Source organism: Cnephaeus nilssonii (assembly GCF_951640355.1).
Source record: "Cnephaeus nilssonii genome assembly, chromosome: 6".
Lineage (NCBI taxonomy): Eukaryota > Metazoa > Chordata > Mammalia > Chiroptera > Vespertilionidae > Cnephaeus > Cnephaeus nilssonii.
This window is the reverse complement of record NC_137077.1, coordinates 89,758,474-89,902,652: the sequence shown is the minus strand read 5'-3', so window position 1 is coordinate 89,902,652 and position 144,179 is coordinate 89,758,474. Positions and strand designations below refer to the sequence as shown.

General features: G+C 44.5%; 3 protein-coding genes across 5 annotated transcripts in view; all 3 read right to left on the bottom strand.

The window, feature by feature from the left end:
* LOC307101113 (maestro heat-like repeat-containing protein family member 1) overlaps positions 1-15,274 on the bottom strand; it is a gene marked incomplete at its 5' end in the record, with an annotated part of 62,753 nt that extends 47,479 nt beyond the window's left edge. The window contains 2 exons of the mRNA XM_079773807.1: positions 10,866-11,006; positions 15,179-15,274. Coding sequence (XP_079629933.1) covers positions 10,866-11,006; positions 15,179-15,274 — 237 coding nt within the window. The remainder of the gene's footprint in view (positions 1-10,865; positions 11,007-15,178) is intronic.
* A 19,442-nt stretch (positions 15,275-34,716) lies between these two features.
* On the bottom strand, positions 34,717-68,411 carry LOC307100971 (putative ATP-dependent DNA helicase DDX11-like protein 8). Of its 3 annotated transcripts, XM_079773665.1 has the most exons (28): positions 68,246-68,411; positions 64,190-64,373; positions 63,763-63,910; positions 55,049-55,297; positions 54,173-54,259; positions 53,695-53,852; positions 51,946-51,991; positions 50,885-50,992; positions 50,604-50,691; positions 50,059-50,267; positions 48,358-48,510; positions 47,136-47,182; positions 46,722-46,801; positions 45,916-45,960; positions 45,730-45,797; positions 44,378-44,416; positions 43,975-44,086; positions 43,694-43,825; positions 43,070-43,182; positions 38,910-38,982; positions 38,460-38,563; positions 37,386-37,535; positions 37,074-37,142; positions 36,880-36,980; positions 36,378-36,466; positions 36,011-36,089; positions 35,681-35,835; positions 34,717-35,598 (listed from the first exon to the last, which is right to left on the bottom strand). In XM_079773665.1, the coding sequence occupies exons 3-28, from the start codon at positions 63,904-63,906 to the stop codon at positions 35,507-35,509; spliced, it is 2,790 nt and encodes a 929-aa protein (XP_079629791.1). In that variant the 5' UTR covers positions 63,907-63,910; positions 64,190-64,373; positions 68,246-68,411; the 3' UTR covers positions 34,717-35,506. The 3 variants fall into 3 exon arrangements, 2 of the variants coding, with proteins under 2 accessions (XP_079629791.1, XP_079629790.1); XM_079773664.1 differs by having other exon boundaries at positions 34,721-35,598; positions 36,382-36,466; positions 36,880-37,142; XR_013813627.1 differs by lacking the exons at positions 34,717-35,598; positions 35,681-35,835 and having other exon boundaries at positions 36,035-36,089; positions 36,382-36,466; positions 36,880-36,999.
* A 15,182-nt stretch (positions 68,412-83,593) lies between these two features.
* On the bottom strand, positions 83,594-133,655 carry LOC307101112 (maestro heat-like repeat-containing protein family member 7; the record flags this gene model as incomplete). The annotated part of the gene is made up of 20 exons (XM_079773806.1): positions 83,594-83,634; positions 89,910-89,975; positions 92,607-92,712; positions 93,593-93,715; positions 94,073-94,231; positions 112,165-112,338; positions 112,667-112,807; positions 113,213-113,360; positions 113,554-113,688; positions 114,507-114,691; positions 120,171-120,214; positions 120,901-121,045; positions 121,860-121,904; positions 122,132-122,248; positions 124,921-124,994; positions 125,973-126,083; positions 126,635-126,713; positions 127,266-127,364; positions 132,433-132,611; positions 133,589-133,655. The coding sequence occupies 20 exons, from the start codon at positions 133,653-133,655 to the stop codon at positions 83,594-83,596; spliced, it is 2,238 nt and encodes a 745-aa protein (XP_079629932.1).
* Positions 133,656-144,179: the final 10,524 nt, after the last annotated feature.

The following is a 144,179-nucleotide window of genomic DNA, read 5'->3' as shown; positions in this document are numbered from 1 at the left end:
AATTCAACATGGATCAAAGGGGTGGGGAGAGAAGAGGGAACTAATATATGGTGACACGAGATCTGACTTTGGGTAGTTACCACATGGAGCAATATGCAGATCTTGTAATACTGAAACTCACACCTGAAAACTGTATGTTCATGCTGACCAATGTCACTCCAATAAATTTAATTTTAAAGAAACCATTTTTTCTTTTTCACTGGTTTTGAGAAATTTGATTGTGACATGATTTGGAGTAGTTTTTTTATTTCAGATGTACACCTGAAACTAATATAACATTGTATAGCAACTGTAATTGAATAAATTTTTTAAAGAAAATAATTTACACACACACACACATGCACACACACACACACACACACACACACACACACACACATATGTAAAGAAAAGGTAAGAAAAAAATATATATTGATCTTCTCAGACTCCATGCAAGATGTGTTGTTTCAGGACTTCTCTCCCTAAGCAAACTGAATTCTCGGGGGAAAGAATTAATATCTTTCAGAGCTTCATGTCCCTACTGGGCTCACCACAGTACTGCCCACCAAAAAGGCTCAGAAAATATGAAGGAACCACCTGTCCACTTCTCAAACCTTTCTCAGGTTTTGACAAGCCCAAATGTAACCCATGGGCAGAAAAGTCTGAGACCAGAAGTAGCTTGGCAAGGATGCCTTACCTGTCTCTTCATTCCCCCAAACCTTCCCCTCTCCATTTTACCAGACCCCAATTTCTCAAAACAGCAATTGCCCTCCCAGCCCGAACATTCTGCCATTCTGCTCACTGGTTCGAGGTCCTCCTGAATCACCAGAATGGTTGAATTCAGCACCACGAGCAGCAGCTTCTCTGTCAGAGGCACTAGAGGAAAGACAGACATACATGAGGCAGGGTTGGGGGGAGGTGTCAGTCTCCTCCCTCCCCCTTTGTTGCTCTTGGTCCTCAGCCCTTGCCAGGCTCCCACAGCTGAGCACACAAGTCTGCCTCACTGGCCATGCTGTTCTGCTCACCGTCTGCGATCTCAACCTTTAGAAATGCCACCACTGCTCTTTGTCTGTGTGAATTCCTTCTGCTGACTCAGTCTCCTTTCTGTTCTCAGCACAGCTCCTACATAGAGTCTATCCCATCTCCTGACTGACGCCTTCTCTGCATTCCTGTTGCCCATCGCCATGCTCACATTTAAGTAACTTATCACATATTATCCTGTATCCTGTTGCTGTGTGAACAGTCTCTTCTTCCCTACTTGACAGTGAGCTCCTCAGAACAGGGACCATGTCTTATTTATGTGTGTATTTTCTGTGCCTCATTCTGTGTTAGGCACACAGCAAAGTTTTGATGGACACTTGATTAGAATTAAACATACACTATGTTTTCTCAATAAAAATGCCTAAAGGTAGGAATTAATGTTAACGACATTTTTGTTTTTTATAATCCTCACCCAAGGATAGGTTGTTTTTTATTTTAGAGAAAGAGGTGGGGGGGGGGGAGAGGAAGAGAGATAAACATCAATGTGAGAGAGAAACATTGATCAGTCACCTTCCATATGCTCTCGATCAGGGAACATACCACCCACCTAGGTATGTGCCCTCACCGGAAACGAACCCACAGTCTTGTGGTATATAGGATGACACTCCATCTAACTGAGCCACCCAGCCCAGGCACCTCCATTTTTCAAATGAGGAAATAGAGGTACAGACTAAAAGTAATCTGTCCCAGTTTGAACCCATTGAGTTTATATTGAGTTTAAAACTGTGCTTTTAACTACCCCACATGGGAGTGTCTGCCCCAGAAAGAAGATTTCCTGAGCAAGAAGATCTCTAGGACCAGGCTCAGTTCGTACTCACATTCCTGGAACACGTCTGTGAATGCTTGAAGGGCAGATTCTATCTTGGATGGCTCAGTGGACTCCATGGCCGATAGTATTAGGGATACCATCTGATCCTGGTATAACTTGGCTATCAGAGGGCATGAATACATGGGAGTCAGGGGTATGTTTAAGTGGGAGGTGGTGTGCAGAAGAAAATCATGCTCACAGCAAACCACTGATGCCATGAGCTGGGTAAATTAGGGTCTATTACGTTGGAGAAAAAAGGAGGAAGAAAGAGAGCCAGTGTTTGCCCAGCATTACCATGATCCCAGCATGGGGCAGATGCTTTTCCTGAGCTAGGCCTGTCCCTCCCCTGCCCCACCATGTGCTCTCCCATTAGGTCAGAGCCTCTTTCGTGACCATCAGTGCTTTAATCACATTATCACCTTTCTGAGCTCAGGATCACCAAAGGAGAAAGGGGAGCCAACCCCAGGGGAAGGGAGTGGTAACCAAAGGGATAGGGAGGGGAGAATGCCTATGCCCTTTGAGATTCATTGAATTTCAGGCAAACTTTACATGGATACTTTGCATCTTGTCTGAAGGACAGAAGCCCATCTTGGGAACCTAGCGCCCCAAGGAGTACAAAGTCTTGAGTACCCAGGGACACATACCTGGGGCTGGGCAAATGTGTTAACTTACCCAGGATGTAGAAAGCCGTCAGGGCGAGGCTGCAGTTCTCCACAGAGTGAGGATCTGATGGGTTGACTTTTGCACTCAGCTGTGGGGAGACCAAGGCCATCAGTCCTGGGAACACTGAAAAATCAGGGGCTCTGGGCATGGATGGAGAAACTGAGGTATGCAGCCAGAATAAGGGTGGCACTTGCCCGTAAGGAGAATGTGAAAATAGAACCCAGGAACACACCTACACAGCCCCAAAGGAAAGAAGATGTGGCCAGCAAATACATGGAAGGTAACACCTTTTTGCAAAATGTTCAATTGTCCTCTTCCTACTCTAGGCTGCAACACAGAAGGCCTGCCATTTCCCACAGGCATAATGGGTCGGTTTGGACTCTCTGCCCTTAACCAGTTTAGAGGGAGCAACAATGGCCTCCACCCCAAGAAACATACAGAAATGTATGCAATTTACCTCTTAGAGAATATCCACTCTGTGACCAGAATCCAGGCAGTGAAGCCTGAGGTGTGTGCAGTTACTGTCACCATGAGAAAAACCCAGGGCCGAGTGGAGGTTGTGACCTGGGCTGGGGTAACCATCACCTCCACAGAAGAGGGGAAGACCAAGCCCGGGATACTTCCAGCCTCCAGCACTCACCTGCTGGAACAGCACGCCTATAATGTTTTCCAGCTGGGATTCCAAGTTTATACCTCCGCAGCCGCTGAGCGCCAGAGCATTCACCAGTTGGCAGATACACTGTGTGTGTAAGGACAGAGTCAGCCACTCAGCCAGCCCTTGCCACAGCCTCAAGGGGAAGCCTCTGTCCTCAGGTCTCCTCTCAGAGAGGGCCCAATATCATAGTTCACACTGCCCTCTTGGATCTTTTCAGGAAGACCCGAGAGGCTAGTTTTTCCATAGCCAAGTACTGCCATGAGCTGCTCCTCCACCTCACCCAAGTAACCTCATTATTCCACGGTAACTTTTAGAGCAACTCAGCATTGCAGGTGTTGGCTGACTTTAAAGAAGTAGGACAAAGAAATCATGGCCAGGGAGAAACCAAGTTGGCGGCATAGGTAAACACCTATATTGCTGCCTTGCACAACAATTTCAAAACTACAACTGGACGACAGAGCGGACATAGTCCAGAACCAACAGAAAGCTGGCTGAGTGGAAATTTTACAACTAGAAGGAAAGAGAAAAGGACACTGAGACTCAGAGGAGCTGTGGAGGACAGAGGTACAGAGACCTGCGAGCAGAAAGGGGGGGGGGGTGGCTTAATAAGTGGCTGGCTTACTTGCAGCATGCAGAAAGGGCAGGCAGCAAGCACGCAGCTAGCTTTCTCGTTCAAGAGGGAAATTAAACCTCCCAAGTGCACTGAACTCCAGTTCCAGGTGAGACTTTTGGGTAACCAGACTCATTTGGGGAGAAACTGGACTGTCTGGCAGCGGGCGAAACTCGAGAGGAGCCTTCTCTCAGAGGTGCGTGCAGCCATTGCTGCAAGACACTGAGACACAAGGGCCCCTTAGGGCAGGGCTGATGAAAAACTAAGGCTGTCTGCTCAGCCCTGAGACTCCGCCCCATCCAAGCTGAGCACAGAAGCTCTCCCAGTGGAGACACAGCTGATCCTCACAGCCAATTGGCCTGGACGTCAACTCCCCGCAGTGATACTAACAATAATCTAGTCTTAAGTACAACAAGACTGCACACACAGCCCACAAAGGGGCACAATAAGAATGTCAGCCTCAGGTAACTGGGGAGGCTGAGCCACTGGTCCCTGCTAGGACACCTAGCACACAAACCCATTCCATCAACTCAGGGAAGCAGCTAAATTGTGGAGACAAAGAGGCAGGTCACAAATGAAGGAAATGGAGGAAAGCAAATGACTGGATATAGAGTTCAAAACCACGGTTATAAGGTTTTTCAAGAATTTCCTAGAAAAGGCCGATAAATTTAACGAGACCCTCGAGGATATGAAAAAGGATCAACTAGAAATTAAGCATACAGTGACTGAAATAAAAAATATTATAGAGACCTAAAACCAGACTAGAGGATCGCAAGAATCAAGTCAAAGATTTGGAATACAAAGAAGCAAAAAACACTCCTCCAGAAAAGCAGAAAGAAAAAAGAATCCAAAAATATGAAGATAGTGTAAGGAGCCTCTGGGACAACTTCATGCGTACCAACATCAGAATTATGGGGGTCCCAGAAGTAGAGAGAGAGCAAGATACTGAAAACCTATTTGAAGAAATAGTGAAGGAAAACTTCCCCCACCTGGTGAAAGAAATAGACTTACAAGTCTAGGAAGCACACAGAACCCCAAACAAAAGGAATCCAAAGAGGACCAACCAAGACACATCATAATTAAAATGCCAAGAGCAAAAGACAAAGAGAGAATATTAAAAGCAACAAGAGAAAAACAGTTAGTTACCTACAAGGGAGCACACATATGATTGTCAGCTGATTTCTCAACGGAAACTATGCAGGCCAGACGGAAATGACAAGAAATATTCCAAGTGATGAATAGCAAAAAACTACAACCAAGATTACTCTACCCAGCAAAGCTATCATTCAGAATTGAAGGTCAGATAAAGAGCTTCACAGATCAGAAAAAGCTAAAGGAGTTCATCACCAACAAACCAGAATTATATGAAATGCTGAAAGGTATTCTTTAAGAAGAGAAAGAAGAAGAAAAAGGTAAAGATAAAAATTAAGAACAACAAATACATATCTATCAACAAGTGAATCTAAAAACCAAGGGAATAAAAAATCTGATGAACAGTATTAACTGGTGAATAAAATAGAATCAGGGGCATAGAAAGGAAGTGGACTGACAATTTTCTAGGGAAAAGGGGAGTGGGGGTTGCGGGAAGAGACTGGACAAAAAGCGTACACTTATGAATGAAGACGGGGGGAGAGGTAAGGGGGCAGAGGGTGGGGTAGGAACCTGGTGGAGGGGAGCTATGGGGGGAAAAGAGAAACTATTATAATAATCTGAAAAACAAAGATTTATTAAATTTTTTAAAAAATGAATCATGGCCAAAGAAAGAACTGGTTCTATTGTTCTGTCTTGCACAATTTGGAAAAACCACACTTAAAATCCTAAATATCGAGTGGATTGTATTGTTTTATGGGTTTTTCTTCTCACTTGTGTGAGAGGCTACAAATTGCCTCAGTTTTCACATGTGTAAGCAGTCCATTTTGTTTTTTTAAAAGACAGCTTTATTGATGTCTAATTGTATATAATAAAAGGGTAATAGGCACATCAACCGAACAGCAGAAGGACTGGTCACTATGACGTGCTCAACACAGGAGCTGCTCCCTGGTGGTCAGTGCGCTCCCACAGGGGAAGCGCCGCTCATCCAGAAGCATGGTGAGCACAGTGGTAGTGCAGGCAGCCCTAAGGATGTCCGACTGCTGGCTTAGGCCAGCAGGGAACAGCCCTAAACTGGCAGTAGGACAACCCCCAAGGGCTCCTGGACTGCAAGAGGGCGCAGGCGGGGCTCAGGGACCCCGTACCCCCCAGTCCCTCCCCCACCCGTCCTCCTCTCCTGCTGAGTGCATGAATCTTGTTCACTGGGCTTGTAGTTGATATATAATATACTGCACATATTTTAAGTATACTATTTAATAAATGTAAACACCCTTGAAACCATCTCCACAATTAAGATAATGAGCATATCCATCACCCCCAAAACTTTCCTCTTATCTCTTTGTAACCCCTATTGCCCTCCCCTCGGAACAACGTTCCTTTCCCCAGGCAACCACTGATCTGCATTCTGTCACTACAAATCTCTCACTTAATTTTTTAAAAACTGCCAAACTGTTTTCCAAAATGGTTGTGCCAATTTACAGATGTATAGTGGCATCTCAATGTAATTTTAAATTTTTCTAAATGATTTTTATCAACTTTTCCAGTGCTAATTTGATATCCCCATATTTATTCAAATATTTTGCCAATTTTTAAAATATTTTAAAATTCATTTTAGATAGGTTGGAGGTGGGGGAGAAGGAGAGGGGGGGGGAGAGAGAGAGAGAGAGAGAGAGAGAGAGAGAGAGAGAGATTGATCAGGAACAAAACAAGGAAGTCCACTCTCACCATTCTTACTCAACATAGTGCTAGAAATCCTAAGCAGAGCAATATGGCAAGAGAATGAAATAAAAGACATTCAAATATGGAAGGAAGAAATAAAACTATAACTTTTTGCAGATGACATTTTTCTGTATAAAGAAAACACTAGAGACTCCACCAAAAATAAAACAAACAAACAAACAAAAAAAAAACTACCCACAACTATTAGGAACAATAAACAAATACAGTAGAGTTTCAGGTTACAAAAATCTATGTGCAAATATCCATTGCCTTCCTGTATACTAACAACAAAAATTCAGAAAAAGAAATAAAAAAACAATTCCTTCTGCAATTGCAATCAAAAGAATAAAATACCTAGGAATAAACGTAACAGAGAATGTGGAAGACCTATATACTGAAAATCACAAAGCATTATTAAAAGACATTCAAAAAGACACAATAAAATGGAAAAATATTCCATGTTCATGGATTGGAAGAATCAACATAGTTTAAATGGCCATATTACCCAAAGTAATATACAGATTCCAATGTCATTTTTTAAAGATACAGAATGAGAAGTCATCAGATTTGTATGGAACCACAAAGGACCCCAAATAGCAAAGGCAATACTGAGAAAAAAGAACAAAGTTGGAGGTATCACGCTACCTGACTTCAAATTATACTACAGAGCTATGACCTCCAGAACAGCATGGTACTGGCAGAGAAACAGACACACAGATCAATGGAACAGAATAGAGAGCCAGGCTATAAAACCACATGCATATGGACAGGTAATTTTTGAGAAAGGAGCCAGAAAGACACAACAGAGTAAAGATAGTCTCTTCAATAAATGGTGCTGGGAAAACTGGAAAGCCACATGGAAATGAATGAAAGTGGATTACAGTTTGTCCCCACGTACAAAAATTAATTCAACATGGATCAAAGGGGTGGGGAGAGAAGAGGGAACTAATATATGGTGACACAGATCTGACTTTGGGTAGTTAGCACATGGAGCAATATGCAGATCTTGTAATACTGAAACTCACACCTGAAAACTGTATGTTCATGCTGACCAATGTCACTCCAATAAATTTAATTTTAAAGAAACCATTTTTTCTTTTTCACTGGTTTTGAGAAATTTGATTGTGACATGATTTGGAGTAGTTTTTTTTATTTCTTATGTTGGGTTCATTGAGTGTGTTGGATTTGTAGGTTTACACTTCAGATTTAAAAATTTTTCAACCACTATTTCTTCAAATACATTTTCTGTCTTTCCATTAATGAGGGGACTCGAATTGCACGTAAATTAGGCTGCTTCAAGTCGTTGCATGCCTCACTGATGCTTTCTTTTTTTAATTTATGTTTTATAGATTTCAGAGGGAAAAGGAGAGGGAGAGGGAGGTAGAAACATCAATGATGAGAGAGAATCATTGATGGGCTGCCTCCTGCATGCCCCCCCCTGGGGATCAAGCCTGCAACCTGCGCATATGCCCTGACCCGGAATCAAACTGTGACATCCTGGCTCATAGGTCAATGCTCAACCACTTAGCCACTCTGGCCAGGCTGATGCTTTCTTCTGTGTTTATTTTTTCTGTTTCATTGTGTGTAATTTCTATTGCTATGTTCAATTAACCAGTTTTTTCTTTTGCAATGTCTGATCTGTCATTAATACTATCCAGTGTTTTTCATCACAGATATTCTAGTCTTTAACTCTAGAAATTCAATTTGGGTCCTTTTAAAAATATTATTCCTGGGTTTTACTTATTTACTTAATCTTTCCACTAGTTTTTAATCCAACAGAATCAGTTATAATATCTGTTTTAATGTCCTTGTCTGCTACTTCTAACATCTGTGTGAGTTCTGGGTCAGTGTTTATTTATTTTTTCTCCTTATTATAGGCCATATTGTCCTGCTTCTTTGCTTGCCTGGTGATTTTTTAAAAAAATGTAATGTGACTCATTGTAACCTTACCTTATTGGGTATTGGATACTTTAGTATTCCTATAAATACTCTTGCGTTGTTCCTGGAACACAGTTAGTTACTTGAAAATAATTTGATCCTTTGGGGTCTTGATTTTAAGGTTGGTTAGACAGAACCAGGAAAGCATTCAGCCTACTGTTAATTTTTCTCCCCAACCCACCCATCTACCTAATGTCCTATGAATTATGAGATTTTAAGACTGTTTGGTGGGAACTGGTATAAATGTTGGCCCTGTGTGAGTTCTGGCTACTATTCTTTCAAGTCAGGGGTTTTTCCTCACCTGAAAGCATTTCCTCACACACATGGACTATTTAGTATTCCACCAGTAAACTCCAGCTATGTTGGTCTCCCTGGTCTCTCATTGCTATCTTCTCAACTCAGAAAGTTCATCAACTTTTCCTGGGGTTTCTTTCCCTCTGCCAATGACTGGAAATTCTCTCAAGGAAGTAAACAGGGGCAATAGTAGAGCTTATGCCATTCTCTCCTGTCTCTCAGGGACACTATTCCTTGTGGCCTACTGTTCAATAGTTTGAAAACCATTATTTCATATATTTTGCGTAGTGTTTTAGTTGTTTCAGAGAAGAGAGTAATTGTGGCCTCAGTTACTCCCTCTTTGCCAGAGCAGAAATCCCTCCACTGGATTTTAAATATTTAACATTTCTTCCCCTTTGGTTTGCCTAATGGACCCCCAAATAGGGCCAACCTCCCTAAGGAGAGCTGGCTAGTGCTAGTTAATGTCTAAAGAAATTATACTATAGACTGACAAACATCTCGATTCTTAATCACTATCCCCTGGATTGATAGAGAAGGAGAGAGAAGGAAGAAGTAGCCAAAACATTACCACTGTCCGCCAAAATGTAGGGTAGAATCTCTACCCACACAATCTGCAGACTAGCAGTTAGGGTACAAATTTTATCCTCTAACTGGCTAATTGATTACACAGAGCAAACCTCTGTTCCAGGTTCTTAGACCTTCCCAAAGGCAACATGCAGACATGTGACAGAAGGGTTAGTACTAGTAAATAAGAGTCTGGCTGCTCTACTAAAGGAGAAAGCTCAGAGCACATACATGAGGAAGGTCAAATCTTCATATACCAAGGAAAGTGAATTTGAGTTGGTAGTGCAATGGTAGATCAGAAACGGTGATCCCTGGAAACTTGTTGCTAATGGGTGTTGCCAAAAAAAAAAAAATTCCTTTTGGAAATTTACAAACGCATATTAACATGTTGACCAACCATGAAAAATGTGCCTTTCAGAAGCCTATTCTGGAGGGCATAATTGACCAACATATCCAACTTCTTTACTCTAAAATCCATCACTTTTTAAAACTGAGGTTAGATTCCCAACGATTTCTCCCAGCCAATGACTGGGTATGGCAGGTCCACTAAAGCAGGCCTACATAAGCAAGATGTTGGACTTCTCCGATGGGTAACATTGGCTCAATGACTCCCTGTTGGCATTGAACTTCCTTAGAAATACACTATAATCTAAGACTCTCCTTTCTTCTTCCCTTCTCCCCTTTATTCTCTCCTTCCCCTTCTCCTTATCAATGGGAAGACCTGCTACTCAGTCTGATGGCTCTCCCAGCCTCCTCTGGCCCCTTCCCTGTTTTTTTCCTCACAGGTGTTCCTCCAATAAATCTCTTGCACCTCAGTTCCATGTTGGTATCTGCTTCTTATTGAAGACTCAGAGAAGTCCTACAGTTAAGAAACTTGTTTAATTTTAAACTCAGCATTTCCCACCTATTTTACTAAATAACACACCTTCTTTTTGTGGAATACTCATTAGAAGTTGGGGGAACTCGGTTTGAGAAATGCCACTGCATTAGAAGAAAGACTGATTCCTAACAATCAGAAAATTTGGGTTCTGGTTCCTGATCCTCTGTTCATAAAAATATCTAATATGTGTATAACATTTCTATCACAGGCATAATATGAAATGGCCCTTAAAACCCCTGGTCCCTGGTGTACTCACACCTTCTCCTGGTTTTTCAGTCAAGCACTAATCTAGGTGTTGATGTGAAGGGATTTTGCAGATATAAGTAAAATCCCACACCCAGTTGACTTTAAAATAGGGAGGTATTCCAGGTAGGCTTGACCTAACCTCATAGGCCCTTTAAATTTGGGTCTAAAGGTCAGAGACAGGGAAGTTAGAGAGTTTCAAAGCATGAGGTGAATTCAACAAATGGACATGGCTGAGTTCCAGTAAAACATTTGTTACAAAAATAAGCTTCACAATGGATTTGAACTATGGGCCAAGCTTTGCCAACTCCAGCATTAACTACTCAATAAATATGAAATACATGAACTAGTCAAATTTCCTTCTCACTCACAACCCAATCACCTGGGAAATGAAGAAAGCTGTCACTTCCATGGACATCAAAATCATTAACAATCGGGTTAACTGGTTCACTTGGTTCTTGAGTTTGGATGGTGGCATAAGGAAGAACAGGTGGCCCATTGTCAGCAGAACCTGCTCTGTCACCTATGCCTAAGGAGATAAAGAAACTTGCATCAGCCAGGAAGATGTTGGAGCCAGGAAGATGTCTGAGATGTCCTCACCTGACCTCCAAGTGGGAGTGCCATCAAAAATTTCTGGATGTTTTCTTTTGAGATATACTTGTTCAATTCCCCTTTATTTCTCATATTTGAACTCACCTCCGCTCTAGGCCTGAGCCTATTTCTATTCTCTCACCAACACCAAATGCTCAAGTAGCACTGTCAGAAAGCAGGCACAGGACACAGAAATGTCTCCTGAGGCTACTGCTCAGCTGTTGAGAAATAGTTGTATCTTAGCAACCAAGCCTAGAATGCCCAACGTGTAACTGACCAATCAGCTCAGATCTAAAGAACCTAAGGTGGAATGGAAAGCCCCTCCCCCCAATTTTGACTCCTGAGAGAAATGGCACAAAGCATTTACTCAATAAATATCTGTTGAGAGAAAAAATGAGTAAATGAACTATTTTTTTATCTTATGTTGAATCAAAATTATGCACAAGGATATACACAAATATATATTCACGATGACATTATTTATCAATAAGTAAACTTCAAAATGCTCGACATTTCACAGTATAAATATACATTACAGTTCAAATACATGATGCAATTTATTAAAGTAATTTTTAGATATTTTTAATGACATAAGGAAATGTTCATACTACATTAAGTTTTAAAAAAGAGGTTTCATGCCCTGGCTGATGTGGCTCAGTTGCTTGAGTGTTGTCCCAGACACTGAAAGGTCCCTGGTTTGATTCCCAGTCAGGGCACATGGTCAGGTTACGGGCTTGATCCCTAGTCAGGGTGGGTGTGCAGGAGGCAGCTGATCAGTGTTTCCCTCTCATATTCATGTTTCTCTCCTTCCCTCCCTCTTTCCCACCCTCCCTCCCTTCCTGTCTCTTAAATCAACAACAACAAAAATTTTTTAAGGGTTTACATTTTAAACCTATATATTATTAACCAATATCACCACAATAAACTCAATACAATTTAAAAAAGCAAATTAGGGCCCATTTCGCTTAATGATTAGAGTGTTGCCCCATGGACCAGAAGGGTCCGGGTTTCATTACCGGTCAAGGACATGTATCTGGGTTGCAGGCCTCCCCAACCTGGGTCCAGACCTGTGCAGGAGGCAACTGATCCATGTGTCTCTGTCTCATATCAATGTTTCTCTCTCTCGCCCCCTCCGTCCCTTCCACACTCTCCAAAAATCAATGGGGACCTAGCTGGTTTGGCTCATTGGATAGAGCGTTGGTCTGTGGACCTAAGGGTCTCAGGTTTGATTCTGGGTCAGGGCACATGCCTGAGTGTGTATTTGTGAGTGAGGGACAGCTATTTTCCAAGCCCGGGTTGTGGGGGCAGGCCAGAGGCAACCAGTGATTCTCTCTCATCATTGCTGTTTCTCTCTCTCTCTCCCTCTCCCTGCCTCTCTGAAATCAATCCTATCTAATAATAGAGTAAAATGTAAATTACCATCACTCTGCTATGCCCACGATTGGGCGACGGGAGGCTGGGGTGCGGGACTCGAGGTGGCCTATCCGGCCATTGAGAGTCACGGATCCGCTGCCACTGAGGGGGGCGGGACTCCCGCCCCCTGCGACTCTCAAAGGCCAGATCCAGGGCAAATCCGCGGCCGCTGAGGGGGCCTGCGCAGACACCCAGCTGCGCCTCTCAACGGCAGGGTAGCCAGGTGTCCGTGGCAGCCCCCCTCAGCGGCCGTTGAGAGGCGCAGGGGGTGGGAGTCCCGCCCCCTGCGCCTCTCAACAGCAGGGTAGCTCCCCTCAGCGGCCATGGACCATCAAAAGCGTGGGAGCTGGGTGCCTGTCCGCTCAGGCACCCAGCTCCCCGCGATCAAAAGCAAAAGTGTGGCAACTGGATGCCTTTCCGCTCAGACACCAGGCCTTTCAGGAGGCTTCTGAAAGGCCTGGTGCACCAGCGATCGAAAGTGAAAGCGTGGCAGCTGGATGCCTGTCCTCTCAGACACCAGGCCTTTCAGAAGCCTCCGCCGCGCTGGAGGCTTCTGAAAGGCCTGGTGCACCAGCAGACAGGCACCCAACTCCCCGCGATCAAAAGCAAAAGTGTGGCAGCTGGATGCCTTTCCGCTCAGACACCAGGCCTTACAGAAGCCTCCGCCGCGCTGGAGGCTTCTGAAAGGCCTGGTGCACTAGCGGACAGGCACCCAGCTCCCCGTGATCAAAAGCAAAAGCGTGTAGGGGACCCTACACGTGCATGATTCAATCATGCACTGGGCCTCTAGTAAAAATATATTTATTTAGCCCTAGCTGGTTTGGCTTAGTGGATAGAGCATCGGCCTGTGGACTGAAGGGTCTCTGTTTAATTCTGGTAAAAGGCACATGTCCTCAGTACATATTAAAAACTATGTATAGATTTATTTTTTTTAAATCAATGGAAGGGAGAAACCAAGATGGCGGCATAGGTTAAGCACCTAACCTGCAGCCTGGCACAACAATTTCAAGAATACAACTAAAGGTCAAAACGGACCTCATCCAGAACCACAGGAAAGCTGGCTGACTGAAATGCCCACAACTAGAAGGAAGGAGAAAACCACAGGGAAAATCAGAGGAGCCGTAGGAGCCTGAGGTGTGGAGACGCGGGCGGAGACATGGGCGCGCGTGCGTGCGAGGAGGATGGAGCCGCAGAGGACAGGGCGGCTGATGTCCTGGCTGGCGTTCTCTAGCAGGGAGGAGATAAAAGATCCGGATTGCGCTGAACCCCAGCTCCGACTGCACTGAATCCCAGTCCCGGGCAAGACCCTGGGAAGCCAGGCGCATGCTGGGGGAATCTGGGCTGGGGGGCGGAGGCACAGAGGAGCCGCGAAAGGCAGAGCTCTGGAGGCGCGCACGTGAATGCGCACAGAGGACGGACTGTTGTCTATGCCGCTGAATTGCCCTGGCGGGGAGGAGACAGGGGCTCCGGACCCTGCTGAACCCCAGTTCCGGCTGCGCTGGGCCGCGGTTCTGGGCGAGACCCTGGGAAGCCAGGCTCATGCTGGGGGAACCTGGGCTGTGAGGCAGAGACGCAGGAGAGTGGCGAAGGGCAGAGCACCGGAGGCGCGCACGTGAATGCGCACAGAGGACGGACTGTTGTCTATGCCGCTGAATTGCCCTGGCGGGGAGGAGACAGGGGCTCCGGACTGTGCTGAACCCCAGTTCCGGCTGCACTGGGCCCTGGCCCCGGGCGAGACCCTGGGAAGCCACGCTCATGCTGGGGGAACCTGGGCTGTGAGGCGGAGACGCAGGGGAGTGGCGAAGGGCAGAGCACCGGAGGCGCGCACGGGAATGCGCGCAGAGGATGGTCTGTTGACTGTGCCGCTGGATTGCCCTGGCGGGGAGGAGACAAAGGAGCCAGACTGCTCTGAGCCCCAGTTCCGACTACACTGAAACCCAGTTCCGGGCGAGAATCTGGGAATCCAGATTCATTGAGGGAGAGACTAGACTGTTTGGCGGCGGGCGAAGCTCCAGGGCGCTTTTCTCTCAGAGGTGTTTGCAGGGAGTACAGAGGGACACTGAGACCCAGGAACCTCATAGGGCGGGGCTGACGGGAAGCCAAGGCTGTAGGCTCCACCCTGAAACTCCGCCCCATCCAAGCTGAGCACAGAGGCTTTTACAATTTTGCAAGTCTAGTTGAATAAGGCTGTCTCCCGGCGTAGACACAGCTGATCCTCACAGCCAAATGGACTGGAGGGCAAATCCTCCCAGTGTACCAACAGCAATCAAGGCTTAACAACACCAAGACTTTGCACTCAGCCCACAAAGGGGGCTACCAAGAGCGACCACCTAGGGAGATTGGGGAAGCTGAGCTACCGGCCCCTATAGGTCACTGACCACACAAAGCCACTCCATCAACACAGGGAGGCAGCCAAAAGATGGAGACACCGAAGGAGGTCACAAATAGAAGGGATGAAGGAAAGTAAACTAATGGACGACACAGTGTTCAGAACCACATTTATAAGGTTACTTAAGAATCTTCTGGAGGACTGAGATGGCGGCATAGGGCAGACGCCTGATTGTTGCCTACCACAACAATTTTGAGACTGCAACTGGAGGGCAGAGCAGACACCATCCGGAACAATGGCCGGAGGAGTTCCTGGGAGGGGGTTGATCGATGGGAGTTGGGATCGGGAAGACGGGGCCCCACTGTGTCCCGGATCCGGGTGCGCTCGCCCGGCGACTGGTCGCCGCTGCAGGCCCGAGTGCCACCGCAGCGACCTTGGACCGGCCCGCCGCCCTGCATCGGGCGCACCGGAGCTTCGCCGAGCCCACCGCCTGGCGAGTTCCGCGGCGGCCGCCCCGGAGCTCTAAGAGGATGGCCGAAGGAATTGCTGAGAGGGAATTGACCGACAGGAATTGGGATCGAGAAGACAAGGCCCCGCTGGGTCCTGGGTCCGAGTGAGGCCGCGCATCCCTGGGTTCGGGCGAGGCCACGCGCCCCTGGATCCGGGTGAGGCCACACGCCCCCTGGGTCTCGGTGAGGCTGGGTCCCAGGTCCGGGCGAGGCTGCGTGCCCCTGGGTCCGGGTGAGGCCATGTGCCCCTGGGTCTGGGGGAGGGCATGCGCCCCTGGGCCCGGGTGAGGCTGGGTCCCAGGTCCGGGTGAGGCCGTGCCCCTGGGTCCAGGTGAGGCTGGATCCGGGTCCGGGTAAGGCCGCGCGCCCCTGGGTCCGGGTGAGGCCATGTGCCCCTGGGTCCGGGTGAGGCTGAGTCCCGGGTCCGGGTGAGGCTGCGCCCCTGGGTCCAGGAAAGGCCACGCACCCCTGGGTCTGGGTGAGGCTGGGTCCCAGGTCCGGGTGAGGCCGTGCCCCTGGGTCCAGGAGAGGCCGTGCACCCCCGGGTCCGGGTGATGCCGCGCACCCCTGGGTCTGGGTGAGGCTGGGTCCCGGGTCTGGGTGAGGCCGTGCGCCCCTGGATCCGGGTGAGGCTGGGTCCTGGGTCCGGGTGAGGCCGTGCGCCCAGGTGAAGCTGGATCCCACGTCTGGGTGAGGCCGTGCGCCCCTGGATCTGGGTGAGGCTGGGTCCTGGGTCCGGGTGAGGCCATGCCCATGGGTCCAGGAGAGGCCACGTGCCCCTGGGTCCAGGTGAGGCCACACGCCCCTGGGTCTGGCTATAGCTGAATCCCGGATCCAGGTGAGGCCGTGCGCCCTGGATCCGGGTGAGGCTGGGTCCTGGGTCCGGGTGAGGCCGTGCGCCCAGGTGAAGCTGGATCCCACGTCTGGGTGAGGCCGTGTGCCCCTGGATCTGGGTGGGGCTGGGTCCTGGGTCCGGGTGAGGCCACGCCCATGGGTCCAGGAGAGGCCACGCGCCCCTGGGTCCAGGTGAGGCCACGCACCCCTGGGTCTGGGTATAGCTGAATCCCGGATCCGGGTGAGGCCGTACGCCCCTGTATCCTGGTGAGGCTGGGTCCCGGGTCCTGGTGAGGCCATGCGCCCCTGGATCTGGGTGAGGCTGCGTCCTGGGTCCAGGTGAGGCCGCGCCCCTGGGTCCGGGAGAGGCCACGCGCCCCTGGGTCCAGGTGAGGCCACGTGCCCCTGGGTCCCGGTGAGACTGGATCCCGGGACTGGGTGAGGCCGCACGCCCCTGAGTCCGGGTGAAGCCGCGCCCCTGGGTCCTGGCAAGACCCAACCAGAGGTAGTCGGACCTGCATTACCACCATTGGTCCACCACCCAGAGCTGAACAGTGCCGACATGTACACATAAGGAACTGGTGGACATTGAAAATGGGTCTCAAAAGAACTGTTGGTCCAGAAAGAAACTTACTACAGACTGATTCATTTGCCTGTCAGCATAACTATTATTGCTCGTCTCACATTCGGTTCTTATAAGTATATTTCTAGTAACACATGATCTCACTCATCTAGGGGAAATGATGAACAACATAACTGATGAACAAGAACACACCCAGAAACAGGGAGACATCGATCGGACTGTCAGGCCTCAGAGGGAGGGGAGGGGAGGGTTGGGGTAGCGGAGAGAGATCAACCAAAGGACTTGTGTGCATGCATACAAGCCTAACCAATGGTTAAGGACAACAGGGGGGTGGGGTGGGGGATGGGAATTGGGGGATGAGGACAAATATGTGACACCTTAATCAATAAAGAAATAAAAAAAATCAATGGAAAAATTATATCCTCGGGTGAGGATTAACCAATAAATACATACATACATACATACATAAAAGAGGTTACAGGGGCTTTGGTCAAGATGGCAGTACAGGTAAACTCGATACTCGCATCGTCCCACAACCACATCAAAATTACAACTCAACTACAAGACAATCACCATTCAGAAATGCATGAAAAAACTGGAAGGTTATACATGAACATGGTAACATATCCACATGGTACAGTATTTACACCAAGTAGTACATATACTATTGTGGACATTTCATATAAATGAAATTTTGCCATATGTATTCTTTTGTGTCTGGCTTCTTTCATGGAACATACATTTTCAAGGTCCATCATTATTGTAGTATGTATTAGTACTTCCTTTTTAAGGTTGAATAATATTTCATTATATAGGCATACTATACTTGGGTTATCCTTCCATCAGTTGAAGTGTGTTTGTTGCCACAGTTTGGCTCTTGTGGTTAGTGCTTCTATGAATATTTAATACAATTCTTGACACTTCTATAAAAAACCAATTGACTATAAATATAAGGTTAAAAAAATTTAAATCAATTTATTTGAGAGAGAGAAATATCAATTTGTTGTTCCATTTATGTATGCATTCATTGATTGACTCTTGTATGTGCCCTGATGGGGAATCAAAGACAATCCTGTGGCATATTGGGGCAATGCTCTAACCAATTGAGATACCCAACCAGGGCTCTAAATATAAGGTTTATTTCTGGATTTTCAATTATATTCCATTGACCTATATGTCTGTCTTTATACCAGTACTGCACTGTCTTGATTATTTTTGTAGTCACTTTTGATATCAGAAAGTGTAAGTCCTTCAACCTTATTCTTTTCCAGGACTGTGTTGGCTATTCTGGGTCCTTTGCATTTCCATATGAATTTTAGGATCAGCTTGCCAATTTTTGCCAAAAAAAAAAATGCAGCAGGGATTGTGTTGAATCTCTAGACCAATTTGGGGAGTCTTGCCATCTTAATAATATTTAGTCTTCTGATCCATGAATGTGTGATGTGTTCCCCTTTGTTTAGGTCTTCTTTTACTTCCTTCAGCAACGTTTTATAGTGTTTAGTGTATAAGTTTGGGTATGTAAATTATACCTCAATAAAGCTGTTAATTTTTTAAATGTTTTAAAATGGTAATATCTACCCCTAGCATCAAGATTGTGGCCTCCAAAACCCACTTCCCACTAATGGAAACCAGGTCTTCTTGGAGAAATTGTTGATTCCAGGTCTAGAGCCAAAAATATGTGAGATGAGCCTGGAACATATTGCCATCTGTTGCTGCCTAATACAATTCAGATGCCTTAATCTAACCTTCAGAGTTATTTACATGTGGCTCTAGTGTACCTTTCCAGCCTTACTTTCCAACTCCATCCAACCTGTATATATTTATTGATTTCAGAGAGGAAGGGAGAGGGAGAGATAGAGAGAAACATCAAGGATGAGAGAGAATCATTGATTGGCTTCCTCCTGCACTCCCCCTACTGGGGATCGAGGTTACAACCTGGGCTTGTGCCCTTGACTGGAATCAAACCTGGGACCCTTCAGTCCACAAGCTGATGCTCTTTCCACTGAGCAAAACCCACTAGGGCTACTCAAATATATTAATTGCTTCAGCCAAACTAACTACTCATCATACCCCAAGCATACTTTCTCCACCGTGGTGACTGTGTCATTTGGGATCTCTTTTACATTCAGCTTCTTGTTCGTGGTTATTTGGGTTTTTGTGCTCTGTCAGTTTTTAATCTACATGTAAGGGTAAGTACCATATCTCCACTCCATTTTATATGCCCAGTAGAGCTAGCTTTTAGGAGGGGAGTTAGTGATTACTGAGTTATGTATCAATAATAGATGCTTAGCACTTTTTATTGAATTCATTTGGCACTTGAAATGCATTCGATCAGTCAAGGGTCCACTATGTTAATATTTGCATCCTCAGAACCTACTCATGATAAATGAATGAAAAATAATGAATAAATGATCTCAAGTATTTCTACAAGGTGATAAGAAGACAATCATATTTACTAGAAGTGGTAGGGAGGCATTTGGGACTGTTGATTGTTGTTGCATGATAGGTTGGCATTTCCTAATTCTAACCTTGAAGTTTTAATAAATTTGTACTAAGTGGACAAAGTCTTGTGGGCCATGGCTCTTGGTCTAAATAATGTACTTCTTCTAGGTGTGATTAATTGAAAGAAAATCTGTAATAATAAAAGCATAATATACTAATTAGACCAGACGTCCTTCCAGATGACCTTCTGGACGAAGCCACAGTGGCGGGGGCCGAGGCAGAGGCAGCCACTGAGGCGCCAGGGGTCGAGCCCCTTGCACAAATTTTGTGCGTCAGGCCTCTAGTATAAAAATAAAACACAATGGCGACTGTCAGCCATGGTGATAAAAATTCTATACATTTTCTTATAATACTCATTACAGGGGTACAAAATGGCGGCGGAATAGGCAGATGTGTCCTGATCCTTGTCCAGGAAGAAATAGAGGGAGCAGCTGAAACGAGAGGAATCCAGCCCGAATTGGCAAAGGAGAAGCGGCTGGTGACACAGTTTGCAGCTGGGAAGGGCAGAGATCTCCTGGAAAAAGGTAAAACAAGGATCTGGGCAATAGAATCTGCCGGATCTCTAAACCCAGAAGGTCAGGGGAAAACTACACGGCTCCAAGCCGCATCCCTGAGGATAGGCAAAGTGTCTGACTGTGAGAAAAAGGGTCCACGGGACTGCGGGAGGTAGTAGATTTTAGACCTTGGAGTCTGATTTGGGATCTGAGCTCAAAGGCAGCCCTGAAGAGCTAACTGCCCGACCGCGCAGTGCCGGCAAGAAAGGAGATTGTAAAGACTCGGTCCCTCTTCGCGCCAGGGCCTGCGTCTTTCTCCACTGAACCTAGTTCCTAGGACCTTTCCGATACAGACACTTACCCGTGGCTGAGGTGCAGGAGAAGGGGAGGAGTTGTGGATCCTGGGGAGAGTGGGCAGAGGTGGAAGCGTGTCTGGTGCTGAGTCATATCGGATCCCTGGTTGCCATTTTCTCCTAAGAGATAACCCCTCCCTCCAGTCTCCAGGCAACCAATATAGCCACACCTGGATTCCACTCTGATTAACACTATAGAATTTGAATACTCCCTGAGGCCATAGGTACCGCCCAAAAGAAAAACCTTTAGCATCTAGGCACCTCAATTACGCAGTTACACTACCAGAGCTCTTCAGAGTGCTTCAGTGTGCCTCGCTGGCAAACTTACCGCGGGTGCTCCTGTGAGCTGCAACTGGGAGTAAGCGCCTATCCACCACAGGTACAGCAGCAAAAGCTGAGTCTGCCCACCCTACAACTACAGAACTCTGGGCAACACAGTCACGCCTTTCCAGAGTGCAGGCCCCCGAGACACATCACCCTGACAGACGGTTCCTTGGAGCCACTGTGAGTCCCCACTGGGCAAGCATAATTTCAATTTAGGGTGCAAGACAGAAAAATTGGGATACTACCCTCCACAACTGCTGACCTCTAGATACTGCAGTTGTGCCTCTCAAACTCGCAGGCCTACATCAAGAGAACCCAAATAGTTCAAGTAGGGAACTACACTAGATTACCAAGCCCAGGAGAACTGAGAGATTATACCAGTAGCACCATCACCAAAAGAACCTGGGTAGCAAAGCAATTGGAACTACAATTAAAACATTACAGGAAAACATGGGGAGACAGAAAGGAAATTCTCAAAGGAAGGAAGAAGAGGAATCACCAGAAAGGGAGTTAAATGAACTTGAGGCTAGCAGCTTAAAAGAGAAAGAATTCAGAGTATTCGTTATAAGGATGTTTAAACGGATGGATGACAAATACACACAACTCAATGATAACTATAAGGAGCTGAATGTAAACATCACCAACATGAAAAGAAACCAAGAGGAGATGAAGAACAACATAGCTGCAATAAAGAACACAATGGAAGGCTTAAAGAGTAGAGTAAAAGAGGCTGAGGACCGCATCAGCGAATTAGAAGACAAGGTAGGAAAAAACACACAAACACAGCAGCAACTGGAAAGAAGACTTAAAAAGCAAGAGGAGAGCCTAAGGGAGCTTTGGGACGACAAAAAACGAAACAACATTCGAAAAATAGGGATAAAAATAGGAGAGGAAGAGAAGCAAGGACTAGAAAACCTGTTGGAAGAAATAATGACATAAAATTTCCCTGATATTGGCAAGAAAAAAACTATCCAAGTCCAAGAAGCATATAGAGTCCCAAACAAGTTGAACCCCAAAAGACTGACATCAAGACACATCATAATTAAATTGATGAACACCAACGACAAAGCAAGAATCTTAAAGGCTGCCAGAGAGAGACAGAAAGTTACCTACAAGGAATCTCCTATCAGAATATCAACTGATTTCTCAACAGAAACACACCAGGCCAGAAGGGAATGGAATGAAATATACAAAGTGATGCAAATCAAGGGACTGAATCCAAGAATACTATACCCAGCAAGGCTATCATTCAAAATTGAAGGTGGAATCAGAAGCTTCACAGACAAAAAAGGGCTAAGAGAGTTCATCACTACCAAGCCAGCAATGCAAGAAATGCTAAAGGGGCTGCTGTAAAAAGAAGAAAGAGAAAGGCAAGAAGAAACACAAACACTAATGAAAAATATGTCAACAAACAGGTACTTACCAATAATAACATTAAACGTAAATGGATTAAATGCACCAATTAAAAGACATAGGTAGCTGAATGGATAAGAAAACATGACCCATATATTTGCTGTCTACAAGAGACCCACATTAGAGCAAAAGAGTCACACAGACTGAGAATGAAGGATGGAAAAACATTATTCAGGCAAATGGAAATGAGAAAAAAGCTGGGGTTGCGATATTTATATCAGATAAAATAGACCTCAAAGTAAAGGCCATAATAAGAGATAAGGAAGGCCACTACATAATACTAAAGGGAGCAATCCAGCAAGAAGATATAACTCTGGTAAACGTTTATGCACCCAATGCAGGAGCACCCAATACATAAAAAATCTCCTGGAAGATATCAAGGGAGAGATCGACATCAATACAATCATAGTAGGGGACTTTAATACACCACTGACATCAATGGATAAATCCTCTGGACAAAAAATCAGCAAAGAAACAGCAATTCTAAATGACATACTAGATCAGATGGACCTAATTGACATCTTCAGAGTATTTCACCCCAAAGCCATGGAATATACGTTCTTCTCAAGTGCACATGGGACATTCTCAAAAATAGACCACATATTGGGTAACAAGCAAAGTCTACCCAAATTCAAAAAAGTTTGAAATCATATCAAGCATTTTCTCAGACCACAATGGCATAATATTGAAATAAACTACAATAAAAACATTCCAAAAAATTCAAACACTTGGAAACTGAATAGCATGCTACTAAACAATGATTGGGTTATCAATGAGATCAAAGAAGAAATAAAAAACATCCTGGAGACTAATGACAATAAAAACACAACATTGCAAATCCTATGGGACACAATGAAAGCAGTCCTGAGAGGGAAGTGTATAGCTCTACAGGCCTATCTCAAAAAACAAGAAAAAATAGTAATAGATCATCTAACTCAACAACTCAAAGAATTAGAAAGGGAGCAACAAGAAAAGCCCACAGTGAGCAGAAGAAAGGAAATAACAAAGATCAGAGCAGAAATGAATGACATAGAGACCAAAAAAAAAACAAAACACAAGATCAACAAAACCAAGAGCTGGTTCTTTGAAAGGATAAACAAGATTGATGAACCTCTAGCCAGGCTCACCAAGAAGCAAAGAGAGAGGACCCAAATAAACAAAATCAGAAATGAAAGAGGTGAAATAACAACAGACCCCACAGAAATACAAAGGATTGTCAAAAAATACTATGAACAACAAACTAGACAACCTGAGGAAATGGACACATTCCTAGAACTTACTCAGGAAGAGACTAAAAATCTCAATAGGCTGATAACTATGGAAGAAATTGAAGCAGTCATCAAAAAACTTCCAGCAAACAAAAGCCCGGGGCCAGATGACTTCACAGGGGAGTTTTACAAAACATTCAAGGAAGAGCTAAAACCTATCCTCCTCAGACTATTCCAGAAAATTCAAGAAGAAGGAACACTCCCAAGCTCCTTCTATGAAGCCAGCATCACCCTAATACCAAAACCAGATAAAGATAACACACTGAAAGGGAATTACAGGCCAATATCCCTCATGAACATAGATGCCAAAATCCTCAACAAAATTCTAGCAAAATGAATCCAACAGTACATCAGGAAGCTCATACACCACGACCAAGTAGGATTTATCCCTGGGATGAAAGGATGGTACAATATTCGCAAATCAATAAACGTGATACATCACATAAACAAATTGAGAGATAAAAACAATATAGTCATAAAAAATGATGCAGAAAAAGCATTTGACAAAATCCAACACCCTTTCTTGATAAAAATTCTCAGCAAGCTGGGAATAGAAGGATCATACCTCAACATAATAAAAGCCATATATGACAAACCCACAGCCAACATCATACTCAATGGGCAAAAACTAATACCATTTCCCCTAAGAACAGGAACAAGACAGGGATGCCCACTCTCATCACTCCTATTCAACATAGTGTTGGAAATACTAGCCATTGCAATCAGACAAGAATAAGAAATAAAAGGCATCCAAATTGGAAAAGAAGAAGTAAAACTGCCCTCATTTGAAGATGACATGATACTGTACATAGAAAACCCTAAAGACTCCATCAAAAAATTATTAGACTTAATAAATGAATTCGGCAGAGTAGCAGGATACAAAATAAATGCTAAGAAATCTATGGCATTTCTATACACCAGTAATGAACTTACAGAAAAAGAGACTAAAAAAGCAATCCCATTTACCATCACACCAAAAAAATTAAGATACCTAGGAATAAACTTAACTAAGGAGGTAAAAGACCTATACGCGGAAAACTACACAACACTGAAAAAAGAGATAGAGGAAGACATAAACAGATGGAAGTCATACCATGTTCATGGATTGGTAGAATCAACATCATCAAAATGTCTATACTACCCAAAGCAATCTATAATTTCAATGCACTTCCCATTAAAATACCAACGGCATACTTCACAGACCTAGAATGAACTTTCCAAAAATTCATCTGGAATAAAAAAAGACCCCAAATAGCTACAGCAATCCTGAGAAAGAAGAACAAAGTAGGTGGGATCTCAATACCAGATTTCAAGCTATATTACAAAGCCACTGTTCTCAAAACTGCCTGGTATTGGCACAAGAACAGACATATAGATCAATGGAATAGAATAGAGAACCCAGAAATCGATCCAAATCGCTATGCTCAATTAATATTTGACAAAGGAGGCATGAACATACAATGGAGTCAAGACAGTCTCTTCAATAAATGGTGTTGGGAAAATTGGACAGATACATGCAAAAAAAATGTAACTAGACCACCAACTTACACCATACACAAAAATAAACTCAAAATGGATAAAGGACTTAAACATAAGACAGGAAACCATAAAAATACTAGAGGAATCTACAGGCAGAAAAATCTCTGACATATGCCAAAAGAACTTCTTCACTTATACTGCTCCTAGGGCAATGAAAGCTAAGAGAAAATAAACAAATGGGATTACATAAAAATAAAAAGCTTTTGTACAGCAATGGAAACCATCAATAAAACAACAAGAAAGCCCACTGCATGGGAGAACATATTTGCCAATGATGTCAACGATAAGGGTTTAATCTCCAACATTTACAGGGAACTCATGCAGCTTAACAAAAAGAAGATAAACAACCCAATCAAAAAATGGGCAACTGATCTAAATAGACACTTTTCAAAAGAAGACAGAAGGAAGGCCAAGAGACATATGAAAACCTGCTCTAAAGCACTAATCATCAGAGAGATGCAAATCAAAACAATAATGCGGTACCATCTCACACCTGTCAGAATGGCCATTATCAACAAGTCAACAAATGACAAGTGCTGGCAAGGATGTGGAGAAAAAGGAACCCTCGTGCACTGCTGGTGGGAATGCAGACTGGTGCAGCCACTGTGGAGAACAGTATGGAGTTTCCTTAAAAAACTAAAAATAGAACTCCCATTTGACCCAGTGATCCCACTTCTAGGAATATATCCTAAGAAACTGGAAACATCAATCAGAAAGGATATATGCACCCCTATGTTCATAGCAGCACAATTCACCATAGCTGAGATTTGGAAACAGCCTAAGTGCCCATCAGCAGATTAGTGGATTAAAAAACTGTGGTACATCTACACAATGGAATACTACCCTGCGGTAAAAAAGAAGGAGCTCTTACCATTTGCAACAATATGGACGGAGATGGAGAACATTATGCTTAGTGAAATAAGCCAGGCAGAGAAAGATAAATATCACATGATCTCACTCATTTGTGGAATATAATGAACAACATAAACTGATGGGGGGAAAAATAGATCCAGAAACAGAGAGAAACATCAATCAGAATGTCAAACCTCAGGGAAGAAATTTTGAGGTAACCAGAAACCCAAGAATGCACGAGAACGCCTTTCCAGCCATGCCTGCAATCATCAGATGTACGGTAATTTTACCTGGGACAAGAGGGTAAGTATTTTGGACTTATGCTCCTGACCCTTCATGGGTAAGACCCCTTATGCAGGCTGATCCCTTGACTAATGTAGTTACCAATGATACCAAACACCTTGGTCATCCAGGAGGTCCATGGGTGGGGCAAGAAAGTATAAATACACAGGGGTCTCCACCCAGCTTCCCTTTTGTATGACACAAAATCAAAACAATGCCCCTTTGTGTGTAAAATTAAAGAGAGGTTCTGGCTTGTGTGGACACCAAAGAAAGGGTGTCACTACTATCACTACTTGTCCGCGGCAGAGGTGCAGAAAATGTCACTAAGACCTTGTCTATACAAAAAGAAATAGACAGCCAGTTTGAAAGGGAATTGCCATGGACTAGAACAAAAAATATCCTCACATGATATTATTCTACACTGTCATTAAAATTTTTCCCAGATTTGGATCACCCCCATTACTTATAATAGTTCCTAGCACCCATGGGGATTAAAAAACACACACATCTGTTTGGTGCTTGGAGACAAACGTAACACATCTCTAGATATTTTAGAATTACAACAGCAACAGCATATTATACAATTATCCCTAACAAACTTACAAACTAATTCTTTGAATATCTGGCAGCAATTTAAAAAGGACATGAAAGGGTTTAATCCCTTCCACTGTGTAGAGGGCCCCCTGGGAAGGCACCTGAGCATTCTAAATTGGCCCTTCTTGCCCTTTTGGCCAAGAGGGACCTGCTTCTCACAATCCAATTGTCCACAGCTGTTGCCTGAGCTTCTGTTCATGCCAAGGTTGAAACCTCATGATGGCTGGTACCATGGATGTGTCTCTCGCCCAGTGGGGTGAGGTGGGCCTCCTTGGAGAAGAAACCTGGGTTCCACAAGATATGTGATCAGTGCTGGGACCCTGCCAGCAGGCGAGGGGATCCCAAGGCAGGTGCTGGGCGTGGAGGCCATGGGGGCATAGGCTACCAAGAAGACAGAACTAAACCTCACATCACCCTGCTTGGCCCCGGAGGATGGCTGGTTAGCCAGAGACGGGTAAGATTCCTCAGGGAAGAAACAACCTAAGACAGGCACAGTTGCATAGGGGCCATCAGGAGAGAACTTGGGGATCAACAGAGGTGGGGCACAGACCTTCACCCCCCAAGTTTGCAGGGGCCTGAACCCTCACCCCTGCTGAGGGAGATCTCCTGCCCCCATGGCTGCTCACCTTCACATGCCCAGCTCAAATCAGGACCCAGGTAACAGAGACTTGGCCGACAGCAGATGCCCTCTCACTGCAACAAGACTTGATGGAGATGTCTTGCACCCATGATCTGGGAAACTGGGGTCTATGATATCTAAATCCAGCCTAGCACCAGGAATGCTCAGGGCCTACTCAAGAAGGCAAATAATCCTCTCCACTAATATTTACAGGGTAAAACAAGATGGTTGTTAGAGTATTAAATTTGACAGTAAAATAGTAGTCAAGTTTTCAGACTAATTTAAATTGGCCAATCAAAATAAGCAAATAATCTAGAAAAATCAATTGTACTGGACAAAAAAAGCTGTTCCTAAAGTGTTAACTAAAATTTTTATTGGTAGTTCATCTCATGGTAAAATTGCATAACATATAATGAACCTAAAGCAGTCACATTTTAGTGCAAAAAAGTAAAATTTAAAAGCTATCAAGATTACAGCATAAAATTTCCAAAAGCCTCTCAATATTTAAACCAAAAAAGGGGGGATAGTAGAAGAATATCATGTAAGGAAAAATATCCTGTTAATAAATTACATCTAGAAAATTTTTACTTTAGAAAATTAACTTTCATTTGTAATGCTAACAGCAAGACACCCAGGTAAAACATACATGGTGTCAAAACAAGCCAAAGGAAAATCGTTTGGGCAAAAAAATGAAAAAGGATCGCAAGTCAAATTTATAGAAAATATTCCTTTATTAACTTTTGGTCGAGAATATGTTTGTATATTTTCAGAAAACAACTCCGAGACCATGTGGATTCCTGCAACAGAGAGGAATTGACAGGAGTGCTCCAGCCATGAAGACAGAAGAGAAACAGTCCAGAGATGGAATACACTGACCATGCCTTGCCATACTAGCAGTCAGCAGATGTGCGTCACCGCAGATTGCCCAGGACCAAACCAGAGAGGGTCGGACCTGCATTACCACCATTTGTCCTCCATCCAGAACTGAAATATCATTGCTGTTATGTACACATAAACAACTGTTGGACATAGAAATCGGGACTCAAAAGAACTGTTGGCCCAGAAAGAAACTCACTATAGACTGATTCATTTGCCTCTCAGCATAACCATTATTGCTTGTCTCATTTTCGGTTTCTATAAATGTATTCCTAGTATCACATGAGCTCACTCATCTAGGGGAAATGATGAACAACATAGACTGAAGAGCAAGAACAGCATTGATCAGACTGTCAGACCTCAGAGGGAAGGTAGGGGAGGGTGGGGACAAGGGAGATAGATCAACCAAAGGACTTGTGTGCTTGCATATGAGCCTAACCAGTGATCACGGACAACAGGGGGATGGGGGCATGCGTGTGGGGGGGGGGGTTTGGGATGGGAATGGAGGGGGTTGATGACAAATATGTGATACCTTAATCAATAAAGTAATTAAAAAATAAATAAATAAAAACCAATTCTAAAAAAATACTCATTACAAACCTATGAAGTACATTTTTAGGAAAATTTTCTTTTGTGGAAAATTTTAAACATATGCAGAAGTCAAGAGAATAGCATAATCAGCCTTGTGTACTCATCACCAAATTACACTGTCTATTAACTCAGGATCAATCATGTGTCACATATGCTCTACCCATCCCCCTCCCTTTCTTACTATTTTGAAGCAAATCCTAGGTCTCATATAATTTAATTCATAAACACTTCAGCATATATCTGTAAAAGATAAAGTCGCTTTAAAAAAACATAACACAATGTCATGATCACACAATTATTCTTTAGAGGCCCAGGGCACAAAATTCATGCACGGGTGCAGTCCTTAGACATGGCTGGTGATCAAAGCGCAAGGGTCTGGCATGGAAGGACAGGTCCCAGTTGACCTCTGGGCCCTGGGTCTGCTGGCACCCCCCCCCCCGCCCCGCCCCCCCGCTCCCTCCTCGCTGAGTCACCCAGCACGAGTCCCAACAGGGAGATGCGCCGCATGTGGGGGCCATGGCACAGTGTGGGCCTCTGGGCCGCCCAGCAGCGCCACACAGAAGCCAGGTGAGCATCACACTCTCTCCTGGCCCGCCTCACATATGCTTCCTGCAGGAAAACACAGGGAGCCTGACCGGCCCCAGTGGTCCCTGCGGCTGCATCCAGGCTTACCCGGAAGAGGCCAAACAGGTGCCTGGAAGAGGCCGAATGGGTGCGGCCCGGCTCCTCACCTGCACCGGACACCTGAGCGTGGGGGCTTCCCGGTGCTGCAGACACCCCACATTCTCTCAGCACCTCTGTTGCTGTCACCCCTGTCCCCAGGTATCCTGTGAGAGGTTGTAGTCCCCACCCGGGCACTGTGGGAAGTTGGTCGCCGCCACCCACCCCCCAGTTTCCCATCTCAGTCCAGGGCCGGCCCTGATTGGGCAATCAGGGCCTGCTGGCCTCTGGTCCCTGTCTGCTGAACAATAGGTTGGGACCGGGGGTGGGGTGGGGTGGGGTGGGGGGTTAATGGGGTGTGTGGGGGTGTGGGGGGTGTGAGTTGGGGGAAGGGGAGGAGGAGGGATCCTGGATGGTGGGCCTGCCCCCTGCCGCTGCAGCTAGTCACCCCTAGCATCAAGATTGGGGCCTCCAAATCCCACTTCTCACCCACCTTGGCCTGGCACTGCCCTCTCACCTGCTCCACCATCCCGCAGGGGTCCTCTCTTATCAGCCCATCAGGGCCAACAGCACCTCTACTGCCACCCTCTGCCAGCACTGCATTGCTGCATCCGCCATGTTCCATGCTGCCCCCTGGTGGTCAGTGCACATCATAGCAAGTGGTTGAACTCCCAGTGGAGGGGACAATTTGCATATTATGCTTTTATTATATAGGCTATCTTCAAATACTCTAGTATCCCAAATTTCCAATGATCTCAACATATTTCTTACAATGTGTTTTTTGAACCAGGATCCAAATAAAGTTCTACTTTATGATTTTTAAATTTGTTTTCTGGCATTTTTTAAACAATTGTTTTATTTATTTTTAATTTAAAAAACTTTTTAAAATATCGTTTTATTGATTTTAGAGAGAGGGAGCGGGAGAGAGAGAGATAGAAACATCAAGGATGAGAGAGAATCATTGATCAGCTGCCTCCTGTATGCCTCACTCTGGGACCGAGCCCAAAGCCCAGGCATGTGCCCGGACTGGGAATCGAACTTCAACCTCCTGGTGCATAGGTTGATGCTCAATCACTGAGCCATACTGCCTGGGATTCTTGAACTTTGGTTTCTACTTTTTTTATTGTTTAAAGAATTACTAATAGTAGTACATGTGTATCCTTTATTTCCCCATTGACCTTCCCCCGGTCTCCTCTACCCCCCAGCACATGCCCTCACATCCTCATCCCCACCCCCTACCCCCAGTGTCTTGCGTTCATTGGTTATGATTATATGCATGCATACAAGTCCTTTGGTTGATTTCTTATCTCCCCCCCAACCTTCCTCAACCTTCCCGCTATAATTTGACCATCTGTTTGATGCTTCTCTGCCTCTGTATCTATCTTTTTATTCATCAGGTTATAATATTCCTCATTGGCTTATTTCACTTAGCATAATGCTCTCCAGTTCCATCCATGCTGCTACAAGTGGTAAGAATTCCTTTTTTCTACAGCAGCATAGTATTCCATTGTAGATATACCATAGTTTTCTAATTCAGTCATCTGCTGATGGGCATTTAGGCTGTTTCCAAATCTTAGCTATTGTAAATTGTGCTGCTGTGAACATAGGGGTGCATATATCCTTTCTGATTGGTGTTTCTGTTTTCTTGGGATATATTCCTAGAAGTGGTATTACTGGGTCAAATGGCAGTTCCATTTTTAAATTTTGAGGAAACACCATACTGTTTTTCACAATGGCTACACCAGTCTGCATTCCCACCAACAGTGAAGGTGGGTTCCTTTTTCTCCTCATCCTCTCCAGCACTTGTCATTTGTTGATTTGTTAATGATAGCCATTCTGACAGGTATGAGATGGTACCTCATTGTTGCTTGGATTTGCATCTCTCAAATGATTAGTGACTTTGAGCATGTTTTCATATATCTCTTGGCTTTCTGAATTTTTTTTTTCAAAAAGTGTCTATTTAGATCCTTTGCCCATTTTTTGATTGGATTGTTTATCTTCCTTTTGTTAAGTTGCATGAGTTCCCAGTAAATGTTGGAGATTAAACCCTTTTCAGAGATAACATTGGCAAATATGTTCTCCCATGCAGTGGGCTTTCTTGTTGTTTTGTTGATGGTTTCTTTTGCTGTGCAGAAGCTTTTTATTTTGATGTAGTCCTATTTGTTTATTTTCTCCTTAGTCTCTCTTGCCCTAGGATCTGTGTCTGTAAAGATATTGCTACGACATATGTCTGCAATTTTGCTGCCTATGGAGTTTTGTAGGATTTTTATGGTTTCCCATCTTACATTCAAGTCCTTCAGCCATTTTTAGTTTCTTTTTGTGTATGGTGTAAGTTGGTGATCTAGCTTCATTTTTTTGCATGTATCTGACCAAATTTCCCAGAACCATTTATTAAAGAGATTGTTTTGACTCCATTGTATGCTCTTACCTTCTTTGTCAAATATTAATTGAGTATAATGGCTTGGGACTATTTCTGGGTTCTCTATTCTGTTCCATTGGTCTATATGTCTGTTCTTATGCCAGTACAAGGTACTTTTGAGATCCGTGGCTTGGTAATATAACTTGATGTCTGGTATTGTGATCCCTCCAACTTTGTTCTTTCTCAGGATAGCTGTGGCTATTCGGGGTCTTTTATTATTCCAGATGAATTTTTGTAGAGTTTGTTCTAGATCTTTGAAATATGCCTTTGCTATTTTAATAGGTATTTCATTGAATCTATAGATTGCTTTAGGTAGTATGGACATTTTAATGATGTTGATTCTACCAATCCATGAACATGGTACGTTCTTCCACTTGTTTATGTCTTCCTCTATCTCTTTTTTCAATGTCCTGCAGTTTTCTGAATACAGCTCTTTTACATCCTTAGTTAAGTTTATTCCTAGGTATCTTAATTTTTTTGGTGCAATGGTAAATGCGATTTTTTTTTCATTTCTCTTTCTGTGAATTCATTATTGGTGTATAAAAGGACCATAGATTACTGGGTGTTAATTTTGTATCCTGCTACATTGCCAAAATCATTTATTAGGTCTAGTAATTTTTTGATGGAGTCCTTGGGGTTTTCTATGTATAGTATCATGTCATCTGTGAATAAGGACAGTTTTACTTTTTCTTTTCCAATGTGGATGCCTTTTTTCCCTCTTCTTGTCTGATCGCTATGTCTAGTAGTTCTAGTACTATGGTAAAAGTGGGCATCCTTGTCTTGTTCCTGTTCTTAGGGTAAATGGGTTTAGTTTTTGTCCATTGAGTATGATGTTGGCTGTAGGTTTGTCATATAGAGCTTTTATTATGTTGAGGTATGATCCCTCTATTCCCACTTTGCTGAGAATTTTTATCAAGAAAGAGTGTTGGATTTTGTCAAATGCTTTTTTCTGCCTCAATTGATATAATTATGTGATTTTTGCCTCTCAGTTTGTTTATGTGATGTATCACATTTACTGATTTGCAGATATTGATCTTGCATCCCCAGAATAAATCCCACTTGGTCATGGTGTATGATCTTTCTAAGGTATTGCTGAATCTGATTTGCTAGAATTTTCTTGAGGATTTTAGCATCTATGTTCATCAAGGATTTTGGCCTGTAATTCTCTTTTTTTGTGTGGTGTCTTTATCTGGTTTTGGGATTAGGGTAATGCTGGCTTCATAGAAAGAGCTTGGAAGTGTCTTCCTCTTGAAGTTTTTTGAATAGTGGGCGAATAGGTTTTAGTTCTTCTTTGAATGCTTGGTAGAATTCCCCTGTAAATCCTTCTGGACCAGGGTTTTGTTTGTTGCAAGATTTTTGATCACTGTTTCAATTTCTTCGGTAGTTATCAGCCTATTCAAAGTTTTTTAATACTTTTTGGTTGAGTTTTGGGAGCTTGTATATTTTCTAAGAATATGTCCATTTCATCTAGGTTGTCCATTTTGTTGGAATAGAGTTGTTCAAAGTATTTTTTCATAATCACTTGTATTTCTGTGGGATCCGTTGTTATTTCACCTCTTTCATTTCTGATCTTTTTTATTTGGTTTCTCTCTCTTTGCTTCTTGGTGAGCCTGGCTAGAGGTTCATCAATCTTGTTTATCCTTTCAAAGAACCAGCTCTTGGTTTTGTTGATCTTTAATATTGGTTTTTGTTTTGTTTTTTGTCTCTATGTCATTGATCTCCACTCTGATCTTTATAATTTCCTTCCTTTTGCTTACACTGGGCTTTTCTTGTTGCTCTTTTTCTGTCTCTTTGAGTTGTAGGGTTAGATAATTTATTACCATTGTTTCTTGTTTTTTGAGGTAGGTCTGTAGAGCTATGAACTTCCCTCTCAAGACTGCTTTCACTGTGTCCCATAGATTTTGGATTGTTGTGTTTTCATTGTTGTTTGTTGCAATGATGTTTTTTTATTTCTTCCTTGATGTCTCTGGTAACACAGTCATTATTTAATAGCATGCTATTTAGCCTTCAGGTGTTTGATTTTTTTTATTGTAGTTGATTTCTAGTTTTATGCCATTGTGATCTGAGAGGATGATTGATATGATTTCTATCTTCTTGAATTTTAAGAGACTTTGACTGGGTCCCAACATATAGTCTATCTTTGAAAATGACCCATGTGCACTTGAGAAGAATGTATATTGTGTGGCTTTGGGGTGAAATGTTCTGAAGATGTCAATTAATTCCATCTCACAGGGTGGCCGTGACAGTGTTACTCAAATGTTACCCATTTTCTCATCAGTGCCTTGGTGCTGGATCCAAGAGCTGGTGGTGACATGATGGCTGTGGAGGGCGGGGATGTGTCAGTCGTGAAGAAAAAGAGGACAAATGTGACTAAAGCCTGAGGTTGTCACCCAGGAACAGGTTTCACACTGGTCCCTTCCTCCTCCCTCACCCGTGGCTTTCCTGTTGCAGTGAGAGCCACAGGCCAAGGCGGGACCTGATGTCGGATCTCTTTAACAAGCTGGTCATGAGGCGCAAAGGTAGGACAGAGCACTGCTGCTTCCCAGGCCAGGGACTGGGCTGCGTCATACACATTCTGCCTTTTTCTTCCTGTTTCTAAGACTTTAGGGGCTGGGTTCACCAAACAACCCCCGCTTACCCTTAACCTTTTCCCTCCCAGGCATCTCTGGGAAAGGACCTGGGGCCGAGGCCAGCGAGGGGCCAGGAGGAGCCTTCGCCCGAATGTCAGACTCCATCCCGCCTCTGCCTCTCCCACAGCAGCCACCTGGAGAGGAGGACGAGGAGGACTGGGAATCCTAGGGGCTCAGCAGCTCCTTCTTCTCACCAAACCCAGGCTGAGGCTCTTCTCCTCACATGGAAACAGCTGGGATGGGCTCCTTGGCCTGCAGGCCTCTCAGCCCCTGCTGCCCTTGGAGGGATGGGGATCACAGAGGACCACCCAGGTCTGTGCCTGGACCATCTTCAAGGAGCAGGGAGGCTGGCTTCTGAGGGTGGTGGGAGGGGGCCTTCGCTTTCTGCTTGTGCTCCATCTACCTCCTTCACTAGCATGCTCTTCTATTCCCTGAGACTGAGATACAGCAGTACACAGATCAATAAAGAAATATAACTGAGCATCGACCAACAGTGCACTTTTAATTAAGGAACTACAGCTGTGCAGAATGCAAACATCTCCGAGCCAGGGCCTGTCCTGCTCCCCCTGGTCTCAGGCAATGGGGAAAGGTGCCAAGTGGACCAAGCCCCCTCTCTCTGGGGCCAGGGAAGGGAGGTGTAGTCAACGGGGCAGCTGTTGCAGATGGAGGGAGGGATATTTTCACACAGAAAAAAAAGTCTCAGGGTAAAAATAGTCCTGCTGAGAGCCTAATGGCCCTTGGTGTAATTGCTGATGCCAGGGGAAGAGGTATCTTGGAGTTTTCTCAAGTGGCTGAGAGGGAGAGGGGCCCCACCTACTGCAGGGACCTGGAACCAGCCCAGGAGGTAGCATGCTGTGGAGGGCTGTGGGACTGGTCAGGGGCCAGCAGGCGGGGAGCACCGCACAGGGCTCTGCTCCCACTTGCAAATGACTTCAGTGCCCGACGTGTCATAGACGGTGCTTAATCCCCAGGTGGCAGGGGTCAAAGTAACCAGAAGCCGGAGGGCAGAAGAGCCCAGGACACCAAGGGCTGGAAATGGGGAATATTCTTAATTTTGAGGGAAAAGTAAAGGCTTAGAACACGAATTTTAGCTAAAAAGGGAGAGGCAGAGAGGCCTGCTCCATCTTGCCTCTGAGAAAGTGGGTGCTGAGAAACGAGCACGGGCAGACGCTGAAGTGGAAGGTGCAGCTTCCACAGCTGCCCACGGAAGCTGGCCGAGGGGAGAGGGGGGCTCGACTGGGTGTGGTGAACAGGAAGAAAGATCCAATTTCAGGGAGGGGAACTGCCCTGGGATGGCCTCAAGGATGGCCAGGAACCACTGCTTGTTCAGGATCGACCTAATTTTCGTCTATTGGCTTCTGCACCTGTTCCTGGATCCTGCAACCAGGGATTCCAGATGGGTGCGGCCATCCCTCAAAGGCCAGACTTCTCGTGATGGAACTGGGGAGACAGGGAAAGACAGTGAAACACCAGGTGGGGATCTTGGTGGGAGTGTTCTCAGGAAGGAAAAGGCAGGACTGACCTTCCGCAAAGCAGCAAAGGCAGGGCCAAAGGTGGCTTTGACCTCCACACGGTCTCGGATCCAGGCTGGCAGCTTTGCCAGGATAGGTGGGCGGGCGTACCGCTGGTCCAGGAGCACTATGCTGGCAAAATCCTTCTGGTGCCTGATGGCCCTCCCTGGATGGGACAGGTTGGGGCTCTGATTAAACCTACCCACCCGACAGTACGTTGTGTGTCCCTTTCCCCTCCTCAGACCTCAGACTAGAGAGATGGTAGGTAAAATCCCATCCGGCCACCTCACCCTTCATCCATCCCACCCCAACTCTTCATCCAGGACCAGTCCCCAGCTTACCTATTGATTGGTTGACAGCCTTCATACATAGATTCTCCACCAAAGCCTTTCCTGGGGGGGCCTGACCTGGGGTTCGGGGCTGGGAAGCACAAAGGAGATGACCTATCAGAACTGTTTCTTGTCCCCTGCCTTGTGTTCTGAGAAAAGGACACTGCCAGGCTCTGAGCAAGACCAGTCAGCTTCACGGGCACAATGCCAACAGCTGATATAATGGATGATGTCATGAGAAGCCCAAGAGGGTATGGAGGATGCTGCCATTCCCTCCAGAGCACACAGCAGGGGCAGTGGGGGAAGTGACATCATATCAGCTCTAGAGGCTACAGAGCTCCCCGCCCCCGCCCCCTCATCCTCCAGACCCTGAAGGTACTCACAAGGGTCTGGTCCAGGTAGGCCATTTTCTCTTGGAGCTCTGGAGACTTGATGTTGGGGTAGGGCAGGCCCACCATGACCACACACCTGAGTGGAGGCACACAGGAGCCAAAGGCACCTGGGGTTCACAAGGCCCAGGACGCAGGGCCGGGTCCTCACCCACATGACAGCTGCTGAGCCTACCACTCCAGTTCTCAAGCTGTGCTCAGTGGCTCTCCCTCTCCCTCCCCACCCTATACCACCTGGAAAGGGGTTTTTCCGCTAAGAGATCCAATCTAGGACAGGGAATTGAGTTCTGATAAAGTTACATCTGCCTAATTTTCCTCCTGGCCTCAAAGGGCCACACCCAAAGCTGCGGAATCACTTCCCCATGCAGCTGACTGCGCAGTCAGCCCAGGTGCAGACTCAGATGGCAGCAGATTGCAGGCGGAGGGAGGGCTGCTTGGAGTGAGGGGCAGGTGGGCATCAGAGTCCTGGGAGATGGGAAGCCCACTCCTTACCGCCCGAGGTCATCAGAGAAGTTGATGCCTTCACTCATCTTTCCTCCGACCACCGAGAGCAACAGGGCCCCCGTCACCATGCCTCCTGCCTGGCCACGGAACTGCAGGAACAGCCCAAAGCTGGGACGCCATCCAAAGGTTTTCAGCCGCCAACCCCACAGGTCTGGACCCAAGGCCTGGGTTCCAGCTCTCACCTGAATGCACCTGGAATACTCTGTCAGCACCTGTTCCACCTGGTTTGCTCGCTTGGGTTCCTGAAATATCTGAAAGTAAACAGACATCTCCCAGAACAGGGTTTCAGGATGCCTGGCTCACAGATCTGCTCCAGACCTTGTTTTCCAGCCTGGGCTTTGGGGACTCCTCTGGGCAGTGACCAGGGATTAGAAGTGGTGGGAGACGCCCTCATATGGGAGGCCCGACCATCCAGTCTGATGAGCAGGAGAAATCCCACGGGAATTCTGGGTCACTGTCCCCAGAGTGGAAGGTTCAGCTGAGGGGTCACTCACCTTTTTCCTGACAGCCAGGCGGGCCAGCAGGCCACTCTTATCCCAGTGGGCATGGACCTGGCGTTGGTACTCATAGGAGGGGAAGAAACAGATCACCCCTCCAGGCACCACGTTGCACAAGTTACAGAGGATGCGACCTGTCTCATCCATCTAAGAAAGACAAGGGGCCCTCCATGGGGTCACTCCTGAAGCCACACCCAAAGAGGCTCCTAACCTTAGGGCTCAGAACCAAGTACAGAGACTCACGGATGAGTGCGGTCCGGGAGGCCTATGGCCAGGTGGCGCCCCCCTGCCTGGGAATCACAAATTGGAATGTGCCACCCTCCCTCCAAACACACTCAACTGCTGCTCCTGGTGACTGGCAGCGGCTGACACACCGCAGTCCTAGCACACGGAGCTACACCGGTCATTGGTGTGTGCCAAGTCCTCCCTCCCCAACTCCCAACGTCCTGTGGGCAACTGGAGATTAGGCACCACATATGTCAAATCGGGCACTGAAAACCCCAGGCATGCCACTGGAGAAGTGCCCCCAGCACTGGAATCCCTGCTGGCAGGGCTCGCTATAACCCCATGGCAAAAGGAAATGGTTTCTCATGAGCTTCATCCTAAAGAGATGGCTGGAGGTGTCAAGAAAACTATTTTTAAAAATCCTCACCCAAGGACATACCTTTCATTGATTTTAGAGAACGGGAGAGGGAGAAACATCGATTGGTTGCCTCCCATACATGCCCCCACTGGGGATTGAACCCGCAACCTGGGTATGTGCCCCGACTGGGATTTGAACCCAAGACCCTTTGGCACACAGGTCAACGCTCCAACCGAGCCACACCGGCCAGGACAAGAAGTTATTTACCAGCCTCAGAGGTGAAGGGTGTGGGGAAACTCAGACCTTCCTGATAAACACCTAGACACCATTCATCCTGTGCCACTATTCATCCTGTACCAGCTGTAATGAGGACCAGTACTAAGTTGCACAATGCTTGAACACTCGGGATTGGCCAGAGTGTCCCCACCCCAGAAGTCTCTCTCCTGCCCTAGCAAAGGCCAAGGTGAGGCAGGATGGCTGGTACTAACCATCTGAGGCAGCTCTCTTTTCAGGTATGTGAATTCCAGCTGCTGGTTGGAGGGCCCACTGCAGAGGACAAGGGGCAGGATGTTGTCTGGAGGGATCACGTGACCTGGGGAGACCCAGAGAGAGGCTGAGAACTGGAGGTGCAAGGTTGAGTCCAGAAAGAGCACTGCCCAACCCTTGCCTTCCAGACTAGGAGTAGCCGCTTATATCACTTACCCACCCACCTGTTTCCACACTAAAGCAGCAATGCTCAGAACTCTCCCAGGTGGACAGAGGGGCACAGAGCACGAGAGCACGGAGATGGCGAGCTCAGAGAGAGCTGGCAAAGGATGAGATGCCCATCCCGTGTTTCCTCAGCCCCTTAGCCCTACTAATAGCATATGGTTCAACTATGACAACACAGGGTCATAAGTGACTATGTGGCCCATTCTACCCTGAACATGGATCCTCACCACAGGAAAACTCCACCAGTCGCTCGGCTTCCACCCCAGCACATGCCAGTAGCTGCTCCCGAAAGTCAGAAACCTGAAGACCACAACGTCAAGGCTCTGTGACCTCCCTGAGGTCCAGGGACAGGGCCTCAGGTCTGAGCAGGCAGGGGCCTTAACAGAGAGGGGAAGAGAGAATCGCTTGGAAAGACAAAAGTCTAGGTGAGGAGGTAGCAAGTACATAAGAACAGAGAAGAGGTAAAAAGAAAAGCTGATAACAAATTAGCAAAAAGGATAAAACAATTATATGGTGTCCAGTGTTGGCAGTCCCATTTAAGTACTTGTGGGAATAGCAAAGGAAATTTGGCACAGTGGCTCTCAGCCCTGCATATGCAACAAAATCACCAGTGGGAATTTAAAAATATATATTCACATGGCCAGGGCCCAGCCCAAACTATTGAATAAGAATCTCTAGCACGAGGTCTATGCTTTTGTATTTTTAAAAGCTCCATCCAAGTTTTTTACCTATCAAATTGGCGTAGCCTCAGATCCCTGCTGATTGCTCGTTAAGGCTCCTTATGGGAACTTGGCCTTAGCTATGGGTGCAGCCATCTTTGTGACAGAGTGATGGTCAATTAGCATATTCCCTCTTTATTAGATAGGACTAGAGGCCTGGTGCACGAAATTCGTGCATGGGGGGGTGTCACTCAGCCCAGCCTGCACCCTCTTCAATCTGGGACATCCGTCTCACAATCCAGGACTGCTGGCTCCCAACTGCTCACCTGCCTGCTTTCCTGATTGCCCCTAACTGCTTCTGCCTGCCAGCCTGATCACCCCCTAACCACCCTGATTGATGCCTTAACTGTTCCCCTGCCAGCCTGTTTGCCCCCAACTGCCCTCCCCTGGAGGCCTGGTCCCCCACAACTGCTCTCCCCTGCAGGCCTGGATCCCCCGCAATTGCCCTTCCCTGCAGGCCCGGTCACCCACAACTTCCCTCCTCTGCTGGCCTGGTCACCCCTAACTGCCCTCCCCTGCAGGCTTGATCGCCTCCAACTTCCCTCCCTTACAGGCCTGGTCCCTCCCAACTGCCCTCCCCTGCTGGCCATTTTGTGTCCACATGGGGGCAGCCATCTTGTGTGTTGGAGTGATGGTCAATCTGCATATTACTCTTTTATTAGATAGGATAGAGGCCTGGTGCATGGGTGGGGGCCAGCTGGTTTGCCCTGAAGGGTGTCCCGGATCAGGGTGGGGGTTCCCTTGGGGAGTGGGGCGGCCTAGGCGAGGGGCCTGTGGTGGTTTGCAGGCTGGCCACATCCCCCAGTGACCCAAGCGGAGGCCCTGGTATCTGGGATTTATTTATCTTCTATAATTGAAACTTTGTAGCCTTGAGCGGAGGCCAGGGCCAGCCAGGAAGCTTGGCTTCCTCCATTGCCAGGGGCAACCCAAGCCTCCTGCTCTCTCCAGCTCCATGGCTGCTGCCAATTTTCTTGGGATTTATTTATCTTCCATAATTGAAACTTTTTAGCTTGAGTGGAGGCCTGGGCTCAGGCAGCCTTGAGCCCCGGCAGCTGCAAGGCCCAGGGCTCAGGCCTCGCAGCTGCCGTGGCCGGCAGTGGCAGCGGCAGTGGGGTGATGGGATCGGCGCCTTCCCCTGATGAGCTCAGTTGCCTCCCACAGAGGGAGGCCAGACTGTGGCTTAGGCCGCTCCCCTAAGCCGTCAGTAGGACATCCCTTGAGGGCTCCTGGACTGTGAGAAGGGGCAGGCTGGGCTGAGGGACCGCCGCCCCCCCCCCCCCGCCAGTGCACTGGGCCTCTAGTAGATATATGAAAAGCCAGCAACTGGAACGCCATAACAACCGGAAGATCGGTAGCTATGATGCCCACTGTGGCCAGCAAACCGGCCAGATTGGGGGAGTGGGGGTGGGGCTGCAGCCAACCTCCCTCGGCCCCTCCTCCCGGTCGGCCCCACCTGATTGGCCTCTCCCATCCCAATCAAGGGTGGAGCGGCTGGCCAACACCTACACGGCCTTTCCCCCAGCCAGCCCAGCCTGCAATTGCCTGCCCCACCCCATTGGCCCACAGCTCCTCCCCCTGGTCGACCATGCCCCCGATAGGCCCCCAGCACCCCATCAGCCCGCAGCCTCTCCCCCTGGCCTTCCCCGCCCCTGACTGTACCCCACACCCCAATAGGGGGTGGGCCGGCTGGCCAACCTCCTGCAGCCCGCCCGCCCCCCCCAACTCCAATCAGGGGCAGGGCCAGACAGCCAACCTCCCATGGCCCCTCCCCCAGCCGCTGACCCCCAATTGGCCTCCCCACCCCTATTTGGGGTAGGGCCTGCTGGCCAATTGCCTGCAGCCTCTCCCTGCAGCTGGCCGGGCCCTGATCAGGGCGGGTCAGCCAGACCCAACCCGTGCACCAATTTGTGCACTGGGCCTCTAGTATAGGATAAAAAAAACAAGTTTAGCTTGAGAAATGAGATAGAGAATAAGGTCAAATAAATTGGTTGATTTTTGAATCAGAAATATCAATATGGTCTCATGATGTCTGAAAATATATTTCCCAGGTCAGTACTGAAAAGACCCACAAACAGTAATCATCCAGGAACACTGCATGCGCATAGCACCCAGATCTTGGTTTCTAAGTACCCATCCCCAGCAAAAGAAACTAGGGCACCTTGGAGAAATGAATGATTCCAGATCTGGGGCAAAGAAAGCACCGGGTGGTCTGGGGTGTTTTGTTGTGCCAGGAAGCAAGAAAGCATCCTAAGACTAAGGAGGCCACATCACAAGGACCAGCAGCAGCAGGGAGGTTCCCACAGGCCACAATGGATTTGAGCATTGAGCCATAATGACTACCAATTATTTTAATACACGAATGAAAAAAACATACAGGTCTAGACACATGAAAGAATGGAAAACAGTAAAGCTACAGGGGCAATCTGACAGGCAGCTGAGTTTGGGAACAGACCGCTTGAGGATGCCGAGTAGCTTTTCATGTAGGAAGTCCTATTCTAGGACAGCGGTCGCCAACCTTTTGGACCTCACGGACCACCAGTTAGCGACCACTGTTCTAGGACGTCTCCTAAGGAAATAACCACTATGCAGGGACTGGTTACATTTACCACTCTATTGTTTAAACTCTGTTGTTTTCTAGAGATAAACTAGAAATTACCTAAATACCTAAAAAAAGTGGTTATATAAAATATAATACATTCATGTTATAGCCAAAGTATGGTGGAATAAATGCTTCTTTACTGACAAGAAAAATGTGGATGACATTCTGTTGCTGAGTGAGAAAAAGCAAATTATAACAACTGCATTTACAGATAATGCCATATTTTTGTTTTAAAAATATCTACTCTAATAAAAAAGATGCAAATTGACCGTACCTTCGCAATGCACATAAGCCAATCAGGAGTATGCAAATTAACTCAACAAAGATGGCGGGTTAATTTGCATACACAGGTGCTGAGTGGCAGGGGGCGGGACGCTTGTGTCGTCACCATGGCGACGATTCAGGCATTTCGCACCGCCCCAGCCACTCCAGGTGTCTGGGCAGCGTGGGAAGGTGGAAAAGCGGTTCTGGATGGAGCAAAGGCAGAAAGGTGGCTCCGGGCCGGAGCAAAGGCGGTGCCGGCAGCCAGTGGAAGGAAGGCCCATTCTTGCACGAATCTTCATGCATCGGCCTCTAGTGTATGTATATTTGTAGAAATTATGCATACAACTATAATGATATGCACCAAATGAATCTTTTGCTAGTGAAATTATGACCCTTCTCCCTGTTTTTGCTTATCTGTGATTTCTACAATGAAAATATAATACTTTTCTAAAAATACATTTAAGTTTATAAAAGAGGGAAGGTCATATCTATGTTGGGTACAGGAAGGGAGTGGCACTAAGGCACTAAGTGTGAGGAAGAAACTCCAACAGGACTTTCTCTGGAGAAGTGTGATCCCACCGCTTCAGACACACAGGAGCAGTGGCAAGGCCCCATCCCCAAGCCTACAAGGCCCAGCAGTGAGATAGCACAGCAGTGCCACCTGGTGGACATTGTTTGGCCTGTTCAAGCCAAGCCCTTTCTGGTTTGGGAACCCAGGGATGAGGTGAAGAGGCCTGACTGTGCACCATTCCTGTCACTGTCCCATCCATACCCGGGCACAGGAGTCTGGATCCAGTGTCCTTACCGGCTGCATGGTGCCCCCCGCAATGACGACTGCCCGGCATTCCTTCACCACCTGGGCAAAAGGCACTGCTGGATTCAGTAGCAAGAATTTCAGGCTGCTCTGACTGAGGCTGCCTGATAAAAAGACAAAGAAAAGATCTACATGGGAAGGGGGCAGGTACAGGCCCAACAAACACTTCTATCCTCCGAGGCAAAGGGGACCTCCAGCTGGGTCCATGTAGGAGGCACAAGAGATAATCACTTTCTCTTTAAATCAAATCCCACTTAATCTGCAGGACAGCCATGAGGTAGAGTACTATTAGCTCCCTTTTCACATGAGGAAAATGAGGCTCAGAGACAAAGAAACTGGTCCAAGACACAGCTTGTAGGTGATGGAACAAGGCTCAAGCTAAAGCCCATGTTACCTTAACCACTAGGCTACATGGCTCCTCTCACATCCTTGCCTGAGACAACCGACCATCCCACACACCTGCTTCTCTCCTCACTACCCCCACTGCCTGCCCAGGTCACAGGAGGCTGGCATCACCACGTTTCTCCGTCCTGACCCCCGGAGGTGCTGGGATGGAAGTAAAGGCCCCTTTCATGCTCTGGCCTCCAGCTCCAGGCTGGCTTCCCCTCGGATTACCTTGGCGGCTCAGCATGACCCTGCCATCCTGGTTGGCAGTGGTGAGAGCTTCAAGGAAGCCTTCGATGTGCATCAGCGGGGAAGCAGGCCGAGGCACCCTGGCCTCCCCGTCTTCCACAGGGGCTGTGGGAGCTGCACAGAGTGGAAGGGAGAGAGTCTGGGACCACAGGCGAGAGCAGAGAGCCTCCTTGCAGTTGGACTAACGGGCTCTCTGGGGAGAGTCCATGTGTGAGGAACATCCCTGCCCAGGGCCTGCAGCCCCGCCCCACCTCCGGACTCACTCTCCGTCACCCCGGGCTGCAGGCTCTGTAGGAAGTGCTGGAACCCCGCCAGTCTGGGCTGCTCCCTGGGGGTAGGGAGGACTGCCCCATACCTTTCTGTGAAGCCAAAAAGCTGAGCAGGAATAAGAGCAACAGAGACAAACGAGGGCAGCAGTGAGGGAGGCCAGGGTGGACAAGAGGCTTCCATCTCTCATCTGCATCTCAACCAGCACCCACCCTCCCGCCACCCCAACACCAGGCATCTTGGCAGCCCCTCCCCAACCCAGCAAGTATGCTCCCCAGTGAGGACAATAGAGATGAGGGTGCCTCTGAGTATCCACAGGGCAGGAGAGAGAGGCTCTGTGAGGGCAGCACGCAGGGGTGCAGCTGGACCCCACCAGGCCCCAGAGAAGGGCAGCCGTACCTTTCTGCTGACCATGCTCTTCTCACAGTAGCGCCGCACCTGCAAGACCAAACCCGCTGTAGGCACACGGACCACTTAATCAGGCTGGAAAACAAAAACAGATAACCACTCTCCCAAACTCCCGGAGCATGAGTCACCACCATCTCCCGGGGAGCCCAAAGGCTCCTGAGGCCGACCATGTCACCTCCTTTCTGAGGTCACTCCGCTCCCACTGTCCCCACACCACACAGGGCTCTCCCACGAGAGGGCCCCTGCCAGGCCTCAGACACGGCCTTCACAAGTCTGCATGGCTCCACCCCTCCTAAAGGTGCTGTGTCCCTCTGCTTTCCTTCACCATGACGGCACCTAAGCTAGTTCTTGAAGGATTAAGAGTTAGTCTTTAAAAAATCCTATAAGCAAAGGCACAAAGGAGGTAAAGCCTGGGACTAGTTCAAGGGACACCTGGAGTGCAGTTAGGTTGGTGTGTAGGCTGAAATGCAAGACGATGACTTTGGAGCCTTTAAAGAATTCTCAAAAGAATGGTATCTTTCAATTAAGATTCACTAGACTATAGTTTGTAAGTTATTAGAAGGGAGACAGAATGAAATCAAGAAAACCAGAAAGAAGCAGAGGAAAAGACTGCACTGAAGCAGCAGCTGTGGAAATGAAAAGGTGGGGTAAATTCAACAGCTATCCAGGCTATGGGGCACAATGGGTGACCTCGTTGAGCCTCGGCTTCCTTTGCTCTAGAATGGTGATGGCACACCCTACTCTACAGTCACAGGACCTGGCCCACTGCCTCAAACATAGTGATTGTTCCGTTATTGTTAGTAAACTAGAATCATAAGGTTGTGAGTCTGGCCCCGGGGAGAGCACCAATATGTAGGCCTGGAGCAAGCAAAACTGTGAGGCTGCAATAAATCACAGCTGGAGGGGGAAGATGAGAAAAGGTCAAGCAGAGTGGCCCAGCTGTGACCCCACTCCCCGCAGCCCAACAGCAGGATCACACTCACAAAATTAACTTCCAGCTCTACCCAGCAGCCCAGGGGAAAGACCGTGCCCCAAGAAAGATGGAGTAAAGCGGAGGGCCGGGCGTCTCTAGTTGTGCTTATTAAGTACAAAGAAAGGCACCTTTCCCCCCTAATCTCTCTGACCCTTCAACCCTAGGTCCTGGATTATGTTTTGTTACTGACATTACTTTTTTTTTTCAGGGTTAATGGTATGTCTGTGCTGTAGATCCTCAGCCCTCTGGACTGATTGAGGTCAGAAGGAATTTCCTTTTTATTCCTTCCACAGTGTTAACACAGTGTTCTGCCACAGGTGGGGGTAAGGATAAGATCTGATGAGCTAGCATGAACCAGTAAAACCTCTACCTTGAACAAGTTGATGTTGTCGATCTGGCTCTGAAAGAGAAAGTCATTGATGGTCTTCAGCTCTGTCCCTAAGAGTAAACAAACGAGCCTTGGGGTCCTGCTCTGAAGACCACGGTGTTGGGGTCCCAGAGGGAAGCTCAGAACTGGCTCAGACCAGCCCTGGGCCCATGAGGGCCACCCTCTTACCTGTCTTTGAAAGGCTCTGTGTATTGGGATTTTGCTTAATGTTCCCTAAAAGAGAATTCCAACAGGTCAAGATGGTGGTCCTCTGGCCCCATCCTCTCACACTCCACAGTGTACTAGTCAAATAAGAACATTTGTCTGTGAACCGGCTTTTTGCTATTTTTAATACCCATAGACCCCCTCTCCCCCCTGCACTGAGGACAGATGTTCCAGGAAGCCTCAAAGCCTGACCCACAAGTGATATGGAGACCAAAGCCTGGTGATTCTTTTCACAGGGAGGCAGGGACAGAGTAGCCACCCCAGTTTAGGCAGGCGCCAACAGGACACGCCCAGCTGCTCGATGACAGAGGCAAGGCAGAGACGGAAGCCAAGAGCACCAACGTGAGACAAAATCCCCTCAGAACAACCACGCTGGCGTCCTGGACTTCCGCTTCCATGAAAGCATTCAAAAGGATCCCCGGGGAGGGAAAGGGCTGCTGCACAGAATGCTGGAAAGGTGCATGGGACCTCGAGCCAGTGGGTTCTAGTTCCTCTCAATGGGCTCAGCAACCAGAGGCTCTAGCTTCATTCACTCGTGTCACTGAGGGTCAACACACCCATGCTGCCGTCCTCACAGGAGCGCTCAAGCTGCTATCATACTATGTAAAACGTCCTTCACTTGTATTGTAGTGCTATTACTACCTCAGAACAGTGAATAAACCAGGGTCCTGAAAAAGATCTACTAGTAAGTTAGACGTCCTGACAGCGTCCAGGGAGCCGAGTCCAACGAGCGGAGCAGGGTGGAGTTAGGGCGGGGCGGGGCTCCTTACCACCCAGCACAGTCACCAACTTCTCCAACAGGTACAGGATCTGTTTGATGTACATCAGGTTCTTGGCCTTCAAACGCTTCCTGAGGACAAACCAACAGACAGCAAGTGGGTTACTCCAACAGCACCATCCCTTCTAAGTGCCCCAAGCTGAGGCCTTTCTGGCTGGTGTCTTTCTAACTGGGTCACAAGCTACAAATACTCCCCCAGAAAAACAGGCTGGCTGTGGCCCACGGCCTTCAGAGCCAGGTGCTGTGTCCTGAGCACCCCTGGCCTATGTGGGTGCACACACACAGGAGACACAGCACGCTAGGCCACCCCGCAGAGATGTCAACCTAAATGCCTCCTCTCAGAGGCTGGCTTAGGGGTGCTGAGGCTGAGCGGATTTTCCCTTCCCCTCTGGAGGTGGTGTCTCACCTGTATCGTTCCATGTACTGGAGCAACTGGGAATGTGCCTGGCAGAGCTGAGGAGAGAAGAAATGGGCATGAAGGCAGACTAGGGTCTGGGCAAGTGGAACAGGGCTGTGCCAATTGTCTAGATCAGTGGTCGGCAAACTCATTAGTCAACAGAGCCAAATATCAACAGTACAACGATTGAAATTTCTTTTGAGAGCCGAAAACTGACTTCTGCGCATACACCACGAAGTTTCAATCGCACTGTACGTGCGCGCCAGCACGTGGTATTTTGTGGAAGAGCCACACTCAAGGGGCCAAAGAGCTGCATGTGGCTCGCGAGCTGCAGTTTGCCGACCACTGGTCTAGATTGTGGCTAGAAAATGCCAGCCCAGGACACATAGGAGGCAATCAAGGTGAGGAGAGTGGGGCTGGTTACAGACTAAGGTGTGGGTTTTAAAGGCCTGTGGGCTGGTGGGACCTGAGAGAGGGAAGGCAGGCAGGTTCTGCTGCAGGGGCCACTCTGTGCCAGGGAAAAAGCAAGAGGCTGACTCTCCGGTAATGAAGCCCCCTCTAGTTCTTACTGGGCTGGGAAAAGATGTTGCCTACCAAGAGTGATAGTTCAAGGTAACCATCATGTCCTGGCCGAAGATCAACCCAGGCATTGGTCAGTAGAGGTGGTAGAATGTCACGTGGGTTTCAGGGTCAGAAACCAGTGGTCAAATCTCAGTTTCCCACTTACTAGCTATGTGACCTTAGGCACTGCCTAAACCTCCCTGAATCTCTGAGTTCTCAGTGTAAAATAGGAATACCAGCCCAATGTAGAGTAGACGTGAATATCAGAGGTAACTCCTACAATGCATGGCACTTAACAGGCAATAAATAGTTTTCAGAAATCTTGAGCATTCTTCAGTTAAATCCTCTCAAAGCAGTATCATCTAACTACATGAGGACCCTGCTTCTCTCAAGCCATTATCCTGGATCATGGAATGGTTAGCAGCATCCTGGGCTGGAGGGACTCAGGACAACACAGGCCAGTGCAGACCAAGGCACCAGCCCCTCTGCCTGAGCTAGATCCCAGTTCTGAGATCCACTAGAAAGCAGTCACCTCTCATGAGGCTGCCGCCTTGATGCAGTGCACCACTACCAAGCGCCATTTATGGAGGAATCCCAGGTCCAGGCAGTTAGGGAAACGTTCCTTTGCCCCATGATAAACCCTGGCTCCAGGAGGGAGAGGCTGACCTACCTGGGATCCACTGACCTCCGTACTGTGGATGCCTGTGATGGTGTCAATCAGGTTGTGCGCCTCATCGATGATCACTACCTGGCCCTGCAGCCGGATCCCCGCGGCCTGCCGGGTGGCCGTGTGCAGCAGCATCTGGTAGGGCAGCACCACCACCTGGGAGGAGATGGGGCCACCTGAGTGGGGCGGGACTCCCTCCCAGAGCAGGGTCACCAGCCTGCCCTCAGTTCCTGGTGTGAACAGTTTTATTTCCTGCCCAGAATAGGTGCAGGGAAAGGATCGCATCGTACTGTGCTTTTAGCAACAGACTCCTCAAAAGTTTGATGTGGAACATCAAATATATGAAACAAAAGTAAAGCTGATCTGACTTTTGACTGAACCAAGAGTGGGGTTATGGGGAGGGGAACCCCAGTTGCTTAGCCTTGTCCATACCCCCAAGGTAGCCCCCGAGGCACCCAAGTTTCCTAAAAAAAAAAAAAGGTGAAAACCACGAGTGCAGCAGAAGGCAGCCCAGGGCTCCGGCCCAGGAGCTGTCACTGCCCAGCTGTGTGATTCTGGGAAAGTCATTCAGCTCCCATGAGCCTCGTTTTCCTCATCTGCAAAATGGGCTTGATAAACTGTCAAAACAGGGTTAAGAAGTGGGGTTGGGTAACAAAAATAAAAACATTCTGTACATTTTTTAGTGGCTCTGGTGTTATGACGATTTTCCAGTTAAAAGCATACTGATAAACCAAGTGAAAATCCAGAAAACTGGAAACTTAAGACCCAGGTTTTAATATGTTCCATTACTCACCTACTGTGAGAAAACAGATAAACCACTTAACCTTTCTGGACCCCAGTTGTCCCAGGGGTAGAATATGGAAAGTACCTGTCTTTGCTAGCTCCATGGGATACCATAAAAGCAAAAATGAGGTGAAAAGGGCCTTAAAAAGTCAAGATCATAAGAATTTCAGGACATCTTACTGCACTGGCACACAGTGTCTACAGCGCTAACCCTCGCTGCGGCAGACCCGGGAAGGACAGGGGAGTGCTGGGAGGGCTGCTGCATTGCTCCGAGGACCACACACGTAGTCCAGGGAAACAGACTGATGAGCAATTACTGCCACACGAAATTATTACTAACACAGTTCCCTGCATCTTTTAAAATCGACTTTAACCTTTTCTTGATTATATGGAATTCTCTACAAATAATATCCTATTTCCAAAAGTCACTCAAATGAAGGAAGTAGCAAGAAATGTTAAATCATAACAACCAAATAACAGTATAATTTTTGACCTGTTAAATTGGCAGCTTTTCTGTTTAAATAATAAAAACAGTCCTCTCAAATGCTGCAGTAAGTACACAGTTAAGACAGTCACTTTGAACAGCCATTTGGAAACAGATTTATGTTCTGTAGCTCCCATTCCTCTCGGTGTCTGCCCTGGCATCTCTCACTGTAGTTTCAAATAGGAATGCACACCTTCTCCTGGATCTGACCCCCCACAATGCCATAGTCCCTGCAGAACAGCCACCAAGGGACCTGGGGCCTCCTGCGACCGGATGCCCTAGGAGAGAGTGGGTTTCGTGTCATCAGTGTGCAGTGTGTCCGTCAGTCCAACCATGGCCGGTGACACCTTCCCAAACTAAGAGGAGGAAGGAATTCCCTCACGGCCTAGGCTGCAGTTAAAGCCAAGAGCTACTGCCCAACCCTCCGCGGTCTTCACCTGGGCAGCTGGAATGGCAAACCGGCTCCCATAATAGGGACAGGCCCCAGCCTCCTTCCCCAGGGCCACCAGCTGCTCGATGTCCTTCACCTCCAGCAGCACCTGGTCCTGGAAGAGCTGCAGGTGCCTATGGCCATAGAAGGGACAGGCAGCCCGGGATGCCTGCCTTCTCCTCTTGGGCTCCTGGTCCTCAGCTCGGCTCTTGCTCTCTGCGGGTGCGCAGCACGGGGGCAAAGGCAGAAAGAACAGTAACTGTCCTGTGGCCAGGAGCAGGCCGGTAAGGTCATGTCTACAAATCCCTTACGTGAACTATTTATTCTGGTCTCATCATGACACTCTGGTATTTTACTCTGTTCAAAACTTGGATTTTGGAATTAACACTGACCCAGAAAGCAAAAACACCTTTTCCCAAGGAGAGGCTCTTTAGGAAGAAACCATGTCTGTATCGGGCTGGCCCAGGCCCCTCCCCCTCACTCCCAGCACTGCCCGAGGCCACAGGATGGTCCCAGAAGCTGCTCCTTTAGCTCAAGGGTGCAGGTGGCTACCGTGTCTGCTCCTCTGTAGCTCCATACAGCGGTCGTTAATCAGCTGCACAGAACCCAGGTTTTTCACGTCTTGGTTTATACAAAGATTCTATGAGACAGAGGAGCAAGAGTTAAAGAAATGGTGCTGGCTAAATGATACACAGCAGCCCTCCCCCGTTCCCTTCCAAGGGTCAGCAAGGCCAGGGAAGAGGTTATCCTCCCCTTCCTCAGCCTGCCTGGAAGAGGAAGACAAAGGCACAAGGAAGGGAGCACCAGGGCCGAGGCGCCCTGCCTCTGTCTACCTGCCGAGAGCCGAGGGAGACGAGCCGGATGTCCTTGCCAAAGGGGCTCTTCTGTACCTCATGCACAAACTGGGCCAGCTGGGAGTGGGTCCGACTGCAGTAATAAATCTGCTCCGAGGAAAAGCAAGGGATTTCAAAGACAGTATAACCTCCTCAAATATTCTCTGCACATCAAGGAATGCCATGGGTGATGGGCTGAGGGAATGGGGAAAGGGGCCACAAATATACAAACCTAAAGCAAGGTGACTCTGTCCCACAGAAGATCTTAGCAAAATACCAGGGTTTCCCCACCTCATCCTCAACTCCTGAAGTTCAAGAGAATGCCCACCAGATGGGACTCCTCCCATCAGTCATGCTCAGCCCCTAATCCAACTGTTCTGGAGGGCTGGGCCACCTTAGGAAAGGTATTTCCATGAGTGGTGACTCCTGACATGGAAAAGGTCCCTAAGATTCTGGGGCGTGGTGAGGGGCCGTTCCACACACTCCTCCCAAGGACATGGAGGGTGGGGCTGGCAGTAAAGCAGGAGGAGGCTGAGCTGAACACTCTTTCTCTGTACTCCGCTAAGATTTAGAAGAGTGAGGAGAGGAAAAGAGAAAAAGGGAGAGGGGTCCAATTTCAACAGAGAAAACAAAGGTATTACGTGAATGAAACCAAATGATTTGAATTTGAGAAGTGTTGGCACCACATACACCTCATAGCTTTCCATGCAAATGAAAATATGAACAAAAGAGAAGCATGCCATCAGACATCCAAAGGACAAAGAACTCTCACTCTGACCTGCCCTGGCCTTCCCCAACCCCTGATGCAGAGAGAGACCCAGGGTCCTTGGCCCAGAATGGCTGTTCTTCCATGGCCTGCGGCACATGAGCCCAGACACCACTCCCACAAGATGTCTTCCCAGGTGCCCAGACCAGCCTGCCAGGTGAGCACCTAGAGACCAAGGTCTGGGTCTGGGGAGACAGTCAGTGGGCTGGAGGCTCCTCACCTACAGGAGGGACCCTCGCATTTTCCCTGGACTCCAGGCCAATCACAGCACAAAGCACAGGACACGGCCTCTTACCTTAGTTACATGTTCTTCCTCCAGGTCATCCTCATCCTCATCTAATCTGAGAGAAAAACAAACACAGAAAAACATTCTTCTTGCAAACGCAGGCCTACTAGACACACACTTACTGAGCATCTTACCACGTGCCAGCGATCAGCCCTAGACCTAAACAACTGAGAAATGAACTGAGGATCGCACTCTGAGCTAGAAGGAGACGCACACACCCCAGTAATGAAGTTCCACCAAAGCCGTCGTGCTCGCTTGTGCTCTCGGTCAGAGACGCCCCAGGCTAACACCAAAGCCATCCTCCCACTGCCACTCAGGAGAGGACAGAGAGAGAAAGAACATGGTAGTAACAAAACCCTAGGGTCAATGTTTGACTGTCATCCAAGACTACTCTCCTCTCACTGTCTAACCTCCAGCAAATGAGATTTCTCTCAGTTCACCAAGAGAATTTGACTCTATCACTCTATCAGAGCCTGGGCATGCTGTGCTCTGTGTCAGGAATGCTCTCTCCCTCACTTCTTGCCTTTACCTAGCCAACTTCAAGATCTCCTCATAAACATTACCTGGTCTGGGCAGCGTTCCTCAATCTCCCCTGGCAGGGTTGCCTGCCCTGTGACACACTGCCATGGTCCCTGTGATATTCATCTCTTTCAAACACCGTTTTTTCTTCTGTCTCCTCAACCACCCTATCCTGTCCACAGGCGGATCTGGGTGTGTCTTGTTTCTACAGATCGTCCCCTCCCCCGCCCTCCCCATAGCCTGCAAACAGCAGCAACTCCATGTACATTTCCTGAGTGAAGCTCCAAATGACTGGGTGAGAGAATAAAAGATGCTGTCACTTATGACCATATCAATCTCTTCTCCCCTCAGAATTTACAAAAAACTTAAATTAAAAAACTAAATAAATAAACCACATGCCACATAGTACACAAACTCAGCAGGATCTCGGTGCAAGGCTGGATGTGTGAATGAACGAAGTCCGCCCTTTCTAGGAATGAATGAGGAGCCCATCAGCACTGGGGACTGTCAGTCAACCTGCATTACTTGGCTGGTTGTTTAGTCAACGTTATTAGTCTAAGCTTCTTAGAAAACACAAAATCCTTTTTCAGATATACTCTACCTTGTGTATAAGGTGGGGTCATCCATAGATTTTTGTTTTTGTTTTTGTTCACCTAGCAATTCAGTTTTCTTAAAAAGCAGAAATGCTCATTGCCTTGGGCTATTAGAAAAGGAGTTAGTTACAGGGTTAGTTTCCTGTCAATTAAGAACTGTTCAGTTAGCTTTGTCTGAAAGGCCTGGATTTAAATCACAGGACACAGGAACCAAGACGGTGGTGTGGATAAGCACCTGTACTCAATGCAACTTGGTACTTAAGAGTCTGAGATCTAGAGCTGGGTGGGCGGGTTCAAGTCTCAGCTCCCCGCTGCCTGGCCTTGTGGCCTTGGCCACGGCATCACACCCGGCTGGGCCACAGCTTCCTCAGGTGTAAAGGGAAGACACAAATACTGACGTGAGAATAATGGCATTTACACACGTGCAGCCAGTGCCCGGCAGAGAGGGGGCTGGCTATCACTGCCATTATCACTTACGCACCCTGAGGAGGAGCCTGGCTGAGAGAAAAGAGGCAGTGGCTGGCATTCCATCCTTTCAGATGCCCAAAGAGTGACAAGGAAGCCTGCCTCTTTCTGGGCACAAGGAAGGAGCTGCCTCCCATGTGGGCTCAGCAGGGCGGTGGGTGGAGCAGAAGTGCTATCTTACCCGTTAGGGGCTCCCTTCTCCTCATCACTCTCGTACTCCGAGAGGACCAGCTCCTCCTCCCCAGATGCTAGCTGCTCCAGCGGCTCGGCCTCTGTTCCTGCCGCCAGTATGTCCCTGCTGAGACGGAGGAGACGCTCAGTCTCTTCTTCTTCCTGTCTCTGTACAGCAGCAGTGCAGGAGGGGAAAGATAACCTCAGTACTGATGCCCCACCTTCGACAGAGTCAGCCTCAGTGTGGCCATCCCCAAGGAAACACACACACACACACACACACACACACACACACCCCATTAACTCGGGCCTTGCTGCTTTACTGGTATCAATATCCCAGGTAACACTACCTCGGCTCAAGCTCCCATCCACTGGGTCATTAGGACTTAGAGAGTGGGGGTCAGGGAACGGAACCTGAGGACCTGGCTACTCACCCAAAGGAGCAAACCTCGAGGCCCCAAGCAGCCACTCCAGGAGATGACACTCACCTCACGCTTGGCTGCATACTTGAGCTGTGTATTGTGACGGAGCTGCTGTAGGCGTTCTTCTCGCTTCTTCCTCCTGATCTGCTCCTTCTAAAGGGGAAAGAAGCCATAAAGGAGATTACTGCAGGAAGCCCCAAACCAAGCCTTTCTTACAGAGTCTGGGGCTGCTCAGCCTAGTGCCTCTTCACACAGGGCGGTTCTCCTCCCCTGGCCGGCACTCATCACCAGACCCGGAGCCTCGTCAGGTCCCGGCCTCGCTGCTCACTGCAGGAAGTCTGCATATCCCCTCCCAGAGCCACATACTCTCACAATCAAATGCATTCCTTATTGAGTTTGCAGCTATGAAACCATGTTGCCAATGGCAACAGTGAGGTAGGTTCCTTTCCCAGGTGGGTAATGAATGGGACCTGCCAACCCCTTGTCTAGAGAAGGCCTGTTGACATTAGCTTTAAAAAGACAGCAAGGCCCTGGTCAGTGTTTCTTAGTGGTTCAAGTGCTGGCCCATGCACCAAAGGGTCACAGGTTCGATTCCCAGTCAAGAGCACGTACCTGGGTTATGGGTTCACTCTGCGCCCTCGGTCGGGGCAGCATGTGTGGGGAGGCAACTGATCCATGTGAGAGTCTCTCTCACATTGATGTTTCTCTCTCCACCCTCCCTTCCACTCTCACTGAAAAGCAATGGAAAAAATATCCTCAGGTGAGGGTTAACAACAAAAAAAGATAGCAAGGGTGCAGCACCATTAACTCAACAAAGCTGGCAGGAGAGCTAAGAGGCACTGCAAAGGCGAAGCACACTATCTAAATCTCAGAATCAATCCCAAATAATCACCCAAGTCCTGTTTCCTAGATCACAGCCACTTCTTTTACGCTGGATCTCACCTTTAGCCGGTCCACCAGGTCCCTTTCTTCTTTCTTCTGCACAAACTGAGTAACCCAGTCAGGTTCTCCAGTGGGCCTCAGAGTGTCTGGGGTCTCCTGATGTGAGGATGAAATAAGTGGGGGCTGGTCCTTCCCATCACTGGAGGGGGCAGTTCCAGTTTTAAGGAGATGTGCCTCCTCTTGACGTTTCTTCTGTTCAAAGTCACGGAGCCAGGAAAGGGCCCCACAAATAAGACTTAAGGATTTTCCCTACGGGAAAAAAATGTTTTCAGAAATAGAGGACAACAAACCAAGCTTCCCAAATGACCTTTCCCATTTTACTGAAGCGTCAAAGAAAGTCTGACTTTAAATATTAGACCAGCCTGGGGAAGAGAAGGAAATTAGCAAGAAAATGAAGCTCTTAGCTTAGTTATACAACTCACTGCTCCTGAAAGAATTTGAAGTGGCTTATCAGGTTACACATAACTACTGTAAGTCAACATAACTATAAGTGAGAAAGTAGATAAATAGCCCCCAAAACAATTAAAGCAAAAACATGTGGAGCATGAAATGCTACCCATGTGCCGAGGAGGAGCAACACCTTTCAAGCAGCTGGTGTGCAGGTAGAACATGACCAGCCCCATAGTCCCGGTGTTTATAACTTTGCTGAAGCAAACCAATGGCTCTCAAGAACACAATTCTTGATTTAAAGACCAGAATTCTCCCTGTGGGTCCATGTTATGGGGTTGAATCTTGTCTCCCCCAAATCCATGTCAAAGTCCCAACCCCCAATGTCTCAGAATGTGGCCTTATTTGGAGGCAGGGTCATTGCAGGTGTATTTAGTCAAGATGAGGTGGGCCCTAATCCAATCTGACTGTTGTCCTTATAAAAAGGGGAAATTTGGACACACAGGCCGAAAAGGAAGGTGATTGACAGGGGGAAAAAAAGAGACATCTACAAGCCAAGGAGCGGGGCCTGAACAGACCCTTCTCCCACGGCCCTCAGGAAGAACCAACTCTGAAACCAAGCTGTTGGGAGGCTTGGTTCCTTCTCACTTCTGGCCTCCAGAACTGGGAGAGAACAAATTTATGTTGCTTAAGCCACCCACGTTGCCAGGATTTGTTATAACAGTCCTTCCAGAAAGGCTGCTGCCATGAGTTTCACAAAGCTGCTGCTTCTGGTATCCAAAGGGCAGGTCATTTCAGGTAAATCTCAGGAGGGCCACCACCTTCCTGTCCAGGCCATCACTCCCCCAAGCCTGCTTAACCCAGGGGTGATCTCGGAGTATCCAGAGTGAGGTTCTGAGCCTAATCTGGGCTTGAATGAACTGCAAGTGAAATGCAGGTGTGTCTAGGTTGGGCAGAAACAGCAGAGCATAGTGGCTAGAGCTTCAGACTTCACTGCCAGGTTGCCTGGGCCAAATACTGGCTCCTCCACCCATCAGCTCTGTGGCCTTAGGCTAACTTCTCTAGGCTTGTTTCTAAAAATGCAAAATGGGAATACCAGTAATAGTAGGACCTTCCTCAGAGTTGCTGCAAGCATTGATTAAGTTAATACACATAAAAGTTAATACCTACACCAAGATTAGAGGGAACACCTGGTACATAAATTAGCAACCAGGGCCTTTTTTTTTGGGGGGGGGTGGAGGGTTGCTATTATTAAGTAACTAGAGGCCTGGTGCATGAATTTGTGCACCATTGGGGTCCTTCAGTCTGGCTTGCAGAATTGGGCCGAAACCATCTCTCCGACAGCCCCTAAGTGCGAGAGGGCGCAGGCCAGGCCGAGGGACCCCACCAGTGCACAATTGGGCCAGGGAGGGATTCGAGAGGTTGGCCAGCCAGGGAGGGACCGCGGGAGGGCTCCAGGGTATGTCCAGCCTGTCTTGCTCAGTCCCGATTGGCCGGATCCCAGCAGCAAGCTAATCTACTGGTCAACTGTTTGCCCCCTGGTGGTCAGTGCATGTCATAGTGAGCAGTTGAGAGGCCTTAGCATATCATTAGCATATTATGCTTTGATTGGTTGAATGGACAACTGGACACTTAGCATATTAGGCTTTTATTATATAGGATAATAAAATACTATTAACTTGGGATGAGGATCTATTCGCTTTCATCAAATTCTCAGAAGGCTCTGTGACTGATGGGTACTTCTGAAGAATGGATGGCTCACATATGTTTAGAAAAGCCCCATATGTTCCCTTTCTGTCCATTTTTGATAGGGACTGAGTGACAAAGGCTTGTAGACAGCAGTCTCCCGGAAAGCCTGGGGCAGCCATTCTGTGCTGCCTGGGAATGGGAGCCATCAGCTTCAGCTGTCATCAAGTGAGGAGTAGGAGAGACGTCCCCCATGTAACATGGTCCAGGCACAGATGCCTGGTTAGATAGCCAGCAACCTCCTCCTGAAAGTGAGCTGAGGAAGTTTCTGAGGGCAAAGTTATCTTCCAGAAACAACGGTGGCAAACTCTTTAACACCAAGGAAAAAAGACCACCAAAGCCCTGCAGATCCATGTTCCGTAATAAGGCCACAGAAATTTTAGGCTGGAAAACGTTAAAAAGATGTATAATCAACTGCTCACTGTTATGAAATAAATTTAATAAAAGTACCCACAGTATACCTAGCTTTGTACAATGTTATTTCCTGGGGATTTTGTTAAAATAACACAGTTTAAAAAGTTTATGCAAAGAAAACTAAATTCATTCTTTCTAAACACCTACACAGGAGCTGTAGCAACCACTGGGCTTGATGGTGGGAACACAGAGCTCTCTAGAAAGTGCCCACAGGCACAAACTTAAACATATGACTTGAAGGGTTATGCATTCCTGCGGGACACGGACTCCAGAACTGCAATGCTATACAAGGCACAGTGGGCACAAAGGCAAGAGGTCAATTCAATGTGGTGGTCTCATGAAAGGCTTAAAAAGATGACGCTTAAAGGAAAATAGGCATCATCGGGAGGGGGTGGGGAACGGGCATCTGAGGCAGAGGACTGGAAGGTGAGGCACAGCCTGTAATGCATGGCACCCCTGCAGGCAGTGGGGCACAAGGACAGGAGGGAGCTCTATTAGGGGTGGGACGTGGAAGACAGTGGCTTCTTCTTGAAGGCAACTGAAGTACACAGATGAGGCCACAGAACCGAGAGCACCAACATGAAGGGCTGAGCAGCAGGAGAGGATGCCTGGAATGGACAAGGAGCTGAAGACGGAAAGACCTGAGAGGGAGGAGTTGGGCCTTCAGGTTAAACAAGGTGGAATGTACACATGCTCTTCTAGCTCTTCTGCGTCTTTTCTGAAACACATTAAAATTATAACAAAGGCATAAAAGAGGCTTACACCCACAAAAACAAGAAAGTGGAAGAAGGGATAGTAACAAGTTTTAGGAGAGAAAGCAGAGAAATGGAACCGACCTAGCAGAGTAAAGGACACCGAGCCCAGGTGTCTACAGAAGTCTCCTCAGATCCCCCCTCAGAAACGCCCGGAAACTAGCAGGGCCACAGAATAACAATGAAAACAAAGGGATTAATTGAAATTCTTTTAAGGATAATTAGACCCCCAAGTTGCAGTCCCCACTCCTCACAGCAGACAGTTTATTCTCTGGTAAAGCTGAGCCCGGAGGCCCTGGAGACAGCAGGTGGAGTGAAGCGTGGGGAAGAGGGCTGAAAGCAGGGCACTGAGAGACTGTGTACCTAAAGCCACGTCTCTAGTCCCTCCAAAATACTGGCTGTCAGGCTTGGACCCACTAGGCAAGAGTTCAAAGGAGAGACTTCTCTGGAAAAACTAGATGGCCCTAGGGAAAATTCTACAAATACTGACAAATGGAAGCCCCAAACAGTGGCTGGGCCTATGGCCACAGCCTCCATCACAGGCCTGTCACTCAGCCTTGCAGTGGCATCGGCTTGAACACCAACAGAAGACAGCCAAGGATCGCCAGGCATTTGAGGAAAGCCTCAAAACATAATACCCCAAATTGGGGGAAGAGGGGCAATGCAGGGGGGGAAAACTTCCAACTACTACTATAATTGATATCTTCAGAACGATATTATTTCCATGAAACAAGAACAGGATGCTTTTTTTATTTTTAATTACAGAATAAGAACACGTTCTTGAATATTTAAGAGATGACAGCCAAAATAAATCTGAATAGAAAGACTGGACAATGAAGTTAAAGAAATCTTAAAGAAGTAGAATTTTAGGCAAAAACAAAAACAAACAAACCATGGTGCTCAAAGAGATGAGCAATTAGAAGAAAACATAATTATAGGATTAACCAGGGGGCCCAAACCCAGTGAATGGGAGTACCAACAAGATTATTATCAAATACAAGAAAATGTCTCAGAATGAGAGGTAGATGACCCAGATGGAAAGTGCTCAAGTAACCAGTACAAGAAATTAAACATACGCACAGTAGGTCCGTCAGCATGCAATTTCAGACACAAAGGGTAAAGAGAAGATCCTAAAAACTTTGGAGGGTGAGGTGGAATCAGGTCACAGAGGACTGAGGTGCAGACTACCACTGGAATTCTCAACAGCAACAATGGAAACTAGTGAACAGAGGGAGCAACTGTGAGGGAGAATTATTTTGAAACTAGACTTATATATTCAGCCAAACTATTAATACCAACCAAGTAGAACTAATACATTTTCAGGCCAGCAAAGTCTTAAACACTTACCTACACAGCCCTTTTCAGGAAGACTCTCTACCAAAACAAGGAAATAAATTAAGAAGATATGTGTCTAAGAAACAGAGAATCCATTACCGAAAAAAAATAAGGAAAAATAAACATTACATGGATGAATCTCAAAAATATGCTGAGTGAATAAAAGAAACCAGATACAAGAGTACATACTGTCTGATTCCATTTTTATGGAATAGTGGAAAGATAAAGCTAATCTACAGAAAGCAGATCAATGGCTGAGGCTGGTGTGTTGAGAATGGAGGGGCAGCAGCAGGGAGCCACTTCCAGAAGGTACAGGGAACTTTCTGGGGTGATGAATATGTCTTGCATCTTGATCGTGGTGATGATATGGGTGTTCACATCTATCAAAATTCATTGGAATTGTAGACTTAAAAGGGATACATATTACTATATATCGATTATCCTAAAAAAAGTTGATTTTTTTTTTTTTTAAAAAGGAGCAAAGGGAAATCCTCCAGCAATTGCTGTGAAGTAGATCTAAGGAACAACTAATTCAGATTAGAACAAATGGGTGAAGGACTTCAAGGAAGTCTCCAAGGTAAAATGGAATTGATTATTGCTATGGACTGAACTTATCCCCCCAAAAATTCATATGTTCAAGCCCTAACCCGCTCATGACCATATTGGAAAAACAGTCTTTAAGGAGGTGATTAAGGTAAAATGAGGTCATAAAGGTATCCCTGATCTTCTGATAGATCTGGTGGTGTCCTTATAAAAGGGGAAGAGACACCAAATCTCTCTCTCTCTCCCTCCCTGCACCCCCCCGCCCCCCGCCGCCCCCTCTCTCTTTCTGCCATGTGAGGACACAGAAAGAAGATGGCCGTCTGAAAGCCAGGAAGAGGATCCTCACCAGAAACTAAAGCCTGCTGCAACCTTACTCTTGGACATTCGTCTCCAGTACTGCGGGAAAATAAATTTCTGTCATTTAAACCACCCAGTCTATAGCATTTTGTTGTAGCAACTCTAGCAGACTAAGATGATAACTTTACATAGGGAACACAGGTATCCCCCACTTTCCAAAAGTTCGCATTAGGCAAACTTAGCTCTTTTGTAAAAGCACAGTGGTATAACACAAACTTGCATAAAGCAAACTTTTGGGAACTGGAAGATATTCTCCACTTTACTGTCATTTTGGCTTATGAAAGGTTTCATGGGAATGCTCTATAGCTGTCCCTCAGTATTCATGGGCGATTAGTTCCAAGACCCCCAAGGATACAAAAATCTGTAGATGCTCATGTCCCTTATATAAAACTAGAGGCCCGGTGCACAAAATTCATGCACGGGTGGGGTCCCTAGGCGACCAGGGCCGATCGGGGCCTTCCGGCTGCCAGGGCCTTCCTTCCTGCCAGTTGCTGGATGGGGCCTTCCTTCCTGCTGGTGGCCGGCCAGGGCCTTCCTTCCTGCCGGGTAGGGCATGCTGGCTGTGGGGAGGGACTATGGGAGGTTGGCCAGCCACTGGGAGGGGTCAGGTGAGGTTGGCCGGCCGCGGGAGGTTGGCTATGGGAGCACACTGACCACCAGGGGGCAGCTCCTGCGTTGAGCATCTGCCCCCTGGTGGTCAGTGTGTGTCATAGCAACTGGTCATTCTGGTTGTTCTGGCATTCCGGTCGCTTAGGCTTTTATATATACACCAGAGGCCTGGTGCACGAATTTGTGCATGGGCGGGGTCCAGTCGGCCTGCCCCATCAGGGCCGATTGGGCCTGGCTGGCCTGGGGGGAGGGGCCATATACAGTTGGCCAGTCGATCCGCCCCCTCGTCAACTCCCTGTCAACTCTTGGTGGAGGGGACAATTTGCATATTAGCCTTTTATTATTTAGGATAGATAGATGACTTAGTATTTGCATGTAACCTATGCACATAATCCCATACACTTTAAATCATGTATACATTACTTATAATACTTAATATAATGTAAATTTTACATAAATAATTGCTATACTATATTGTTTAGGGAGTAATAATAAGAAAAAAGTCTGTACATGTTCAGCAACTGTCGTAGGTCTAACTACATAGAACATGTCAGCAACAAGGTAGCTTCCCCCCCCCCCCCAATATTTTTTATCTGGAGTTGGTTGAACCCATGGGTGCAGAACCCACAGATAAGGGCCAACTGTACTTTTGGACAGTGTGAAAATCTGTATCATATTGAGAGACTACTGGATGATGTGTGAGGAGTTTGCATAAGCATATTGAACACTAAATAAACTTTTAAAAGGCAATTATTAACTCTAGAAAAATAAAATTACTCAATGAAAAAACCATTATAGTATACTGCCTTAGCAGAGACTAAAAACAGCTAAGTACATCAGGAGAGGAAGGGAAAAAGATGGTAAGAAAGCTACATCTTATCCATCACAAGAGGAAGGTACCAATCACTAAAATCCACAAATCAAGAAACAAGAGCACATAGGTTATAATTTCAAAATGTGCTATATGAGAAAAGTACATTTCTTAAGAAACAGACAAAATATTTAAAAGCACCGGCCCATTGCACCAGATTTGACTTTTTTTAAAAAAGGTGTTCATTTATTTCAGAGAGAGGAATGGAGAAGGAGAGAGAGATAGAAATATTGATGAGAAACATTGATCAGCTATCTTTTGCATGCCCCTACTGAGGATCAACCCACATCCAAGGCATGTACCCTGACCGGAAATCGAACCAGTAACCTCCTGGTACATGGGTCAATGCTCAACCAACTGAGCTCACCCTGGCAGGGCAATAAATTTGACTTTTAAAATAACATGCGTTATTCTTTGATTAAAATTTTTATATTGCTTTAAACAAAAGAGGAGGATATGTTCTATAACGTCAAACGTTACAGTATGGTCAAAATAAGGGCTTCAGATATCCAGATCTACTAAACAGGAAGTCACTACTGACCCTAAAAATATTTCAGTGGGTTGGTAGGGGAAGAAGTCATATTGTACTGGGTTAAATGGAGGGTAAAAGTGCTAGTAGAATACTACTGAAAAAAATACCTCTGCACATTATATTTATGACCCACATTTTGTTAACTGCAGGACTTATTCTCTCCCACTCACTACATATACACTGAGTGGCCAGATTATGATCTCTGAACGCATAATAATCTGGCCACTCAGCATATATATATATATATATATATATATATATATATATATATATATATTAGCCTTTTATTCTATAGGATATACACTGAGTGGCCAGATTATTATGCATTCAGAGATCATAATAATCTGGCCACTCAGTGTATATGAAAGAACAAAATGAAACAATATAGTACCCCTGTCTGCACTTTTCCTGTCCCAGGAGGTCATGTCATCTCAGGAGAGAGTGACATGCTTCCATCAGCAAGTGAGAGAAAAAGAATGAGTTACTTCCTTTTATTCATTCATTCCACACACCTACTAGGAGCCTCCTATGGGCCAAATGGGCCAAGTTCTGCTAGATGATAGGGACACAAAGGTGAGGACCACAAGGTCCTTATCCTCCAGGAGGTCACAGCCTAGTTGAGGGACCTTCACAGCAACACATACATTTCACTATCACATAGTACTTGCTATAAAAAATAAGTGAAGTGTAAGAGAGAAGTAGGAACTGATTACCACAGCCTTAGCAACCTCAACAGACAATGTCTAATAAATCACTCATTCCAGGCCAGGAAGAAAAAACTTAGGGGCCCTTGATTGGATCCCTCCAGCACTCAGTAACCAAGTGCCTGGAGACTACATCAACATGTTAAATCTGTGAATAAGCTGAAGTAATTTCTATGTTGCTCAATATCAAAGCAGTTGTGTGCCCAGAGAAGTCTTAAAAGTTTCAGTTCTATGCTTCCACTGCCATTCAAATTCTCCTTTGCCTGTAGCCTAATTGTCTTTAGAACCTGGGGTTGTGTTTAACAATTTAATAGAGGGAAGTGAGCATTATTCAGAAAGATAAACTGAGAGAACTACTTTGCCCAACTCCAAACCATGAAAATCTCTGCAGAGGCAAATAAACCTCTGACTAGGTGTAGTCAGGGTCTCCCAAGAGCCCTCTTGGGCCAACTGTTCATACTTACAGTGCCAGTTGGACTCTCAAATATCCCAATCTTGCTATCCTCCAACACCTGGTATAGCACTGCCATGAAGTCTTTCTGGATGGAATAGGGTGTGAAGGGAAAAGGGAAATGGATGCCACCGATCTCCTGGTTTTTATCAGCCATGATCCTAAGGGGAGAAAAATATCTGGTAGTTCTCTGATGAGCCAGGAAGAACCGGCTTGAAATCTAGAACAGTTCCTAAGATCAGTCTCAATACTAATTATGGATTTTCTCCTTAGGCTGTACATTATTTGGCAAGCAGAGAGAGATCATGTTCTCTTCATCATGTGCATATACCCATGAAGCCATACTAAATCCTGCAATCCACCCAGTGACATTTATCACAAAGGGCTCTAGAAGAATGCAGAATACGAAAACCCTTATACAGAAACTCCCTGCTTTTCACCTGAGGTACTTTTGCTGCTTGGATAGCCTTCTAATGCCTCTATGAAAGGCTTGGAGATGTCCTCTCAAAGACCTGTGCCCTGGGATCAAAGATGTTGCCTGTATTCACTTCTGCAGCAGTCTTCCCTCACTTCTGCACAGGGTGGTATTTGCATGACAAATGCTGCTTTATCCTGTTGGGAGACCTGTAAGTAAAATCATGACACACAGGCAGAGAATTACAAGTACAATTACAGTTTTTCTTACCTGGCACAGGTTAATGTACATATCCTTATTTTATAGACATCTTTAGTTTGCTTCTTAGTTCATCCTACCTTCCATTTCTAGCACAAAACAGAGCTGCCTCCAAAAAATGTTTTGGCCTTAAGAATCAGAGCCTTCTGTCTGGCTCCAAGCCTTTTAAAACAGATCACTGGTCAGCCTACAGACATCTAAAGCATCCAGCCGGATCTAATGAGCTTTGCACTTTCTGTCCCTCCTAGAGGGAATGATGAGTCCTCAACCACAGCTCGGCTCCTAGAGAAGTCTCTCCCTTTATTTGGTCAAATACCCTCCTTCCAAATACATGTGCATGCACACACGCAGGCCGCTCTACTTTAAGTCACTCTTTGATGTCATTACCCTGCACTTAATTTCTTCATAGCTCTTAGCACTCAACACAATTTATTTAGTCCTCCCCACTACAGTATAAGCTGCATAAAAGAAAGAACTTTGTCTGTCTTGTTCTTCCCTGCCCTTAGCACTCAGAATGCCAGGTGCTTTGACAACTAGCAGGCATTCAATAAAAATTTGATGAATAAATAAATAGCCATCTTGACATGGGGGCTGTAGGTGGAGGTTTGTGTTCTTCAGAAGTGTGAGCGCCCCTGGGTTCGGGTGAGGCGGATCCCGGGTCTCGGTGAGGCCGCGCGCCCCTGGGTCCGGGTGAGGCTGGATCCCGGGTCTGGGTGAGGCCGTGCCCCTGGGTCCAGGCGAGACCAAACCAGAGGGAGTCGGACCTGCATTACCACCATTTGTCCACCATCCAGAACTGAAAAGTCAGTGCTGACATGTACACATAAGGAACTGGTGGACATTGAAATTGGGTCTCAAAAGATCTGTTGGTCCAGAAAGAAACTTACTACAGACTGATTCATTTGCCGGTCAGCATAACTATTATTGCTGGTCTCACATTCAGTTCTTATAAGTATATTTCTAGTAACACATGATCTCACTCATCTAGGGGAAATGATGAACAACATAGACTGATGAACAAGAACAGACCCAGAAACAAGGAGGCATCGGCCGGACTGTCGGGCCTAAGAGGGAGGGTAGGGGAGGGTGGGGGTAGGGGGGAGAGATCAACCAAAGGACTTGTGTGCATGCATACGAGCTTAACCAATGGTTAAGGACAACAGGGGGGTGGGGGCATCCATGGGGAGGAGTGTGGGATGGGAATGGGGGGATGAGGACAAATATGTTACACCTTAATCAATAAAGAAATTAAAAAAAAAAAAAAAGAAGTGTGAGTGGAGGACGTCCCATAACTTAAATATCTAGTCCAAGGCCAGTTCTTTAGTAGTTTCAAACTGTTTTAATATAACATCACAACAACCATGTGGTCAGTATTATTACTAGCTCTATTTTATAGATGAAAAAACTGACACTCAGAAAGGTTAAGTGATTTGCCCAGCTGGTGTGGCTCAGTGGTTGAGTACTGACCTATGAACTAGGAGGTCACGGTTCAATTCCTGGTCAGGGCACATGTCTGAGTTGCAAGCTCCATCCCCAGTAGGAGCCATGCAGGAGGCAGCCGATCAATGATTCTTTCTCCCTTTCCCTTCCTCTCTGAAATCAATTAAAAAATATATATATTTTTTTAAAGAAAGGTTAAGTTATTTGCCCACAGTCTCATAGCAATTGTCTGAATCCAAGATTTGAATGCACATCTGCCAGACCTTCAAGCAGCTAGGCTTTGTATTTCCTCACTCTTCTCTCACCAGGGTAAGTAAGGTGAAAACAGACTTGGTTACCAAACTTTAGAATAACAACAGGAAACAATACAGAAAAAAAGTAATTACTGCCCTAGCCGGTTTGGCTCAGTGGATAGAGCGTCGGCCTACGGACAGAAGGGTCCCAGGTTCGATTCCGGTCAAGGGCACATGCCTCGGTTGCAGGCTCCTCCCCCGCCCAGGCCCTGGTTGGGGCATGTGCAGGAGGCAACCAATCGATGTGTTTCTCTGACATCGGTATTTCTCTGTCTTTCCCTCTCTTTTCCACTTTCTCAAAATATCCTCGGGTGAGGATTAAAAAAAAAAAAGTAATTATTATTTCATTCCCCGTGGATGGTAATTATTGATCTCATTATTCCAGAAACAGCACAAGCTAAGTCAGAAGTTAAAGAAGGATTTAGATAAATCCACCAATAGTTGATACACTAAGCGCGCTTTAAGAATGCTTGGTGTAGCTTTTTCTGACCTCTTCAGATTGGCTGCCTGAAGGACAACCATGACCTCCCACACAAGTTCTCCCTAGAATTCCCCACCAGTGCTAAGGCACAAACCTTATGTTCATTAAATGAGGCAACAAGAGGTTATGTGAAAGAACCTCAGGTACATATAAGGTTTGAAAGTGTTCATTTTCTTCAGTCTTCAATTATCACTTGTTATTTATTTGGGTATAAACTATTGCTACAGACTGAACTGTGTTCCACCCTCCCTCAAATTCACGTGTTAAAGCCCTAATCCCCAACATGAGACTATTTTATTTGGAGGGAGGGCTTTTAGGAGGTAATTAGCATAAAATGAAAAGGGTAATTAAGATTAAATTAAGGCATAACAGTGGGTCTAATCCTTATTAAGATTGGTGGCCTTCTAGGAGTAAGACACCTCTCTCCTTACCAGCCATGTGAGGACAAGTAAGAAGGGGACCGACCTTCTGCAAGAGAGGAAAAGGGTCCTGGACAGGGAACAGAATAGGCTGGGACCTTGATCTTGGACTTCCCAGCTTCTAGAACTGTAAGAAAAAAAAAGAACTCTGGCCCTGGCCAGTTTGCTAAGTGGTTAGAGCATCAGCTTGCACACCCAAGGGTCCTGGTCAAGGGTACCTCAGTGGCAAGTTCCCCAGCCCTGGTAGGGGCGGGAGGCAACCAATCTATGTGTCTCTCTCACGATGTTTCTCTCTCTACCCTCTCCTACTTCCTTTCCACTCTCTCTAGAAGTCAATGGGGAAAATATCCTCGGGTGAGAATTAAAATAGAAAACAAACAAACAAAAAACAACACTGTTGTTTAAGCCACCCAATGTATGGCATTTTGGTATGGCAGTCAGAGAAGACAGGAACAATTTAAAAGCACTATCCCCATTTTAAGTTCCTAAAATGCTTTAACTTCACACACCTGGGAGACAACACAGCCCCAAAAGAAAACGTTTTCTGCACCTACTGTTAATCCAGTCACAGCACTCAGCGGGGCTGCAATGCTGCCACAGCAGGGGACATGGCCCGGCCTCCCAGCTCCATCCTCAGAGCTCTCACATAGTGTAGGAAAAACCTGCTATCGTATTTTTTTCCACTTTTCATAACACATCCTCCAACAATCTGGTCAATTCCATTCAACCGAATCCTCTTGACTGGATCCCACTCCACCTTGATTTTTCTGAAGGGCAGGCAGTAGGGCAGAGCCATCAACAGTATGGGCTCTGAGGTCAGGCTTCTAAACTTGGGACCCCAGCTGTATTCCTGCCTAAGTTAATACCCCTAACCCGCAGTTTCCCCACGTGTAAAGGAGAGATAGATAAAACTGCATATCCATAAGATTTCAGTGACCACTAAATAAGGTAATTTATAAAAAGTGGTTAGCATAGATTGGTTATTGAAGTCCCAGGTGCGTGTTAGTTATTATTACTCCAAAGCACCACTCCAGTTCAAATGCAGATCCCGCCCTCACTCACCTCCCATTCGCCCTTGCATAGTTTCTCGCCTATCAATCATACGTCAGCTCCGCCCCCCTATTCGCGAAGGTTTTTCCCGCTCCCGACGGCCCCCACCCCTTCCCAAACAGCCACCAGTTAGCACTTACACCGGAGTACGTCCTTTCTCATTTCGTTTCTCCTGGTCCTAAGCTTTGTTACCACGCGACACCGTGATCACTCTCTTCCCGGGCAAGACAGCTTCGCTTCAGGCCAGAAGGTTGCGGTATCAGAGAGAAGGTCGCTGACCTTAAAAGCGTGGCTACGACTCCATCCCCCGAGGAGCGTGCAGCGCTGCCACGCCCCGCGCCACTGCGCGTGCTCACTCGGGGACTTGGGCGTGGTCTCTCTGCACTACTGCGCCTGCGCGGCTGGCTCGTGGCGGGACTTTTCTGGAGGTGGGAAAGCTGCGGGTGATGGACCCTCGGGTCCTGGTTTCTGACCACAGCCTTTGGGCTTAATGCCAACTTGCGACCTCCCTTGCCGTCCTGCCCGGTGCAGGATGTTTAATCCTCTGCCTATTAGCGCAGATGAACTAATCTCCACAGTTGATTGACTTGAAGAAATTGGCCGATCTTTACTAAACACCGCGGGCAAAAAGGCTGTAGCAGAGAATTGAGAAACCAGTAGTCTGATCCTCCCTCTTGTCAGGCCTTAATATACAGTATGTGAATGTGTTATTTTACCTCTGAATGGGCAGTACACGCCTCAACTGGACTGTACAGGAACTTGGACGTCTTTCGCCCCCCCCCCCCCCATTCCAGTTGACATGCAATATTATATTAGTTTCAGGAGTACAACATATTGATTGGACATTTATGTAACTTACCAAGTGATCACCCAATTAAATTTAGTACCCATCTAAAACCATACATACCTATTAAAATGTTATTGACTTTCCTGTATGCTCTACTTTACTTCCTCATGACTGTTTTTATAATTGGCAATTTTTAAAATATTTTTTTATTGATTTCAGAGAGGAAGGGAGAGGGAGAAAGAGATTGAAACATCAATGATGCAAGGGAATCATTGATCGTTGCCTCCTGCACACCCCCTACTGGGAATGGCCCGCAACCCAGGCATTTGCCCTGACTGGTAATTGAACCTGGGACCCTGAGTCAGCAGGCCAATGCTCTATCCACTGAGCCAAACCAGATAGGGCTGTAACTGGCAATTTGTACTTAATTTCTTCACTTTTTTCACCTATTCCCTAAACCCCCTCCCATCTGGCAACCAATGATTGGTTCCCTGGATGTGATTTTGTTTCTGTTTTGCTTGTTCCTTTGTTTTGTAAATTCCACATATGAATGAAATCCTGTGTTGTTTGTCTTATTTCACTTAGAATAATACCCTCTAGGCCTATCTGTTTTGTTGCAAGATTTCATTTCTTTTTATGATTGAGTAATATTCTATTATATATGTACCACATCTTCTTTATTCATTCTTTATCCACTTAAGTATGGACACTTAGGTTGCTTCCATATCTTGGTTCTTGTAAATAATGGTGCAATGAACATAGGGCTGCATATATCTTTTCAAATTAGTGTCTTGGATTCCTTTAGACAAATATCCAGAAGTGAATTTTGGGGTCATAAGGTAGTTCTATTTTAAATTTTCTTGAGGACCTTCAGTACTGTTTTCTACAGTGGCTGCACCAATTTACAATATCACCAACAGTGCACAAGGATTCCCTTTTCTCTACATCATTGCCAACATTTGTTTGTTGATTTAGTGATGATAGCCATTCTGACAGGTGTGAGGAGATATTTCATTGTGATTTTAATTTGCTTTCCCAGATGATTCATGATGTTGAGCATCTTTTCATATGTCTAATTGCCGTATGTATGTCCTCTTTGGATAAGTATCTAATCAGGTCCATTGCACATTTTTAAATGGGATTGTTAGGGGTTTTTTGGTGTTGATGTATCATTGGCAAATATGCTCTCCCATTCACTGGGTTGTCTTTTCGTTTTGTTGATTGTTTCCTTAGCTGTGCAAAAACTTTTTCATTTGACAGTCCCATTTGCTTTTTTTTTTTTCTTGTTTCCCTTGCCCAAGGAAATATCCCCCCCCCCCCGAAAAAAAAATCATTAAGAGCAATGTCAAAGTGTTGACTGCCTATGTTTTCTTCTAGGACAGTGATGGCGAACCTATGACACGCGTGTCAGCACTGACACGCGTAGCCATTTCTGATGACACGCGGCCACTGAGGCGGCCGCATGCCGAGGATGAAACATTTGCGAAATAATGTTTTTTCCTCAAAGTGACACACTACCCGAGTTATGCTCAGTTTTTTTGCGAAGTTTGACACACCAAGCTCAAAAGGTTGCCCATCACTGTTTTAGGAGGTTTATGGTTTCAGGTCTTACATTTAAATCTTTAATCCCTTTTGAGTTTATTCTTGGATATAAGAAAGCAATCCAGTTTCATTCTTTTGTATGCATCTGTCCAGTTTTCCCAACACCATTTATTGAAGAGACTGTCTTTACCCCAGTATATATTCTTGACTCCACTGTCTTAGATTAACTGAAACATGGGTTTATTTCTGGGCTCTCTATTATGTTGCATTGATCTATGTGTTTTGCTTTTTTATGCCATAGCATGCTGTTTTGATTACCGTAGCTTTGTAGTATAGTTTGATATCATGTAACTCAATACCTCCAACTTTGTTTTCCTTTCAGGATTGCTTTGACTCCTCAGGATCTTTTGTGGTTCCATTTAAATTTTAGGAGTACTTGTTCTAGTTTTGTGAAAAATTATATTGGTATTTTGATAGGGATTTCATTGAATCTGTAAGATGCTTTGGGTAGTATGGGCATTTTAATGATGTTAATTCTTCCTATTCATGAGTATGCTATACCCTTCCATTTCTTTGTATCTTCTTCAGTGTATTTCTTTAATACCTTATACATAGTTTTCTGAGTACAGGTCTTTTACCTCCTTGATTAAATTTATTCCTAGGTATTTTATTTTTATTTTTATGCAATTGTAAATGGGATTCTCTTCTTAATTTCTCTTTCTGATAGTTTGTTATCTGTCTATATAAAAGGCTAATATGCAAAGTGTCCCCTCAGGAGTTCAACTGGGAGACTGGGAGTTCAATCACTTGCTATGATGTGTACTGACCATCAGGGGGCATCACAGAACATGATGGGTGACCAGTGGCGGCAGCAGCAGCAGCAGCAGCAGCAGCTTCAGGGCGCTGAGGGAGCAAGGGAATCAGAAGGCAGGGAGGCAGGGAACCTGATCGGCCCTGATTGCTGGCCAGGCCTAGGGACCCTACCCATGCACAAATTTCAAGCACTGGGCCTCTAGTTGCTGTATAAAAATGCAACCAATTCCTGAAAAAAAAATTTTTTTAATCTTGCAACTTCACTGAATTCATTTATTAGTTCTAATAGTTTTTTGGTATATTCTTTAGAGTTTTCTATATATAGTATTAAGCCATTTACAAATAATGACAGTTTTACTTCTTCCTTTCCAATTTGCTTTTTATTTCATTTTCTTATGTGATTGTTGTGGCTAGGACTTCCAGATTGTGTTGCATAAAAGTGGTGAAAGTGGACATCCTTCTCTTGTTCATGATCTTAAAGAAAAAGCTGTTAGCCCTAGCCAGTTTGGCTCTATGGATAGAGTGTAAGCATGAGGAATGAAGGGTCCTGGGTTCAGTTCTGGTCAAGGGCACATGCCTGGGTTGCAGCCTTGATCCCCAGTGAAGGGCATGCAGGAGGCAGCCAATCAATGATTCTCTCTCATCATTGATGTTTCTATCTCTCTTTTCCTCTCCCTTACTCTCTGAAATCAATAAAAATATGTTTTAAAGATTTTCAGATTTTAAAAAGAAAAAAAAAGGCTTTTAGCTCTACACCATTGAGTATGATGTCAACTGTGGGTTTGTCATATATGGCCTTTATTACCTAGAGATATGTTCCCTTTATACCAATTTTGCTAAGTTTTTTTTATAATGAATGGATGTTGAATTTTCTCAAATGATTTTTTGCATCTATTGATATGATCATGTGATTTTTATATTTCATTTTTGTTTATGTGGTGTATCACATTAATTTATTTGCAGATATTAAAACAGCCTGATGGATTAAATCCCACTTGATCATGTTGTATGATCTTTTAAATGTATTGCTGAATTTTGTTTGCTAATATTTTGTTGAGAATTTTTGTATCTATGTTCATCAAAGATATTGGCCTATAATTGTCTTTTCTTTCTTCTTCTTTTTTTTTTTTTGGTAGTGTTTTTGTCTGGTTGTGGTATCAAGGTAATGCTGTCCTCATAAAATGAGTTTAGACGCCTTCCACTGCTTTGCGAGTTTTGGAATAGTTTATGAAGGATAGGTATTAATTCTTCTTTGAATATTTGGTAAAATTTATCTGTGAAGCCATCTGGTCCAGGGCTTTTGTTTGTTGGAAGTTTTTGGTTACTGGTTTGATTTCGTAGTTATCAGTCTGTTAAGATATTCTGTTTCTTCCTGATTCAGCCTTGGAAGATTGTATATAACTAGGAATTTATAATTTCTTCCAGGTTGTCCAATTTGTTGACATAAAATTATTTATAGTATTTCCTTATAGTACTTTGTTTCTCTGTGGTGTTGTCACTTTGCTTTCATTTCTGATTTTACTTATTTGGGCTCTCTTTTTTTCTTGATGAGTCTGGCAAAGGTTTATCAATTTTATTTATCTTTTCAAAGAACCAACTCTTGATATTATTGATATTTTCTATTGTTTTGTTCAGACTTTATTTCCACTCTGATCTTTATTATTTCTGTTCTACTTAATTTGGGCTTTCTTTCTTCTTGTTTTTCTAGTTCCTTTAGATGTAATGTTAGATTGTTGTATTGAGATTTTTCTTGTTTCTTGAGGTAGGCTTGTATTGCTGTAAGTTTCCCTGTTAGAACTGCTTTGGCTATGTCCAATAGATTTTAGGTTGTTTTGTTTTCATTTTCACTTGTCTTAAGGTCTCTTCTGATTTATTCTTTGATCTCATGTTAACCCATTCATTGTTTAGTATCATGTTATTTAGCCTCTACATGTTTATATTTTTCAGTTTTCTTCTTGTAATTGATTTCAGTTTCATACCATTGTAATTGGAGGAGATGGTTGATATGATTTCAATCTTCTCAGATTTATTGAGACTTGTTTTGTTACCTAACATGTGATCTATTCTGGAAAATGTGCACTTGAAAAGAATGTATATTCTGCTGCTTGGGGTAAACTGTCCTAAAAATATCAACTAAGTCTATCTGGTCTAATGTGTCATTTAAAGCCACTGTTTCCTTTTTGATTTTCTGACTGATTGATCTATCCACTGATGTCAATGGGGTGTTAAAGTCCCCTCCTATCACTGTATTACTGTCGATATCTTCCTTAATGTCTGCCAATATATGCTTTATATATTCAGGTGCTCCCACATTAGGTATACATAGTTACAAGAATTTTGTCGTTGGATTGATCCCTTTATCATTATGAAATGCCTTAGTCACTTGTTATAGCCCTTGGTTCAAAGTCTGTTTTGTCTGACATAAGTATTGCTACCCCATCTTTTTTTCATTTTATTTCCACTTTTATGAAATACCATTTCCCCCACCCCTTTATCTTTAGTCTGTGTGTGTCTTTCAATCTCCTATTGACAATATATATAAGTCATTTTTTTATTCATTCAGTTACCCTATCTCTTTGATTGGAGCATTTAGTCCACTTACATTTAGAGTAATTACTGATAGGTATGTAGTTATTGCCATTTTATTCATTGTTTTCTAATTGTTTTTGTTGTTCTTCTCAGTTTGTTTTTATGCCCTTGCTTTCTCTCTTGCATGTTGTTGACTTTCAATAGTGTCATACTTGGATTTCTTTATTTTTTTTTATATCTCTTGTCAATTTTTGGTTTGTGGTTTGTATGTGCTATACCAAGCTATGTTTATAGCATTCTAGCCGTATATTTTAAGGTGATAGTCACTTAAGTTCAAACACATTCTAGAATCACTACAATTTTTACTCATCCTTTCTACATTTATGTTTTTGTCATTATTTTTAGTTCTTGTGTGTCTCTTAATTTATTGTTGTAATTATACATGATCTTCCTACATTTACCTTTTAACCTTTGTACTAGCTGTATAGTTAATTAATCCACTACTTTTACTGTTTGCCTTTGTCAGCTTTTTCTTTCCTCTATTTTATGTTTTTAAATTTTTTATTTTATTCTCACTTGAGGACATGTTTTTGTTGTTTTGTTTGTGGAGTGTTTTTTATTTTCTTTTTTAGAGTGAGAAGGAGAGAGAGAAACATCAATTGGTTGCCTCCTGAACAGGGCTGGGATTGAACCCACAACCTAGGTACTAGTATGTGCCCTGACTGGGAATCAATCCCATGACCTTTTGGTGTATGGGACATTGCTCTAACCAACTGAGTCATAACAGCCAGGGATTCCCTATATTTTCTTATTCATATGTTTTATCTTTTCTCCTTAAAGAAGTTCCTTTAGCCCAGCCAGTGTGGCTATAGAAGAAATGGGCTCAGGAAAAAAAAAAAAGGCCATAGACAGGCTCAGTTAAGGGAAAGACTGACTTTTGTCAGGGAAGATTCTAGCCTAAGACATGACTACCAGCCATGAACTGCTTTTGCTTAGAGTTTTAATTTCAGACCATCCTATGTGGTTACTTCAGGTCTCTGAGTTTGTAAGGCCTCCCCGAAGGCTTCCCCTGCGCTTGTCAGGCTTAGATGTGGCCCCTTTTTGTCCACATAATGTACAAATATGCTTTCTATAACTCAACAGTGAGAGCTATTTAACCCTGTTATGTATTCCTCTTTGCCTTTTTTGTAGTAATCGCAGAGCTAAGTATTGTGTGTTGTTTAAGTTCTTCATTGGCCAGCATTTTTTTGATACTTTTATTATTTTTTAAATTTAATAAATCTTTATTGTTCAGATTATTACTATTGTTTCTCCTCCCCCCCTCCCTATAGCTCCCCTCCACCCGGTTCCCACCCCACCCTATGCCCTTACCTCCCCCAATGTCCTTATCCATAGGTGTATGATTTTTGTCCAGTCTATTTCCGTACCCCCGACACCCCTTCCCCCCTGAGAATTATCAATCCACTCCTATTCTATGCCCCTGATTCTATTATATTCACCAGTTTATTCTGTTCCTCAGATTTTTAATTCACTTGATTTTTAGATTCACTTGTTGATAGATATGTATTTGTTGTTCATAACTTTTATCTTTACTTTTTTCTTCTTTCTCTTGTTAAAGAATACCTTTCAGCATTTCATATAATACTGGTTTGGTGGTGATGAACTCCTTTAGCTTTTTCTGAAGCTCTTTATCTGACCTTCCATTCTGAATGATAACTTTGCCGGGTAGAGTAATCTTGGTTGTAGGTTCTTGCTATTCATCACTTTGAATATTTCTTGCCACTCCCATCTGGCCTGCATAGTTTCTGTTGAGAAATCAGCTGACAATCGTATGGGTGCTCCCTTGTAGGTAATTAACTGTTTTTCTCTTGCTGCTTTTAATATTCTCTCTTTGTCTTTTGCCCTTAGCATTTTAATTATGATGTGTCTTGGTGTGGTCCTCTTTGGATTTCTCTTGTTTAGGGTTCTGTGTGCTTTCTGGACTTGTAAGTCTATTCTTTCACCAGGTGGGGGAAGTTTTCTGTCATTATTTCTTCAAATAGGTTTTCAGTATCTTGCTCTCTCTTTTCTTCTGGCACCCTCATAATTCTGATGTTGGTACGCTTGAAGTTGTCCCAGAGGCTTCTTACACTATCTTCAAATTTTTGGATTCTTTTTTCTTTTTGCTTTTCTGGTTGAGTGTTTTTTGCTTCTTTGTATTTCAAATCTTTGACTTGATTCTTGCATTCCTCTAGTCTGCTGTTGGGTCTCTGTATAATATTTTTTATTTCGGTCAGTGTATGTTTTATTTCTAGTTGGCTTTTTTTCATATCCTCGAGGGTCTCGCTAAATTTATTGGCCTTTTCTAGGAAATTCTTGAAAAACCTTATAACCGTGGTTTTGAACTCTATATCCAGTTGTTGGTTTTCCTCCATTTCTTTTGTTTGTGATCTGTTTCTTTGTCTCCATATTTTCGCTGCTTCCCTGAGTTGGTAGGGTGGCTTTGTGTGCTAGGTGTCCTATATGGCCCAGTGGGTCAGCCTTCCAGTTACCTGAGGTGGACACTCTTGGTGCACCCCTTTGTGGACTGTGTGTACAGCCTTGTTGTAGTTAAGTCTTGATTGTTGTTGGTGTCACTGGGAGGAATTGACCTCCAGGCCAATTGGCTGTGAGGACCCGCTATGTCTATAAGGGAAGAACTGCTGTGCTGGAGATACGCTTATGGGGCAGGACTTGCTTCATGGGGCTTTGGTGCTCGCTGAGTCTGCCTCTGGAATGTGTCATTTATGGATGTGAGTAGTTGAAATCTGGTGTTGTCTTACACTGACCTCTAGATACACTAGCTTCTGGATCTCTAATGGGGTGCAGGTCACTGTCTGAGGCCACCCAACAGGCGCTACAGCAAGAACTACAGTTTTCTCCTCTTTGCTTGGGGTTTGGAGGTTTTGGAGCTGTCTGACCAGAGCTACAGTTTATTAGGTTAAGCTGCGATAGGGCAGGCCATTTATATGCAAAAGCCGCTGTGTGGAGCTTGGGTGGGTTTGTAGATTATGTGGGGCGGGGTCTCAGGGAGTCACTAGTCTAGGGCGTGGCAAACAGCAATGGCTGCCAGTCAGCCATCTCTGCATTTCCACGTTTCCAAGTCCCCACAGTTTGCATCTCTGCACAGTAAACAATGATTGCTGGGCGCACCTCTGTAAGAAAGTCACTCTCACTTTCCGACCCAATGGCAGACAGTCCAGCTTCTCCCCGTAGGAGTTTGGGTCCCCAGTGTCTCCCCAGAAACGGGAGTTCAGAGTAATTGGGAGCTTGTCTCCCTTCAGTTTGAAAAAAGCTGCATACCCAGTCGACCACCGCCAGCCCGATTCACGTGCCTCCGTACCTCAGCTTTTCAGCAATTGTGCACGTCTCAATGCTCTTTTCTCTTTCCTTCTAGTTGTAAAACTTCCATTCAGCCAGCTTTCCCCTGGTTCTGGGTGATAGACGTTTTGTATTTTAGTTGTAGTTTTGAAATTGTTGTGAGAGGCAGCAGTTTAGGTGTTTACCTACGCCGCCATCTTGGTTTCTCCCCTTTTTTGATACTTTTTTTCCCCTGTTCTCATTACTTCTTGCTAATTTTAAGTATATGCCCTAGTAAAGTCACGCTGCTTGGATGCAGATCCCTCCTCTACTATTAACTAGTTGGGTGGCCTTGAAATGTTGTTTAAAGCCTCTGAGCCTCAGTTTTCTTAGTTATAAAATGGAGATAATGACAGGACCTATCCTGGAGATCTCCCTCCTGGGAGCACACCTGTGGCGTTCCCCGCCCCTTCCCTCCTCCCTCTTCTTCCCCCCAAGCCGGTTCTCCTTGCCTCTCTCTTTCTCCTAAGTTCAAAGAGTCCTTTTCTTTTGCCCCTGTAACTTGTCTCTGGAGCCCATTTCTTCTATTGCTCATTTCTTCTACCTCTGTGACTTTTGAGATAAATTTTCTCTTACAGTTTGGGGAAAAAAGGACCTATCGTATGGGATTTTTGTGAGATCATTGAAATCCTCTTGGTAACATAAAGGGCTTAGCACCTTGCATGCTGCATTATACAAGCCTAAAAATGTTCCACCATTACTAATATTAATTGGAGTTAATTTAGTTACTGGACAGAGAGAGGGCCCACAGCAGTCTGCCTCAGGCAGGCCAGTAGTGTGTGGGTTCTTGACTTCCTGCAGGAAAGATTTCACAACACAAGTCCAGGTAATTTCAAGCGTATGTTTATTAGCACTGGGGAAAGTGAAACAGGAAGGGCTTAGGATAGAAGAAGCAACAGGAGACCTAGGTGGTCTGCTTTGGCCTCTGGAAATAGGAAAGAAATGAGCTGAGGCAGGGCTACTTTGGTTCAGAGAAAAGGGCCTTGGAGACAGATTGAGCGGTTATCCCAGGATGAGCTGCCACTGCCCATTGCTCCCCTCGTTGCAAGTCTCATGGGGGCCCCTTAGAGTTTGGGATTTGCACGCCTGTGGGGAATGAACAGGGGGAAGGGAAAGGCACAGCACACTCCCTGCGAGCTGGGTGCTTGTCTTGAGGGTTTTAAAGGCTGGGAGTTTAGGGGAGTTCTTAGAGAAGGATCTTAATAGAATATTCATCAGCTATTCCAGGTATATCCTTTCAGGGCCATGGTCTCCACTGATTGGTCAATGCCAGGGAAGGGGGTCATTAGTTAGCTGGTCCTGGCTTTCCCCCCTTGTTTTGCTGCTTTTCTGGGCCTGGAATTGAAATAAAACTGAGGCCTAGATGTTATGTTTAGGGAGGAAAGGTCAGGGTATCTAAACCACATGACCAGCCATAGGAAAGGTCATTAACTGAGCATCAGTCCAGAAACTGAATTATCTTAGTAACTCAGAAAGTATCAGGCTCACTACAGATACATAATCACTGTATTTACATTTGCTAATGGATGTGTATTTATAAAGGAGCCCTTTCCAGTGAGCAAAAGCTAATTTTCTATTTGGGAAGTGGATGTGAATTGGAATTTCTTGGTGATCATAGACTCAAAACCAGGAAAACATAGGGATTTGAGTGAGACATATTACCTAGGCACCAAGAAAGTCCCATGAAATGTGCCTGTCTTTTAAGAGAAAACACCTTTCTAGAGACCAGTTGTTCCCAATCCCATGTGCCTCTCCCTGGAACAGTACAATGTGTACCTAATAATACTTGTTTCTCTCAACCTCAGTTTATTTGATAACTGTGCAGTCTACATCTAATTATACTACTTTTGCTCATTAAGCCACACTGTAGTGGGCATGGGACATATTCTCTTTCCTCATCTAATAGTGAGTAATTAATCAGACTGAATTTCCTGGCTGCCCCACTTTCACTGACTCCAAGAGGTATTCCATAATGGGGGACTAGAATTCAGGAAAGAGGCAGTCTGGATGTATGGATTTGATCACCCCTGGGTAAAAGAACTAAACCTATGGTAAGTGATAGAATTTCTGAAGGAGTGAATAGTTTTAAAAAAGTGTGTGTGTGATATCCACATGTAAAAGAATGAACTTGGACCTTACACTATTTATAAAACTTAACTTAAAATGAATTTAAACATAACTATAAATTATAAAAATCTTAGAAGAAAACGGGGAAAACTTCATGATAGTGGGTGGCAATAATTTCTTGGATATAACAAACACAAAGGCTGAAAAAATAAAAATAGGTAAGTTGAACTACAACAAAATTTAAAACTTCTGTGCATCAAAATAAACAATCAACAGAGTGAAAAGACAACATATGGAATAGGAGAAAATATTTACAAATCATATATCCAATAAAAGGCTACTACTAGAATATATACAGAACTTCTACAACTCAACAACAACAAAATCAGATAACCCAATTAAAAAATGGGCAAAGTAGTTTAATAGATAATTCTCCAAAGAAGATATACAAATGGCCAACAAGCTCATAAAAAGGTGTTCAACACTAATCATAGAGGAATGGAAATCAAAACCATAATGAGATACCACCTCATGTTCATTAGGATGGCTATTGAAAGAAAGAAAGAAAGAAAGAAAGAAAGAAAGAAAGAAAGAAAGAAAGAAAGAAAGAAAGAAAAAGGAAAGGAAAGGAAAGGAAAGGAAAGGAAAGGAAAGGAAAGGAAAGGAAAGGAAAGGAAAAAAAGAAAAAAATATAAGAAAGTGGAAGAAAGAAGGCAGGGAGGGAGGAGGGTGAGAGGGAAGGAAGGAAGGAAGGAAGGAAGGAAGGAAGGAAGGAAGGAAGGAAGGAAGGAAGGAAGGAAGGAAGGAGAGAGGAAGAAAAACAAGGGTAAGCAAGGATGTGGAGAAATTGGAACCCTTGTGTCTACTGGTGGGAATGTAAAATGGTGCAGCCACTATGGGAAACAGCATGGCAGTTCCTCAAAAAATTAAAAATAGAACCATCATATGATCCAGCAATTTCACTTCTGGGTATATACTCTAAAGATGTGAAAGCAGGGACTCGAGCAGATATTTGAATCTCCCTGTTTTTAGACACATTATTCACAATAACTGAAAGGTGGAGGCAACCCAAGTGTCCATCAGTGGATGAATGAATAAACAAAATGTGGTGTCTTCAATGAGCCTTAAAATTGAAGGAAATTCTGACACATACTAGAGCATGGATGAACCTTGAGGACATCATATGCATTTGTTAAGGTTCCTCTGAGGAACCGAACCAACAGGATATATATCCTGACAGATTTATTTTAAGAAATTGTCTCATACAATTATGGAGGCTTGGAGAGTCCAAAATCTGATGCGGTAGCCTGGCATGCTGGAGACTCCAGGAATAGTTGCAGTTCAAGTACAAAGGCTTTCTCCTCGCAGAATCTCCTATTGCTCTGGGGAGATCAGTTTTTGTTCTGTTCAGGCCTTCAACCAACTGAATGAGGCCCACTCGAGTTATCCTATCTAATAAAGAGGGAATATGCTAATTGACCATCACACCCTCACAAACATGGCAGGGCTCGCAGCCAAAAAGGAGGGAATATGCTAATTGACCATCACACCCTCACAAAGATGGCAGTGCCCACAGCCAAAAAGGAGGGAATATGCTAATTGAATGCCATGCCCTCAATGATGGCGGTGCCCACAGCCACAAGATGGCGGTGCCGAGTTCCCTCAGCCCCGCCGGGGTGGCAGGCAGGTGGCATGACTTGGCATGCCCTGCGCGCCTGCCTCTGGAGTCCCCCAGTCGCCTCAGCCCCCCAGCCACCCAGACCCGGCCCGAGGCACAGGCAAGCCTCAGATGGTGGCTGCCCAGCCAATGCCTGAGGCGCAGGCAAGCCTTGGATGTCAGCTGCCCAGCCACCCAGGGCTGGCCTGAGGGATGACCAAACGACTGAACAAGCAGGCTGCATGGGGCAACCAGGCTGGCAGAGGGGTTAGTGAGGGACGACCAAACGACTGAATAAGCAGGCAGCGTGGGGCGACCAGGCCGGCAGGGGGGGGGGCAGTTGGGGGCAATTAGGCTGGCAGTGGAGGCAATGAGGGTTGAGTAGGCCAGCAGAGGGGGCAGTTGGGGGTGACCAGGCCAGCGGGAGGGGGGGAAGTTAAGGGCGACCAGGCAGGCAGGCAGGTGATCGATTAGGTGCCAGCGGTCCAGGTTTGTGAGAGGGTGCAGTCTGGGCTGAGGAGACCCCCCACCCCCGCTCCCGTGCATGAATTTCGTGTACTGGGCCTCTAGTAGAGAATAATCTGCTCTACTGAATGTCCACTGATTTAAACGTTGATCTGATCCAACAAGCCTCACAGAAACATTTAGAATAATGTTTGATCAAATATCTGGCACCATGGCCCAGCCAAGTTCACACATAAAATTAACCATCACACCTGGGTAATAACTATAGCCATTTATTTAGCACTTAGATATATCTAGTATATAGCATATTTTGTTTAATTCTTTAAAGCCCATGAAGAAAGTTTAAATATTCTAATTTTTATATGAGGAAACCAAATTTCAAAAAGATTTTATCTAAAAGTTAATAAAATTTAGAAGCAATCAAAATCATTTTGATCACTGCTAACTTCAAAGAAGTAAAATTAGTGAATTTGACCAAAGTGGGAACTAGTTCTTTTCACACCTTTCAAAGTTCTCAGAACTAAGTTCCAATAGCCTAACTTAGTTCTGAGAACTTTGAAAGTTTCATGACTTTGGAAAAAAAGTATTGCCTTCTTCATGCCAGACAAACAGCTAAGCTCTTTATAGTCATTATCTCTTTTAATCCTTACAGCAATGTTGAAAAATTAAGTAAACCCATCAGGATTGGGTTTGGTGGTGACAGAAAAATCAAGATTGGTTAAAATCAATAAAATTTTATCTCTACCACATCCCCCAGATAAACACAGTCTTCAGGGTAAGCTTTCCAAACTGGAAAAGAGCTCTATTCTCATAACTGATTTAGCTTCTGTCTATCTTTTGGCTCTGCTATCACTTCCAATATATTATTTCCTCCTGATGGTCCAAGGCAGATGCTTAGTTCCAACCATGTCTACAGTCTAGTCACCAGGAAGACAGGTGGTACAACAATGGATGTGCCCCTGCCCTTAATGAACACTTCTTGGAAGTTGCATATGCCACTTTCCCTTACACCCACTTGGTCAGAACTTAGTTATATGGCCACACCTACCTGCAAGGGAGGATGGGATACATAGTCTTTGTTCTGGGCAAACAAATGCACAGTTTTAAGAAAAAAAACAAAACAAAACAAAACAAAACAGGGAAGAAGGGAAGAATGGATACTGGAGGATAATACCCAGGAAGTATTATAATACCATGTTGTAGATGAAAAGTCAGGCACAAGGAGTACTAAAATAGTATAGAGAACTAGTCAGTAACAATTGGTATGTGGTACAGGGAGCAAGCATTCAAATCTAAGTTCTAGAATAATTTTAAAAATAAATTAGAATGGATTCAAAGTTATCTCAACAATAATGTGCTTTCGTGGCAATCTGATGTGCTTTTTGAGTGAGAGAGTTATTGCTGCTCCACAATATGTAACCCGAAGCCCGCCTTTTATCTCTAACCTGAAATCTGAATACACCCATGGGAATGTGTCAAGCATGTGAATTTCATGCAACCTGTGTAGGGGGGGGAGATTGAAAACTAGGTACTGTGTGATTCTACCACCCTACTCCTCCCTTTTGTCATTTGAAACTTTACTTGAAGGTAGAAGGAACTGCTTCCAGAACTGTTGCTGTCACTCGGGTTTACCCCCTAACCCCAAAAACTAGGATGGAAGCCATTTTGTTTTAGGATAGAAAAATAACGTTTATTTACAAATGTATCGACTGATAGCTAACAATACCCTAGGGGAGACAAAGAACAAGGAATATACTATATCGTCTAAGATCAAAACTACCTATTTGGGGTTAAACCAAAGTAGCCCATCCAGTTGGACAAAAGGTGGGAGAGACTACGGTAGAGTCAAGCACTGACATCTGGATAAACAGCTGGAAAAGGCTTTAGCCACCAGTTCTAAATGTTCATAGTGACTCAGGAGCAACTTGTTTTTGGATCAATTCAGTTTCTTCAGGGGGACTTTCAGACTTCGGTGCTTGTGACTGTGTTGACTATTCTAAGTTGCCTCTTATAAGGGGAGTATTTTTTACCCTCCCTTGCACCAAGTGCACAGTAAATTTAGAGGGCCTAGGAGCCAATTCCTCTGCCGATTGGTATCATTGTCTCCTTCCCGTCTGACAGTCTTAAATAGGTGCCTCTTTCTTTTTCGGGCTCTCCTGCCAGATAATCTGAAGATTATATAATGGAAGTAGAGCTGTCCACAGGATTAACATATTCCTCAATATTTTGCAGAAGAGTATTCACCAAAATCTAGTTAGATTCCACAGGATCATTCTTCATACTTTCAAGAGCTGAAACCAGAAAGGAAGTCAACTCAGATTCTCATTCTCCAAAGACTGTTTACGCAAACACCATTGTTTTCCACCCCACATGTCACATTATAATATAACTTCATTTAGAATACTTTTTTTGTCACTGTAAAAGTAATATTGTTTTATTGTAGAAAATGTTCTAATACAAATTGTTTATTAAAAAGGAAAGGAAGAGAAAGCACTCAAACCCAGGAAAAAATGATATTTTCATACCTGTCCTTGCAGTATTTCTTAAATATCTAACATAGACACTTTTTTTTTACCAAAATAGGATTAACATTTTTTCTTCCCATAAAATATTACCCCATCCTATCTAATAATAGACAAATATGCAAATTGACCATACCTCCGACACACCCACAAGCCACGCCCACCATCCAATCAGAGCGAGTATGCAAATTAACCCAAACCAAGATGGCTACAGCCACAGAGAGCAAGGTTTCCTAGGTAACAGAGGAAGCCAAGCTTTCCGCCTGCCCTTGCCAGGCCTAAGCCTCCACTCAAGCTACAAAGTTTCAATTATAGAAGGTAAACAAATTCAAACAAATGGCGGCAGAATGGAGCTTGAGAGAGCAGGCCAGGGTTGCCGCCGGCAATAGGGGAAGCAAAACTTTCCACACACCCTGGCCGGGCCCACCCGATTAAGGCAACAAAGTTTCAATTATAACCCCAACACAAATGGCTGCCGGCCTCGGAGGGAGCCCCAGGCTTGGCTCCGCTCCAGGCTACAAAGTTTCAATTGTAGAAGGAAAATAAATTCCAGATACCAGGGCCTCAGCTTGGGTTGCCAGGGGGCGTGGCCGGCCTGCAAACCACCACAGGCCCCTTGCTCAGGCCGCCCCACACCCCAAGGGAACCCCCACCTGATCTGGGACGTCCTTCAGGGAAAACCAGCTGGCCCCCACCCCTGTACCAGGCTTCTATCCTATCTAATAAAAGAGTAATATGCAGATTGATCATCACTGCAACACACAATATAGCTGCCCCCATGTGGTCAAAGATCCTGCCCCTATGTGGACACAAGATGGCCACCACAAGATGGCCAGCAGGAGAGGGCAGTTGGGAGGCACCCGGCCTGCAAAGGAGGGCAGTTGAGAGGGACCAAGCCTGCAAGGGAGGGCAGTTGGAGGTGATCAACCCTGCAGGAGAGGGCAGTTAGGGGTGACCAGGTCGGCAGAGGAGGGAAGTTGGGGGCAAACAGGCTGGCAGCAGAGTGGTTAGGGGGTGATCAGGCTGGCAGGCAGAAGCGGTTAGGGGCAATCAGGAAGGCAGGCAGGCAAGCAGTTGGGAGCCAGCAGTCCTGGATTGTGACAGGGATGTCCGACTGCCCCGGTGGGATCGGGCCTAAACGGGCAGTCGGACATCCCTCAAGGGGTACCATATTGGAGAGGGTACAGGCTGGGCTGAGGGACAACCCCCCCTCCGTGCACGAATTTCGTGCACCGGGCCTCTAGTATAATATAATATCCAATCACATGATTCTACCATAATTTCTTTAATGAACACCTTATTAGTGAACAACAAAGCTGTTTGCAATTTTTCACTGTTATAAACAATAATCAACAACTATTAATTGAGATTTACTATCAGCAAGCACTGTGCTATGTGCTGGAGATACAGTGGTGAATAAGAAAGACAGATTCCCCACAGTCAAAAGTTAACATTCTTGCCCAGCCTGTGTAGCTCAGTAGTTGAGCATCAACTTATGAACCGGGAGGTCACGGTTTGATTCCTGGTCAGGGCCCCTGCTTGGTTGCAGGCTTGATCCCCAGTGTGGGGTGTGCATGAGGCAGCTGATCAATGATTCTCATCATTGATGTTTCTATCTCTTCCTCTCCCTTCCCCTTCCTTTCTGAAATCAATAAAAAGTGTATTTTTAAAAATAGAACTTAATATTCTAGTGGAGGAAAAAACAACAAGTAAACATAAATTAAGTGCGAAGAAGGACATTTAACAGAATGATGAGAACAACTAACTGGGAAGGACCCCTTTAGATAGGCCAGTCAGGGAATGCCTCTCTGAGAAGGGGACATTTGAGCTGAGATGCAAAGAATGAGAGCCAGCCTCCAAGGCAGCCCCATGAAGATCAAGGGCAGAAACTCTCCCAGTGGGAGGCAGGGATCGAGTCATAGTGCAGAAAATGGCCAGTGTGGCTGCCCCTTCTAGTGAGGGGGACATGATGTAGGCTAAGGGTGGAGAGAAGTCAGAAGACAGATTTTTCAGGGCCTGTGGCCCAAGGTAAGGGACCAGACTTTGACCCAGAGAGTAGTGGAAAGCCACTGAAGGGGTTTAAGCAACTATGTGCTATGATCTAGTGTACAGGTTTCAAGGAGAACCTGGCTGATGCATGGAGAGTAGTGTAGAGAGAGTAACAGTATGTAGGGAGCTGTCAAAGTGGTGCAGTTAAGGAATGGGGGTGCATAGTTAGAGTTGAGTGGGAACAGAGGGACGGAGACAGGAAATTACTTAGTGCAAAGGATAAAAGGGGCAGGAAGAATGTTGGCTCAACAAATCTAAAAGCCAACCAGGCCCATCAAAGTCTATAGTTTCATGTTGATCTCATTTAGAACAGAAAAACAAAAAAGAGTTGGGCTTACACTATACAGAAAAATATATAATCCTTTAAAGAACCACTTCTCAGCCACAGGTTTGTTTGGCATTAGATGTAGGTGAAAGTGTAATTAGAATTATTTTCCTTGGGAAATATTTCCTTCTATCTAGGTATTTCTAGGAGGCTGGGTGGGAAGAGGAAGGCAAGGTGAGTTCTCTGATAGACGTAGGGGTCTAGGATTTCCATTCTGGATATACTTTCCCTGAAATTGCCCTATGGTAGCTGGAATAGGTGTCTACTATACAGTAGAGACCCCAACTGTAAAACCTAAGAGAAGGCAACCGACATACAAAATGTCAGAGTCAGAACTGAAGCCAGGGTTCAAGCCCTCAGAGGGCAGATGCTACTAGCTCATAGTTAATGTGCTAACAGTAGCATAGCTACTCTCTGGGAAGCAACAAACAAACCGATATTTCCTTGACCATAGCGACAAGTAGACTCCCTACCTGCCCTCCCAATACCACGCCCTTCCCTGGCCCAGAAGCCTGAGTCGGTTCAGCACAGATGTTTTGTGGGACATCTATGTGCCCAGCAAAGCTCAGTGCTTCCCATGTTTTGTGTTCAATCTTCAAAACAATGTTTAAGATTAGCACTATTATCCTCATGATGCAAACGGAGAAACTGAGGCACAGAGGCAAAGTAACTGGCCCAAGCTCATATGGCTCATTAGCAAGAGATCTAGTATTTGAAACTGGTCTGAGTAATGCTGACTTTGAGGAAGAAAGTACCCTTAGAAGTCATTTACAATTTTACTCTCTGGACAAAGAGCTGTAAAAATGACAAGAACTTGTCTATCTCCAGTTGTGTGCTAGGCATTTCCTCTGAGGCAGGATTCCACCAGTTCTTCAAAAACAGCATTCCCAAAGTATGACCTCACACCAGGCACCAGGAAACTCTAATTGGGCTCAAACCAGAGGGCAAACCCCCTGAGGATGGGCATCTGCAACACCAGAACAGCAAACCTGTGGCATTCATGTCAGGACTTTCAGACAAACACATAACACTCTTAACTACAAAAGGGCTGAGGCATAGGAACAGGTGGTATAAAAGCATACATTCTCTTCATCTTGTCTCTACATCAAGGAAGGAAACTGTGGTAAGAAAAATAGTGAAGAATAAATAATTCAAATATCATTTCCATTTGGTACTGGAATGAATTATACCACCCACCATTGATCACAAGTAACCTAAACTCTTCCCAGCTCCCATTAGCAGAGTTAAGAACTGTGTTCAATGCTGCACCCCTACACTCAAGTAAAACCCTAAATCTTTACCATGGCCAAAGGCTGCATGAATCTGGCCCCACTGCTGTTCTATGATCTCACCTCCTGCCCTTCCGTTTGCTCACTCCATGCCATCACATTGATCTTCTTGTTCTTCCTTGAACATGCCAATTGCTTTTCCCTCAAATAGTCATATGGTTCACTCCTACATTTCCTCTGGCTCTCTGCTTAAATGTCCCATAGCAGAGGGGTACCCCTGACCCCTCTCTGGCCCTTCTCACCCTTTGCCTTATGGAGATAGTGATCTCCACAGTACTTATCTAACACCTATGTATTTGTGGAGGGTGTATTCCTCCCTTCCCCACTAGAATGTAAACTGCATGAAGGCAAGGTTATCAGTTTTGTTCACTGCAGTATCCCATGCTTAGAATAGCACATAGTAAACAGTAGGATTTCAATAATTAACAAATGTAATTCCTAGAGAGCAATGGCAGGGAGCCAGCAGAAGTACATCCTATATAAAACATAGGTGTGGCTATTCAGGGACTGAAGGAAACAAAGGGTATTGAAAGGTGAGGTAAAACTTTCTCTTCTGATTGACATTGGGAATAGCAGCTCCTCTTTCTCCACACCACCAACTCCCAATCCCTACCTCTTGTTTAGGACTCTGGTAAGATTAAGAATAATGGAGCCCTGGCCAGCGTGGCTCAGTAGTTGATCATTGACTCATGAACCAGGGGGTCACTGTTCCATTCCTGGTCAAGGCACATGCCTGCTTGTGAGCTCAATTCCCAGTAGGGGGCGTTTAGGAGGCAGCCAATTGATAATTCTCATCATTGATGTTTCTATCTCCCTCTCCCTCTCCCTTCCTCTTTCTGAAATAAAAAACAACAACAAACCACATATTTTTTAAAAAAAGAAAAGGTGACCGTGAGTTGCTACTTGTTGAAATTGGGGTATGGATACCTGGTTATTATATTGTTCTCTATACTTTTAAATAACACTTAAAAATTCTTAAAACAGCCAGAGGAAAAGGACAGATTACCTAAAAAGGAAGAAAAACTAGAATAGCAGGCTTCTAGTTAGCAACAAAGAAAGCCAGGAAATGATAGTACAATGTCTTCAAAGTGCTGAGAGAAAATGACTGTTGGTCTAGAATTATATAACTAGTAAAGCTATCTTGCAAGGATGAGGGTAAGAAGAAATTCTTACAAACAAAACAAAATCCAAGAGAGTATATTACCAAGATACCAGCACTAGCCCTGGTCAGGTGGTTCAGTTGGTTGGAGTGTCATTCCCTACACCAAAAGGTTGCAGGTTCCATCCCCTATTGGGACATGTATAGGAGGCAACTGATGGATGTTTTTCTCCTCTCCTCTCCTCTCCTCTCCTCTCCTCTCCTCTCCTCTCCTCTCCTCCCCTCCCCTCCCCTCCCCTCCCCTCTTCTCCCCTCCCCTCTTCTCCCCTCCCCTTTTCTCCCCTCCCCTCTTCTCTCTCTCTCTCTCTCTCTCTCTCTCTCTCTCTCTCTCTCTCCCTCTCTCTCTCTCTCTCTCTTCCTCTCTCCCTCTGAAATCAATAAACATAGCCTCCAGTGAGGATTTTAAAAAAGGATACCAGCACTAAAGAAACTTCTAAAAGATTTACTTCTAGAAAGATGGAGAAAAATGACCCCTGAGGGATGGTCAGAGATACAAAAAGGAATGATGACCATGAAACACTTGTAAATCTATGGTATGTATAAAATAACAGTAATAATCATAGCATATAAATTATGGGTTAAAAAAGGAACTAACATATTGCCTAATAAAAGCCTGTAAATTGGGAGAGGTAGTGATTGAAATTCATGTCAACATAGTAGGAAAGGTTAAAATGTTGTTGTACTTTAAACTCCGTTAAGTTCAACATGCATGATAAAAGTCTACTTTGTAGTATCCAGTCTGGAGTCAAAATTACACTTGGATATAAGGAGGCATATATAAGAATGTTCATGGTAGCATTGTTTGAATAGCAAATAATTGGAAATAACTTAAATATTAATATATCAAGTTTTCTATAAGTATAAATTAATTTTAAAATATTTTAAGGCAGTAAGAAAGAACACAGAACTGCATGTTCTTCGGATGGCAAGGGACCATGTCTGCCTTACACACAACTGCAGGGTCAGCCCAGAGCACGGGACGAAGGGACAGTGACGGGAACGTGTTGTTAGCAGTGCTTTCATCTAACTGGTATGATGATAAATAATGTTACCTTTCTCTTACTTCTCTTCACTTAAACTTTTATATATAACATTTATACTGGTAAGAGTAAACAATATTTAAAATAATGTGACATGTCCTTAAGGAATTCCCCCTTCCTCCTTTCTATCTTGCCTCATCCCCTTCCGTAACCCAGAACCCAGGTGCGAGGCCCAGACTCACCATTTCGTAACAGCTGCACATCATCCTCATGTATGTAATGCAGGTTTATCTTCTCAGCTATTAATCCTAAAGACAGAACAGATGTAAAGTCCTTCCAGAATTCCTGGGCCTTTGGGCCATCCCTTTCCCCAGGCTCAGTAGTGAACAAGGATTTATAAACCAATTTTAGCAAGGAATGCATGTGAGAGATGCCTTGCTGGCTATATGTCGGGTCCTAGTGAAAGAACAACGCTCAGAGCAGCTATGACCCAGGTGATAAGTGGAGCTTGTGCCAAGGATGTTAGACTTCATGGGGCTCCTACACCAATGGAAAGATGGACAGAGGGCACAAGGCAATAATTTACAAAAATAAAATATGGATTGCCAATAAACAGGAAAAGATACACAACCTAGCTGCTGATTAAAAAAAAATTATCCAAAACTACAAGCTTCTTTTTTTCACCTGTCAAATTGGTAATGATTTTGAAAACATATTACCTAGGGTTGTCAAATGTCTGGCGAAATGGATACTCATATACATACTGGTGACAAGAGAAAATGAATCTAACTTTTTAGAGGGCAGTTCCAACATCCTTAAAATTCTGCATATCCTTTGGGCCCAGCAATTCTACTTTTAAGAACTGTATCTTAACAAAATAATCATGAGGACATGCAGAGATGTAACCACTGTGTCCCTGCTTATAAAAACAAAAGATGACACAGTCTCAATATTCAAAAATAAGGACTGGTTTCATAAATCCATCTATAAAATAGAATTAATATTATGTAGTCATTAAAGACAACGTTGATGAGTATGTAATGCATGTATTTGTGGACCAAAGTTTACTTTTTAAAAGTTTGCCCTAACTGGTTTGGCTCAGTGAATAGAGCATCGGCCTGTGGACTGAAGGGTCCCAGTTTCAATTCTGGTCAAGTGCATGTACCTTGGTTTTGGGCACATCCCAGATAGGGCGTGTGCAGGAGGCAGCTGATCGATGTTGTTTCTAACTCTCTATCCCTCTCCCATCCTCTCTGTAAAAAATCAATAAAATATATTACAATAAATAAATAAATAAATAAATAAATAAATAAATAATAAAAGTTCGATAGCTCCACTGGATTGAGCGTCCCATGATTGAGTGTCGACCCAGGAACCGAGAGACCATGGTTCAATTCCCAGTCAAGGCACCTGCCTGGGTTGTGGGCTCAATCCCCAGTAGGGGACATGCATGAGATAGCCAATCAATGATTCTCTTTCTCCCTTCTTCTCTCTCTAAAATCAACTAAAAACATACATATTTTTAAAGTGCTATATATATGTGTGTGCATATTAGTGTGTGTGTGTGTGTGTGTGTGTGTGTGTGTCTGTGTAGCATATTTTTAAGAAAAAAATTCTAGGGTGTTAGTAGTGGTTAAATCCAAATGATGTAAGTTCTGGCATTACTTATTGTCTTCTTTCAGCCAGTCTGAATATTTTATGCTTTCTAACATTAACACATACTGTTATCTATATACTGTATATAAAAGCCTAATCGACCATCGCAACTGAACAGAAGACCAAATAGGCCGGCAGGGGGGTTAGTGAGGGGTGACCAAATAACTGAGCAACAGGCTGCATGGGGCGACCAGGCCGGCAGGAGGGGGGTTAGTGAGGGGTGACAAAACAACTGAGCAGCAGGCTGCATGGGGTGACCAGGCTGGCTAGTGTGTTACTGAGCGGTGACCTGATGACTGAGCAGCAGGCGGCATGGGGTGACCAGGCCAGCAGGTGAGTTAGTGAGGGGGCGACCAAACGACCTAGCAGCAGGCTGTGTGGGGCAACCAGGCCTGCAAGGGGGGCATTTGGGGGCAACCAGGCCGGCAGGGGTGGGCAGTGAGGGGCAACCAGGCTGGCAGAAGAGCACAGTGAGGTGTGATCAAGCCGGTGGGGGGGAAGTTGTGAGTGACCAGGCTGGCATGGAGGCAGTTAGGGGTGACCAGGTTGGCAGAGGGGGTAGTAAGGGGCAACCAGGATGGCGGGGAGAGAGTTATGAGCAACTAGAACTGTGGGGGGTGGGCAGTTGGGGGCGACCAGGATGGCGGGAGGGGGCAGTAAGGGGTGACCAGGCTGGTGGTGGTGGGGGTTGTTTGGAGCAGCTGGGGGTGACCAGGCCAGCATCAGGGCAGTTAAAGGCAATCAGGCAGGCAGGTAGGTGAGCAGTTAGGAGCCAGTGGTCCCGGATTGTGAGAGGGATGTCCGACTGCCTGTTCGGGCCTAAATGAGTAGTTAAGACATCCCCTGAGGGGTCCCAGATTGGAGAGGGTGCAGGCTGGGCTGAGGGGGACAACCCCCCACCCCCATGCACGAATTTCATGCACTGGGCTTGCAGTTATAATTTAAAACAAAAAATATTTTGGGAAATCCATGGGGTTCCAGTTGAAGCAATAGTTTTTTACTTCCAAATGCATACATTTCTCTTCCTCACAAAGCAGCATGCTAACAAAGTGGGTAGATACACACAGAGGCAGGACAAAGGCAGATAGCTTCCTCTTTCTCCCCAGTCCTTTCTAACACAAAATTTGGGGTCTGACAGCCCAACATCCCTAATCAGGTCAGAGGTAGGAAAGGATGTGACCAACTTCATCATACCATGGTTCTGGCTTAGCCCTTTAGCAAAAGGTCAAGGAGAGCTTTCCTGCTGGAGAGAAGGGAGGAATCAACAGGAGGGACCACCTTACCTATGAAATGGACTGCAGCTGTCCGTAGGAAGGACTGCGAGCTCTTCAGGAAGCTGAAGGTCTGAAACAGTAACTCCCCCACTAACTGTCTTTTGCATGTGCTCACCTGTGAAGTCAAGGAGGAGTAATGCTGACAAGGAGAGGGGGGCTGCTGGGAACTCTACTAGGAGACCTTCTTGCAGCCATGGCCCTCTCACCTTGCCCACAAGCAGCAGCATTTTCTGTCTTCAGTCAGCTTAAACTATTTGAACCTGTACACTCAGAAAGCCCCACCCCAGTAAAAGTGCAGACTCAACAGGAAGTTCATAAAGAGAATTTTGCTCCTTGGTACCAACTGATTAAAAGAGAAAACAACTGATGTAGAGCCAGGAGACCCAGGTTTGAATACTGGCCCTGACACTGGCCTCAGTTTTTTCATCTCAAGTGTTGAAATAAAACCTGCCTAACCTACCAATGGCTACAATGGGATAACGGATGTAAAAGTATAAACTGTAAAGTGCTCTGTCTATGCAAGGCATTCCAATTCACAATACTAGAATTACTCATTTAGTTCCTAACCTACTTGCGTAGAGCTTAAATGTTTACTTTTCAACAAGGATTCCTGTCTATGACTTGTTCTTGAGTTCACTGAAGTCACTGAAGCCACAGACCTTTATCACCATGACTGCTGATTTCAAGCCCTGAGGACTCCTGTCTATATCTCTCTCTCTAACCAGAAGGCTTCTATCCCATTGGCAACTACTAACCTTGCATGATGTCCCTAGCCACTGAGGGCAGAGTTTGGGATGCTAAGAGGATCAAATATGGAGAACCAGGGACTGGCATCCCAAATGTGGGTTCTCAGAGTTTGCTGATGAGAAAGAATGAGAATCAAGGAAAAGAAAGAATACATCTTCTGTCAGCCCTCTCCTCTTTACCCACCTAGCCTGCCAGTGAGTCCATAGCATGCATATTGTAACCCAGCTTCCTCAGAGACTCTCACTCACCAGGTACTTGCATGTTTCTTCCAACACCTGGATGTGATCACTGAGGGTGGTATGCTGAAACATCTGTGTGAAGGATGACCAGCCAATCACATTGGTCCACTCAGTCAGGGCTGCTCCACAGGCCTATGGGATGGAGACAAGGACATCCTAAGTCTCACTCCTACAACTCTGCAGAGCCAGGCCAGACCATGAAACTAGCCCATAAGGGGTTTGGTTGAGATTAGTAGCTGGGATCAGGGGCCTTGATCATGTCAAAGTACATAAATAGCTTCAGGGAGCAAAACCATATCAGCCTAAGACTGATGGCACCCAATAGAGGGTAAAAGTGCTCAGATTCAGCCCAGAAGATGATAGCAAAGAGGTGTAGAGTGAATGCAGACCCCAGACCAGGCTCATGAAAGAGGACTAAAGGGAAGGGGCTGTGCTCTAGCAGAAAGGGTTGAATCAGGTTGAGGTTGGCAGGACAGAGGTCACCAGTACCTTGACCACCTCGGTGTTGTTGTCCTGAAAGCTAAGCAGCAGCGGCACTAAAACACTGTACAGATGTTTCTGGATGGCGTATCCAGGCTTGAATTGGTTGACTCTATGTAACATGTGCCCAAGGGCAGAGATGGCTGTGATCCTCACCTGGTCCCTCTCCTGCCATGAAGAGCAAAATGGAGGTGAGGAGGCTATGGTTTCCCTCTGGCCCTGCCTGGCTTGGCTTTCATACACCCACATTTCATTTTTCATGTCCAAAGGACACTGTTTTTATATACTGTAAAGGCAACATGATTTGTGTAGCTGAGTAATTGTCTTTATTTTATTTTATTTTATTTTAAAACATATTTTTATTGATTTTTTACAGAGAGGAAGGGAGAGGGATAGAGAGTTAGAAACATCGATCAGCTGCCTCCTGCACACCCCCTACTGAGGATGTGCCCGCAACCAAGGCACATGCCCTTGACCGGAATCGAACCTGGGACCTTTCAGTCCGAAGGCCAACACTCTATCCACTGAGCCAAACTGGTTTCGGCTGAGTAATTCTCTTTAGCCCCCTAGAGCTAATAAGCCTCCTAGAGTTATGGCACTGTGCTCGGGAAACTAAGATTATAATTTCAGTTTTGCCATGGATCATATCTACAACATATCACTTTATTCTCTTCTGGAGATTTAGCTCAAGAATGCTAAATTTTAAAAAAATTAATTGTCCTAGTTATGCTGTAATTGTTTAAATCTGTATTAGCTTGTGTTAATTAGCAATGATCACAAACAGCTAAACTTAATACACTTTCAAGAGTATAGTATATATTAATTGTACAAATATTTATTGAGCACCTATCATGAGCTAGGCACAGTACTAAATAGCAGAGATGATGGGACAAGACAGTTCCTGAATTTATAGGATATGGAAAACAGGTATTTTAACAAGTTGAATTATTTTTTGCACAAAACACATAATGGCTAAAAGAGAGATGATTCAATGTTAGCACTTTAATTAAAAAAACAGGATCCAATACAGTGGTGGAGTAGGTGGAAGTTACACTCACCTCCTCCCAGGATCAAACCAGAACTACAACTAAATTTTAGAACAATCAACCTAAATAACCAGTTGAAGTCCAGCTGAACAGAAGTCTTATTACCAAGGATTTACAGAAGAAGCTACGTGGAGACTGGTAGGAAGGACTGAGGCACAAAAAGAGCTGGCCCCACATGTGCAGCAGTTGAGAATCTGGAGAGATATTTCACCTACAAAGGTCCACTCTCAGGAGCAACGGGCTCAACCCCACACAGGCTCCCCTGCCTGGAGCACCAGAACAGGAAGAGAAACCCACCTAAGACCTGGCTGTGAAATTCAGCGGAGATTCCATTTACTAGGGAGAGAAGGGAGTCTGCCAGAAACCCAGGAGTCCTCTTAAAAAGTCAGTGCAGAAAATGTCATTTGCAGCCACTCACCGTGGGCTCCAGCGGAGGGAAGATGGCTCAGAGCAGACTGGAGTCATACAGGGAGAGACTGGGTTGTGTGGCTTCAGGGAGAGAGCTAAAGTGACAGCCACCAAGGTCCTTGTGTTGAATCCCTCTCCCACCACAGTCCACAGATGCCATATTTCTTGGGTTGAGCATTCCCCTCCACAGGACATCAGCCTGTGGAATGCATTAGTACTGCCCTCCCAAATACTTGTATACCTGCCCTGCCAAGCTTGCACCAGCCAGCCTGAGTTGGCAGTGCAGGCTTTCTTGGAGGGATCTTTAGGATGTCTAGGAAGACAAACGGGATATCAGAGAGTGAATTCTGTGGCTCTAGGGTGAGGGGGTCTTTTTCCCCTCACATGCGTGACTGGAGCCACCATTCCTATGCAAACTGTCCATCCACATGACCAAATATTGGTCTGTTTTAGCCTGATAAACTCTGCTGGCCTTACCCTAATGACGCCCTCAGACCCCACCCCACCACTAATGTCTGCAGGCCCCATGCAGCTGGCAGCTGGCAGCTGGTCTTGGTGTACCATGAGAAGTTTGCTGAGTGGCCTCAGAGGCAGCACTGGCTCCAAGTTTGTATATGTATCAACCTGGTGAATACCACTTGCCCCTAAGTGGTGACTCACTGAGAACCTACTTCAATTTGCATATTGCCAGAGGCAGTTTCAGTGATTGGGCCTAACAGGTAGCCAGCAGGCATTTTGGCTCCTCCCACATTCACCCTTTTCCTGCAGAGGCTGTCACAAAAGGTGGATTGTTTGTAGCTCCTAACAGGTAGCCCAGGGTCAGTTACAGGCAACATCTGATATTCACCAGCACCAGAGTCCCTCCCAAGAGGCCTCAGAACCTGGTGGCAGGCTTCAGACCACATCAGAGCACAACCCAATTAGCTCCACAAGTGGCACATCGAAAGGGAGATTTTGGCAGATACCAGACCTTGCTGGGGTGAATTCTACTTCATGGGGTTAGACCCTGCCCAGCAGCTAGCTCATACATTGAAGTCAGGGTCAATCCTCATAGTCAGCCAGCCTGAAGGTTAACCCCACCCACGGATGGGCCATCAACAATGAAGACTCAAGACAACCCTGGCTAGTGTGCTTCAGTAGGATGGGTGTCATCCCGTGCGCTGAAAGATTGCCAGTTCAATTCTTGGTCGGGTCACATGCCCAGATCGTGGGCTCAATCCCTATTAGGGGGAGCATGCAAGAGACAGCTGATCAATGCTGCTCTCATACTGATGTTTCTCCCTCTCTTTCTCCCTTCTTCTCTCTCTAAAAGGAAATAAAAAATCTTTTTTAAAAAGACAACTACAACAGGAGGGCTCACATAACACATTCCCGGAACACCTTGCTTGAGAGATGAGGGAGACAGCACTACCGCACCCCACAAGACACCTACTAAATAAAGCCACCATACCAAGATTGGGAGACATAGCAGATCTACCTAATACACTGAAACAAATACGGAGAGGTAGCCACCATGAGAATACAAGGAAATAGGCCCCAAATAACAGAAGAAATCCCCAGAAAAAGAACTAAAACAATGAAGGCAAGCAATCTACCAAATACAGTGTTCAAAACCATGGTTATAAGGATGCTCAATAAATGTAGGGAAGAATGAATGAACTCAGTGAAAAAAAAGAAAAGAAAAGATAGTAATAGAACACAGAAAGTATAAAAAAGAACTCGTCAAAGATAAAGAATACACTAGAATGAACCAACAACAGACTAAATGAAGCAAAGGATTGAATTATCAATTTGGATGATAAGGTAGCACAAAACAGCCATTCAGAGCACTGAAAAAAAAGAGAATTTTTGTTGTTGTTAATCTTCACCCGAGGATATTTTTCCCATTAATTTTTAGAGAGAGTGGAAGGGAGTGGGAGAAACAGAGGGAGAGAAACATTGATGTGAGAGAGACACATCGATTGGTTGCCTCTCGCACACTCCCCATTCAGGGCCAGGAATTGAACCTTTGACCAGAATTGACCCTGTGACCCTTCAGCCCATGGGCCGATGCTCTAACCACTGAGTAAATCAGCCAGGGCTAAAAGATAATTTTAAAAAATGAGAATAGCAAAATTGGTCTCTAGGACAACATCAAGTATACCAATGTCTGCATTATGGAGGGCACCAGAAAGAGCAGAAAGAAAGCAAGGGATTAAAAACCTATTTGAAGAAATAATGATGGAAAACTTTCCTAACTTTGTGAAGGAAAAAGACACACAAGTCCAGGAAGTGCAGAGTCCTATACAAGATAATCACAAGGACAACCACGCCAAGACACATCAAAATTATGATTTAAAAAAAACCTCTTAGAAAAGTAGAAATGGAGAGAACATACCGTAACATAATAAAGGCCATATATCACAACTAACATCAAACTCAACAGGGAAAAACTAAAAGATCAGAAACAAGACAGAGATGTCCACTTCCACCACTCTTATGCAACATAGTACTGGAAGATATAGCCATAGCAATCAGATAAGAAGAAGAAATAAAAGGCATCCAAACTGGAAAGGAATAAAGCTGTCATTATTTGCTGATGACATGATACTCTATATTGAGAAACCTAAAGATTCCACCAAAAAAACTACTAGAATTTATAAATTAATTCAATAAAGTATCAGGATACATATAAGTATTAGCAATTGATTGCTTTTTTTCCTTTTCTTTTTTCTTTTTGGTTGCATTTGTATACACCAATAATAAACTATCAGAAAGGAAACCTAAGAGAACAATCCCATTTACAACTGTGTGAAAATAAAATACATAGGAATAAATTTAAAGAGATAAAAAAAACCATACTCAGAAAACTATGGGAGACATTGAAGAAATACACTGAAGAAGGTACATATAAATGAAAACATATACTGTGTTCATGGAAAGAAAAAATTAATATAGTTAAAATGTCCATATTACCTAAAACAATCTATAAATTTAATACAATTCCTATCATAATATTAATGGTTTATTTCACAGAACTAGAACAAATAATCCAAAAATTTATATAGAACCAAAAAGACACCAAATAGCCAAAAACAATCTTGAGAAAGAAGAACAAAGTTGGAGGCATCATGCTACCTGATATCAAACTATACTACAAGGCCATAGTAATCAAAACATCATGGTACTGGCAAAAAAACAAACAAAACAAACAAACAAACAAACAAACAAACAAACAAACAAAATACAAATCAATGGAACAAAATGGAGAGCCCAGAAATAAATCCTTGCCTATATGGTCAAAGGAGTCAAGAACATACAATGGCGTAAAGACAGTCAATTCAATAAATGATGTTGAAAAAATTGGACAGACACATGAAAAAAAAAAAAAAAAGAAACTAGACCCTTCTTACACCATGCATAAGAATAAATGGAAATTGGCCGAAACCGGTTTGGCTCAGTGGATAGAGCGTCGGCCTGCGGACTGAAAGGTCCCAGGTTCGATTCCGGTCAAGGGCATGTACCTTGGTTGCGGGCATATCCCCAGTAGGAGGTGTGCAGGAGGCAGCTGATCGATGTTTCTCTCTTATCGATGTTTCTAACTCTCTATACCTCTCCCTTTCTCTCTGTGAAAAATCAATAAAATATATTTAAAAAAGAATAAATGGAAATTGGATTAAAGACTTAAACTCATAAAAATTCTAGAAGAAAACATAGTAAAATCTCTGACACTTCTCTTTCTTAGCAATATTTTTTTTTCCTGATATATCTCTGGGCAAAGGAAAAAAGAAAAAATAAACAAATGAGACTACATCAATCTAAACAGTTTTTGTACAGCAAAGAAAACCATCAACAAAGTAAAAAGTCAGTCCAGCTGGCATGGCTCAGTGGTTGAGCATCAGCCTCTGAACCAGGAGGTCACAGTTCGATTCCTATTCATGGCACATGTGTGGGGTGCAGGCATGTGGACATGCAGGAGGCAGCCTAACAATGATTCTCTCATCATTGATGTTTTTATTTCTCTCTCCCTCTCCCTTCCTCTCTTTAGTCAATAAAAAATATTTTTTAAAAAGACAACCTACTGAAAAGAGAGGAAGAAAAGATGGTGGCTGGCAAGACAGAGGTGAGGGAGAGGAAGTGAGTGAGTGAGAGCATGAAGGGAGAGTGTGTGGATGTATGTGGTGTGTGTGTGAGTGAGTAAGGGACAGTTAAATCTCGCAGGAACAGCAGGAGCTGGCAGACCAGGCTCTCTTGGACAAGGAGAGACTACTACCACTGCGGGCACTCCCTGGACTGCAAGACTCGGGCACGGAGCCCATGCCATCTTGAAGGGGACAGCAGCCTTTTCTAGGAACTCATCAGCACCACCACCCAGACAGGACTTTGACACTGCCTGCGACCCAGCAGCCACTCCAGCCAAAATTCTGCTACACCAGATGCAGACCCGTGGGCCCTGGGACCTCCACCTCCAAAGGTGCACTGCTCGGCAGCAGTAAGTGCATCTTCCCCCTCCCCAGCAACAGAATTCCGTACACCACTTTCGCGCTTTTCTAGCTGAGTTCAGGCATCCAGGGCACACCACTCCTTAGGCAGCACCTGGGAGCCACTGGGAGCCCCTGCTGGGTGTGATTCTGTGCAGACAAGGGCACACTGCCCAGCAGTAGAAATTCTGAACTCCCTCCTCCTGAATAACTGCCCACATACACCCCAGCTGCTTAACTTCAGCACCAGAGCCCCTCAAAGTGTGTCAGAGCTCTGCGCCGAAAGCACCTCCAGCCCGCGTGTATTTCCAAAGGGCAGGCACCCTGCGCCCATCTATCCACAGGGCGCTTGTGGGAGCTGCTGTGAGTCCTTGCTGGGTGTGATCTTGGACAAACAGGGACACACTCGCCCTGGCAGTAGAAATTCTGAATTCACTCATCCTGGATACCTGCACACAGACACCTCAATTACGCGGCTTCAGTGCCAGGGCCTTTCAGAGTACTTCAGCGCCCCTCGCTGGCAAACTCACCACAGGTGCCCCTGTGAACCTCCACTGGGAGCGTGCGCATATCCACCACAGGTGCAGCAGCAAAAGCTGAGTCTGGCCACTCCACAACTACAGAACTCTGGACACCACAGTCATGCCTTTCCAGAATGTAGGCCTCCTGAGACCCTTCACCACAACAGACGGTTCCTGGGTGCCACTGTGAGTTCCCGCTGGACACGCGCGATTTCAATCAAGAGCGTAAGACAGCAAAAATTGAGACACCTCCCTCCACGGCTGGTGACTTCTAGACACTACAGTTATACCTTTCCAGCTCACAGACATCAAGAGAACCCAAATAGCTCAAGTAGGGAGCTACACTAGATTACCAGACCCAGGAGACCTGAGAGATCACACCAGTAGCACCATCTCCTAAAGAACCTGAGTATCACACCTATTGGACCTACAATTGAAACGTTACAGCAAAACATGGGAAGACAAAAATACAATCCCCAAAGGAAAGAAAAAGAGGAATCACCAGAAAGGGAGTTAAAAGAAATTGAAGCTAGCAGCATATCAGAGAAAGAATTCAGAGTAATGGTTATAAGGATGTTATAACCGGCTAGATGACAAATACACACAACTCAATGACAAATCCACACAGCTCAATGAGAACTATAAGGAGCTGGATGAGAATGTCACCAACATGAAAAGGAACCAAGAGGAGATGAAGAATGACATAGCTGCAATAAAGAACACAATGGAAGGCTTAAACAGTAGAATAGAAGAGGCTGAGGACTGCATCAGCGAATTAGAAGACAAGGTAAAAAAAAAACACAAATACAGCAGCAATTGGAAAGAAGACTTAAAAAGCGAGAGGAGAGCCTAAGGGAGCTTTGGGACAACACAAAACGAAACAACATTCGCATAATAGGGGTACCAGGAGGAGAGGAATAGAAGGAATAGAAAACCTGTTTGAAGAAATAATGACAGAAAACTTCCCTGATATTGGCAAGAAAAAAACTATGCAAGTCCAAGAAGTACACAGAGTCCCAAAGAAGTTGAACTCCAAAAGACTGACACCAAGACACATCATAATAAAATTGGCAAACACAAACGACAAAGTAAGAATCTTAAAGGCTGCCAGAGAGAGACAGAAAGTTACCTACAAGGGTTCTCCTATTAGAATATCAACTGATTTTTCAACAGAAACACACCAGGCTAGAAGGGAATGGAATGAAATATACAAAGTCATGCAAAGCAAGGGACTGAATCCAAGAATACTATACCCAGCAAGACTATCATTCAAAAGTGAAGGTGGAATCAGGAGCTTCACAGACAAAAAAGGACTAAGGGTGTTTATTACCATCAAACCAGCAATGCAAAAAATGCTAAAGGGTCTGTTGAAAAAAAACAATAGGAAGCGATGAAGGAACACAGGGTTAAAGAATAAAAATGGCGACAAACAAGTACCTATCAATAATAACTTTATTTATTTATTTTTTTTTATATATATATTTTATTGATTTTTTACAGAGAGGAAGAGAGAGGGATAGAGAGTTAGAAACATCGATGAGAGAGAAACATCGATCAGCTGCCTCTTGCACACCCCCTACTGGGGATGTGCCCGCAACCAAGGTACATGCCCTTGACCGGAATCGAACCTGGGACCCTTTAGTCCGCAGGCCGACGCTCTATCCACTGAGCCAAACCTGTTTTGGATCAATAATAACTTTAAATGTAAATGGATTAAATGCCCCAATCAAAAGACATAGAGTAACAGATTGGATAAGAAAACATGACCCATATATCTGCTATCTACAAGAAACCCACCTCAGCAAAAAAGACGCACACAGACTGATGGTGAAGGGATGGAAAAAAGGTTTTTCAGGCAAATGGAAATGAAAAAAAGCTGAGGTAGCAATACTTATATCTGACAAATTAGATCTCAAAGTGAAGGACATAACAAGAGATAAGGAAGGCCACTTCATAATACTAAAGGGAGCAATCCAACAGGAAGAAATAACTCTGGTAAACATATATGCACCCAATACAGGAGCACCCAAATACATAAGAAAACTCCTGGAGGATATCAAGGGAGAGATTGACAGCAATACAATCATACCAGGGGACTTTAATACCCCACTATCACCATTGGACAAGTCCTCTAAACAAAAATCAGCAAAGAAACATCAATCCTAAATGACTCAATAGACCAGATGGAGTTAATTGACATCTTCAGAACATTTCACTCCAAAGCCACAGAATATACATTCTTCTCAAGTTCAAATGGGTTATTTTCAAAGATAGACCATATATTGGGTCACAGGCAAAGTCTCTTCAAATTCAAGAAGATAGAAATCATATCAAGCATCTTTTCAGATCACAATGGCATAAAAGTGGAAATCAACTACAATAAAAACAGTCCAAAAATTCAAACGTATGGAGACTAAATAGCATGCTATTAAACAATGAATGGGTTACCAGAGAGATCAAAGAAGAAATAAAAAATCTCATGGCAACAAATGACAATGAAAACACAACAATCCAAAATCTATGGGACACAGCGAAAGCAGTCTTGAGAGGGAAGTTCATAGCTCTATAAGCCTATTGCAAAAAACAAGAAACAATGATAATAAATTACCTAACCCTACAACTCAAAGAGTTAGAAAGAGAGCAACAAGAGAAGCCTAGTGTAAGCAGAAGGAAGGAAATAATAAAGATCAGAGCGGAGATAAATGACATAGACACCAAAAAAACATTACAAAAGATCAACAAAACCAAGAGCTGGTTCTTTGAAAGGATAAACAAGATTGATGAACCTCTAGCCAGGCTCACCAAGAAGCAAAGAAAGAGGACCCAAATAAACAAAATCAGAAATGAAAGAGGATAAATAACAACAGACACCACAGAAATAAAAAAGATTGTTAAAAAATACTATGAACAACTCTATTCCAACAAACTGGACAACCTGGAGGAAATGAATATATTCCTAGAAAAATACAATCTTCCAAAACTGAATCAGGAAGAATCTAAACATCTCAATAGGCCAGTAACTATGGAAGAAATTGAAGCAGTCACCAAAAAGCTTCCAGCAAACAAAAGCCCAGAGCCAGACGGCTTCACAGGGGAGTTTTACTAAACATTCAAGGAAGAACTTTAACCTATCCTCTTCAGACTATTCCAAAAAGTTCAAGAGTAAGGAACACTTCCAAGCTCATTCTATGGAGCCAGCATCACCCTAAAACCAAAACCAGATAAAGACAACACAAAGAAAGAGAATTATAGGCCAATATCCCTCATGAACATAGATGCCAAAATCCTCAACAAAATTCTAGCAAATCGGATTCAGCAGTATATCAGAAAGATCATATACCATGACCAAGTCGGATTTATCCCAGGGATGCCAGGATGGTAAATATTTGCAAATCAATAAATGTGATACATCACATAAACAAATTGAGAGATAAAAACCACATAGTCATATCAATTGATTCAGAAAAAGCGTTTGACAAAATCCAACACCCATTTTTGATAAAAACTCTCAGCAAGGTGGGAATAGAAGGATCATACCTCAACATAATAAAAGCCATATATGACAAACCCACAGCCAACATCATACTCAATGGGCAAACACTAAAACCATTTCCCCTAAGAACAGGAACAAGACAAGTATGCCCACTCTCACCACTCCTGTTCGACATAGTACTGGAAGTATTAGCGATTGTGATTAGACAAGAAGAAGAAATAAAAGGCATCCAAATTGGAAAAGAAGAAGGAAAACTCTCCTTATTCACAGATGACATGATATTGTACATAAAAAACTCTAAAGACTCCATCAAAAAACTATTAGACTTAATAAATGAATTTGGCAATGTAGCAGGATACAAAATTAATGCCAAAAAATCTATGGCATTTCAATACACCAATAGTGAACTTAAAGAAAGAGAGACTAAAAAAGCAATCCCATTTACCATTGCACCAAAAAAATTAAGATACCTAGGAATAAACTTAACTAAGGAGGTAAAAGACTTATACGCAGAAAACTACAGGACACTGAAAAAAGAGATAGAGGAAGATATAAACACATGGAGGAACATACCGTGTTCATGGATTGGTAGAATCAACATCAATATGTCCATACTACCCAAAGCAATCTATAGATTCAATGACTCCCCATTAAAATAGCAATGGCATACTTCACAGACCTAGAAAGAACTCTCCAAAAATTCATCTGGAATAAAAAAGGACCCTGAATAGCCACAGAAATCCTGAGAAAGAATAACAAAGTAGGTGGGATCACCATACCAGATTTCAAGCTGTATTACAAAGCCACTGTTCTCAAAACAGCTTATTATTGGCACAAAAACAGGCGTATAGATCAATGGAATAGAATAGAGAATCCAGATATTGACCTAAACCACTATACTCAATTGATATCTGACAAAGGAGGCATGAACATACAATGGAGCCAAGACAGTCTGTTCAATAAATGGTGTTGGGAAAATTGGACAGATACATGCAAAAAAAAAAAAAATGAAACTAGACCACCAACTTACACCATACACAAAAATAAACTCAAAATGGATAAAGGACTTAAACATAAGATGGGAAACCATAAAAATACTAGAGGAATCCACAGGCAGAGAAATCTTAGACATATGTCAAAGCAATTTCTTCACCGATACTGCTCCTAGGGCAATGGAAACTAAAGAGAAAATAAACGAATGGGACTACATCAAAATAAAAAGCTTTTTCACAGCAAAAGAAACCATCAACAAAACAACAAGGAAGCCCACTGTATGGGAGGACATATTGCAAATGTTATCACTGATAAAGTTTTAATCTTCTACATTTACAGGGAACTCATACAACTTAATAAAAGGAAGATAAATGATCCAATAAAAAATGGGCAACAGGCCTAAATAGAAACTTTTTGAAAGAAGACAGAAGGAAGGCCAAGAGACATATGAAAACATGCTCAAAGTCACTAATGATCCGAGGGATGCAAATCAAAGCGACATTGTGGTACCATCTCACACCCGTCAGAATTGCTATCATCAACAAATCAACAAATGACAACTGCTGCCGAGGATGGGGAAAAAAAGGAACCCTCATGCACTGCTGGTGGGAATGCAGACTGGTGCTTCCAATGTGGAGAACAGTATGGAGTTTCCTTAAAAAACTAAAAATGGAACTCCTGTTTGACCCAGTGATCCCATTTCTAGGAATATATTTCAAGAAACTAGAAACACCAATCAGAAAGGATATATGCACCCCTATGTTCATAGCAGCACAATTCACCATAGCTATGATTTGGAAACAGCCTAAGTGCCCATTAGCAGATGAGTGGATTAGAAAACTATGGTACATCTACACAATGGAATACTACCCTGCTATAAAAATAAGGAATTTTTACCCTTTGCAGCAGCATGGATGGAACTGGAGAGCATTATGCTAAGTGAAATAAGCCAGGCAATGAAAGAAAAATACCACATGATCTCACTCATTTATGGAAAATAAAGAACATTATAACCTGATGAACAAAAAGATAGATACAGAGACAGTAAAGCATCGAATAGACTGTCAAATCACATGGGGAAGGCTGGGGAGTGTTGGGGAGAGTGGGAAAGAGATCAACCAAAGGACTTATATGCATGCATAGAAGCACAACTCATGGACACAAGACACTGCGGGGGTGGGATGAGGGCATGTAACAGCAGGTAGGTGAGGCTGGGGGAAGGTCAATGGGGAAAAAAAGGAGACATATGTGCTACTATATGTAATACTTGAAACAATAAAATAAAATTAAAAAAAAGACAACCTACTGAATAGTAGAACATATTCACCAATGGGTTAACATATTCTGATAAAAGGTTACTATACAAAATTTATTCAGAATTTATACAACTCAACACCTGGAAAATAAAAACAATTAGATTTAAACACTTCTGCAAAGAGGCCATACAGATGGAAAGTAGACATATGAAAATATGCTCGGTATCACTAATCATCAGGGAAATGCAAATTAAAACCACAATGAAATATTACCTCACACAGTAGAATGACTATCATCAAACAATTATTCGCGAGGAAGTGGAGAAAAAGGAATTCCATGCACTGTGGGTGAAAATGTAGATTGGTGCATGGAAATGGAAAACAGTATGGAGATTCTCTCTTTGGTTCTAACTGGGTAGCCCAGTTGGATAGAGTATTACTGGATATGGCTAGGTTGTGGAATGGATATCTAGTCAGGGCACCTACAAGAATCAACCAATGAATGCATAAAGAAGGGGAACAACAAAACCGTTTTTCTCTCTCTCTCCGTCCTCTCTCTCTCAAATCAATACATTTTTTAAAAAAATTCTCTATCTTTAATCTTTTGCATTTTAATTATGTGTTTTGGTGTGGGCTTCTTTGGGTTCATCTTATTTGGGCCTCTCTGCATTTTCTGGACTTGTATGTCTGTTTCCTCCTAGGTCAGGGAAGCTTTCTGTTTTTTTCAATTACGTTTTCAGTTCTTTGCTTTCTTTCTTCTGGTACCCAAATGATAAAAATGTTGGTACACTTGATCACTTGATATCACAGAAGCCCCTTAAACTATCCTCTACTTTTTTTGTATTCTTTTTTCTTTTTGCTGTGTTGATTGGGTGTGGTCTGCTCCCTTATCTGCCAAATCATTTCATTTAATCTCCTGTTAATTACCTCTAATGCATTTCTTTATTTTTTCAAAGATTTTAAAATTTATTTTTAGACACAGAGGAAGGGAGAGGGAGAGAGAAGCATTAATGTGAGAGTGAGGCATCGATTGGCTGCCTCCTGCATGCCCTCTATGGGTTTCAAGCCTGCAAACCAGGCATGTGCCTCGACTGGGAATTGAACCGGAAACCTTTAGGTGCACAGGACACCACCCAATCAACTGAGCAACACCAGTCAGGGCTCTAATGTATTTCTTCATTTGTTATTGTATGTTCATTTCCAACTAGTTCTTTTTTATGTTTTCTATCTTCTTGTTTTTCTAAAATATATTTTTATTGAATTCAGAGAGAAAGGGAGAGGGGGAGAAAGATAGAAATATCAATGATATGAGAATCATTGATTGGCTGCCTTCTGAACGACCCCAATGGGGATCGAGCCCACAACCGGGGCATGTGCCCTGACCAGTAATTGAACAGTGACCTACTAGTTCATAGGTCAATGCTCAACCACTGAGTCATGCGGGTCACGCTCTATCTTTGATTTTACATTTCCTCTTCATTAAAGTTCTCACTGAGACCATTGAGCATCCTTATATCCTGTGTTTTGAATTCTGCATCTGGTAGATTGCTTGTCTCCATTTTGTTTAGTAATGTTTCTGGAATTTTGTTCTGTTCTTTCATTGGAATATGATCCTTTGTCTCCTTATTTTGCTGCCTCCTTGTGTTTATTTCTATGTATTAGGGAGATCGGCTACATCCCTTGCTCTTGGTAGAGTCGTCTTATGTAGTAGGTGTCCTATGGGGCCCAGTGACACAGTCTCCCTGTTCACCTGAGCCGGGTGCTCCTGTGTGTCCCTGTGTGGGTTTGTGTGCTTTCCTATTGAGCCTTGATTGCTGTTGGCATAACAATGGCAGAGACTGACCTTCAGGCTCATTGGTTGTGAGGACTGGTCATGACTATAGTGTAGCTGCTATTGTGCAGTGGTGAACCTACAGATCAGAATTTGCTTTAGCAGGACTATGGTACCATCTGAGTCTGCCCTTTGAGTGTGTCATTTGTGGATGTAGTTGGGTGCTGTTCTGGTGTAGTCTGAAGCTGAACACTGGGTATGTTGGTTCTGGGACCTATTGAGAGGTGCAGGTCAAGGTATCTGCTGCTTGTGACCTGCCTGGTCCACCTGGTATTAGCTACAAAGTGATCTGCAGATGTTTTCCACTTGTGGTGGACTTGGAGGTGCCTGTGAGAGGCTAAGATGCAAACTGAGGCCAGATGCTGCTGGTGCGAGGCTTGGAGATGCTTGGTAAGCGGGAGAGGGCCTGCCAGGGCCAGATGCTGCTTGTTTGGGGTTTGTGAACCTTTGAGATATTTTTAGAAAGGTTGCCATATGCCAAAACAAGCTCTTTGTGTGGAACAGTGTTAACCAGGTTGAGGGAGACTCAGATCTGATGCTTGCCTACACATGCAGGGGGCAGAGGGCTTAGCAAAGGAACTGTAGCTTCAGCCAGCACTTCCTCTGGGATACAGCTGCCCTTCCAGCCTTTCCCTGAAGCCAGATAAGTCAGTTCTATCTCAGGCAACTTTCGAGGTGCTGCCCCAGTGCTGGAGATCAGAGCAAGTGAATCCATCAGCGAGTAATTCCATGAAAAAGCCCTTTAAGAGGAATGCCTGGGATTTCAGAAGCTACCTCCGCCCCTGCCCCTCACTGAGCCACCATCTCTACTGGTTTTCATAGTCAGAAGTTATGGGGACTTCTCTTGTCAGCACTGGAACCCTGGGCTGGAGGGCCTGGTGTGGGGCTGGGGCTCCTCACTCCACAGAGGGAGACCTCACAGCTGAGATATCTGTCTCCATCTTTAACCAGTACATGTGGGTGTGGGACCAGCCCATTCCATGCCTCTGCCCCTCCTACTAGCCTTGATGTGGCTTCTTCTGTATATCCTTAGCTTTAGGGCTCTGTTGAGCTCCAATTCAGGCAGGTATCAATGATGGTTGCTCTGTAGCTTAGTTTTAATGTGGTCATGGGAGAAGGGGAGTACAGTGTTTACCTATGCCGCCATCTTGACTGGGAGCGAAAACTACAGAGTTTTAACTAAGTCAATTTATATGACTAGGGGAATGGGAAAGCAGCACCTAGAACCCAAAATTCACAGCCCTTGCCTGCGTCAGTGATCTTTTCACTTTCTAGGATGCCATTGTGTAGATAATGACCACTTACTATTTCTCAGTTAGACCATAAATCTTGATTTACCATTCCAGCAATATGGACGATAACCTGACAACCTTCCCATTATAGACGTCTTAAAATGCAAAATAAAATATACCAAAAAAATTTAAATAACTACAATTTCAAGAAAGAGAAATTCCCAGTGCCAAACATAAAGAGGCTGCTGACACTCCAGCTTCCATAGGGTAGGGGGATATCACTGGTTTCTATAGCCTAGGGACTGGCTTTTCATATCTATTGGTCTCTCCCACCTGCCCAGAAGGCAACCAGAACCTGGGAAGCAAGCACCATAGGCCGACAGAATGCTCCAAGAGAAGTTGTCTAGTTAACCTCAAAGAGCCAGAAAGAGAACTCACACTGCTCAAAGAGAGTGGGGAAATCCCTCAGTTCTTTTTCTCCTCCTGTTCTCTCATGCCACAGCCCCCACACAAACCCCAGTGGGAATCTATAGGAGCCAAAAGTTGGAGGGAGGGAAACCTTACTCTCCATTTGAAGGAGCTGAGACCCCAAGAGGATGGACAAACCCCCATTTCTTTATTTCCTCTCTCTGCCTTCATGGCTCTTGGCCCAAATGAAGGCACAGTCACAGAAGTCCCTGGAATTGCAGGGTAACTAAAGCCTCAGCTTTCTGGCCAAACAACCGGAAAAAGGGAGCCCCAGGGAACTGTAAAATCAGGGAGGTCACAGTGAGGGAGGACCTTGGGAAAGTGAACATTCAAAGGGGCAATTGCTCGATATTCAGACTGACTTTGAAATTACACTGTGCACCCAGAAGGCTAGTAAGAACTTGCAGCCTGAACTTAAATAGGCCAGTTGCCTTCTAAAGCAAAACTATGAGCATCCTCCATAGGATTTCAATGAGACTCAGAGTCACATAACTTAATATTTACAAAGATACAATCAAAAATCAATCTGGCCAGTTTTTCTCAATTATTAGAGCATCAGCCTGTCGACTGAAGGGTCACAGGTTGAATTCCTGCTCAAGGGCATGTACCTCTGTTGTAGGTTCGGTTCTCTGCATGAGCAGGAGGCAACCAATCAATGTGTCCTTCTTACATCCATGTTTCTCTCTCTCTTTTTCTCTTTCTTCCCTCTCCCCCTTTCACTCTCTTTAAAAAAATAATCAATAGAAAAAATCTCCTCAGTTGAGGATTCAAAAAAAATCACTCTATATGTGAAGAGCCAGGAAAATCTTTACTCACATGGGAAAAGACAACTGATATGCCAGTTAAGATGAAACAGATGTTGGAATTATCTGATATACCTCTTAAAGGAGTTATGATACAAAATACTCCAACAACAACACTGAATAGCCTTGTAATAAATACAGAAATAATAGCCTCAGCAAAGAAATAGACAAGATAAAGAAAAATGGGAAATTTTAAAACTGATAAATACAAATTAGCAAACCAGAGATGTCAGAGGAAAGACTCAGTGAACTTGAAGACAGATCAATAAAAATCATCCAATCTGGACAACAATGAGGAAAATTATTGAAAATGAACTGAATCCTGGGACTCATGGGAGAAGAGCAAAAAGTCCAACATTTCTGTCATCAGATTTCTAAAAGGAGAGGAAAAAGAATGTGCTGAAAATTTTTTGAAGAAATAATGGCTACAAACTTTTAAAGTATGGCAAAAGACATATAGAGATTTCAAGTAATTGAGGCTAAACTTAAAGAAATTCATGCCAACACATCCTAAACTGCTGAAAACTAATCACAAATGTGAGACAAAATACAGACATTTTCAGACAAAGACGGAAAACTTTTGCTATTAACAGACCATCACTGAAGAAGCCACAAAGAAAAAAGAAGAAAATGAATCTAAAAGGGAGGAGAGAGCTATAAGAAGGAAAGGTAAATGAAGAAATGTGTAAACAACATATGGGTAAATCCCAATAAGTATTGACTGTATAAACTAACAACAATGGTGGTGATTATGTGAAACACCAAATTTGGGGGTTTTAAAAGAATGTGAAACTAAAATACCAGAAATATTAATTAATAAAATGGGGGCAGTGTAATCAAGCTTCTAAGGTTCTTATATTGTTTGGGGGAAGGGTAAAGATTATCTTTAGGCTTTTCCAAGTCAAATATACATGTTGGACTTTAAAAGTAACTGAAAAATAGATGAATCATGGAGTGAGTATCCAGGCTCTTAGAGATTATGGGACTGATACAAAAATAATTCAAATCCAAGGTTCAAATATTAAAAATTGATAGATGCCAGAACCGGAATACTGTAAGTAAACATACATCTCTGATGTGAAGTCCCTTCAATTCAAAATGTCTCTGATCTGTAAAGAGGATGAGACATGGAGTGGGATGTTTTGGCCTGGGAAGTTCTGATTTCTGAGCCTTTGTGTTCTTGTAACAAGGCTCCTAGCATTCTAGGGTCCCTGTGTTGTTTGGAAGTAGGATAGAAATTATGAGTTCTTCCCCCAATCTTCAAGTCTGCAGGAGAAGATCATTGGAGTCAGATCCAATTTTACATCAGTATGTCATATTTTTCCCTTCAGTGGTTCTTTCAGAGAATATGTGGTAAGAGAGTAAGTAGATATGTGCTACATTTGTATGTAATAGGGAATGAATTTTGGACCTGTCTAATGTACTGCTTCAAGTAACCAAGTCTCCTTTTATCTGCTCCTCAGTGATTTTAGTCTTCCACCAAGTCCCATAGCCCTGCCTCAGTACCCTTAATTCAGCTTCCAGGGTTCACCTTCAGCCCCAGCCCATACTATACTGTTCCCAACTAATCCTAGGGACTTAGGCCCATACATCATTGATGAGTGGACGCAGATGCTTCGAGATGCTGCAGAACACCACCTTGACCTCCTCTCCTTGCCCATGGTAGATGATGTTCCGTAGGGCCTTCACTGCCTGAACTGTCACTCGCGCCTCACTCTTCACGAAGTCACACAAGAATGGAACCAGGCTCTTCAGAGACTGTGACTATTTGGAAGAAGGCAGAGATCACTTATCATCTGGGGATCATGCAACACTTTAGGGATAAGGTTTTGAGAAAACAGATGGTGCCTAAAAAAAAAAAAACACAAAAAAATCTGACCTAGGGAATCTAGGAGCTGGTTGTGCAGAGGAAGTGGAAGGCTGGTGCTCAGGGTGTTGGGAGGCCAGATGGCCAGGCTATGTAAGTCTATAAACTGGATGTTGTACTGCCTTAGGATGTGGGGTTGGGAAATATACTAAGCTCTAGGTAATTAAGAGACCCTAAGTGGTACAGAGTCTAACATTTGATTCCCATTGGGTCCCCCACTTTTACTTGTCTTGGGTGCAGTGCCAGGTTACTGATTCCACGGAGTCCAATTTCTTTCATGATGAGGTTGGGCTCTTTAGTCCACTTGACTAGATTGCGCACAAAGTCTTGCCCCGGAGTCTGAGCCACTGATCGATGCCAGAGGAGCTGTGGAAGCAAGGATACTACAATGATGGATGGAGAAGAGGTCATGGGTACCTGATGCCTCTCTATGTCCCCTCAGGCCCCATACTCAGGTAAGAATTGTGACCAGTTGAGAGCAGTGGTAGATCTGTGCACGTGGGGTAGAGTCTAAGGCAATGGAGGATAACACTGATAACGTTAGCATTTTGGACCAGATTCTGGGATCCTAAAATCATTCTGGGGGGACTAATGTTGCTGTTCCCCTCCCAGACCTTTTTTTTAACCAGGCTCTGAATTGGCAGGGAAGCAATCCACACTCAATTCTATTCTTTCCACTTTCTGGGGCAAGTTATTTAACATTTCTGTTAAATGTTCCTCAGCTACAGGAAATGAATGGCTAGGGCTGCGGTCCTCTCCCCAGACTTTCACCTGTGCATAGACGGTCCTGGCCAAGATCTTCTGACGATTATCTACGCTGTTGAGGAGGTTCTTGGCAAGGTTCAGAATTCGGTGCAGCATGACTGGTTCACAGTTCTTCACAATGCCGCTGGGGTGGGGCAGAGGAAGCCAAGAGTTGCTGGGTGGGGAGTGGGCAGTGGTGGAGGGGAGGTGGCAAGGGAACAGTATGCATAGAACAGGGAAAATGTGAAGGCTGAGGTCTGGGAGATGAGGAAGGGAGGGTTAAAGGCTGCTGTAGTTGAGTGCTGTGCCCCGGAAAATTGGGACTGGGGGCTAGAGTGGTATTAGGCGTGCTGGGGAAATGGCCCCACCTTGTCAGTTCCATGATCCCTATGTAGTAAAATTTAGGGCAGGACAGAAGATCCCAGCACTTATGCTCATCTGCATAGACCACCACTCCATCATATGCAGCTGTGAACACCAGCTTCACCACCTCTAGGGCACAACTGAAGACCAATCATCACGAGGTTTGTGAAAAGAAGGAACAGAAGGATGGACAAGGTGTTATGCCATAGTTTGCATCCTTATCCTGGCAAGCCAGGAGACAGTTCCCTAATCTGGTAGCTAGCTGGATCCTGCTTTCCAGCTAATGATAAACCATGGCAATATGAAATCCATCTCCAATTGTTTGTCTGCTCACCACTTCAACCTTGGTGCTCATCCAACCACAGAGTCTTGTAAAGAGACTATAGAGATATGCTAGTGTCACAGCTTTCAAATTCTGCTCTCCAGGTGTAGAAGTGTTAGGATATCTCTTCACCTCCACACCAACCTAACCAGAATTTCTCTGGTTCCTGGTTTTCTTTTCTTTTTTACTGTAAAATTTCACTTGAGTAGAATACCCTGACATTTTTTTAAAAAGTCTGACAACCACTTATTTAGTAGTAGAACACCCATCTTACTGCAGAAAACTGAGTAGACTTGCATGAGATGGCACAGCTAGTGACAAAGCTAAGCCAGAGATTATCCAGATTCGAATGGCTACAGCTGCATGGAGAGAATTCAATCTTTCATGTGCCCAGTCATGAACAGAGACGTGAACTGCTGAGTGAAGCAGAAGAGTGCATGCAGGGAAAAGAGTAACCAGAAACTTGAAAATATGTGCAAACATTCCAGCAAGTGATGTAGCAGCACCCATACCAACATTCTAGCTCTATGTTGCCATCAGTCTCTTCTTCAGCATCCCTAGGGATTGGCATCCAGTTTTCCAGGGCCCTCTGGAGTTCACTAGTCTCTTTTCATATCACACCAGGGTTAGGCTTACCTAGTAGGGTCAAAGGTCTTGCCTGCGCCCCCATCCTTCCTGTAGACCACCATCTTCTGGGAGGCATTTTGCTCAATCACCCAGTAGAGATGACATAGCACAGCCAGCAATAGCCGGGGGTAGAGTTCCTGGATGGCCTCGAGGCACAGGGACCTGGATAGCATCTCACACAAGGCACACACCGCCTGGGGAGGACACATGGGAAGGAGGAAGCAGAATTGACTAGGTCTGGTAAAGACATAAATGGTCCCACAATCCCACACACTGAGTCCAGCCCTCCTCCCTCACCCCCCCGCCTCGTCACTGCCCAAAGGTCACAGTTCACTCTGACTGAGGTTTCTAAGCAGCACCCAAAGACTGAAAGCCCACAGCTCATCCCTGGGGAAATGAGGGGCCATACACATGTAATCTGCTCTCTCTTTATTCCCAAACATTAAAAACAAGAAGGGAACCAACTCTAAATTTTCAGCAGAAAATAAATTGGGCCACCCAATTTCAGGCAACCAAACTTCATCCTCTGCCCTCACTAGCCCATGCCCCTGGCCAGGCCCCAGAAAAATGGGTGCCAGACCCAAACACAGGAGATAGAAAAAGCTGATTAACTCTGAACATCAGTTTCCTTGTCCATGAAATGGGATTGATTCCTGCACTTTCTACATCATGCAGTTCTTGGATGTACAAAGTTAAAGTGCTAACCGTATGTGCAGTATTAGTGAGTCCAGTGTTAACCGTAGATATGACTACAAACAAATACCTTTCAGTAATAACTTTAAATGTAAATGGACTAAATGCTCCAATCAAAAGACATCGAGTGGCTGAATGGATAAAAAAACATGACCCATATATATGTTGTCTACAAGAGACCCACCTTAGAACAAGAGACTCACATAGATTGAAAGTGAAGGGATGGAAAAAAATCTTTCAGGCAAATGGAAATGAAAAAAAAGCTGGGGTAGCAATACTTATATCTGACAAAATAGACCTCAAAGTAAATGCCATAACAAGAGATAAGGAAGGCCACTTCATAATACTAAAGGGAGAAATCCAACAAGAAGAAATAATTCTGGTAAACATATACGCACCCAATATAGGAGCACCCAAATACATAAAAAAACTCCTGGAGGATATCAAGGGAGAGATTAATAGCAATACAATCATAGTAGGAGACTTTAATACCCCACTATCACCATTGGACAAATCCTCTAAACAAAAAATCAGCAAAGAAACATCAATCCTAAATGACTCACTAGACCAGATGGAATTAATTGACATCTTCAGAACATTTCACCCCAAAGCCACAGAATATACATTCTTCTCAAGTGCACATGGGTCATTTTCAAAGATAGACCATATGCTGGGTCACAGGCAAAGTCTCTTCAAATTCAAGAAGATAGAAATTATATCAAGCATCTTCTCAGATCACAGTGGCATAAAACTGGAAATCAACTACAATAAATACAATCCAAAGAAATCAAACACATGGAGACTAAACAGCATGCTACTAAACAAGGACTGGGTCACCAGAGAGATCAAGGAAGAAATGAAAAACATCATGGCAACAAATGACAATGGAAACACAACAATCCAAAATCTATGGGAAGTTCATAGCTCTACAAGCTTATTGCAAAAAACAAGAAACAATGGTAATAAATTACCTAACCCTACAACTCAAAGAGTTAGAAAAAGAGCAGCAAGAAAAGCCCAGAGTAACCAGAAGGAAGGAAATAACAAAGATCAGAGCGGAGATAAACGACATAGAGACTAAAGAAACAATACAAAAGATCAATGAAACCAAGAGCTGGTTCTTTGAAAGGATAAACAAGATTGATGAACCTCTAGCCAGGCTCACCAAGAAGCAAAGAGAGAGGACCCAAATAAACAAAATCAGAAATGAAAGAGGTGAAATAACAACAGACCCTGACGAAATACAAAGGATTGTTACAAAATACTACGAACAACTCTATTCCAACAAACTGGACAACCTGGAGGAAATGGACATATTCCTAGACAAATACAACCTTCCAAAACTCAATCAGGAAGAATCTAAACAGCTCAACAGGCCAATAACTATGGAAGAAATTGAAGCAGTCACCAAAAAGCTTCCGGCAAACAAAAGCCCGGGGCCAGACGGCTTCACAGGAGAGTTTTACCAAACTTTCAAGGAAGAACTAAAACCTATCCTCCTCAGACTATTCCAAAAAATTCAAGAGGAAGGAACACTTCCAGGCTCCTTCTATGAAGCTAGCATCACCCTAATACCAAAACCAGATAAAGACAACACAATGAAAGAGAATTACAGACCAATATCCCTCATGAACATAGATGCCAAAATCCTCAACAAAATCCTAGCAAATCGGCTCCAGCAATACATCAGAAAGATCATACATCATGACCAAGTAGGATTTATCCCAGGAATGCAAGGATGGTACAATATCCGCAAATCAATAAATGTGATACATCACATAAACAAATTGAGAGATAAAAACCACATAGTCATATCAATAGATGCAGAAAAAGCATTTGACAAAATCCAACACCCTTTCTTGATAAAAACTCTCAACAAGGTGGGAATAGAAGGATCATACCTCAACATAATAAAAGCTATATATGATAAACCCACAGCAAACATCATACTCAATGGGCAAAAACTAAAACCATTTCCCCTAAGAACAGGAACAAGACAGGGATGCCCACTCTCACCACTCCTGTTTGACATAGTACTGGAAGTATTAGCTACCGCAATTAGGCAAGAAGAAGAAATAAGAGGCATCCAAATTGGAAAAGAAGAAGTGAAGCTGTCCTTATTTGCAGATGACATGATATTGTACGTAAAAAACCCAAAAGATTCCATCAAAAAACTAATAGACTTAATAAATGAATTCGGCAATGTAGCGGGATATAAAATTAATGCCAAGAAATCTATGGCCTTTCTATACACCAATAGTGAACTTAAAGAAAGAGAGACTAAAAAAGAAATCCCATTTACCATCGCACCAAAAAAATTAAGATACCTAGGAATAAACTTAACTAAGGAGGTAAAAGACCTATACCCGGAAAACTACAGAACACTGAAAAAAGAGATAGAGGAAGACGTAAACAGATGGAAGAACATACCATGTTCATGGATTGGTAGAATCAACATCATTAAAATGTCCATACTACCCAAAGCAATCTACAGATTCAATGCACTCCCCATCAAAATACCAACAGCATATTTCACAGACCTAGAAAGAACTCTCCAAAAATTCATCTGGAATAAAAAAAGACCCCGAATAGCCGCAGCAATCCTTAGAAAGAAGAATAAAGTAGGAGGGATCTCCATACCAGATTTCAAGCTGTATTACAAAGCCACTGTTCTCAAAACTGCCTGGTACTGGCACAAGAACAGACATATAGATCAATGGAACAGAATAGAGAATCCAGATATCGACCCAAACCACTATGCTCAATTAATATTTGACAAAGGAGGCATGAACATACAATGGAATCAAGACAGTCTCTTCAATAAATGGTGTTGGGAAAATTGGACACACACATGCAAAAAAATGAAACTAGATCACCTACTTACACCATACACAAAAATAAACTCAAAATGGATACAGGACTTAAACATAAGACGGGAAACCATAAAAATACTAGAGGAATCCACAGGCAGCAAAATCTCAGACATATGCCAAAAGAACTTTTTCACTGACACTGCCCCTAGGGCAATGGAAGCTAAAGAGAAAATTAACAAATGGGACTACATCAAAATAAAAAGCTTTTTTACAGCAAAAGAAACCATCAACAAAACAACAAGAAAGCCCACTGCATGGGAGAACATATTTGCAAATGCTAGCACTGATAAAGGTTTAATCTCCAACATCTACAGGCAGCTTATGCAACTTAATAAAAGGAAGATAAATGATCCAATAAAAAAATGGGCAACGGACCTAAACAGAATATTTTCAAAAGAAGACAGAAGGAAGGCCAAGAGACACATGAAAACATGCTCAAAGTCACTTATTATCCAAGAGATGCAAATCAAAACAACAATGAGGTACCATCTCACACCTGTCAGAATGGCTATCATCAACAAATCAACAAACGACAAGTGTTGGCGAGGATGCGGAGAAAAAGGAACCCTCGTGCACTGCTGGTGGTAATGCAGACTGGTTCAGCCACTGTGGAGAACAGTATGGAGTTTCCTCAAAAAACTGAAAATGGAACTCCCATTTGACCCAGTAATCCCACTCCTGGGAATATATCCGAAGAAACTAGAAACACCAATCAGAAAGGATATATGCACCCCCATGTTCATAGCAGCACAATTTACAATAGCTAAGATTTGGAAACAGCCTAGGTGCCCGTCAGCAGATGACTGGATCAGAAAACTGTGGTACATCTACACAATGGAATACTATGCTGCCATAAAAAAGAAGGAATTCTCATCATTTGCAGCAACCTGGATGGAATTGGAGAATATTATACTAAGTGAAATAAGCCAGTCAATGAAAGAAAAATACCACATGATCTCACTCATTTATGGATAATAAAGAACATTATAAACTGATGAACAAAAAAATAGTTACAGAGACATTAAAGCAACAAACAGACTTTCAAATTACAGGGGGAAAGTTAGGGAGAGGGGGGTAGATAAGAAATCAAACGAAGGACTTGTATGCATGCATATAAGCATAAACAATGGACGCAAAACTCTGGGGGGTGAGGGCATGTGTGGGTGTGGGGTGGGGGGGTAATGGTAAGATATGTACACATATAATACCTCAATAAAATAAAAAAAAGAAAAAAAAGAAAAAAAAGAAAGAAAGAAAGAGAGAAAAAAAGAAAGAAAGAAAGAAAGAAAGAAAGAAAGAAAGAAAGAAAGAAAGAAAGAAAGAAAGAAAGAAGAAAAAAAGGAAAGAAACTTGGATTCAGGTGCCAGTTTCCCCAATAATTTGCTTAAGATTCTAAATCCTCCTGGATTGTGTTTCTTCAGCTTGAAGGTAGAGATAATGACAGCTATAGGTTATTTAGGTTTTTTTTTAATCTTTATTGTTGACACTTTATCAAGACTAAACCTGGATTAAAAAAAAAACAAAAAACTCCCACATTAAAAACAAAACAATGAACATGTTCATTGACAATAGTCCATGAAAAGTATATATGATTCGTAGAAAAAGCATAGCTGAGAAAGTACATAAAAGAGAAAAACAGGTACTATAGAGCTAAAAAACAAAACAAAACGTCTTACTGAAATTTTAAATGCTTACCAAAAGATATTTTAAAAATCTATAACTCTATATACAAAATTAATCTATTGCTATTTCATTTCATTGACCAACAATATCCTCCACATGTGATATGCACATAATCTCCTATTTCTTGACTTTTAGTAAAACTTCCTGTTTTTTGCAGCTCACAATAAGGCCACATAGGAGACAGGCTAAGCCTTTCCCATGGCCACTTTCCCATCTCCAGGCCTCACCACTATGCTCCCAGGTCCCTCCTGCATGCTCTTTGGCCCCTGTGATCCTGGGCCCTATCTCATTATTCCATACCCAGCATAATGCCTGAGACAAAGTAGTAACCAGCTATTTGTGAAATGAGTGGATGGATGGATGGATGGGCTGATGAGTGGATGGAAGGATGTATGAATATAGTACTCATTCTGGCATCACTTACCACAAGATGGGTCAGGAGTCTCTGTGGTGAAATGAACTGGGTAGCTAAGGTAAAGAGAGGATAAAAGAAGAGGACAGAGTCAGTGCACACTTCAGGATGCTCAACCCCCTGCCTGCACTGGCAGCTCCCCATCAGTACTTCAGAGGAGGAGAAAGAGCAAATAGGACAGGGAACATCAGTGCCAATGCCATGGGAGCTATAACATTTTGATTCAGATTAAAACACAAACCATTACATGTTCAGCCTTTAAACACACACACACATACACACACACATACCATGTGATATGCTGAACAGACATCCTAACTCTAACCCTGACTCGCACTGGGGTTAGAGGTCAGGGATGGGGTGAGCACAGAGTGAGGCTCAGAGTTAGGGCAAAGGAAGAACTAAGGGTCAGCAATGTGTGTGTATTCATTACTTTGTAATTAACAATGTTTGTACATCTTGACTCGAATGTTTTATAATGAGGAGTAAAGGCAAGAAGGAACTGTGACTTTGAGAGGCAACCGCTTTTCATTCAAGAGGCTAAATGACTTTAAGCTGCTGCCTTAACCCTTTGCCTTTCTCTTCCCATCATGGCCCAAGCTTGGGACCTACAATCCCCCCTCCAGCATCCTCTGCACCCGCTCCCCTGTGGTGTCTCAGCCAGTCCCCAACTCCAACACTCCATGCCCACAAACAGACTTAATGTTCACCTCTCCACAGGCTGCCCCACCCTTGTACTTACGATTGAAGTGAAAGCTGCTGAGGTAAGGAACCTGGCCCAGGGAACGGGCCTTCAGAGCCATTTGTGTGGCTGCCTTACACAGAGGCACGAAGGCCAAGGTGTTGTTGGGCTCACACACCAAAGTGATCAGTTTGGGCAAAGATACCTGGCAGGACATGTGACAAGAATTTCAATGCCAAGCCCCAAGTCAGCCCCAGTCATAAGTCTCCAACCCCATGCCCTTGTCTCCCTTTCCTGGAGGGGTATTTGAGGCCTGTATACAGAGCCCCCTTAACCCATTCATATTCATTCTCTCCCTTTTCTTTCTCTCTCTCTCTCCACCCCTGACCCTCACCCCTCACACCATGTGAGAAAAGTATAAGCAGGGTCCTGATTAAAATTAGAGCAGGAAGAAGTTGACGTGATAGATGAGGGCTTCTTGAAATTTGGAATGTGTGACTTGTAATCACCTTCATTGAGGAACCTTCCAGAGTCAGAGACATGCTGAAGGTCAGGAGGCAGAGCTTACTGGGAGGTAGATTAAGTCTTAATTCCTTTTCCTCCCACAGCCCTTTCCTCATCTTTGATGCAAATCAGTTCATATGAGCCTCCAAAAATCCCTAGAGGTTGCTGAGAACAGTCAGGGAATATAATCACCCCCTCTTTTATCAAAGAAGAAAATGCAGCTGGGAGAACAAGTTATTCAAGATTGTACAGCTAGAAAACTGGCTGATCAGGACTCAGACTCTGGCTTCCAGATCCACACCCAGTGATCTGCTTTTGCGGCACTGAGCCCTTCTCAGTGGAACCCCAGGCACTTGTGTGGAATGAAATGGAGGTGGGTTGAGGTGAAAGAGACACCACAAGACATTAGATGGAGGGGGAAGGTGGGATGCAGTTGGGGTGGGGGTCAGGGTAGTGTTCGGGGGAGCCAGGGGAGGAGGAAATGGAGAGGCCTGTTTGGCCCTAGCTGTTTATACCATCTGTAGGATTCTGGAACACATTATTTGGATGTCCTCTTCATTCTAGAATATGAAAAGGAAAGATTTAAATCCAAAAACAATGCTAGCTAAGTCTCTGTGTTCAAGGCTTTCCCTGGCTCACTGCTCAGGGTTTTAGAGGCCAAAGACCCTTCACATGTGCCAGGCGTACCCTCCCCTTTCCCTCTTGCTCCCAACCCTGCCTTCCTCTTGTTCCATCCCCTCAGGTGTGCTCCCATCCTTGGTCCCCTCCCTGCCCAGCCCCTGCTTACAGATGGGTCAGACTCCATGATCTTGATGATATAGCTGATTATAGTGTTCCCCTGGGGCAAGGCCAAGTAGTTATGCTGTTCCAGTATCTCAATGAAGTGCATGAGGACCTTCAGCACCTGTGGAGTCACAAACCATCACATGACAAGACAGGAAGGAATGACAGGGACTGTCAGTATGACCCTTCATATTCCAGGTGAGGACACAGAGGACCAAGGCAGGTAAGGGGATCAGATCTCCTGACACCAAACCCAGTGTGACTCTACAGCAGGCTCTAGATAATGACAGACCACCAGCCACTAAACCTGACCACTTCTGTACTTTGCCCTGAAGTTCTAACCATTTCAGCTCCCACCACCTTCCTGGAGAACGCTAAGTACTTACCTTGCCCTCACCTTATTTCCCCAGAGATATAAAAATTAGCAGGAGTGTTGGATTGTGGGAGAATCTGAGTCCAGGAATGTCCCATGGTCTGGCCTTCCTAGGAAAAGCCAGGAACAAGTCCCACAAGTCCTGAGGGCCCTTCATATTCCAGGCGAGGACACAGAGGTTTTGGCACCCCAAACCACTGCTCCACTCCTCCCCTGCTCCCCTATTCTGTGTGATCCAGAACTGAAGCAGTCTGTGCTGTCTCCAGCCCTGTTTGAAGAGCTTGTTAAAAAATATGGTTTCTCACAAAGTATTGAATCAGCAATTTGAAAGATAAGGTAGCAGAAAATACCTAATTAGAATAGCAAAAAAAAAAAAAAAAAAAAAAAACAAAACAAAACAAAACAAAAAAAAAACCAGAATAAAAAAGAAAAAGAAAAATGAGGGTAGTTTAAGGGGCCTCTGAGACAACATCAAGCATACAAATATTCGTATAATGGAGTGCCAGCAGGACCAGAGAAATAGGAAGGAATTGAAAACTTATTTGAAAAAATAATGACAGAAATCTTCCCTCACCTGGTCAAGGAAATAGACATACAAGTTTAGGAAGTGCAGAGAGTCCCAGACAAGATGAACCCAAAGAGGCCCACACTGAAACACATGATAATTAAATGCAGAAGGTTAAATACAAAGAGAGAATCTTAAAAGCAGCAAGAGAAAAACAGTTAGTTACCTATAAAGGAACTTCCATAGATTGTCAGCTGATTTCTCAACAGGAACTTTGCTGGCCAGAAGGAACTGGCAAGATATATTCAAAGTGATGAAAAACAAAGCCCTACCACCAAAAATCACTCTAACCAGCAAGGCTATCATTTAGAATCGAAGGAGAAATAAAGAGCTTCCAAGACAAGAAAAAGCTAAAGGAGTTCATCAACACCAAACCAATATTACAAGAAATGTTAAAGGGTCTTCTTTAATGAGAAGATGAAAGGAATATAAAAAATGTGAATAATAAAATGGCAATAACTACATATCTATCAACAATTACTTTAAATGCAAATGAATTAAGTGCTCCAATCAAAAGACATAGGATGGTTGAATGGATAAGAAAACAAGATGCTTCCATATGCTATCTGCAAGAGAGTCACTTCATGTCAAAAAGAGACATGCACAGACTAAAAATAAAGGGATGGAAAAAGGTATTTCATGAAAATGGTAACAAAACAAAAAAAGCTGGAGTAGCAATACTTACTATCAGACAAAATAGACTTTAAAACAAAGGCTACAAGGAGAGAAAAAGAAGGACCCAGCAATTAAGCTTTGGATATTTATCTGAAGAAACCCAAAACGTGAAATTGAAAAGACATATATATTCATATATTTATTGCAGCATTGTTTACATTAGCCAAGATATGGAAGCAAACTAAGTATCCATCAATAGAGGAATAGATAAAGAAGAAGTGGTACATATATACAATGAAATATGACTCAACCATGAAAAAATAATGAAATCTTGCCATCTGCAGCATGGATAGAGCTAGAGGGTGTTGTGCTGAGTGAAATAAGTGAAACAGAGAAAGACAAATGCAATACTATTTCACTTAGTTGTGAAATCTAATAAACAAAATAAATGAACAAGCAGAACTGAGACAGCCTCATAGACACAGAGAACATTTTGGTAGTTGGCAGATTGGAGGGGAGTGGGGGGGATGGATGAAAAGGTGAAGGAATTAAGAAATACAAATTGGTAATTATAGAATAGTCATGGGATGTAAAGAACAGCATAGGGAACATAGGCAATAATATTGTAATAACTATGCGGGGTGTGTACTAGATTTATTGGGGTGATCACTTCATAAGTTGCATAAATAAATGTCTAATCACTAGGATGTACACCTGAAACTAATATAACATTGTATAGCAACTGTAATTGAATAAATTTTTTAAAGAAAATAATTTACACACACACACACACATGCACACACACACACACACACACACACACACACACACACACATATATGTAAAGAAAAGGTAAGAAAAAAATATATATTGATCTTCTCAGACTCCATGCAAGATGTGTTGTTTCCGGACTTCTCTCCCTAAGCAAACTGAATTCTCAGGGGACAGAATTAATATCTTTCAGAGCTTCATGTCCCTACTGGGCTCACCACAGTACTGCCCACCAAAAAGGCTCAGAAAATATGAAGGAACCACCTGTCCACTTCTCAAACCTTTCTCAGGTTTTGACAAGCCCAAATGGAACCCATGGGCAGAAAAGTCTGAGACCAGAAGTAGCTTGGCAAGGATGCCTTACCTGTCTCTTCATTCCCCCAAACCTTCCCCTCTCCATTTTACCAGACCCCAATTTCTCAAAACAGCAATTGCCCTCCCAGCCCGAACATTCTGCCATTCTGCTCACTGGTTCGAGGTCCTCCTGAATCACCAGAATGGTTGAATTCAGCACCACGAGCAGCAGCTTCTCTGTCAGAGGCACTAGAGGAAAGACAGACATACATGAGGCAGGGCGGGGGGGAGGTGTCAGTCTCCTCCCTCCCCCTTTGTTGCCCTTGGGCCTCAGCCCTTGCCAGGCTCCCACAGCTGAGCACACAAGTCTGCCTCACTGGCCATGCTGTTCTGCTCACCCTCTGCGATCTCAACCTTTAGAAATGCCAGCACTGCTCTTTGTCTGTGTGAATTCCTTCTGCTGACTCAGTCTCCTTTCTGTTCTCAGCACAGCTCCTACATAGAGTCTATCCCATCTCCTGACTGACGCCTTCTCTGCATTCCTGTTGCCCATCGCCATGCTCACATTTAAGTAACTTATCACATATTATCCTGTATCCTGTTGCTGTGTGAACAGTCTCTTCTTCCCTACTTGACAGTGAGCTCCTCAGAACAGGGACCATGTCTTATTTATGTGTGTATTTTCTGTGCCTCATTCTGTGTTAGGCACACAGCAAAGTTTTGATGGACACTTGATTAGAATTAAACATACACTATGTTTTCTCAATAAAAATGCCTAAAGGTAGGAATTAATGTTAACGACATTTTTGTTTTTTATAATCCTCACCCAAGGATAGGTTGTTTTTTATTTTAGAGAAAGAGGGGGGGGGGGAGGAAGAGAGATAAACATCAATGTGAGAGAGAAACATTGATCAGTCACCTTCCATATGCTCTCGATCAGGGAACATACCACCCACCTAGGTATGTGCCCTCACCGGAAACGAACCCACAGTCTTGTGGTATATAGGATGACACTCCATCTAACTGAGCCACCCAGCCCAGGCACCTCCATTTTTCAAATGAGGAAATAGAGGTACAGACTAAAAGTAATCTGTCCCAGTTTGAACCCATTGAGTTTATATTGAGTTTAAAACTGTGCTTTTAACTACCCCACATGGGAGTGTCTGCCCCAGAAAGAAGATTTCCTGAGCAAGAAGATCTCTAGGACCAGGCTCAGTTCGTACTCACATTCCTGGAACACGTCTGTGAATGCTTGAAGGGCAGATTCTATCTTGGCTGGCTCAGTGGACTCCATGGCCGATAGTATTAGGGATACCATCTGATCCTGGTATAACTTGGCTATCAGAGGGCATGAATACATGGGAGTCAGGGGTATGTTTAAGTGGGAGGTGGTGTGCAGAAGAAAATCATGCTCACAGCAAACCACTGATGCCATGAGCTGGGTAAATTCGGGTCTATTACGTTGGAGAAAAAAGGAGGAAGAAAGAGAGCCAGTGTTTGCCCAGCATTACCATGATCCCAGCATGGGGCAGATGCTTTTCCTGAGCTAGGCCTGTCCCTCCCCTGCCCCACCATGTGCTCTCCCATTAGGTCAGAACCTCTTTCGTGACCATCAGTGCTTTAATCACATTATCACCTTTCTGAGCTCAGGATCACCAAAGGAGAAAGGGGAGCCAACCCCAGGGGAAGGGAGTGGTAACCAAAGGGATAGGGAGGGGAGAATGCCTATGCCCTTTGAGATTCATTGAATTTCAGGCAAACTTTACATGGATACTTTGCATCTTGTCTGAAGGACAGAAGCCCATCTTGGGAACCTAGCGCCCCAAGGAGTACAAAGTCTTGAGTACCCAGGGACACATACCTGGGGCTGGGCAAACGTGTTAACTTACCCAGGATGTAGAAAGCCGTCAGGGCGAGGCTGCAGTTCTCCACAGAGTGAGGATCTGATGGGTTGACTTTTGCACTCAGCTGTGGGGAGACCAAGGCCATCAGACCCGGGAACACTGAAAAATCAGGGGCTCTGGGCATGGATGGAGAAACTGAGGTATGCAGCCAGAATAAGTGTGGCACTTGCCCGTAAGGAGAATGTGAAAATAGAACCCAGGAACACACCTACACAGCCCCAAAGGAAAGAAGATGTGGCCAGCAAATACATGGAAGGTAACACCTTTTTGCAAAATGTTCAATTGTCCTCTTCCTACTCTAGGCTGCAACACAGAAGGCCTGCCATTTCCCACAGGCATAATGGGTCGGTTTGGACTCTCTGCCCTTAACCAGTTTAGAGGGAGCAACAATGGCCTCCGCCCCAAGAAACATACAGAAATGTATGCAATTTACCTCTTAGAGAATATCCACTCTGTGACCAGAATCCAGGCAGTGAAGCCTGAGGTGTGTGCAGTTACTGTTACCATGAGAAAAACCCAGGGCCGAGTGGAGGTTGTGACCTGGGCTGGGGTAACCATCACCTCCACAGAAGAGGGGAAGACCAAGCCCGGGATACTTCCAGCCTCCAGCACTCACCTGCTGGATCAGCACGCCTATAATGTTTTCCAGCTGGGATTCCAAGTTTATACCTCCGCAGCCACTGAGCGCCAGAGCATTCACCAGTTGGCAGATACACTGTGTGTGTAAGGACAGAGTCAGCCACTCAGCCAGCCCTTGCCACAGCCTCAAGGGGAAGCCTCTGTCCTCAGGTCTCCTCTCAGAGAGGGCCCAATATCATAGTTCACACTGCCCTCTTGGATCTTTTCAGGAAGACCCGAGAGGCTAGTTTTTCCATAGCCAAGTACTGCCATGAGCTGCTCCTCCACCTCACCCAAGTAACCTCATTATTCCACGGTAACTTTTAGAGCAACTCAGCATTGCAGGTGTAGGCTGACTTTAAAGAAGTAGGACAAAGAAACCATGGCCAGGGAGAAACCAAGTTGGTGGCATAGGTAAACACCTATATTGCTGCCTTGCACAACAATTTCAAAACTACAACTGGACGACAGAGCGGACATAGTCCAGAACCAACAGAAAGCTGGCTGAGTGGAAATTTTACAACTAGAAGGAAAGAGAAAAGGACACTGAGACTCAGAGGAGCTGTGGAGGACAGAGGTACAGAGACCTGCGAGCAGAAAGGGGGGGGGGTGGCTTAATAAGTGGCTGGCTTACTTGCAGCATGCAGAAAGGGCAGGCAGAAAGCACGCAGCTAGCTTTCTCGTTCAAGAGGGAAACAAAACCTCCCAACTGCACTGAACTCCAGTTCCAGGTGAGACTTTTGGGTAACCAGACTCATTTGGGGAGAAACTGGACTGTCTGGCAGCGGGCGAAACTCGAGAGGAGCCTTCTCTCAGAGGTGCGTGCAGCCATTGCTGCAAGACACTGAGACACAAGGGCCCCTTAGGGCAGGGCTGATGAAAAACTAAGGCTGTCTGCTCAGCCCTGAGACTCCGCCCCATCCAAGCTGAGCACAGAAGCTCTCCCAATGGAGACATAGCTGATCCTCACAGCCAATTGGCCTGGAGGTCAACTCCCCGCAGTGATACTAACAATAATCTAGTCTTAAGTACAACAAGACTGCACACACAGCCCACAAAGGGGCACACCAAGAATGTCTGCCTCAGGTAACTGGGGAGGCTGAGCCACTAGTCCCTGCTAGGACACCTAGCACACAAACCCATTCCATCAACTCAGGGAAGCAGCTAAACTGTGGAGACAACGAGGCAGGTCACAAATGAAGGAAATGGAGGAAAGCAAATGACTGGATATAGAGTTCAAAACCACGGTTATAAGGTTTTTCAAGAATTTCCTAGAAAAGGCCGATAAATTTAATGAGACCCTCGAGGATATGAAAAAGGATCAACTAGAAATTAAGCATACAGTGACTGAAATAAAAAATATTATAGAGACCTAAAACCAGACTAGAGGATTGCAAGAATCAAGTCAAAGATTTGGAATACAAAGAAGCAAAAAACACTCCTCCAGAAAAGCAGAAAGAAAAAAGAATCCAAAAATATGAAGATAGTGTAAGGAGCCTCTGGGACAACTTCATGCGTACCAACATCAGAATTATGGGGGTCCCAGAAGAAGAGAGAGAGCAAGATACTGAAAACCCACTTGAAGAAATAGTGAAGGAAAACTTCCCCCACCTGGTGAGAGAAATAGACTTACAAGTCCAGGAAGCACACAGAACCCCAAACAAAAGGAATCCAAAGAGGACCAACCAAGACACATCATAATTAAAATGCCAAGAGCAAAAGACAAAGAGAGAATATTAAAAGCAGGAAGAGAAAAACAGTTAGTTACCTACAAGGGAGCACACATACGATTGTCAGCTGATTTCTCAACAGAAACTATGCAGGCCAGACGGGAATGACAAGAAATATTCAAAGTGATGAATAGCAAAAAACTACAACCAAGATTACTCTACCCAGCAAAGCTATCATTCAGAATTGAAGGTCAGATAAAGAGCTTCACAGATCAGAAAAAGCTAAAGGAGTTCATGACCAACAAACCAGAATTATATGAAATGCTGAAAGGTATTCTTTAAGAAGAGAAAGAAGAAGAAAAAGGTAAAGATAAAAATTAAGAACAACAAATACATATCTATCAACAAGTGAATCTAAAAACCAAGGGAATAAAAAATCTGATGAACAGTATTAACTGGTGAATATAATAGAATCAGGGGCATAGAAAGGAAGTGGACTGACAATTTTCTAGGGAAAAGGGGAATGGGGGTTGCGGGAAGAGACTGGACAAAAAGCGTACACCTATGAATGAAGACGGGGGGAGAGGTAAGGGGGCAGAGGGTGGGGTAGGAACCTGGTGGAGGGGAGCTATGGGGGGAAAAAGAGAAACTATTATAATAATCTGAAGAATAAAGATTTATTAAATTTTTAAAAAAAGGAATCATGGCCAAAGAAAGAACTGGTTCTATTGTTCTGTCTTGCACAATTTGGAAAACCACACTTAAAATCCTAAATATCTAGTGGATTGTATTGTTTTATGGGTTTTTCTTCTCACTTGTGTGAGAGGCTACAAATTGCCTCAGTTTTCACATGTGTAAGCAGTCCATTTTGTATTTTTAAAAGACAGCTTTATTGATGTCTAATTGTGTATAATAAAAGGGTAATAGGCACATCAACCGAACAGCAGAAGGACTGGTCACTATGACGTGCTCAACACAGGAGCTGCTCCCTGGTGGTCAGTGCGCTCTCACAGGGGAAGCGCCGCTCATCCAGAAGCATGGTGAGCACAGTGGTAGTGCAGGCAGCCCTAAGGATGTCCGACTGCTGGCTTAGGCCAGCAGGGAACAGTCCTAAACTGGCAGTAGGACAACCCCCAAGGGCTCCTGGACTGCAAGAGGGCGCAGGCGGGGCTCAGGGACCCCGTACCCCCCAGTCCCTCCCCAACCCGTCCTCCTCTCCTGCTGAGTGCATGAATCTTGTTCACTGGGCTTCTAGTTGATATATAATATACTGCACATATTTTAAGTATACTATTTAATAAATGTAAACACCCTTGAAACCATCTCCACAATTAAGATAATAAGCATATCCATCACCCCTAAAACTTTCCTCTTATCTCTTTGTAACCCCTCTTGCCCTCCCCTCGGAACAACATTCCTTTCTCCAGGCAACCACTGATCTGCATTCTGTCACTACAAATCTCTCACTTAATTTTTTAAAAACTGCCAAACTGTTTTCCAAAATGGTTGTGCCAATTTACAGATGTATAGTGGCATCTCAATGTAATTTTAAATTTTTCTAAATGATTTTTATCAACTTTTCCAATGCTAATTTGATATCCCCATATTTATTCAAATATTTTGCCAATTTTTAAAATATTTTAAAATTCATTTTAGATAGGTTGGAGGTGGGGGAGAAGGAGAGGGGGAGAGAGAGAGAGAGAGAGAGAGAGAGAGAGAGAGAGAGAGAGAGAGATTGATCAGGAACAAAACAAGGAAGTCCACTCTCACATTTAAGTGTGGTTTTCCAAATTGTGCAAGACAGAACAATAGAACGAGAGAGAGAGAGAGAGAGAGAGAGAGAGAGAGAGAGAGAGAGAGAGAAAGAGAGACAGATTGATCAGGAACAAAACAAGGAAGTCCACTCTCACCATTCTTACTCAACATAGTGCTAGAAATCCTAAGCAGAGCAATATGGCAAGAGAATGAAATAAAAGACATTGAAATATGGAAGGAAGAAATGAAACTATAACTTTTTGCAGATGACATTTTTCTGTATAAAGAAAACACTAGAGACTCCACCAAAAATAAAACAAACAAACAAACAAACAAACAAACAAACAAACAAAAACACCCACAACTATTAGGAACAATAAACAAATACAGTAGAGTTTCAGGTTACAAAAATCTATGTGCAAATATCCATTGCCTTCCTGTATACTAACAACAAAAATTCAGAAAAAGAAATAAAAAAACAATTCCTTCTGCAATTGCAATCAAAAGAATAAAATACCTAGGAATAAACGTAACAGAGAATGTGGAAGACCTATATACTGAAAATCACAAAGCATTATTAAAAGACATTCAAAAAGACACAAAAAAATGGAAAAATATTCCATGTTCATGGATTGGAAGAATCAACATAGTTTAAATGGCCATATTACCCAAAGCAATATACAGATTCCAATGTCATTTTTTAAAGAAATAGAATGAGAAGTCATCAGATTTGTATGGAACCACAAAGGACCCCAAATAGCAAAGGCAATACTGAGAAAAAAGAACAAAGTTGGAGGTATCACGCTACCTGACTTCAAATTATACTACAGAGCTATGACCTCCAGAACAGCATGGTACTGGCAGAGAAACAGACACACAGATCAATGGAACAGAATAGAGAGCCAGGCTAGAAAACCACATGCATATGGACAGGTGATTTTTGAGAAAGGAGCCAGAAAGACACAACAGAGTAAAGATAGTCTCTTCAATAAATGGTGCTGGGAAAACTGGAAAGCCACATGGAAATGAATGAAAGTGGATTACAGTTTGTCCCCACGTACAAAAATTAATTCAACATGGATCAAAGGGGTGGGGAGAGAAGAGGGAACTAATATATGGTGACACGAGATCTGACTTTGGGTAGTTAGCACATGGAGCAATATGCAGATCTTGTAATACTGAAACTCACACCTGAAAACTGTATGTTCATGCTGACCAATGTCACTCCAATAAATTTAATTTTAAAGAAACCATTTTTTCTTTTTCACTGGTTTTGAGAAATTTGATTGTGACATGATTTGGAGTAGTTTTTTTATTTCAGATGTACACCTGAAACTAATATAACATTGTATAGCAACTGTAATTGAATAAATTTTTTAAAGAAAATAATTTACACACACACACACACACACACACACACACACACACACACACACACACATATATGTAAAGAAAAGGTAAGAAAAAAATATATATTGATCTTCTCAGACTCCATGCAAGATGTGTTGTTTCCGGACTTCTCTCCCTAAGCAAACTGAATTCTCAGGGGACAGAATTAATATCTTTCAGAGCTTCATGTCCCTACTGGGCTCACCACAGTACTGCCCACCAAAAAGGCTCAGAAAATATGAAGGAACCACCTGTCCACTTCTCAAACCTTTCTCAGGTTTTGACAAGCCCAAATGGAACCCATGGGCAGAAAAGTCTGAGACCAGAAGTAGCTTGGCAAGGATGCCTTACCTGTCTCTTCATTCCCCCAAACCTTCCCCTCTCCATTTTACCAGACCCCAATTTCTCAAAACAGCAATTGCCCTCCCAGCCCGAACATTCTGCCATTCTGCTCACTGGTTCGAGGTCCTCCTGAATCACCAGAATGGTTGAATTCAGCACCACGAGCAGCAGCTTCTCTGTCAGAGGCACTAGAGGAAAGACAGACATACATGAGGCAGGGCGGGGGGGAGGTGTCAGTCTCCTCCCTCCCCCTTTGTTGCCCTTGGGCCTCAGCCCTTGCCAGGCTCCCACAGCTGAGCACACAAGTCTGCCTCACTGGCCATGCTGTTCTGCTCACCCTCTGCGATCTCAACCTTTAGAAATGCCAGCACTGCTCTTTGTCTGTGTGAATTCCTTCTGCTGACTCAGTCTCCTTTCTGTTCTCAGCACAGCTCCTACATAGAGTCTATCCCATCTCCTGACTGACGCCTTCTCTGCATTCCTGTTGCCCATCGCCATGCTCACATTTAAGTAACTTATCACATATTATCCTGTATCCTGTTGCTGTGTGAACAGTCTCTTCTTCCCTACTTGACAGTGAGCTCCTCAGAACAGGGACCATGTCTTATTTATGTGTGTATTTTCTGTGCCTCATTCTGTGTTAGGCACACAGCAAAGTTTTGATGGACACTTGATTAGAATTAAACATACACTATGTTTTCTCAATAAAAATGCCTAAAGGTAGGAATTAATGTTAACGACATTTTTGTTTTTTATAATCCTCACCCAAGGATAGGTTGTTTTTTATTTTAGAGAAAGAGGGGGGGGGGAGGAAGAGAGATAAACATCAATGTGAGAGAGAAACATTGATCAGTCACCTTCCATATGCTCTCGATCAGGGAACATACCACCCACCTAGGTATGTGCCCTCACCGGAAACGAACCCACAGTCTTGTGGTATATAGGATGACACTCCATCTAACTGAGCCACCCAGCCCAGGCACCTCCATTTTTCAAATGAGGAAATAGAGGTACAGACTAAAAGTAATCTGTCCCAGTTTGAACCCATTGAGTTTATATTGAGTTTAAAACTGTGCTTTTAACTACCCCACATGGGAGTGTCTGCCCCAGAAAGAAGATTTCCTGAGCAAGAAGATCTCTAGGACCAGGCTCAGTTCGTACTCACATTCCTGGAACACGTCTGTGAATGCTTGAAGGGCAGATTCTATCTTGGCTGGCTCAGTGGACTCCATGGCCGATAGTATTAGGGATACCATCTGATCCTGGTATAACTTGGCTATCAGAGGGCATGAATACATGGGAGTCAGGGGTATGTTTAAGTGGGAGGTGGTGTGCAGAAGAAAATCATGCTCACAGCAAACCACTGATGCCATGAGCTGGGTAAATTCGGGTCTATTACGTTGGAGAAAAAAGGAGGAAGAAAGAGAGCCAGTGTTTGCCCAGCATTACCATGATCCCAGCATGGGGCAGATGCTTTTCCTGAGCTAGGCCTGTCCCTCCCCTGCCCCACCATGTGCTCTCCCATTAGGTCAGAACCTCTTTCGTGACCATCAGTGCTTTAATCACATTATCACCTTTCTGAGCTCAGGATCACCAAAGGAGAAAGGGGAGCCAACCCCAGGGGAAGGGAGTGGTAACCAAAGGGATAGGGAGGGGAGAATGCCTATGCCCTTTGAGATTCATTGAATTTCAGGCAAACTTTACATGGATACTTTGCATCTTGTCTGAAGGACAGAAGCCCATCTTGGGAACCTAGCGCCCCAAGGAGTACAAAGTCTTGAGTACCCAGGGACACATACCTGGGGCTGGGCAAACGTGTTAACTTACCCAGGATGTAGAAAGCCGTCAGGGCGAGGCTGCAGTTCTCCACAGAGTGAGGATCTGATGGGTTGACTTTTGCACTCAGCTGTGGGGAGACCAAGGCCATCAGACCCGGGAACACTGAAAAATCAGGGGCTCTGGGCATGGATGGAGAAACTGAGGTATGCAGCCAGAATAAGTGTGGCACTTGCCCGTAAGGAGAATGTGAAAATAGAACCCAGGAACACACCTACACAGCCCCAAAGGAAAGAAGATGTGGCCAGCAAATACATGGAAGGTAACACCTTTTTGCAAAATGTTCAATTGTCCTCTTCCTACTCTAGGCTGCAACACAGAAGGCCTGCCATTTCCCACAGGCATAATGGGTCGGTTTGGACTCTCTGCCCTTAACCAGTTTAGAGGGAGCAACAATGGCCTCCGCCCCAAGAAACATACAGAAATGTATGCAATTTACCTCTTAGAGAATATCCACTCTGTGACCAGAATCCAGGCAGTGAAGCCTGAGGTGTGTGCAGTTACTGTTACCATGAGAAAAACCCAGGGCCGAGTGGAGGTTGTGACCTGGGCTGGGGTAACCATCACCTCCACAGAAGAGGGGAAGACCAAGCCCGGGATACTTCCAGCCTCCAGCACTCACCTGCTGGATCAGCACGCCTATAATGTTTTCCAGCTGGGATTCCAAGTTTATACCTCCGCAGCCACTGAGCGCCAGAGCATTCACCAGTTGGCAGATACACTGTGTGTGTAAGGACAGAGTCAGCCACTCAGCCAGCCCTTGCCACAGCCTCAAGGGGAAGCCTCTGTCCTCAGGTCTCCTCTCAGAGAGGGCCCAATATCATAGTTCACACTGCCCTCTTGGATCTTTTCAGGAAGACCCGAGAGGCTAGTTTTTCCATAGCCAAGTACTGCCATGAGCTGCTCCTCCACCTCACCCAAGTAACCTCATTATTCCACGGTAACTTTTAGAGCAACTCAGCATTGCAGGTGTAGGCTGACTTTAAAGAAGTAGGACAAAGAAACCATGGCCAGGGAGAAACCAAGTTGGTGGCATAGGTAAACACCTATATTGCTGCCTTGCACAACAATTTCAAAACTACAACTGGACGACAGAGCGGACATAGTCCAGAACCAACAGAAAGCTGGCTGAGTGGAAATTTTACAACTAGAAGGAAAGAGAAAAGGACACTGAGACTCAGAGGAGCTGTGGAGGACAGAGGTACAGAGACCTGCGAGCAGAAAGGGGGGGGGGTGGCTTAATAAGTGGCTGGCTTACTTGCAGCATGCAGAAAGGGCAGGCAGAAAGCACGCAGCTAGCTTTCTCGTTCAAGAGGGAAACAAAACCTCCCAACTGCACTGAACTCCAGTTCCAGGTGAGACTTTTGGGTAACCAGACTCATTTGGGGAGAAACTGGACTGTCTGGCAGCGGGCGAAACTCGAGAGGAGCCTTCTCTCAGAGGTGCGTGCAGCCATTGCTGCAAGACACTGAGACACAAGGGCCCCTTAGGGCAGGGCTGATGAAAAACTAAGGCTGTCTGCTCAGCCCTGAGACTCCGCCCCATCCAAGCTGAGCACAGAAGCTCTCCCAATGGAGACATAGCTGATCCTCACAGCCAATTGGCCTGGAGGTCAACTCCCCGCAGTGATACTAACAATAATCTAGTCTTAAGTACAACAAGACTGCACACACAGCCCACAAAGGGGCACACCAAGAATGTCTGCCTCAGGTAACTGGGGAGGCTGAGCCACTAGTCCCTGCTAGGACACCTAGCACACAAACCCATTCCATCAACTCAGGGAAGCAGCTAAACTGTGGAGACAACGAGGCAGGTCACAAATGAAGGAAATGGAGGAAAGCAAATGACTGGATATAGAGTTCAAAACCACGGTTATAAGGTTTTTCAAGAATTTCCTAGAAAAGGCCGATAAATTTAATGAGACCCTCGAGGATATGAAAAAGGATCAACTAGAAATTAAGCATACAGTGACTGAAATAAAAAATATTATAGAGACCTAAAACCAGACTAGAGGATTGCAAGAATCAAGTCAAAGATTTGGAATACAAAGAAGCAAAAAACACTCCTCCAGAAAAGCAGAAAGAAAAAAGAATCCAAAAATATGAAGATAGTGTAAGGAGCCTCTGGGACAACTTCATGCGTACCAACATCAGAATTATGGGGGTCCCAGAAGAAGAGAGAGAGCAAGATACTGAAAACCCACTTGAAGAAATAGTGAAGGAAAACTTCCCCCACCTGGTGAGAGAAATAGACTTACAAGTCCAGGAAGCACACAGAACCCCAAACAAAAGGAATCCAAAGAGGACCAACCAAGACACATCATAATTAAAATGCCAAGAGCAAAAGACAAAGAGAGAATATTAAAAGCAGGAAGAGAAAAACAGTTAGTTACCTACAAGGGAGCACACATACGATTGTCAGCTGATTTCTCAACAGAAACTATGCAGGCCAGACGGGAATGACAAGAAATATTCAAAGTGATGAATAGCAAAAAACTACAACCAAGATTACTCTACCCAGCAAAGCTATCATTCAGAATTGAAGGTCAGATAAAGAGCTTCACAGATCAGAAAAAGCTAAAGGAGTTCATGACCAACAAACCAGAATTATATGAAATGCTGAAAGGTATTCTTTAAGAAGAGAAAGAAGAAGAAAAAGGTAAAGATAAAAATTAAGAACAACAAATACATATCTATCAACAAGTGAATCTAAAAACCAAGGGAATAAAAAATCTGATGAACAGTATTAACTGGTGAATATAATAGAATCAGGGGCATAGAAAGGAAGTGGACTGACAATTTTCTAGGGAAAAGGGGAATGGGGGTTGCGGGAAGAGACTGGACAAAAAGCGTACACCTATGAATGAAGACGGGGGGAGAGGTAAGGGGGCAGAGGGTGGGGTAGGAACCTGGTGGAGGGGAGCTATGGGGGGAAAAAGAGAAACTATTATAATAATCTGAAGAATAAAGATTTATTAAATTTTTAAAAAAAGGAATCATGGCCAAAGAAAGAACTGGTTCTATTGTTCTGTCTTGCACAATTTGGAAAACCACACTTAAAATCCTAAATATCTAGTGGATTGTATTGTTTTATGGGTTTTTCTTCTCACTTGTGTGAGAGGCTACAAATTGCCTCAGTTTTCACATGTGTAAGCAGTCCATTTTGTATTTTTAAAAGACAGCTTTATTGATGTCTAATTGTGTATAATAAAAGGGTAATAGGCACATCAACCGAACAGCAGAAGGACTGGTCACTATGACGTGCTCAACACAGGAGCTGCTCCCTGGTGGTCAGTGCGCTCTCACAGGGGAAGCGCCGCTCATCCAGAAGCATGGTGAGCACAGTGGTAGTGCAGGCAGCCCTAAGGATGTCCGACTGCTGGCTTAGGCCAGCAGGGAACAGTCCTAAACTGGCAGTAGGACAACCCCCAAGGGCTCCTGGACTGCAAGAGGGCGCAGGCGGGGCTCAGGGACCCCGTACCCCCCAGTCCCTCCCCAACCCGTCCTCCTCTCCTGCTGAGTGCATGAATCTTGTTCACTGGGCTTCTAGTTGATATATAATATACTGCACATATTTTAAGTATACTATTTAATAAATGTAAACACCCTTGAAACCATCTCCACAATTAAGATAATAAGCATATCCATCACCCCTAAAACTTTCCTCTTATCTCTTTGTAACCCCTCTTGCCCTCCCCTCGGAACAACATTCCTTTCTCCAGGCAACCACTGATCTGCATTCTGTCACTACAAATCTCTCACTTAATTTTTTAAAAACTGCCAAACTGTTTTCCAAAATGGTTGTGCCAATTTACAGATGTATAGTGGCATCTCAATGTAATTTTAAATTTTTCTAAATGATTTTTATCAACTTTTCCAATGCTAATTTGATATCCCCATATTTATTCAAATATTTTGCCAATTTTTAAAATATTTTAAAATTCATTTTAGATAGGTTGGAGGTGGGGGAGAAGGAGAGGGGAGAGAGAGAGAGAGAGAGAGAGAGAGAGAGAGAGAGAGAGAGAGAGATTGATCAGGAACAAAACAAGGAAGTCCACTCTCACATTTAAGTGTGGTTTTCCAAATTGTGCAAGACAGAACAATAGAACGAGAGAGAGAGAGAGAGAGAGAGAGAGAGAGAGAGAGAGAGAGAGAGAAAGAGAGACAGATTGATCAGGAACAAAACAAGGAAGTCCACTCTCACCATTCTTACTCAACATAGTGCTAGAAATCCTAAGCAGAGCAATATGGCAAGAGAATGAAATAAAAGACATTGAAATATGGAAGGAAGAAATGAAACTATAACTTTTTGCAGATGACATTTTTCTGTATAAAGAAAACACTAGAGACTCCACCAAAAATAAAACAAACAAACAAACAAACAAACAAACAAAAACACCCACAACTATTAGGAACAATAAACAAATACAGTAGAGTTTCAGGTTACAAAAATCTATGTGCAAATATCCATTGCCTTCCTGTATACTAACAACAAAAATTCAGAAAAAGAAATAAAAAAACAATTCCTTCTGCAATTGCAATCAAAAGAATAAAATACCTAGGAATAAACGTAACAGAGAATGTGGAAGACCTATATACTGAAAATCACAAAGCATTATTAAAAGACATTCAAAAAGACACAAAAAAATGGAAAAATATTCCATGTTCATGGATTGGAAGAATCAACATAGTTTAAATGGCCATATTACCCAAAGCAATATACAGATTCCAATGTCATTTTTTAAAGAAATAGAATGAGAAGTCATCAGATTTGTATGGAACCACAAAGGACCCCAAATAGCAAAGGCAATACTGAGAAAAAAGAACAAAGTTGGAGGTATCACGCTACCTGACTTCAAATTATACTACAGAGCTATGACCTCCAGAACAGCATGGTACTGGCAGAGAAACAGACACACAGATCAATGGAACAGAATAGAGAGCCAGGCTAGAAAACCACATGCATATGGACAGGTGATTTTTGAGAAAGGAGCCAGAAAGACACAACAGAGTAAAGATAGTCTCTTCAATAAATGGTGCTGGGAAAACTGGAAAGCCACATGGAAATGAATGAAAGTGGATTACAGTTTGTCCCCACGTACAAAAATTAATTCAACATGGATCAAAGGGGTGGGGAGAGAAGAGGGAACTAATATATGGTGACACGAGATCTGACTTTGGGTAGTTAGCACATGGAGCAATATGCAGATCTTGTAATACTGAAACTCACACCTGAAAACTGTATGTTCATGCTGACCAATGTCACTCCAATAAATTTAATTTTAAAGAAACCATTTTTTCTTTTTCACTGGTTTTGAGAAATTTGATTGTGACATGATTTGGAGTAGTTTTTTTATTTCAGATGTACACCTGAAACTAATATAACATTGTATAGCAACTGTAATTGAATAAATTTTTTAAAGAAAATAATTTACACACACACACACACACACACACACACACACACACACACACACACACATATATGTAAAGAAAAGGTAAGAAAAAAATATATATTGATCTTCTCAGACTCCATGCAAGATGTGTTGTTTCCGGACTTCTCTCCCTAAGCAAACTGAATTCTCAGGGGACAGAATTAATATCTTTCAGAGCTTCATGTCCCTACTGGGCTCACCACAGTACTGCCCACCAAAAAGGCTCAGAAAATATGAAGGAACCACCTGTCCACTTCTCAAACCTTTCTCAGGTTTTGACAAGCCCAAATGGAACCCATGGGCAGAAAAGTCTGAGACCAGAAGTAGCTTGGCAAGGATGCCTTACCTGTCTCTTCATTCCCCCAAACCTTCCCCTCTCCATTTTACCAGACCCCAATTTCTCAAAACAGCAATTGCCCTCCCAGCCCGAACATTCTGCCATTCTGCTCACTGGTTCGAGGTCCTCCTGAATCACCAGAATGGTTGAATTCAGCACCACGAGCAGCAGCTTCTCTGTCAGAGGCACTAGAGGAAAGACAGACATACATGAGGCAGGGCGGGGGGGAGGTGTCAGTCTCCTCCCTCCCCCTTTGTTGCCCTTGGGCCTCAGCCCTTGCCAGGCTCCCACAGCTGAGCACACAAGTCTGCCTCACTGGCCATGCTGTTCTGCTCACCCTCTGCGATCTCAACCTTTAGAAATGCCAGCACTGCTCTTTGTCTGTGTGAATTCCTTCTGCTGACTCAGTCTCCTTTCTGTTCTCAGCACAGCTCCTACATAGAGTCTATCCCATCTCCTGACTGACGCCTTCTCTGCATTCCTGTTGCCCATCGCCATGCTCACATTTAAGTAACTTATCACATATTATCCTGTATCCTGTTGCTGTGTGAACAGTCTCTTCTTCCCTACTTGACAGTGAGCTCCTCAGAACAGGGACCATGTCTTATTTATGTGTGTATTTTCTGTGCCTCGTTCTGTGTTAGGCACACAGCAAAGTTTTGATGGACACTTGATTAGAATTAAACCTACACTATGTTTTCTCAATAAAAATGCCTAAAGGTAGGAATTAATGTTAACGACATTTTTGTTTTTTATAATCCTCACCCAAGGATAGGTTGTTTTTTATTTTAGAGAAAGAGGTGGGGGGGGGGGGGGAGAGAGGAAGAGAGATAAACATCAATGTGAGAGAGAAACATTGATCAGTCACCTTCCATATGCTCCCGATCAGGGAACATACCACCCACCTAGGTATGTGCCCTCACCGGAAACGAACCCACAGTCTTGTGGTATATAGGATGACACTCCATCTAACTGAGCCACCCAGCCAAGGCACCTCCATTTTTCAAATGAGGAAATAGAGGTACAGACTAAAAGTAATCTGTCCCAGTTTGCACAGCTAATAAGAGTCAAAACCAGAATTTGAACCCATTGAGTTTATATTGAGTTTAAAACTGTGCTTTTGACTACCCCACATGGGAGTGTCTGCCCCAGAAAGAAGATTTCCTGAGCAAGAAGATCTCTAGGACCAGGCTCAGTTCGTACTCACATTCCTGGAACACGTCTGTGAATGCTTGAAGGGCAGATTCTATCTTGGCTGGCTCAGTGGACTCCATGGCCGATAGTATTAGGGATACCATCTGATCCTGGTATAACTTGGCTATCAGAGGGCATGAATACATGGGAGTCAGGGGTATGTTTAAGTGGGAGGTGGTGTGCAGAAGAAAATCATGCTCACAGCAAACCACTGATGCCATGAGCTGGGTAAATTCGGGTCTATTACGTTGGAGAAAAAAGGAGGAAGAAAGAGAGCCAGTGTTTGCCCAGCATTACCATGATCCCAGCATGGGGCAGATGCTTTTCCTGAGCTAGGCCTGTCCCTCCCCTGCCCCACCATGTGCTCTCCCATTAGGTCAGAACCTCTTTCGTGACCATCAGTGCTTCAATCACATTATCACCTTTCTGAGCTCAGGATCACCAAAGGAGAAAGGGGAGCCAACCCCAGGGGAAGGGAGTGGTAACCAAAGGGATAGGGAGGGGAGAATGCCTATGCCCTTTGAGATTCATTGAATTTCAGGCAAACTTTACATGGATACTTTGCATCTTGTCTGAAGGACAGAAGCCCATCTTGGGAACCTAGCGCCCCAAGGAGTACAAAGTCTTGAGTACCCAGGGACACATACCTGGGGCTGGGAAAATGTGTTAACTTACCCAGGATGTAGAAAGCCGTCAGGGCGAGGCTGCAGTTCTCCACAGAGTGAGGATCTGATGGGTTGACTTTTGCACTCAGCTGTGGGGAGACCAAGCCCATCAGACCCGGGAACACTGAAAAATCAGGGGCTCTGGGCATGGATGGAGAAACTGAGGTTTGCAGCCAGAATAAGGGTGGCACTTGCCCGTAAGGAGAATGTGAAAATAGAACCCAGGAACACACCTACACAGCCCCAAAGGAAAGAAGATGTGGCCAGCAAATACATGGAAGGTAACACCTTTTTGCAAAATGTTCAATTGTCCTCTTCCTACTCTAGGCTGCAACACAGAAGGCCTGCCATTTCCCACAGGCATAATGGGTCGGTTTGGACTCTCTGCCCTTAACCAGTTTAGAGGGAGCAACAATGGCCTCCACCCCAAGAAACATACAGAAATGTATGCAATTTACCTCTTAGAGAATATCCACTCTGTGACCAGAATCCAGGCAGTGAAGCCTGAGGTGTGTGCAGTTACTGTCACCATGAGAAAAACCCAGGGCCGAGTGGAGGTTGTGACCTGGGCTGGGGTAACCATCACCTCCACAGAAGAGGGGAAGACCAAGCCCGGGGTACTTCCAGCCTCCAGCACTCACCTGCTGGAACAGCACGCCTATAATGTTTTCCAGCTGGGATTCCAAGTTTATACCTCCGCAGCCGCTGAGCGCCAGAGCATTCACCAGTTGGCAGATACACTGTGTGTGTAAGGACAGAGTCAGCCACTCAGCCAGCCCTTGCCACAGCCTCAAGGGGAAGCCTCTGTCCTCAGGTCTCCTCTCAGAGAGGGCCCAATATCATAGTTCACACTGCCCTCTTGGATCTTTTCAGGAAGACCCGAGAGGCTAGTTTTTCCATAGCCAAGTACTGCCATGAGCTGCTCCTCCACCTCACCCAAGTAACCTCATTATTCCACGGTAACTTTTAGAGCAACTCAGCATTGCAGGTGTTGGCTGACTGTAAAGAAGTAGGACAAAGAAATCATGGCCAGGGAGAAACCAAGTTGGCGGCATAGGTAAACACCTATATTCCTGCCTTGCACAACAATTTCAAAACTACAACTGGACGACAGAGCGGACATAGTCCAGAACCAACAGAAAGCTGGCTGAGTGGAAATTTTACAACTAGAAGGAAAGAGAAAAGGACACTGAGACTCAGAGGAGCTGTGGAGGACAGAGGTACAGAGACCTGCGAGCAGAAAGGGGGGGGGGGGTGGCTTAATAAGTGGCTGGCTTACTTGCAGCATGCAGAAAGGGCAGGCAGCAAGCACGCAGCTAGCTTTCTCGTTCAAGAGGGAAACAAAACCTCCCAACTTCACTGAACTCCAGTTCCAGGTGAGACTTTTGGGTAACCAGACTCATTTGGGGAGAAACTGGACTGACTGGCAGCGGGCGAAACTCGAGAGGAGCCTTCTCTCAGAGGTGCGTGCAGCCATTGCTGCAAGACACTGAGACACAAGGGCCCCTTAGGGCAGGGCTGATGAAAAACTAAGGCTGTCTGCTCAGCCCTGAGACTCCGCCCCATCCAAGCTGAGCACAGAAGCTCTCCCAGTGGAGACACAGCTGATCCTCACAGCCAATTGGCCTGGAGGTCAACTCCCCGCAGTGATACTAACAATAATCTAGTCTTAAGTACAACAAGACTGCACACACAGCCCACAAAGGGGCACACCAAGAATGTCCGCCTCAGGTAACTGGGGAGGCTGAGCCACTAGTCCCTGCTAGGACACCTAGCACACAAACCCATTCCATCAACTCAGGGAAGCAGCTCAATTGTGGAGACAAAGAGGCAGGTCACAAATGAAGGAAATGGAGGAAAGCAAATGACTGGATATAGAGTTCAAAACCACGGTTATAAGGTTTTTCAAGAATTTCCTAGAAAAGGCCGATAAATTTAACGAGACCCTTGAGGATATGAAAAAGGATCAACTAGAAATTAAGCATACAGTGACTGAAATAAAAAATATTATAGAGACCTAAAACCAGACTAGAGGATCGCAAGAATCAAGTCAAAGATTTGGAATACAAAGAAGCAAAAAACACTCCTCCAGAAAAGCAGAAAGAAAAAAGAATCCAAAAATATGAAGATAGTGTAAGGAGCCTCTGGGACAACTTCATGCGTACCAACATCAGAATTATGGGGGTCCCAGAAGAAGAGAGAGAGCAAGATACTGAAAACCCACTTGAAGAAATAGTGAAGGAAAACTTCCCCCACCTGGTGAGAGAAATAGACTTACAAGTCCAGGAAG

Coding starts and splice junctions, on each gene's coding strand:
- LOC307100971 (XM_079773664.1), bottom strand. CDS start 63,906: ATGGCTGATAAAAACCAGGAGATCGGTGGCATCCATTTCCCTTTTCCC. Junction 43,183..43,693: donor GGTCATGCTGAGCCGCCAAG/GTAATCCGAGGG, acceptor TCTTTTTATCAG/GCAGCCTCAGTCAGAGCAGC. Junction 35,836..36,010: donor GGCTGTCAACCAATCAATAG/GTAAGCTGGGGA, acceptor TGTCCCATCCAG/GGAGGGCCATCAGGCACCAG.